Below are 144,179 nucleotides of genomic sequence, written 5' to 3'. Positions count from 1 at the left end.
TTGTAAGAATGACCCGCACATTGGCCTTAAAAGCAAAAGTGTTCCCCACAGTAGCCTCAGTAGCAGTAATGACACCCACAGTGGCCCCAGTAGTAATAGTATCCCCCACAGTTGCATCAGTTGTAAGAATGACCCGCACAGTGGCCTCAAAAGCAAAAGTGTCCCCCACAGTAGCCTCAGTAGCAATAATGACACCCACAGTGGCCCCAGTAGTAATAGTATCCCCAACAGTTCCCTTAGTAGTAATAGTGACCCCCACAGTGGCCTCAAAAGCAATAGTAACTCCCACAGTGGCCCCAGTAGCAATAGTGACCCCAAAGTAGACACAGTAGCAAGTGTCCCCCACAGTGGCCCCAGTAGCAATCGTGACCCACACAGTAGACCCAGTAGTAATAGTATCCCCCAGAGTTGCCTCAATAGTAATAGTGACCCCCACAATAGCCTCAGTAGTAATAGTGACCCCACATATCGGCCCCAGTAGTAATAGTATCCCCTATATCAACCCCAGAAGTAATAGTGACCCCTACAGTGGCCTTATTAGCAATAGTGTCCCCCACAGTGGCCTCAGTAGTAATAGTGACCCCCACAGTAGCCTAAATAGTAGTAGTGACCTCCTATAATGGCTCTAGTAATAATAGTGTCCCTTATATCGACTGCAGTAGTAATAGTGACTCCCCACAGTTGCCTCAGCAATAGTGACTCCCACAATGGTCTTAGTAATATTAGTGACTCCATATATCGACCCCAGTAGTAATAGTGATCCCCAAAGTGGCCATAGTAGCAATAGTGTCCCCCACAGTTGCATCAGTAGTAATAGTGACCCCCCCCATAGTAGCCTCAGCAATAGTGACTCCCACAGTGGCCCTCAGTAGTAATAGTGACCTCCACAGTGGCCTCAGTAGTAATAGTTACCTCCACAGTAGCCTCAGTAGTAATAATGACCCCCTATACCAATCCCAGTAGTAATAGTGAGCCTCACAGTGGCCCCAGTAGAAATAGTGGCTCCCACGGTGGCCCCAGTAGTATTAGGGACCCCCACAGTGGCCCCAGTAGTAATAGTGTCCCCCACAGTAGCCTCAGTAGAAATAGTGACACCCACAGTAGCCTCAGCAGTAATAGTGACCCCCTATATTGACCATAGTAGTAATAGTGCCCCCTAAATTGACCATAGTAGTAACAGTGATCTTAGTAAAAATAGTGAGTCGCACGGTGGCCCTAATAGTGACTCCAACAGTGGCTCCAGTAGTAATAGTGTCCTGCAGTAACCCCAGTAGCAATAGTGACCCCCACAGTGGACCTAGTAATAATAGTGTCCCCTACAGTGGCCTCAGTAGTAATATTGACCCCAACAGTTGCCTCAGTAGTAATAGTGACCCCCCACACTGGCCTCAGATACAAAAGGGACTCACACAGTGGCCCCAGTAGCAATAGTGAGCCTCACAGTAGACCCAGTAGTCATAGTGCCCCCACAGTGGCCCCAGTAGTAATAGCAACCCACACAGTAGTGTTTCAGTAATAATATCTGCCACAGTGGTTTCATTAGCAATTGTGACCCCCACAGTTGCCACAGTAGTAATATTATCCCGCACAGTTGTTGCAGTAGTAATAATGACCCTCATGATAGCCTCAGTAGTAACAGTGTCCCCTACCGTAGACTCAGCAGCAATAGTGACACCCATAGTGGCCCCAGTAGTAAAAGTATCCCCCACAGTTGCCTAAGTAGTAATAGTGACCCTCACAGTGGCCTCAAAAGCAGTAGTGTCCCCACAGTGGCCCTAGTAGCAATAGTGACCCCTACAGTAGACCCAGTAGTAATAGTGTCCTCTACATTGGCCCCAGTAGTAATAGTGACCCCCGCAGTGGCCTCAAAAGCAAAAGCAACTCTCACAGTTGCCCCAGTAGTAATAGTGTCCCCCAGAGTGACTCTAGTAGCAATCGTGACCCCCATAGCAGACGCAGGTGTAATAGGGTCCACCACAGTGGCCCCAGTAGTAATAGTATCCCCCACAGTTGCCTCAATAATAATACTTACCTCCACAGTAGCCTCACTAGTAATAGTGACCCCCTATATCAGCCCCAGTAGTAATAGTGTCCCTAATATTGACCCCAGTAGTAATAATGATCCCCACTGTGGCCCTAGTAGCAATAGTGACCCCCCACAGTAGACCCAGTAGTTATAGTGCCCCCACAGTGGCCCCAGTAGTAATAGCAACCCACACAGTAGCGTTTCAGTAATAATATCTGCCACAGTGGTCTCATTAGCAATTGTGACCCTCACAGTTGCCACAGTAGTAATATTATCCCCCACAGTTGTTGCAGTAGTAATAATGACCCTCATGATAGCCTCAAAAGCAGTAGTGTCCCCACAGTGGCCCTAGTAGCAATAGTGACCCCTACAGTAGACCCAGTAGTAATAGTGTCCTCTACATTGGCCCCAGTAGTAATAGTGTCCCCCGAAGTGACCCTAGAAGCAATAGTGACGCCCACAGTAGACCAAGGTGTAGTAGAGTCCACTACAGTGGCCTCAGCAGCAATAGTCATCCCCACAGAGGCCCCTTGTAATAATAATATGCCCACAGTTTCCTCAGCCTTATTAGTGACCCCATATATTGGCCTCAGTAGCAATACTGTCCCCCACAGTGGCCTCAGTAGTAATAGTGACCCCCACAGTAGCCACGGTAGTAATAGTGACCTCCTATATCAGCCCCAGTAGTAATAGTGTCCCCTATATCAACCTCAGTAATAATAGTGACCCCCACAGTGGCCTCAGCAATAGTGACTCCTACAGTGATCCCAGTAGTAATAGTGTCTCTTACAGTGGCTTAGTAGTAATAGTGATCCACACATTAGCCCCAGTAATAACCTCCTCAGTAGCAATATTAACCCGAAAGTAGCCACAGTTATAAAAATAACCCCCTAAGTAGTATTAACCCCACGTTAGCATCAGTAGTAATATGAATCCCTCGCAGTAGCCCCAGTCAGAGGTGTAACTTGAAGCTCCCGGGCCCCAATGCTTAACCTGTAACAGGGCCCCAACTATAATGGTTTATTAATAGTACTGGGCTCCCTATATGGAGAAGAGAGGCCCTTTGGGCCCCCTAAGGCTCCTGGGCCCGGGTGCAACCGCATCCCCTGCACCCCTTATAGTTACACCCCTGGCCCCAGTAATAGTAGTAACACCACAGTACATTGTTACGCCTGTAAGCTCATAGTTTATTTTGCCAGCACACCTCGTTCTGTCCAGACAAGCCAGGGTTAACATCTCCTGTGCCTCCCATCAGGTTAATTACCCTGCTATGTGTCTGAGGAGTGTGCTGGTGATTGATAGGTCTATCTACCTATCGGCTCCTCCTATAAGATCCAGCTCATGCTGCCTGGGAGTTGCCAATTATTGTTCTGTTGTTCTAATTTTCTTGTCTGTTGGACCTTGCTATTGTCTGCTTTACTTTCTGTTATCTGCCAGGCCTGTCTGCTAGACCTTGCTTTTATTTTCAGTTTTCAGTGTCTGCTGTGTAGTTCAGCTACTCTGACCTGCTGGTAATCTGGCCCTGGTACTTTGTGTCCTTGCCTCAGTCTGCTTGCCACTCTGCCTCGTTTTGGTATCCTGCTTCCGTCACCTTGTCCGCTAGACCTCACTGTTATCAGCCACTGTTTTCCAGTCCACCTCTGTTTGTATCTTGCTTCTGTCAGTTTGTCTGCTAAGCCTTGCTGTTATCAGCCACACCTTACCATCTGCCTTTCCTGTCGGTGCTAGTGGGTAGTAGTCTCTTGCATAGGTACTGCGGTCCCTGTCTGTCCCCCCTAGTAAGCGTAGGGTTAGAGTTGGCGGCCTGGACGAGTTCACCATCAGGGATATCTCCAGGAAGGGACAGTGGCGTGGGTGTAGATGAGGGAGCCCCGCCTTTGCCTTGCGTACCTAAGCATCCCACTAGTACCGTAACATACATTGAGTAATAGTAACCCCCTCAGCAACCCAAGTAATAATATTACCCTGTGGTGGCAATCCCAATATATAAATCTTTGTGTATTGGGATTTGGTGGGCCTTGTTAATTCAAATGCTTTAAATCTGGTTTGATTCAACTATAGAAGTGTACGTACAATTATGCAATAGTATTAGGCAATGAAATATCTGTTTTTCATAACTCTGCTGACAAAGATGGAATTTAGCACGTAACCAACATGTATAAATATATTTGACTGCCCAGCTGCATAGATTAATACGGAAGTAGGAATTAGACAACCAACCGCATCTGAGACGGACTACCGTTTTTAGATGACCGCGAAAATCCCCCAGCGATTTTACTGGAACCAGACGCAAATAACATGGGCGGTCTATGCAATTACTAATTCATGATATAGCCTCCAATCATATCGGTTTTGACACACGTGGGGCGAGACAGCCCATTCTACTCTCCAGAGTGCTACCACGTGACAGGCAATACCAGATGACCGGATGAAGGAAGACGCTTATCCAATAATCAATCAACACGTTGTGTTTATGTAATTCTTGCCTGCCCCAAAAGGGCTGTTTTGATGTGCCTTATAAAACCCTGTTACGCGCCAAGAATAAACAGGAAGTTACTTTTTCTTTGAACTTGTGTCAGACTAAGTGATTTCTAGGAGACAGTGCGCACTGTCCGATACCTTTGATCAATCAATCTGGAAGGGTGTGATCATTCCTAATTGAGTAAGGCGTGGTTCCACAAAGGAAGGTTCCACGACAGCTGGTGGAGAATGCGGGCACGTGATCGATAGGTTCCAAAAAGCCCGGACACAAGGCACAGACAGACAACCTTGGACTTGGTGGGCCCACCTATCTACAAAGCACGGTAAGATAAATTGATTATCTATACCTGTGTGGCTGAGTTCAGGTTTGCCTGTGTTGTGTCAAGGCCGGACACTTTGGAGCCATACGACAGGTACTTCTTTAAGTCTCGATCACGTGATAAGAACCTGTCATAAAATATAAAGGAATGATTACATGCCTGTCGTTTTGAGAGTACAGGTCGGTTGGCAAGGTCAGTGAATTGCTTTAAGGGAGAGGAAGTCCCCGCAGGGGCCCCCTGCTCGGGTCAGGTTTGGAGTCTAAAGCCTTAGAGTCAGGGGGGCCTGTCGGGGTAGTTTGACTAGGTGGTCCTGCTCTGGTCAGGTTTGGAGTCTAAAGCCTTAGAGTCAGGAAACGGTCAAACGTCTGGACAGGCAACGCTGCTCCGTTAGAGTCTGGTAAGAGACCTAGGAGGGGGGCCTGCCAGACAGTATCCCGAGGGGCAGTTTAGACTAAGCCAGCCGCACTGGTGCTCCATCTATTTGTCTGTTTGTCTGTGGTATGAGAATACCACACATGTCTTGCCCAAATTGCAAAAAAGGATTGTTATTGACAATAAGTACCCTTGGATGGGAGATCTGTAATCAGAGCGATCCGTACCCCACCCACCGTTGTGGTTACGGGCCACTGCTTGAGGGTGATGGTCCACAAATATTTGTTTATCGTTTAAACGTGCATGAGTGGATCCCTCTGGCTGAAGGTAGATTGTTGAACTGTGTAGCAGTAGAACTCTGTGAGGTTCTAGGACGGGACATACTGTGTCCGGCATCTAGCGTTACTCCTAGAATTTTAGACCTGACTGCCGTATTTGAGATTGGAATGCAACACCTGTTGTATCAAGGACAGTTTTTACATCCCCCTCTGAGATGTGGAAATCCAAATAATCACTGCTACCACTGACTCTCTGATGTGTCCAAAAGTGTCACGTTTATAACTGTAATGGACAGTACTAACAATTGCTATTGCTAAGTTATGCAACAGTAGAGTATAAGTAATTACAATCTGAATAGTTCTGCTCATCCATTGCATAAAATAAGCCTTGCATAGAATTGAGAGTGTTTATATATCATGTAGAGTTAATCCTGCTTACATCTCATATAGAAATAGTCTGTCTGTATATTGCATAGAATTAAGGTTAGTCTGTGATATAGGGTTAAACTGTAGTCTGTTATCAGAAGAAGGGGGAGGCGCGGGGGATCAACGCTGGGAAAAAAAGAGGAAGTCACTCTGACACCCAGCTCCTCAATTAAACATTACACTTAGAGAAAAAAAAACAGGAAAAAAAAAAAAACCCTAGACACTAGAGATATCGCTGTTCTTGACCATCACTGACTGTTCCGGATCAGTGACCTAAGGACGGGATATTTATAGTACCTGCAGCCACACCGCTTGTCTCTTGTCTCGACTCCGACACTATCCCAGTCGGCACAGTTAGCGCTAACTACGCACGTTGGCATACACCTGCTCCGTAGTCATATCAGCCAGTTAACCTCCCGTTCGCCCAGGGACAGTGTAGGCGGCCATAGGAACCAGCGGGGGGACACTTTACGAAGTGCCACCCTGTACAGGTGAGGGGTGTGGATTTCTCAGAAAAAACACACGGGAGGCCCATGCCCCCCTCCTGAGATAGGTAGGGATTTCACCTCCTTGTTGTAGGGTATTGTGGGCGACGGAGGTTAATGGACGGGGGGAGCAGGTTAGTTGTATTGTCACTGAAAGAGAAGATATCCTCCTGCTAGAGAGGGGGGGGGGGAACCCTGCAGAGGCCGAAAAAAGAGGAAGTGTTAGTTTAGAATCTATTAGTACTACAGGTTCCAGCCAGACGCCTAAAATTACGGACTTAAGAATGGGGAATAAATCAAGCAGTAATAACGGGCGGCGGGCACGTGATTTGGTGGCCGAGAGAGAAGGCAAACACTGCTCAGATAAGTGGCCACAGATAAGGAAAATTGCGGGCTGGGATCCAGATCCAAATGGACGACTTCAGCCGGAGCCCTGGCGAGTCTTGATAAGAGATAGGCGTGGCATGTTGCAGGATAAAAATTTACTCACAGCTGCAGAAGCGTGGTATCGAGTCGCAAAAACACTGAATAGAGACGGGTGGAGTGAGACAGAGCAGGAAGGGGGGGGGAAATACAAACGTTATGTGTATCATGCAAATGCTGTGAACCCACTTCTTACACATCCGTCAGCACCTCCCATGCATTCAGGTAACTTACCATATTGGATGTGCCTAGTATGTAGAATGCAGAACCCGAGGCAGCGAGAAACCTGTCTGGGATGTGGCGCTCCGTGCCCAGACGGAAGTGTAACTGAGCCCACACTTCCTGTATTCAACGCTGAGCAGGCAGTCCCTGTATCCGGAGCTGCCGTGCGTTTCAACACTGCAGTTTCCTGCGATGATGTCGCAGGAAACACTAGGCATTCCAATATGCGTTCCACAGCCACTTCCTCAATGACCACTTCCTCTGGCAGCCATCTTAAGACACCTCAGAGGCCTAGTACTCAGCCACCCACTCCATACGGTGGCCATCTTGGTACACCCCAGAGGCCTAGTACCCAGCTGTCCACCCATGAAGGCAGCCATATTGCTACACCTCAGAGACGCAAAACACCTACCATGTCTCCACTATATCCAGTGATAGATCCTCAAGCATTACAAGCACAAAGACAAGCTGTCCCTCTGTTCCCAGACCAGCCAATTACAGAGGACCAAGCAAGCACAGAGGATCAGCTGAGCGCAGGACCTGTTGCAGGTGAAGGTGGAGCTCAGGGAGGCTTTGATCTACCCCCACCCAGGGAGGGAGATGGAGATCAATGGACAGACAGTGAGGAGGATGGGGAAACAGGAGTCACCAGGTCTGGAGAGAAGTTCCGAGGCCGACCCCCTCCTGTGAAAATGGTGCGCCGCCGGGACAGCATATTGGCAAACAAGGGATATGGTGCAAGGCCAAAACATCGCTCAGCGACGACGACTTCAGGGGGAGCAGAGGAACAATTCTCGCTAACAAAGCCCAGCTTACGGAAAAGCCCAGCAGCTCGCACAAGTATACAAGAGCAACTTAACTTTGCACCCCCCAATACATCTACTCCTAAGGTCCATTTCATGTCTCCACAAGGAGATGACCCTTATGGATCGCAAGACTCCCTCACACAAGATGAGCATCAATCACTGGCACCACAGATCACGCCTCAGCTGGCACCACACAGGATGCCCTTCGTACCGGCAGACGCCCCGCTCCTATACGTCAGCTTCACTCCAAGCCAGGCCACTACCCTCCAGGAGGGATTACCAGATCCAGAAAAGCAACCCATGCCTTTCTTCAGGAAGTTTGGTCCAGTACCAACGTAATTATTCAGCCACCTGGAAGGATCTACAGGCCTTGACGGAGGTAAAGGCCGGAGATACGTATTGGCCGGTCATCCAGAAATCCCTTGATCCGACAAGTGAGAATGCTACTCCAGAGACAACATATGTTTCCGGAAGGGAATTCTGCAAGCAAGTGAAGGCCTGGGCGCAAGACAGGTTGGCGGATCAAGCGATCACACTGCAGGACGTGACCCAAGATAAAGGGGAATCTGTGGACAAGTTTTATGGTCGCCTCATTCAACTCTTTGACGATCTCGGATTCTCATCACAAATCAGAACGCACCAATTGATGCTTTCCGCTGCTTTTGTTTCTGGCTTACGGGACCCAATAAGGAAAGGACTGATGGCAGCAAAACCGGAATACAAGATCCTGGCTATCGATGTCCTACTACCAGTCGCAAAGGGAGTAGCAGGAAATGGACCTACCCCTGTGATGGTGGCGATGGGAGCTCCACACAATCGTAGTCAGGATGGGCAAAGAAGATGTTATAGATGTGGCAAAGCAGGGCATTTCAGGAGAGACTGCCGCGTACCACCAGGACAACATGGACAAACGAATCAGGCCAGAAGACAGGCTGGACCAACATCTTCTGATGACCTTCCGCCTCCACCACCCCCCTTGCCACCGGTATCCTACCATGGCCCGTCCCAATAGGACGCAGGCAAGCCAGTCTCCAGTATGGCCTCTTTCCAGCAGAACCCTGCAGTAGATAATACCGGACCCCAAGCCCAAGTGACTCTCTCTATTGCAGGGAATCCAATTACCTTCCTACTGGACACTGGTGCAGCCAGGAGCATCATTCGTGCTGACGATTTCCCCTTCAAGCACCTGCTGGATGACAAGACCATACTGACCGTAGGAGTAGGAGGAAGGCCGTCTGAAAACCCACTAAGCAAGCCACTTCCTGTCGGCATACAGAACATCCTGGCTAGATTTGTGGTCCACAAGACCTCACCACTCAACCTACTGGGAGCCGACCTTCTATCAAGACTTCAAGCTACAATTGCCTACACTGAAGACGGTGGCATAACGGTTACCTCCCCTCTATCTGAAGATGACCAGATGACACTGGCCTCAGAACCATTCCTCATGACCTGTCAGGAAGTTCGAAAGACAATACCAGATGAAGTGAAAGCAAGAATCCCTGATACGCTGTGGTCAAAAGGACCTGAGGACATTGGTCGTCTGAGAGTTCCACCAGTGATGGTGAGGATGAAGCCTGGAATGCCATTCCCAAGAAGACCACAATACCCACTGAAGCACTCAGTGTCGCTAGCCATCGACGAACAGATTAAGATGCTGATCCAGAAGGGAGCCCTTGTGCCATGTGAGTCGCCATGCAACACCCCGTTGTTTCCCGTAAAGAAGAAGACACCGAAGGGCGAACCAACCAAATACCGTATGGTTCAAGATCTACGGGCAGTAAACCAGGCTACCATATTGGAAACTCCTTTGGTGCCGAATCCACACACGCTACTGTCTGGAATTCCGCCAACAGCGAAGTATTTCACAGTGATAGACATGACAAACGCTTTTTTTGGCGTCCCGTTAGACGCATCATGCCAGTATCTATTCGCCTTCACGCACAACGGAGGACAACTTACATGGACTGTAATGCCTCAGGGTGCACAGAATTCACCCAGCCAATTTGCCAAAGCAATGTCTCTGATTCTAAACCCATGGATGGAAAGACACCCCACAGTGGTCTTACTCCAATATGTGGACGACCTGTTACTTTGCGCAGACGATCTGGACACGGCCTCCTCCTCCTCTGAAAATCTTCTGTGCTATCTGGCATATCAGGGATGTAAAGTGTCAGAATCCAAGTTACAGTGGTGCTGCACAACCGTCATCTTCCTTGGCCACTGCATTTCCCAAGGAGTACGACACTTGACAGAAGACCGGATCGCCGCCATTCAACGAGTGCCTCTTCCCCGATCTGAAAAGGCTCTTCAAGCTTTCCTGGGACTGATCTCGTACTGCAGAGCCTGGATTCCAGAGGCCTCTTTGCTGATGCAACCCCTGTACGAAGATGTCAGAAGGATCGGTGAAGAAGGAGGAAAGGCCAAGGCCCCGTGTACACTCTCTGAAGACTCGACAAGAAATTTCAGCACACTTAAGGACCTGATCTCTAAAGCACCTGCATTGGGACTACCAGACTACGACAAACCATTTGCTCTGTTTGTGTCCGAGAATCAAGGACACGCATCAGGTATCCTTACTCAGAAGCATGCTGGAAAATCGCGACCCATCGGCTACTTCTCAGCCAGACTCGACCCAGTGGCAAGAGCAGGACCTTCCTGCCTGCGGGCAGTCTTTGCAGCCCATGTCTTGCTGGACAAGACCTCAGATCTCGTGTTGGGTTACCCTCTGACTGTCCTGGCTCCACATGACATTGCCGCCGTACTCAACCAGACACAGCCGAGGCATCTATCAGCAGCAAGGCATCTACGCTTGCAATGCTCACTGTTGATTCCGGAGAATGTCACCTTAAAGCGTTGTAATGTCCTCAACCCTTCCACCCTCCTTCCGATTCTTCAGGGTGAAGGCGAAAAGGAGAATGGAAACGATGGTGAGGAAAAACCGAATGGTTCCGTCTCCTACTACGACATTCCACGTCCTTCACATGACTGCGTCAAGATGATGCAACAGGAAATCTCTCATCTACCATCAGTCTATGACAAACCACTGGAACCCGTAGACTACACACTCTTCGTGGACGGCTCCAGATTCGCCGATGAGATGGGTCGGTACCATACCGGTTACGCAGTTACCACCACCACGAAAATAATCCAAGCCCAACAACTCCCTCCTACCGTATCAGCACAAGAAGCCGAACTACAGGCCCTCACACGGGCGTGTGAGGTGGCCCAGGATCATACAGCCAACATCTACACAGATTCACGGTACGCTCATGGAGTGGCACACGACTTCGGGATGATCTGGAAAGTTAGAGGATTCCTCACAGCTGCAGGCACCCCAGTCAAGCATCATCAAGCCATCAGGCACCTGCTGGATGCCCTCCAACTGCCACGGAAGGTGGCCGTACTGAAAGTGAAAGCCCACAGCAAGAAGAACACTGAAGAGGCCGTTGGTAATCATACAGCGGATCAAGCAGCAAAAAGAGCTGCAAGGGGGGAGTTTGGAAGAATTGGAATTCAGGTGGAAGCTCTACCGGTAGGGGTGGAATCAACGGAGGAACCAGACCCGTCCATGATGGTCAGTGTGGATGAGAAGATACGACCGGACTACCTTACAGAAGCACAAAAGAGAGCAAGCAAGGAAGAAAAAGAAGAATGGACGAAAAAGGGAGCGAAAAAGGACGAACAGGGACTGTTTGCGCTGGCAGGCCGCCCATGTTTGCCTAGAAGCTTCTACCCAGCAGCGGTACAGTGGGCGCATGGCCCAACCCATTTGTCCAAAATGCTCATGAACTCATTGATCCAGAAATATTACCTGGCGCCTGGCATCACAACGTTGGTAGACAAGTACTGCAAATCTTGCACCATTTGCGCCCAATGTAATCCGGGAAAAATGGAAGAGACACCTAGAAAACACCTGGCCAGGCCACTGTATCCATTCCAACGGATCCAGATTGACCACATCCAAATGCCGAAATCAGGACGCTTTGAATACGCCCTAATAGTGGTGGATGTTTTCTCTGGGTGGGCAGAGGGATATGCAAGTACGAATATGACTGCCAAAAGTACCGCTAAGAAACTCATGACTGAGTTAATTTGCCGTTTCGGAATACCTGAAGTCATCGAAAGTGATCAAGGTCCAGCATTTACCGCCAACGTCACCAAGGAGATATGGCAGGCGTTGGGCAGCAGTCTTTTGTTTCACACACCCTATCACCCCCAGAGTAGTGGTAAGGTAGAGAGACTAAACGGTACCTTGAAAACAAAAATACTTAAGATGTCACGAGAAACTGGCATGCCCTGGCCAGAAATCCTCCCCATAGCACTGTATAGCGTGAGGTACACACCAAGGGGAAAACATAAGTTATCACCTTATGAAATTCTTTTCGGGACCGTCCCCAGACTAGGGTGTTATTTTCCTCAGCAGTTGCAATTGCACTCAGATGTTTTGACTAAGTATGTTATATCACTCGCCAGAGAAATAACTAAAGTCCATGCACGAGTTTTCTCTTCCATTCCAGACCCAGACCAGGACACAGGCACCCATTCCATACAGCCCGGAGATTGGGTGTACGTAAAGAAGTTTCTGAGGAAAAACTCTCTTGAGCCCAGATTCGACGGTCCATTCCAGGTGTTGTTGACCACTGCCACCTCGGTGAAACTAGAGGGGAAGCATACCTGGATCCACGCAAGCCACTGCAAGAAAGCTCCATCTCAGAAGGACGACTCATCATGAAATATTTAGGTCAAGTTATCATAATACTTCTCCTATGTGGGGTTCTGGTAATGTGGGACGAGAAGGGTACCTCAGTGAAGAACCAGAAGCAGCAGGCTACACGGGTGAGGGAAAGCCATATCAATATGTGGGAGTATTTAGCCAGAGATGTTATCAATATAACTAACATGTGCATGCCTAAATTAAGGAGCGGGGAAGATATTCTACGAGCTTGCTTACTGGCCATTCCCACTCCAGTAAATGTATTGACATCAATTTATGCAATGGTACATGATGATGATGATGTGGGGGAAGGCGATGTGATACAAGATAACACCTTCATTAACATATATGAGTATTGTCCCTACTGTGAGGCTGTAGAACATGCTGACTGGTCCAATATGACTGAGTTCCAGGTCAGAAATGTCTCACAGGCTGAGGTATGTTACAACTTTACATGTAATCCACGGTACATTGGGAAATGTGAGAGGGGCCAAGTGGTCACTAGTGATTCCCGAATACTTTGCTCCCGTACTGAAGAACAATGTCAAAAGATAGTGACTACCATGTCTTGTGGAAAAGTAGTTCGGAGTCCCAGCCACACCAGACATGTCAAACTACCAATAGGATGGGTCCTGTCCTGTGGCAATTTAACATACACATATATCCCCGCCAACATTACAGGAGGACCGTGTGCATTGTCCCGTCTAAGTATCCTTATGTATCAGAAGCCAGACCCCCCGGCACCCACACCCTCACTTAGGGATCGCAGGGACATCCACGGCCTGGCCGATAACTGTGTAGGACCACCTACTCTACTGAGTTTCTCAGAGCACACTGCACTAGCTCTCAGCATTCTAGGCACCCCCGCATTGGCCCAGCATAACACAAGAGTAATTAACGGCTTAGCTTGTGACATGGTAAAGGGCCTAAATGCCACATCCCAGGCACTGGACCTACTACTCTTAGATGTACAAAACATACGAAGAGCCGCCCTACAGAACAGAGCCACCATTGATTACATCCTTATGACCATGAACCACGGGTGCGAAGAGTTTGAAGGGATGTGTTGTTTTAACCTCTCTGACAACTCTGCGTCAATCCATCAACAGATCAACCGCCTGAGAGATCTAGCCACCAGTATCAAACAAGGAACGGATCAAGGGTGGTTTGACTGGTTGACAGGGTCCTGGTTTGGGCTTACTCTGATGAAGAAAATACTAACTGTTTTTGTTGCCACTGTAATGGTTCTAATTTCTGTTTGTTGTTGCATACAGTGTATCCCGGCCCTGGTGTCTACCTGGTCCACCTATTTCTCTATGATGTCCGGCAGTAGGCCCACTGTCAATGCCAATGTCGTCATCACAGATCCAGAATACGATGATGTTGACCCATCCTATACCCCCATGAGAGCAATGGCTCCAGTCTACAACACATTACAAGTCTAGAGTCAGCGGTGGGGGTGGGATGGAGCAGGGCGAGTTTGGTGAAACAGATAGTTTCAAGGGGGGTCTGTGGTGGCAATCCCAATATATAAATCTTTGTGTATTGGGATTTGGTGGGCCTTGTTAATTCAAATGCTTTAAATCTGGTTTGATTCAACTATAGAAGTGTACGTACAATTATGCAATAGTATTAGGCAATGAAATATCTGTTTTTCATAACTCTGCTGACAAAGATGGAATTTAGCACGTAACCAACATGTATAAATATATTTGACTGCCCAGCTGCATAGATTAATACGGAAGTAGGAATTAGACAACCAACCGCATCTGAGACGGACTACCGTTTTTAGATGACCGCGAAAATCCCCCAGCGATTTTACTGGAACCAGACGCAAATAACATGGGCGGTCTATGCAATTACTAATTCATGATATAGCCTCCAATCATATCGGTTTTGACACACGTGGAGCGAGACAGCCCATTCTACTCTCCAGAGTGCTACCACGTGACAGGCAATACCAGATGACCGGATGAAGGAAGACGCTTATCCAATAATCAATCAACACGTTGTGTTTATGTAATTCTTGCCTGCCCCAAAAGGGCTGTTTTGATGTGCCTTATAAAACCCTGTTATGCGCCAAGAATAAACAGGAAGTTACTTTTTCTTTGAACTTGTGTCAGACTAAGTGATTTCTAGGAGACAGTGCGCACTGTCCGATACCTTTGATCAATCAATCTGGAAGGGTGTGATCATTCCTAATTGAGTAAGGCGTGGTTCCACAAAGGAAGGTTCCACGACAGCCCCTTCCAGTAGCCCCAGTAATTAACTCCCTCAGTAGTAATATTATTTCCCACTGTAGCCCCAGTATTAATAGTACTCACCCAACCCATATACTTACCTCCTCCTTGCAGTCAGCGCCACTTCTTCTCTTCGAGAAGTAACAGCCGGCTCCCACTGTGGGATAGCGTTGGCTCAGCTTCTGAACCACGCCATGCACAGGAATTTATGTACTGTTCCGTTAAGTATATGACAGCTAGGACATAAACTTACGTACTCTAGAGTTAAGAGGTTAAAGGGCCATTCCAGTGATTTTTTTCCCATTCATTATATAGCTGTCCCTCCAGTATATAAAAGTGAGCTAGTGTAAGTTGATCAGATTTTTCCAAGGGTCAAACCAGGACAAAGGGGTGTGGTCAGGGGGTGGGGCTTATCCGATGTATGATTCTCATCACAATTGTTACAAAACGTACAGGGCCCCCACAGTAGCCCCAGTAGTAATAGTGACCCACACAGTGGCCTCAAAATCAATAGTGACTCCCAAAGTGGCCCCAGTAGATAAAGTGTCCCCCACTGGCCCCAGTAGTAATAGTGACCCCCACAGCAGACCCAGTAGTAATAGTGATGCCAAAATCAATAGTAACTCCCACAGTGGCTCCAGTGGATAAAGTGTCCCCCACTGGCCCCAGTAATAATAATGACCCCACAGTAGACCCAGTAGTAATAGCGATTCCCACAATGCCCCCAGTAGTAATGGTGTCCCCTATATTGGCCCCAGTATTAATAGCGACCCACACAGTAGCCGTAGCAGTAATAGTGTCCCCCACAGTGGCCTCAGTAGTAATAGTGACCCCCACAGTTGCCCTAGTAGTAATATTATCCCCACAGTTGTCACAGTAGTAATCGTGACCCCCACAGTATCCCCAGTAGCAATAGTGACCCCCTTAGTGGCCCTAATAGTAATAGTATCCCCCACAGTGGCCTCAAATGCAATAGTGTCCCCACAGTAGCCTCAGTAGTAACAGTGACACCCATAGTGGTGCCAATAGTAATAGTACCCCCACAGTTGCCTAAGTAGTAATAATGTGCCCCACAGTGGCCTCAAAAGCAGTAGTGACTCCCACAGTGGCCATAGTAGTAGTAGTGTCCCCCACAGTGGCCCAGTAGCAAGTGACCCCCACAGTGGCCCAAGTAGTAATAGTGACCCCACAGTAGAACCAGTGGTAATAGTGACCCCCACAGTGGCCTCAAAAGCAATAGCGACTTCCACAGTGGTCCCAGTAGTAATAGTGTCCGACACAGTTACCCTAGTTGCAAATGACCCACATAGTAGAACCAGTTATAATAGGGTCCACCACAGTGGCCTCAGCAGCAATACTGACCCCCACAGTAGCCCCAGTAGTAATAGCATCCCCCACACTTACCTCAGTAGTAATAATTACCTCCGCAGTAGCCTCAGTAGTAATAATGACCCCCTATATCGATCCCAGTAGTAATAGTGAGCCTCACAGTGGCCTCAGTAGCAATAGTGGCTCCCACGGTGGCCCCAGTAGTATTAGGGACCCCCACAGTGGCCCCAGTGGTAATAGTGTCCCCCGCAGTTGCCTCAGTAGTAATAGTGACCCCCTATATTGACCTTAGTAGTAATAGTGCCCCCTATATTGACCATAGCAGTAATAGTGACCTCCACAGTGGCCTTAGTAAAAATAGTGAGTCTCACGGTGGCCTTAGTAGAAATAGTGTCCACCTTAGTGTCATCAGTAGTAATAGTGTCCCCTATATCGGCCCTGGTAGTAATGTCTCTGATATTGGCCCTAATAGTAATAATGTCTCCCACAGTGGCCCTAATAGCAATAGTGATCCCCACAGTATACCCAGTAGTAATAATGACCCCCCCACAGTGGCCTGAAAAGTAATAGTGACTCCCACAGTGACCTGAGTAGCAATAGTGATTCCCACAATAGACCCAGATGTAATAGAGTCCACCATAGTGGTCTCAGAAGCAATATTAACCCCCACAGTGGCCCCAGTAGTAATAGTATCGTGCACAGTTGCCTAAGTAGTAATAGTTACCTCTACAGTAGCCTCAGTAGTAATAGCGAACCCCTATATCGGTTCCAGTAGTTATAGTCCCCCCAACGCATATACTTACCTCCTCCTTGCAGTCAGCGCAGCTCCTCCTCTTCTTGGCGCTGATCCCAGGTACACACTGACAGCAGTGCAAATGCCCGGAACATTTTTTCCCTTGTCCTCACCTGCAGAATGAAGGACAGGACTTAGGGGAGGAGGATCCCGCATACAGACGTTTACATCAGAACATGCGCCAAGATCAGCGCTGCCAGCGGCACAACTATGAAGGGCTCTGCATGCCACCTCTAGCACACGTGCCATAGGTTGGCCCCACTGACCTAGGTGTGTGTGAAGACTTATAAGACGATCGATACTCTTTTGGAAATATGCAAAAAGGGAACATGGAACAATACCTCTGCAGCACCACCTATTGGAAGACAACATTCATGCAAGTCATTGTTATAAAGACTTATATAAAGAGTCAGACAATGCCTTGCAGGAATGCTGGTCTCCTCACTGACCTTCTAGGTTATAACTTATAACCTTAAGGAGAAACGATACACTTTCTGAGGGTGCCTTCCCACTTGCAAACGCGATATTGCTGCATTTTTTTAACGCGAATGTCAATGGGACTTTGTAATGTTAAAAATGCATCGCACAAAAATCCCAAGTTTATGCTTTGTGATTTTTGTGCAATGCCTTAACATCAGAAAGTCCCGTTGATATGCACGTTAAGAAAGCGCAGCTATATCGCGATCGCAAGTGTGAAGGCACCCTGACCGCCATTCCTATATAAAACACTGAGTGGGGAGTGTTTAAATCCACCGAGAAGTGAGCGAGCCAACGATGATTATTGTGCTGGCTGAAACTGAACAATGAACGATAGGTTAGTCGTTGGCTCGCATTTAAACTGAGCGATTTGTTCACTTTCATTAGGCTTAACAATTGTTTGAACGATAATTGTTGCGTCTTAACGCACCTTTAAGCGTACAAGGAGAGCGGTGTGCAATGCATATTCTAACATTTCCTCCCTTATGAAACAAAACTGCTAATATTCCTTGTTAATAGATTTTATTACTCTTTTGTATAGTTATAAAACACCTAGAAAAAAATTAAAGAAAGAAACCCCAATACATTTAGGTCAGTTTCACACGACCAAGAAACTCACATGAGATTTGTGCGTTGCACACAAATCCCGCATGAATATGATCCCTATTCTTTGGAGTCATACGCATAAGCAATGTAAAACGCGCTGCATGTTCTATCTTTTCACGTTCCTTGGAACGCATTGCCATTGTTTCCAGTTGGACAGTAAACCACAGTGCACTTGTCGATCCTCCGACACGGCTGAAAGCTGCGCCGGAGGATCGCTTCTTTACTGAAGTGATTTGAGGCATTTTTGCCGTGGATATCGCGTTCGCCCCTGTGTATAGGTAGCCTCACTGATTAGCTATAAAATTAATTAAAATGAAAAGTCCACTGGAGCTCTGTTTAATAAATCTATGTATTTCACCACAGAGGGCTCTGTTACTTCCTAGTACATCCTACGGACCTCACCAGTCCACACACCTACACATGTCCATCCCTAGGCAGTCACATTTGGCACTATACGGGTCACCCTGAGCGCAGGAGTCATCCTCTTTTTCTCTTTACTTAACCCCTTAGTGACCAAGCCTGTTTGCGTCTTAATGACCAGGCCAAATTTTGCAAATCTGACATGTGTCACTTTAACATGGAAAAACACCAGAAAGGTTTTGCATATCCAAGCGATTCTGACAATGTTTTTTCGCCACATGTTGTACTTCATTTAGGCGGAAAAAAAAGACCGATAGAATTTGTGTTTACTTATTAAAAGCGCCAAAATTGGGAAAATTTTGAAAAAAATCATTTTTTCACATTTCCAACTGCAATATCTCAAATAATCTGCAAACATTATCTAGAATTTTTTGCTGAGATATATATTTCCACCCGTTTACTTTATTTTGAGCGCACATTGGAAAAACTTTTGTTTGTTTTTTAACCATTTAGGAGACGTATAAATGTAACATTACTTTTCAGCATTTTGAGGAACACTTTGTTTTCCTACACAAAGCCAAGATTGGAAAGGCTCATAGGAGTCAAAATGATAGATACCCCCACAAGTGACCCCATTTTAAAAACTACACCCCTTAACGTATTCACTGAGGGGTGTCATGAGTATTTTAACCCCACAGTTTTTTTTCAGCAGTCAATGCAATTTAGAAGAGAAAAACTAAAATTTCAAATTTTTGCAAATATGTTATTTTAAAGACAGGACTAAGGATGAGCGAGTATACTCGCTAAGGCACTACTCGTCCGAGTAATGTGCCTTAGACCAATATCTCCCTGCTTCTCCATAAAGATTCGGGGACCGCTGCGGCTGACAGGTGAGTCGCGGCGGGGAGCAGGGGAGAGCGGGCAAGAGAGAGAGATCTCCCCTTCATTCCTCCCCGCTCTCCCCCGCAGCTCCCCGCTCCGCGGCGGCCCCCGAATCTTTAAGGACGAGCAGGCAGATACTCGTCTAAGGCACATTACTCGGACGAGTAGTGCCTTAGCGAGTATACTCGCTCATCCTTAGACAGGACGTTTTTCTATAGTACACATGAAAATGAGGATTTGCACCCCAGAATGGATACCCCTGTTTGTCCCTGCTCAGAAACATACCCATTGTGGCCCTAGTATTACGTCTGTATGCACAATGGGGCCCAAAATGAAAGGAGCAAACCGGTGGCTTTCGGAACAGAAATTTTGCTTGAAGGAGATTTAGGCCCTATTGCACACTTGTAGAGCCATTGAGTGACCAAAGCAATGGAGAACCCCCACAAGTGACCCCATTTTGAAAAGTAGACCCCTTAACGAATTTATGTAGGGGTACGATGACTTTTTTGACTTCACAGTTTTTGAATGAATCTAAGCGAAGCAGAAGGGAAAAAATTATGATTTTCATTTTTTGACAATTGTGTCAATTTAAAAACAGGTTTTTCTTGTACAGTGTACATAGGAATGAAGACGTTCACCCCCAAATGGATACCCCCGTTTGTACCGTGTTCAGAAATATACCCATTGTGGCCCTAATCTACTTAAAGGAAACATAGCTAGGCCTATAATGGAAGGAGCACCTGTTGGATTTCAGGGTACAACTGAATAAATTCCAGGCCCCATTGCCCACTTGTCGAGACATTGAGCTGCCAAAACGTTAGAGAACCCCCACAAATGACCCCATTTTGAAAACTAGACCCCTTACCGAATTCATCTAGGGGTGTACTGCGTATTTTGACCCCACGGTATTTGAATGAATTTAAGCAAAGCAGAAGGAAAAAATTACGATTTTCATTTTTTTGGCAATTTTGTCAATTTAAAAACGTTTTTTTATTGTACAGTTTACATAGGAATGAAGACGGTCACCCCAAAATGGATCCCCCCGTTTGTCCCGTGTTCAGAAACATACCCATTGTGGCCCTAATCTACTTACAGGACACATGGCTAGGCCCATAATGGAGGGAATGCCCGCTGGATTTCAGGGTACAACTGAATAAATTCAAGGCCCCATTGCCCACTTATACGGAAAAAAAATTGACTTCCTAAAAATAATCCCCCCCGCCATCGCCATTTTTTTGGCATTCCCTAAATATTAGATAAAAGTAATAATATAAACTGCGTTTTATGTCTGAAGACAGGGGTAATTACAGTGGCTGGTTGGGATGGGCACATGGGGCAAGAAAATCGGGTATCCCCCCCTTCTCTCTCGCTTGGGGGTATTTCGTGACCTCAGCGGCAGGGATGGGGATGTAAAAACTGGCGCTCTGTGAGGCTTCGTAAGCTTGCTGCGGTGTGGCGGTCTCACACAGAAGGCGCTCACCAAGCTGCTCCTGGAACTGCAGGAAGGCGAGCGTTCCCGGGGCTTCTTGTAAATTACGGATTACAGGTAGCGATCTGAATAACGCCGGGCTCTCACGGCTGTATGCAGAATCCGCTTGCGGAGGCCCGCAGCGGATCCCAGCTGTGAGCCCGGACGTGACCCTGCGTATGGCTGCGTAATGTACTGCGCATAACTGCCTACTCACACAGGCGGTCATGCGCAGTACACCGTTTTTTGTTTATATTTCCAGCGCTGTTGCTTAGAGATGACCCGGGTACCCGCAGCCCGTACACAATGTATTTGCACATGGACTGCGAGTATATCCGCGGTCATAGAGCACAATGGGCTCTAGGTCACGGATATCCGCGGTAAAATATAGCATGCCGTGTTCTGTATCTGCGAGTGGATTACGTAATTCCGACCCGCTAATTGGGGGGAATTGTGTAATCCAATGCATGTGATTGATCCGTGGATTACCGCTGATCAAGCGCATGCAGAACCCAGAATTCCTCTCCAGTCATGCGTGACCGGCCTAATGTTATATCGCTAATTTATCACGTGACCGGGGACCGCTCAACGAGGCCTCCGATCACTGGTGCAAGCACTCAGCGACCGTTGGTCGCTGGGAGCAAGGAGATTTAAAATTTCCTGGGCTCCCCGGCTCCTGCGAATGTGTCCGGCATTTTGCCGGCGGGTGCATACCCAGTAGCCGGCAGGATCCATGGCGGATAATCGCATCTGGATTCAAATGCGGAAGCCTCCGAGAAGATGTTTCATCTCCTTTCACCGATCGCATTGGTGAGGGGAGATGAAACTTCCACTTTATAAAGAACTTTTACGTGATCGCCATTATGCATTGGATAACGGCGATCACGTGATCAGTAACCGCATACCGCAGCTCCGCGTGACATCTCCAGACTCTTGGCTACGTTTGGTAGCCAGGAGCAGGGAGATTTTAAATTTCTTGGGCAATCTTTCACTTTTGCGCATGCATCCGCCATCATGCTGACGGGCGCATGCGCCGAAGCTGGGGTAAGGTCCGCGGATCAACATCCCACCAGGGAACAAATCCGGGGACCTTGGGTACGTAATTTCATCCCCCCTTACAGATACGATCCGTAAGTGGAGATGAAAGTTTAAGTTTATAAACGTTAAACTTTTTTTTTCCACTTTTTAACGTTATATGATCACCGTTATACGATTGATAACGGTGATCATATGACTAGAAACCGCATACAGCGGTCCCCAGTCATATCTCCCTGCACTCGGCTATCTGTGACAGCCGGGTGCAGGGAGATTTTCAATTTGACGGGCTTACCGGCCTTTTGCGCATGCGCGCCACATCGGCGCATGCACAGAAGCCAGCGGAGGGTCCCGAGACTGAGCGGAGGACATGGAGGAAGTAGGGTGAGTATTTTCACCTTCCCTCATGGATCCGATCCATGAGGGGAGGTGAAGCTTTTCTTTTGTTTACATCTTACTTCACTTTTCCGCGATCGCCGTTATCCATTGGATAACGGCGATCGCGGTACCGGGGACCGCTACCTACAGGAGCCCGGAGCCAGGAGATTTTAAATTTCCCGGGCCGCTGGCGCATGCGGCTGACGTAATGCCGCCTGGCGCGCATGCGCAGAAGGCGGCTTCAGGGCCCGGAGGACCAGGAGAGCGGGGAGCAGTGCGGCGGACTCGGGTGAGTAATTTCAGCTGCCCTGATAGATCCGATCCATCAGGGCAGCTGAATCTTTAACTTTTTAAAAACTTTTTTTTAACTTTAATGCCGTGGGGAGTGGGGGGCAGGGGGGTCCCTGCAGCCCGGGATGACAGCTCCATGCTGTCGGCTACCTGCGGACACCGACAGCATAGAGCTGTCACGTCCAGAGCCCGAGGGGCTTTATTCTCTGCAGGACACATGTTTTTACGTCCTCAGAGAATAAAGCCCACTTGGGCATAGTAACATAGTAACATAGTAACATAGTATGTAAGGCCGAATGAAGACATTGTCCATCTAGTCCAGCCTGTCTATCCTACTGTGTTGATCCAGAGGAAGGCAAAAAACCCCAAGGCCAGAAGTCAATTAGCCCTTTTGGGGAAAAAATTCCTTCCCGACTCCCTAATGGCAATCAGACTGTTCCCTGGATCAACCCCTAATAGTTCCTACCTGCCTATATTCCAGGATTGACACTTAACCTAATATTTATATCCTGTAATATCCTTCTTCTCCAGAAAGACATCAAGTCCCCTTTTAAACTCCTCTATGGATTTTGCCATCACCACTTCCTCCGGTAGAGAGTTCCACAGTCTAATTGCTCTTACAGTAAAGAACCCCTTTCTGTGTTGGTGATGAAACCTACTTTCCTCTAATCGTAGCGGATGTCCTCTTGTTACCGTCGAGGTCCTGGGTGTAAACAGATCGCGGGAGAGATCCATGTGTTGTCCCCTCATGTACTTATACATGGTTATTTGGTCGCCTCTTAACCTTCTTTTTTCTAGAGTAAATAGTCCCAATTTGGATAGCCTCTCTGGGTATTCCAGTCCCGTCATTCCATGTATTAGTTTAGTCGCTCTTCTTTGAACCCCCTCAAGCACTGTGACATCTTTCCTGAGCACCGGTGTCCAGAATTGTACGCAGTATTCCATGTGAGGTCTGACAAGTGCCTTATATAGTGGGAGGATGATGTTCTCGTCCTTCGCCCCTATTCCTCTTTTGATGCACCCCAAGACTTTATTTGCCTTTGCAGCGGCTGACTGGCATTGGTTACTCCAGTTTAGTCTATTATCCACTAATACCCCCAGATCCTTTTCCATATCACTTTTCCCTAGTGGTACCCCATTAAGTGAATATTCGTGACATCCGTTCCTCTTGCCCATGTGCATTGTCTTACATTTTTCAACATTGAACTTCATTTGCCATTTTTCTGCCCAAGCCCCGAGCTTATCCAGGTCCGTTTGTAGCCACATATTGTCCTCCGTTGCATTAATTACATTGTATAATTTTGTGTCATCTGCAAATATTGATATTTTGCTGTGCAGCCCCTCTATCAAGTCATTAATAAATATGTTGAACAGAGTGGGGCCTAATACTGAACCCTGTGGCACCCCGCTAGCGACTGTGGTCCAATCAGAGTACGAACCATTTATTACCACCCTCTGCTTTCTATCGTTGAGCCAATTTTTTACCCACTTACACACGTTTTCGCCCAGTCCGAGCTGCCTCATTTTGTATATTAGCCTATTATGTGGCACAGTGTCAAAGGCTTTAGAGAAGTCCAGATATACAAGATCAATAGATTCTCCCTGGTCCAGCTTAGAGCTTACTTCATCGTAGAAACTGATCAGATTTGTCTGACATGAGCGACCCTTCATGAATCCATGCTGGTGAGGAGTTATTCCCTTAATCTCCTTGAGGTACTCATCGATGGCGTCTCTCAGAATCCCCTCGAAAATTTTTCCCGTTACTGAAGTGAGACTTACTGGCCTGTAGTTACCAGGCTCACTTTTGCTCCCTTTTTTGTAGATTGGTACCACGTTGGCAATGCGCCAGTCCAATGGTACTACTCCAGTCTTGATAGTGTCTAGAAATATAAGGTATAGCGGCCTAGCTATCTCGTCACTTAGTTCCTTTAGTATCCTTGGGTGTAATCCATCAGGGCCCGGTGATTTATCAATTTTAGTTTTCTTTAGACGCTTCCGCACCTCCTCTTGCGTTAGGTATGAGATATTTTGTGAGGGGTTCGTTTTATTCCTCTGCTCCTCGTGTGGCATTTCCTTTTCTTTGGTGAACACACTTGAGAAGAAACTGTTTATTAGATTTGCTTTCCCTTCGTCATCATCAATGATTTCTCCTGCATTGTTTTTTAAAGGGCCAGTGCTCTCCCTGCAAATCCTTTTGCTGTTTATGTAGTTGAAAAATAGCTTCGGGTTGTTTCTGCTCTCTTTTGCGATCCGTCTTTCCGCTTCCTCTTTGGCAGTTTTAATCGTATCTTTGCATATTTTGTTTTTTTCCCTGTATGATTTTAGCGCTTCTTCGCTGCCTTGTTGCTTTAGTAGTTTGAACGCTTTCTTCTTTTCGTTTATTGCCCCTCGTACCGTCTTGTCGAGCCACATTGGTTTCCTTTTAGCTGAGTTACTTTTATTTCTGAAGGGAATGAACTGTTCACATGAGGCGATTAGGATCCTTTTGAACTCTTCCCATTTTTCCTCCGTACTGATATTTTTGAGGATGTTGTCCCAATTAATGTTACCGATAGTAGTTCTAAGCTCATCAAATTTTGCTTTACTAAAGTTTAGTTTCTTTGTTACTCCTTGATAAGGCATCCTATTGATTGACAGCTGGAAGTTGATTATATTGTGGTCGCTGTTCCCCAAGTGCCCCTCAACCTGCACCCCCTTTATACGTTCCGGTTTGTTAGTTAGCACTAGGTCCAGAATGGCTTTCCCTCTTGTTGGTTCCTGCACAAGTTGGTTCAGGTAATTGTCTTTAATTACTCTCAAGAACTTATCACCCCTGTGAGATTTGCAGGTTTCGTTCTCCCATGTTATATCTGGGTAATTAAAGTCCCCCATGATAATTACTTCGTTTCGTTTTGACACCTCCTCTATCTGCCTTAGTAGTAAGTCTTCAGTTTCTGCTGTTGCTTTTGGTGGTCGATAAAAGACCCCTATCAGGATTTTGTTGTTTTTTCCCCCCTGTATTTCTACCCACAGAGATTCCACCTGTTCGTCTCCTACCCCTATATCCTCCTGTAGCCTCGGCTTCAAGTTCGATTTGACGTACAGACATACCCCTCCCCCTTTCTGGTTCCTTCGGTCTCTTCTGAAGAGATTGTACCCCTGCAAATTCACCGCCCAATCGCACTTATCATCAAGCCATGTTTCAGTAATTCCGACCATATCATAGTTTTCATCAGTCATTCTCGCTTCAAGCTCGCCCACTTTACCGATCAGACTTCGTGCATTCGTGATCATACAATTTATTTCATTTTTTTTGTTTTTTAAATTTGTTTTGTTGCTATTCGTACTTATGGCTGATCTGTCAGTTCTAACTGTACTAACCCCACCCCCTGCTCGACCCCCATTCCCTTTGCTTGGACCCGGATCGCTAGTTACACTGGCTACCCCACTATTTCTCATTTTACCCTCCCCCCCAGTCCCTAGTTTAAACACTCCTCCAGCCTTCTAGCCATCTTTTCCCCCAGCACAGCTGCACCCTCCCCATTTAGATGCAGCCCGTCCCTACGGTAGAGTCTGTAGCCGACAGCAAAGTCAGCCCAGTTCTCCAGGAACCCAAATCCCTCCTTCTTACACCAACTCCGGAGCCACTTGTTTACCTCCCTAAGGTCCTGCTGCCTTTCTAGTGTGGCTTTAGGTACAGGTAGTATTTCCGAGAAAACTACCCTGGAGGTCCGCGCCCTGAGCTTGGACCCTAAGTCCCTGAAATCATTTTTGAGGGCCCTCCATTGACCTCTAATTTGTTCATTGGTGCCAACGTGCACCATGACCGCTGGATCCTCACCAGCCCCTCCCAGTAACCTGTCAATCCGATCCGCGATGTGTCGAACTCGAGCGCCAGGAAGACAACACACCGTTCGACGATCCCGGTCTTTATGGCAGATTGCCCTCTCTGTCCCCCTAATAATTGAGTCCCCCACCACTAGAACCTGTCTAGCCTGCCCTGCGCTCCCCGTCCCCGTCTCACTGGAGCAGTCATCCCCCTGGCGTTCAGAGGGCGTGTCGTGCTGCAGCGGTGCTGGCTCTGTAATGGCATCCCCCTCATCTGCCAATCGTGCAGACTTGTTGGGTTGTGCCAGTTCAGGACTAGCCTCCCTGGTTCTCTTCCCTCTACCCCTCCTTCTTTCTGTCACCCAGCTGACTGCCTGCTCCCCCTGCACTTCCGTACTACCATCCGCCCCCGCCTCTACCCCAGCGAGTGTCTGCTCAGTGAGCACCAAACTCCTTTCCATGATGTCAATGGCTCTCAGTGTTGCCAGTTGCCCATTTAGATCCAGAATTTGGGCTTCTAAATTTGCAACGTGCATGCATCTTGCGCAACAGTATGCACCCTCGATCGGCTGATCAAGGACCGCATACATTGCACAAGTAGCACACTGGATGACATTGCCAGGCATGGAGCTCATCCTAATGGGGATCTACAATTTACTTGTGGAAGTAGTGAAGATAGCCTTGCTCACACTCCGCTCACACGCTGCCGCAACCGCTGTCCCACTGCCGCAACCGCTGACCCGCTGCCGCAACCGCTGCCGCAACCGCTGACCCGCTGCCGCAACCGCTGCCGCAACCGCTGACCCGCTGCCGCAACCGCTGCCGCAACCGCTGCCCCGCTGCCGCAACCGCTGCCCCGCAACCGCTGCCGCAACCGCTGCCCCGCTGCCGCAACCGCTGCCGCAACCGCTGCCCCGCTGCCGCAACCGCTGCCCCGCTGCCGCAACCTCTGACCCGCTGCCGCAACCTCTGACCCGCTACCGCAACCGCTGGCCCGCTGCCGCAACCCCTCACCCGCTGCCGCAACCCCTCACCCGCTGCCGCAACCCCTCACCCGCTGCCGCAACCCCTCACCCGCTGCCGCAACCCCTCACCTGCTGCCGCAACCCCTCACCCGCTGCCGCAACCCCTCACCCGCTGCCTCTCTCGCGCAACCTCTGGGCAGGACGTAAAAACACTATGGGCTGGTCGTTAAGGGGTTAAAATTAAAACCTGTCACACGTGAAGTGTGAAGTGAAAAACATTTTCTTGTTATAATTTCACCTGTCAAGGGGTGGATATATTAACCCCTTAAGGACATGACCTATTTTGGGTTTAGAGACGCAACGATTTTTTGGGGATTTTCATTTCCGCTTTTCAAGAGACATAACTTTTTTTATTTTTCCGTCGACACGGCCAAATAAGGGCTTGTTTTTTGCATGGCGAACTGTAGTTTTTATTGGTATCATTTTTGGGTGCATATAATATATTGTAAAACTTTTATAATGTTTTTCGAGAGCAGGGAGAGAAAACATCAATTCTGCCATTCTTTTTTAATTCTCATCGAACAGCATAAATGACACAATATATATTTTTTGCGAAACAGTACGATTACAATACCGAAAACATAATTTTTTAATGTTTTCCACTTTTGCATAATAAAACCCTTTTTTGGAATTGATGATAATTTTTGCATAATTGCATTCAAAGTCGCATAACTTTTTTATTTTTCCATGGACGGAGCTCTTTGAGGGCTTGTTTTTTGTGTCACAAGCTGTAGTGCTTTATATACCATTTTGGGGTACATATGGCTTTTTTGATTGCTTTTATTTTGCTTTTTTGGAGGTAAAGGCCGCCTGCAGACAGGCGGAAATTCTGCGGCAGGATTTCTGCCGCTGGAAGCCTGCATAGGATTGCGTTAACAAACGCAATCCTATGCAGACGGCCGCAGTTAGGCTTTGTGAAATCTCGCGTGGCAAACAAACCGCGGCATGTTCTATTTCTGCGAGCCCCGCACAGAAACGTCACTCACCCGCTGCTGGCTCCGGTCTGCGCATGCGCCAGCTGCCGATACATGAAAGATCCGGAGCTGCGGGGCATGGGTGAGTATGCGCTGCTTTCTGCAGGCACTCAGGTCGGGTCCCGCGGCGAGAATTCTCGCTGCCGGATCCGATCCAGCCGTCTGCAGGCGACCAAAATAAATAAAATAAGCATTTTGCCTCCATTTTTTTTACCATTTTTTGCTGTGCAGGATAATTAGTGTGCTCAAATTGGTGCTCAAACAGGTCATTAGACATGAGGATACCACATTTGCGTTTTTTTTTTTCTATAGAAATAGGGGAAAATGAGCAAGAAAGGGTTTTCTTTCTTTCTGTATTTTTTTACACCATGTCTTTTGTTTTTTACACTGTTTATGTCCCTGAAGGGGACCTCATTCATAACAGCTATGATAGGGCATTGCAGGACTGCTATGGCTTTTCGCTGGTTTTAGCGAACATAGGCAATGGCAAAGCAGGATGCCTGTATCTGGCGTCCTGTTGCCACGACAACCCGACGGTCCTCGCAATTACATTGCGTGGGTCCAGTAATGTCCAGAGGCAGCGCACTCCCTCTGTGAACCCTTTAAACGCAGCGATCTACATAGATTGCAGCATGTAAAGGGTTAACAGCGGGGATCACTGTCCCAATGCACCCCCGCTGTTGCAGGCTATCGGTATAAGCCAGCTCCTGCTGCCAGATGGCGCAGGATTGTTTTAGATCCCGCGAGATCCACATGACGTAAGGTTATGTAATGTTGCCTTAAGTACCACCCTGCCATGACATAACCCTATGTCCTATGGCGGGAAGGGGTTAAAGGTGTTGTACCAGGATATAAAGTTATTCCCCTATCCACAATATATGATTGGTTAGGGTCCTAGTGGTTGGACCCTGACCAATCGCAAAAATGGGGGTCCCAATGGTCTCCACGTGAATGGAGTAAAGGACACACGAGCATGCCACAGCTACGTTTATTTCAATGACAGTGCCTGAAATTGTCGAGTATGAGCGCCAGAGATTGCTGAGCGCTGTCACTGAAGTTAATGGAGCTGCAGCACGCATCACACTCATCCTCACATCCAGCCATGAGGGGTCCATCGGAACACCCATTATTGTAATCGGTGGTCGGATCATAATGTTATTCCCTATCCTGTAGGCGGGGGAATAACTTTATATCTTGGTACAACCCTTTAAGCATCAAGTGAAGAGTCAGCTCTTGGTGTGTTGGAAGCAGGTAAAATGGGCAAGTGTAGGAAACTGAGTAACTTTGGCGAAATAGTAATGACTAGGCGACTGGAACAGAGCCCTCCAGAATACCAGGGAGGGCGGTTCCCAAGATGCAATGGTTAGTACCAAAAGCGGTTCGAAGAAGGACAACTGGTGACAGGGTCATGGCCACCATAGGCTCATGTATGCATGTTGAGAGAGACTTTTGTTAAATGTAAATGAGCAAATTAAAGAAGTATAGGGATCATCGCACTGTAAGAGGTCATTAGATGCCTCTACACCCTGGACAGTGGATTTCTAAATTACACTTTAGTTTTTTCTTGCTGGCACAACATTACATCTTACCTCACAATTAAAACACTAATAAAAATGTAACTACAAAACTCATCTTTATTTTAGAAAATAAAAACATTTAGCAAAAATGTAACATTATACACAAGTTTTCACTGTATACAAATCTGAAAACAATCGTCCCTGTTCATTCCCAGTGAAGGTACAATGGTAAACGGCTTTATGGGTCGGGATAGTCACAAATGGTAGAAGACTTCAACGTGTAGCGATTTGTAGACTCATTCTATGGAGCGGCAACGACTGCAGTATAAGATGCTGGTTTTAGAAGAACAACTGAAGACATGGTAGAGGATGTTGAGCCCTGGTAGTACCTTCTCATGCTTGCACATAACAGTTTAATCGTTTAGTATGGTCCAGCTCAGGGGTGGAAGTGGGCTAGGGGTCATCTGCTTCCAACTCTTCCACTAATCCGGCCAACTTCTCCATCCGGGATACTTGTTGATCTGAAAAGATTAGACCTAAACAAATGTTACTGCAATTAGAACAGGATTCTCTCCAGTCTCTCCAGGTTGCTCCATGATGTCGGGTAATCACTGAGAAGGATCATAAGAAATCACTGCTTTTGACAGGAACATAGTCTTATAACAGTGTACATTAACACTTACAAGGTGCTCTCAAGCTGGTGACAGACTGTCTGAGCAGTTAGAAGACTTAGAAGGTTCTTTAGGGATGCTTCTTTACCCAATTAGTGTAGGCACAGGTTAGACTGTTCATATCTGTGCAAGCGTCTTCGGCACACAGCTGACATAGATTCCCGAGCAGCCTGGCGGAAGCCCGGAGGACACCATGCTAGTCAACTGGGTCCTATGGACATCATTCATGTCAGTTAAGCATGGGGTCCAGCACTTCCAATGTTTAGCTCCTATGATGGAGCCAAACAATGGAAATAATAGTGCAAATGTGAATCCAGCCTAGTTTTTGGCTGTGGATGGAGGGTTTATTATACTATCAGGATCAAATATGGCTGGATATTCAGAGGAAGTGGATAGTTTGATTGAGAAAAGAGGTCCATCCAAGTGTAAAATACCCCATTTTTAATTTTGCATAAAATGCCTTTATCAAAAATACAAATAGTGGGTGCCTTACTTGACTTATGGTCAGTAAATTACGGTGTAGCATAAGCAGAGGCAGTGAACGATAGCAAAGTACAACTCAAATGGTGCATTTCCTTGAAAGCCAACAAAATCTTGGAGATTTTCTACAGTGTAATTGGCTGTGAAAATCAAGACTTCTAGACCAGCTTTTCTCAACTCCAGTCCTCAGAGACCCCTGACAGGTCATATAGGGGGGTCCCTGAGGAATAGAGTTGAGAAACACTGTTCTAGACCAGTCAACACCGCCTTGATGGGCTGCGCCAGCTGTCTTGGCAATGCTGATTGGAGGACCGTCTGTGGCTGATGCATATCCCAAGATATGGTGCATATTTCAAAATGTTGGTGCAGAAAATGAACATGGCATGGGGTGGAGGGGGAAGGGGAAGGAAATATCATACTGCAAATGTGCTGCTAATGTAAGCCTTTAAAAAGCTAAGTTGATATTTCTGTTGCCAAATTTTGTGCCTTCTGAAGTGTCTCTCGTTTTGATTGGAAAAATAGCTCTGCATACAACGCTGTTTTTCCAGTCAGAATTAGTGATGAAGGCTCCAAATGTAGCCCAACCTTTGCAGAAGTCCTTACCACCTCATGACATTAGCACAGTCTAGTCTTATAGTTTTCTTAAATCATAAGTCATAGGAGTACAAAAGTAACCAGTCATTTGTAGTAACTCATACCTCTTGTTATAGTTGTATATCTCAAGATCTGTAAGTTATAGCATTAACCTCTTCAGTGGCACGCCCGGAAATTTTCCAGGACTAGCTGCGCTGCCCATAGTGACATAGCCCAGAAGATTTCCTGGCTATGTTTCACTATAGGACCATGCAGAACACAATGCCATAAGCTGTGGCATTGTGCTCTGCCTGCACAGTCCCACAAAGAACCAGTGCAGGACTTTAAAAAAAGAAGCGGGAAGATATAACCGATCTACCGGCAACTTCCCGATTCTTCCCTGCACTGTTTACATCTGGCCACGGAAACCATCGGCTTTTCAGACGCCGGCTGATGGTCGCCGTGCAGGGAGAGCTGGTGACCAACTGTCAGATGATAGCCGGGCACCAGCTCTTACAGCAGAGAACAAAGAAAACCTCCAATCTCCGCTGTTTAACCCTTTACATACCGCAATCTCTGTGACCGCAGCATGTAAAGTGCTGACAGCTGAGAACGGAGAAAACCTCTGATCTCCGCTGTTTAACCCTTTAACATGTTGTGGTCTGTGCGACTGCAGCATGTAAAGGGCTGACAGAAGCAGAGGGCTCCCTCTGTCACCATTGGACAGCTCTCCCTGCCACGTGGACCATCGGCTCGTCAGAAGCCGGCCGATGGTCTCCATGGCAGGGAGAGCTGGTGATCGGCTGTCAAATGAAAGCCGTGTCACCATCAGAACCCTCGCAATGTGAGCAGGTGGTTCTGAAGGGTCTCAGTTGCATCCGGAGGCTTGAATATAGCCTCCGGGTCTGCCAGCTAAATTAGGCTATGGCGCTAAGACTCTTTCTGAGCTTCATAGCCTGTCTAATACCCTACTATGCCTCAGCATTCCAGAGTATTAGAAGAATAAAAAAAAGGATTATGCAAGTTCCCTAAAAAAGACAAAAATGTAAAAACAATGAAAAAGTTAAAAAATTATAAAAAAAACAACAATAAAAATGCCAAAACCCCACCATTCTCCCTTTAGGGCTTATTTACACGGGCATATATCGGTCAGGTTTTCACGCCCGGCTGATATACGCTGCCCCTTTCTGCAAGGGGAGGAGCTAGTGCATTGAACTCCCGCCCCCTCTCTGCCTCTTGCTACTGTTTGCAATGGAGGGTTGGGTCAGGGGCGGAGCTATGTTCCATCTTGTTATGCCCCCTCCATTGCAAGCAATGGCGAGGGTCAGAGAGGGGACGGGATCTCAGTTCACCAGCTCCCCGTCCCATCTCACCTGTTTCTGGGCTGGTGCACTGAGCTGATTTCTGCAGGAAGCAGACAGCTCCATAATCACTGCAGTGGCAGGGCTCGGTATTGCATCAAATTTTCCATTCATTTCAATGACTGCAATGCCAGGGCTGGCCACCGCACTGAGAAGGAAGCTGTCTGCTTCCTGCAGATTTAAACTTAGTGCATTGGCCCTACAAACAGCTGATCGGTGGGGTTCCTGGTAACGGACTTCCACCAAGCTACTATTGATGATCTATCTTCAGGATAGGTCACCAATAGTTTACAAACTCTTTAATTCACTTCCCTCAGCCATAAAACAGGCATGCATTACTTAATACAGTTTGATAGAAGAGAAATCTGTAGGATGAGTTTCTGTTTGCTGGTGTAGACTGGATTATGGTCATGATTTGCAATCGTTACTTACCATGTTTCACCTGCTTCAGCGCTGATGCGACTTGATAACTGAACACGGATTCACAAAGGAATCCCTCTGAGCCATCTGCAAACAGAAGGATAGAAAAACGCATGAGCAACATTCTTGCCAAGACTGCACTATTGTATGTCCTGCCTACAAGTTGTAGAACATCTACTGACACTGGCCAGGATTCCAATCATTTCCACCTACTTTTACTGACATGTGCATGTTATGGCCCCCCGTTCACGCTTATGGACTACTAGCGCCAAACACATGTCTAGGTTAAATGGCCGTTGATGAAACTGTCCCGCATCTGCAGGCGCGTGTAGTGTGTGTTTGCGATAGAAACATTACATTGTGAGCGTTACCGGCGACCATGACAGATATTAGGGACGACAATCTCTGTACATTGCTGCAGAATATGTTGGAGCTATAGAGGTAACAAGAAAATGAAGACCAGCACAAGTAACCATTTCTCCGCATTCACATGGGCGCTTGCGTATTTCGGTCTGTAAATACGCTGTTGCCTTGTGCTTTGCGGCGTATTGGTATTCTTTTACTTCACATAAATATGCAGCGTATTTCCGCATGTAATAGAAACGTGCGAAATCTTCTTGATTTTGTGGGTAAATACGTAGCGATTACGCAGGTTTCCTGTGTATTTTGTGTGCATTTGCGCATGCACATTGATTTCAATAGGCTTCTACAGTGCGTAATAGACGCTAAGATACCGTGCTTCCTTAAAAAGAAGACCCTGTCTTATATTAACCCCTTAAGGACACGGCCTATTTTGGGCTTAAGGATGCAGCTATTTTTGGCAGATTTTTATATCCATTTTTCAAAAGCCACTTTTTGTCGCCGTGGCCATATAAGGGCTTGTTTTTTGCATGGCGAACTATAGTTTTTATCGGTGCCATTTTTTTTTACTCTAAATCATCACTGTTATCTATTGGATAACAGTGATCACGTCCCCGGTGACATCTCTCTGCACATGGTACCCAGGAGCAGAGGGATTTAAAATTTCCCGGGCACGAGCCCCTCTGCGCAGAAGGATACTTCAGGTCCCAGAAGATTGGGACATCGCGGAGGACCCGAGTGAGTATTTTCACCTCTCCTTATGGATCCGATCCATGAGAGGAGATGGAACAAACTTCTTTCCAACCTTTTAAAACTTTTTCGTGATCGCCGCTTTTCATTGGATAGTGGCAATCACGTGCACAGGGGACCGGTCACCTCGGTCTCCAGTGACATCTCCTGGTTCCCGGCTACCTTCAGGAGTCGGCATCCAGGAGACTTTAAATTTGCCGGGGCTCCTGGCCTTCTGCGCATGCGCGTGACGTCATACATCTGGCACACATATGCAGAAGAGCGGTGACGGGTCCCAAAGAACCAATTCCCCGTGGGACACCACGGACAAGGCGGGTGAGTAATCTCAGCTGATCGGATCCATCAGGGCAGCTGAATCTTAATCTTTTTTTAACTATTTATTCATTTAATTGCGATCGGCGCTATACACCGGATCACATTGCCAGGGGGGGGGGGGCAAATAGGGCTTTAATTCTAAGAGGATGCATGTTTTTATGTCCTCCAGGATTAAAGCCCACTTAGCTAGGACGTAAAAAGGCAATGGGGCCGTCACTAAGAGGTTAAAGTTGAAAGTGTAAATTGTTACAGATGCCCATAATCCCACTGACAGATGATGTCACAGGAAATCAGGTGACCGCTGCAGCCAATGAGAAGCTGCAGTGTCACCATCCATTCTCCTGGCATCGGCGCTCAGACCCTGATAGCCGCAATGCCAGGAGTTCAAGAACATGATGCTGCATTTATCATTGGCTACCGAGGTCACGTGACTTCCTATGCCCCTCCCCCTGAGTCTGCAGCAGGCTGCAGTGCTGAGTCCTGGCGTACGCGTGTATCTCTGTATATTATTTTCACACAGGGCGTCCTACTGAAAAGGGGTTGTCCGGTAACCGGAGAGTCCTTAAACATAGACATATACCTTATATTTACTATCTACAATGCAGTAACAATAAAGCAATATGACCGTTGTTCTCAAACAGCTGAGCGATCTCTCCGAATAAGTGCGAGATTTACTAAACTGAATAAGGCAAAATTCTGCCTCAATCTTAGGCTGAAGCGGTGCGCCCCCTGTGTACGTATGATGTAACTACACGCTATGCCTCACACTCACTCATCATCACCATAGCATCTACAGGGTGGTCCACGGAAAAGAAGGCGGGCAGCCCACTCTGTCTATAAGAAAGTCTATCAATGTTGTCCATAGCAGCCAATCACAGCGCAGCTTTCATTTCTTATACTGCTGAGGTAAGATGAAAGCTGCGCTGTGATTGGTTGCTATGGCAACAAAAATTTTCTTTTAGACAGCTTTGATGAGAGTGTGGTGCCGGGCTAATATTCCGTGGCCCATCCTGTACAAGAAGCTTCATTAGAATATTGCTTACTGGGAAATATTGTAATTAGATGCGCCAAGAATATAACAAAAGTCTGGAAGCTGCTGAACAGTTCCCCCGTGGCTACAGAAATATGGCGGAGGGGGCATGCAGAGGGACCTTCATGTTGGTTCACCCCGAGTACTTTGTGGATTAGGAACAGAGGACGCCTTTACATTATAACTATTATTCCTAAGGGCTCGTGTCCTCGGGTGGTCTTTCACCGCCTATTACACATGCGTTGCACGGCCACGTAATGCGTGCTGAATGGAGCTAATGAGAGTAAATGGACCTTCATTAGTCCTTGCACATGAGCGTATAGACACTGCATGTAGATACCAGCGAGAACTAGATTGCAGCATGCTCTATTCTCCAGCATACCACGCAGAGTGAGCCGTATACGTTTGTATAAGCAGCGTATGCAAACCTGTCCATACACAATACATTATGTACGGGTGGCGATTCATACGCAACGCAGATATGACACAGCAGGGGATTAAAAAAAAAGACAGCCACACTGCGCATGACCGCGGCCGTGAGATACGCAGATATGCGCAGTACACTCGCTGCCCGTACGCGGTATCACAAACACTGGTAAAACGCTGCGAGGGCACCTGTGGACATGAGCCCTAAGGCCGCTGAGTAATTCTCCTGAGCATGGAGATATGTATATAGATTGCAGTCGCCGTCGGGACGGGCTTCCCAATAATACACCATATCCCTGCAGCACATCATATATTCTGTCACACAAGTACCACGTCCGCTGCCGGATATCCATACTAATAGTATACATGCTAAAGTAAGGCCCAATGTCCACAGGCGGATTCGATTTGTGGAACCAGCGCTGGAGAACCGCAAATCAAGCCGTCCATAGGGATGCATGGATGTCCGCAAAGCAATGACAAGCATGCAGATGTGATTTTTCCCACACACCGCATACAGGGCTCAGGCAGGCAGATCAGCCGGAAGGTCAGTTTCTTACTTTGATATCTGATGTTCAAAGCAGCTTTCAAAGATGGCGCCGTTGTGCTGACTTCCCACAATGCCCTGCGCTCTCCCCCCTCTGTGTGCGAGCTCCCAATGACTGGCCTCGCTCAGCTCCCGTCCTGGCCACGCCCACCTCTAGTGAACTAATCTAAGTCTCTTCCCGCCCAGGCCCCGCCCCCTCTAAGTCCCTCCACAGGACAGAATGTTCTCCTGCTGTACAATGTACTTAGAGGGGGCGGGGTCAGGAGAGACTGTCTATACTCACAGGATAAAATCCTGAACGATGAGAGTTCAGTGTAAACAGCAGCCGTTCAGTACTGAACGTCCGCTGTGCAAAGTGAATGGAGAGGGGCGGGGGAGAGCGGGGAGAGAAATCTCCTGCAGCCGCCCCACTGTGAAACAAGGATACCCGCTTGACAGGCACCTCCCCCCCGACCGTGACAAGTTATGGTGACAGCCCCCTCCCACCGTGCAACAAGTTATAGCAATAGCCCCTTCCCCACTGCGACAAGTTATGGTGAGAACACCCCTCCGCCTCTCCCAGTGCGACAAGTTATAGCGACAGCTCCCCTCCTCCCGACAAGTTATGGTGACAGCCCCCCTCCCGTGCGACAAGTTACGGAGACAGTCCTCTCGCGCGACAAGTACACTGACAGCCCCCTTTCCCCCCACATGACAAGTAACACTGACAGCCCGCCCTCTTCCCTGCGGCGACAAGTTGTCAGCACCCCAACTCCCGTGGCGACTAGTTGTCAGCACCCCAACCCCCGCGGCGACTAGTTGTCAGCACCCCAACCCTTGAGGCAACTAGTTGTCAGCATCCCAACCCCCGCGGCGACAAGTTATCAGCACCCCAACCCCCGCGGCGACTGGTTGTCAGCACCCCAACTCCCGCGGCGCCTAGTTGTCAGCACCCCAACCCCGTGGCGACTAGTTGTCAGCAACCCAACCCCCGAGGCAACTAGTTGTCAGCACCCCAACCCCCACGGCGACTAGTTGTCAGCTTTTAACCCGCGCGGGGACTAGTTGTCACCCCCCAACTCCTGCGTCCACTATTTGTCACCACCCCAACTCCTGTGTCGAAAAGTTGTCAGCACCTGAACCCTAGCGGCGACAAGTTGTCAGCACCCCAACTCCTGCGGCAACTAGTTGTCAGCACCCCAACCCCCGCGTCGACAAGTTGTCAGCACCCTAACCCACACAGCAACTAGTTGTCCGCACCTCAACCATTCAAAATAGTCATGGCTCTCCTCCCTGCACAAACAGGATTACACTGAGATGAGACACGTCTGTATAGATAACACAGGACCACTATTCACAATACTCACAGCTCACCTCCTCTCCTCCCTGCACATACAGGATTGCACTGAGAGGTGACACCTATATATAGATAACACAGCAGCCACCATTCACAATAGTCACAGCTCACCTCCTCCCCTCCCTGCACAGACAGGATTATACTGAGAGGTGACACCTATATATAGATAACACAGGACCAACATTCACAATAGTCACAGCTCACCTCTCCTCTCCCTGCACAGACAGGATTACACTGAGAGGTGGCACCTATATATAGATAACACAGGACCACCATTCACAATAGTCACAGCTCACCTCCTCTCCTCCCTGCACAGGCAGGATTATAGTGGGTGGGTTGGTGGCTCGCTGGGCAGGTCGGTGGCAGGGGCAGTTATACAACCCACTCCCCTCCCCCCCTGCAATAAGTTATGGCAGCCCCCTCCCCCACTCCCATGAGAGAAGTTATGACAGCCCCCGCTCCCAGTAGTAATACTTACCCTCCAGCTGATGACCGGTGGACACTCCTGTCCGTCTCCAGTACGGACTGCGCATGCGCGAATAATCTGACGCGTGTTCCTGAGCCGGCAGGCGCTGCTGCGCATGCGCAGAAAAACAGGCGCGCACCCCTGGCCCGAGGACGTGTGTTTACGGCCCGACAAGAGGAGAAGACTGAAGATAGGGAGCACTCCTGTAGGTAAGTATATATCTTCTGTATGGCTGATTTACAAAGCACAAAGTATATTACAAAGTGCTTTGTAATGGCCATACAGAAGTGCATACATACATTTGTCAGGGCCAGACAACGCCATAAAGTGCGGTGGAGCGGAGTGCACATAATAAGCTAGGCCTCCACAAACGGGCAGACACCTGAGGGCAGACGTCGTTGCCGCACGTATGTGATTATTAGGCTAGCAGGGGTACCAGCGTTGCCCCGGATTAAGGGTGGGTTCACACAGGGCGGATTCCCGTCGGAAATCTCGCGGTTTGGCCGCAGCAAAAACCGCGAGATTTCCGCCGGGAGAACCGCCGCGGTTTAAGCTGCGGCGGCTTTGAAGCAGCTCGGCCGCATGCTTTTCCGTTGCGGCCGGCGCTCCCATAGAGGAGAGCGCGGCTGCGGTTTCAACCGGATTTACTGCAGCGGATTAGCCGTCCCGTGTGGACGAGGTTTCTCAGAAATCTCATCCACATGGCTGGCTAATCCCGAGATTAGCGGCCGCGGGCGGATCTGCTGCGGCAAATCTGCGGCAAATCCACCCTGTGTGAACCCAGCCTAAAACTTGAATGAATGCCACATTAACATGGATTGAGATTTTAAAGAAAATCTGGGTTTCCCATAGCAACCAATCACAGCGCAGCTTTTATTTTACCTCAGTAGTATAAGAAATACCAACCAATCACAGCACAGCTTTTATTTTACCTCAGTAGTATAATATATACCAACCAATCACAGCACAGCTTTTACTTTACGTCAGTAGTATAATACATACCAACCAATCACAGCACAGCTTTTACTTTACGTCAGTAGTATAATACATACCAACCAATCACAGCACAGCTTTTACTTTACGTCAGTAGTATAATACATACCAACCAATCACAGCACAGCTTTTACTTTACGTCAGTAGTATAATACATACCAACCAATCATAGCACAGCTTTTATTTTACCCTAGCTGTGTAAGAAATGATTTTGACAATTGTATCTCCCATCCATTTTTTGCTCTTCCTGTAATTCGCCTCACAAGGACAAGTCAATCACAGAACATGGCCGTTACTTACTGAGTGAGGAGTGCATATAGACAAGTCAGCTCTAGCGCATCTGATGACCAGAGCATTTGTAATGACCATCAATAAGGCTCAAGGGCAAACACTGAGGCCCAATGTCCCCAACCGAAAGATACACAAAGGGAAACATGGCCGTCCGCAATGAAATAAAGCATGTGGATTTGATTTGCGGACCTTTCGGTCTAGAAACAAGTTGCAGCATGCTCCATTTCAGTGCGGATCCCTCATGGACGACTTCCATTGCAGTCAATGGAAGCAGTCTGACCCGCGGCCCACGCGTATCTAACTGTGCCGCCGGGCAGCGGATCCCGCGGGAAAGCAGGAGACTTGAAAAAAATCCTCCACTGCGCATGTACGGCGGCACGCCAGCCGGCACTGCCGCACACATACGTAGTGAAGAAAATAGAAGACCCGGACGGGTAAGCAGTGTCCTCGGCCACGGACAGAGTGGGAATCCACTGCGGGCTACTGCCACGGAATCCGACCCGCCCGTGGACATGAGACCTTATGGTAGGTGGTGTACATTTTCTCATGGGCACCTATGTGCCGCACTCACATGTATACAGGCCACAAAACCTTTATATCCTAGCAAAAGATGACAAGACCAAAAACGTACAGAACTGCGCTGACAGCAGATCGCGGCTACATTCCTTTCACTATTTCATAAAAAACACAAATTCCACGCAGATGGAAATATGCTATAGCCCCCCCCTTGGCTCATGTGCTGGGATAGCGCTGCCGCCGCACACGGCTGGGGTCAGAGGTTGGCCACGGCAGTCATGTGTGTATATGAACATGTCACCCCAGCAGCATGTCAACAAAAGCCAGCGAAGAAGCCTGGAGCAGTGGAGAAGACTAACCACTTTACCCCTCATCCGCTCCATCCATGGCAGGGCGGCTGTCTCTGACAGCTGACACCCGCCTGTAACAGCCGCCATCAGCGTTCACATTGATCGCAGCTGTTAATCCTTTAAATCGATCTGACAGCGGCATTTAAATGCCCCAATCGGCATTTAGTGGTCCAAAACAGCCCCCTCGCGATGAGATTGCAAGGTGTGGTTTGGTTGTCATGACACCCTGGGCCTCCTGAAGATTCCCAAGGCTACCATGAAGAGACTGACTGTCAGCATACAGCATAATGCAATACTATGGTACTGCATTACACAGTATGGCCTCATGCCCATGGCCGGGTCCATTTCCACCTGTGAAATATCGCAGCAGAATCAGACCTGGCGTCCCCCAGACACCCTATAGCAGTGATGACGAACCTTTTAGAGACCGAGTGCCCAAACTGAAACCCAAAACCCACTTATTTATCGCCCCAGCGGTAATAGTGACTGCGCACAGCGACCTCAGTGTTCATAGTGACATCCCACAGCGGATTTATTTAGCTTCACAATACATTATATGGTGCATTAAAGAGAACCATAAAAAACTACAATTCGCCCCACAAGAAGCAACAAGCCCTCAGACAGCTGCGTTATCGGAAAAATAAAACGGTTAGGATTTTCTGAATGTGGGGAAGAGAAACGAATCTTATATAAAACCGCCTGCAGGCTTTTCTTGCACCGCACTTTGACCCCTTTGTGTGACCTTTGGTGGATGATTTTGGTGTCATTAGATTTGAGACATCCTCACCACCGCCGTAAAATCATGAAATTAGAGTTTGATGCATTGAGTGACTCTCAGGCCGGGTCAAAGCTCTTATGTTAAGTCTAGCGGCGCTGTTGTGCTTCACCCATTGATTATGAGCGCTATAACCAGCGATAAGGTATTGCTGTACAGAAGTCATGCAATGCCTTACCATAGCAATCACTGCTGCTATGGAGCAGGTCCGCTTCAGGGCTTATTCACGCCTGTCCGATATACGGTGTCCCTTTCTGCAGGTGGAGGAGGTGGGCTGGTCCAGGAGCAGTGCACTGAGCTCCCGCCCCATCTCTGCCCCTCGCCACTATATGCAAGCGGAGGGGGCAGGATGAGGCGGAACTTATCTCTGCCATCCCCACCCTCCTGCCCCTCCCATTGTAAACAGTGGTGAAGGGCGTAGAGGGGGCATGAGCTCAGTGCACTGCTCCCGGCCCGCCTCCTCCCCCTGCAGAAAGGGACACCGTATATTGGGCGGGTGTAAAAACCAGGACAATATACGGACGTCTGAATAAGCCCTCAGGGAAATAAACAGTGTAAATAAACTAAAGAAATAATGTAAAGAAATAAAATAAAATACCTTGGTTTTTTACTTGTTTACCGCTATTTGCAAGAAAAAAAATTACTAATTTCAGAAAAACCTCACATATGTGGTATCATTGTGTCCGTAATGAGCACACGAATTATCCTGCGCAGCAAATACCTCCAAAAAAGAGCAATAAAGGCAATCCAAAGAGCCATATGTACCCCGAAATGGTACAAATTAAAACTACAGTTCGTGACGCAAAAAACAAGCCCTGACAAAGCTCTGTCCATGAAAAAATCAAAAACGTTATGTGACTTTGAATGTGATGAAGTGGAAAAACCTAAAAAAAATTATGTTTTTGGCATCGTTGTAAACGTATCGAACCGCAGAAAAAATATATTGCGTCATTTATACTGTTAGGCCTCATGTCCACGCGCTTAGAATCCGCAGCGTTTCTCCCGCACGCGGATCCGCGCCTCATAGGGATGCATTGCACACCCGCAGGTAGTTAAATATCTTTGGATGTCATATTCCCGCGTCAGGCGCGGATCCGCGTGCAGGAAACAAAATGGACATGCTCCATTTTCGTGCGGGTCTCCCGCGGGGACGCCTCCCGCAGGCTTCTATTGAGGCCTATCGAAGCCGTCCGGATCCGCGGGAGACCCGTACCAGAATTAAACTCACCTGCTCCGGACGATGCGGTTCTTCCCTTCTTCGAGGCCGGATCTTCTTTCTTTGGCCCGGCAGATGTGCCCGGCACGCCGCCGGCGTGTCGAGCACATCCGCCGGGTCGGAGAATGAAGATCCGTCCGCGAAGGAAGGAAGATCCGCATCCTCCAGAGCAGGTGAGTTTATTCTGATTTTTAGGCATCATGTCCGCGGGGCAGGAGGGACCCGCTGCGGGATTCTACATGAAGAATCCGTGGCGGGCCTGATTTTCCCCGTGGACATGAGGCCTTAGATTGTCGCTGTAAAAAAAAAAAAATTAAAAACAATGGCAGAATTAATTAATAAATACTATAGTTGACCACGCAAAACATAAGACCTTATACGACTGTCGACTGGAAAATTAAAAGTTGTGGCTCTTGAAAACTGTAAATGAAAATCCCTCAGAAATCGTTGCGTTCTTAAGCCCAAAATAGGCCATGTCCATAAGGAGTTAACCGCTTAACATCACAGGACCACAGATCGCGGTATGATGTAATGCTATACATTAGATCATACTGTAGGAGCGATCAACGCATCACAAGTTGTTGTCCCCTCTGGGGACTAACAAAAAAGGTAAAATTACATTTTTACTGATTATTAAATTAAAAAAGCTAATAAAAGTAAAACAAAACCCTTTTGCCATATTTATAATAAAGGGATCTAAATAGTAATACAAAAATACATATTTAGTATCGCAGCGTCCGTAAAAGTCTGATCTATCAAAGTAATGCATTATTTACCCTGCATGGCGAACATCATCAGAACTAGAGATGAGCGAGCCTACTCGGCCAAGCCCCTTTTTTGCCTGAGTACCGCGATTTTCGAGTACTTCCGTACTCGGGCGAAAAGATTCGGGGGGCGTCGTGGGTGAGTGGGGGGTTGCAGCGGGGAGTGGGGGGGAGAGGGAGAGAGAGAGGGCTCCCCCCTGTTCCCCGCTGCTACCCCCGCTTCGCCACGCCGCCCCCCGAATCTTTTCACCCGAGTACAGAAGTACTCGAAAATCGCGGTGCTCGATTGAGTAATTACTCGAAACGAGTAAGTTCGCTCATCTCAGAACATAAAAATAAAGAACACCAGAATTGTGCTTTTTTGGTCACCCCTATATCCAAGAAAAAATGTAATAAAAAATGATCAAAAAGCCGTATGTACGCCAGAATGGTAGCAATGGAAACAATGGGGCGTCCCGCACAAAATGAGATGTCGTACAACTATGTCGAAAAAATGAAAAAGTTATAGTCGTCAGACGATGGAAGCAGGAAATAATTTTTAAAAATTACATATCTTCGAAAAACAAAAAATAGGAGTACAGCCCCAAAAAAACCTATATAACTTTGGTATTATAAGTATTCGTACTGACCCATAGAATAAAGTGATCAGGTCATTCTTGTTGCAGTCTGTACGCCGTAAAAACAAGACACACCCAAGATGGTGGAATTTAGTTTTTTTCCCATTTCACTCCACTGAGAAGTTTTTCCTTACATTATATAGTACATTATATAGTACCACTGAAAAACACAACTCGGCCCGCAAAATACAAGCCCTCATAGAGCGACGTCGATGAATAAATGAAGGAGTTATGATTTTTTTAAAAGGGGAGAGGAAAAAGCGAAAATGGAAAAACAAGGGCCGTGTCATTAAGGGGTTAAAACACATATATACCGAGCAAAAAATATATAACCATCACTTGCATCATATATACACTTCTGTACATCCCATATGCCCCCTGTATATACAGATAACGACAGTTATCACACATTTTATATATAATGTGAGCCCTCACTGACCGACTCTGAGGCTGACTTCACACTGCGCTCGTCAACGTGCGATTTCACCGCGGATGCGAGGCGTCTTTTGTATTAAAAACATCTGGCATCACTTCGGAGAAGTAGCGATCCTCCGCCGCGGCTGATCACGGAGTTTCTCCCATTGTTCTCATTGGTGAGACGCCTCATTGCATCGCGTGCATCTAGCACATGGAGCGATGCTGCCGCTGGCCCCACTGACAACAATGGCCGCTGCGATGTGAAGGCGCGCCCAAAGACGGTACGTGTCGCGATTCTTTTCCTGTATCGCTTTGTGGTGCAATGTGGGTAAACAATCGCTCATGCGTATGACCCCGTTCAAAAGAATGGGGATCATATTCACATCCCGCAAGGCACAAGACTCGTGGGAGAATCTTGCCCGTGTGAAGCCGGCCTGACTCATCACTAATTCCCTAAGGCCGCTCTCACGCACGCATTAGCACATCATGGCGTTTTACTGCGATTTCGCGCGGCCTTTTCTAAGGCATTCCACTATTTGTCAGCGTTTTTTGAAGCGCCCCACTATGGGTGATGAGGTGCGTTAAAAAGTGCTAAAATGCACGAAAATAGAGCAGACAGCGCTTGAAAATCACAGCGTTAGACATGCTGCGTCCGAGCGCTAGTCGGCAGAACATCACTGAAATCAATGGAGGCGCTGTGCCGCGATTAAGCATCGCAGTAAATAGCGGGCTGTGTGAGAGCGGCCTTACTCCCCATGAAGGACAAACATGACATTTGGCGCAAATGTTCCTTAGATCCTAAGTAGGAAAAGTAACGGGGTCACAACTGGATTATACAATTCTAGCCAAGGAAGCACGCGGTCACCTCCACGCGGTGTTTCCTGGGTAACGTGAAGAACCAGGCAAAGTGGGGAACATACTATAATCCTCGGTTCCTGTTCTCTGTACCAAACTAACTGGGGCGAAGCCGAGTATATCAGCCAGTATATATATATATATATATATATATATATATATACACACACACACACAACACCCGTATGCGCATAGCGCTCACACCATACATACAGCACCATCATCCACCGGCCATACACGCCTTCTACACAGGAATATGGGGTCGGACACATATACTCTATCATATATATATATATACAGAACAGAGATCAGAAGGCAGCGCCCCAGAGTGGGGGGGGGGGGGATTTATATTTACCAATTTAATAAATATAATATTTTTATCTCACCCTGCGGTAACCGGGTTTCCCTGGGGAGCGCCGGTGGGTCAAAGATCCAGGCCGGCAGGAAGAACCAGATAATCGGGTGGTTGAGGTGATAGATATGCTGGTCGCCGGTCCTTACGACATCACATCATGGAGAGCATCGGAGGGAAATTAGAATATATAAGTATAAACCGGAGAGAGATAGACAATAGCAGAAACTAAATAAAAATCCCCAGCGAGCGGTCCGGACCATGCGGAAGGGGCGGGCCCAGGGGATTATACAACGCTTCTTTAGATGAAGGGTGCACTCGGTGTGAGGCACCCTGTGAAGTAGGTCCGGCACACTTATATGTCTGTTGGAGTCCGTTCACTGCAGCGCTGGGAATATTTATATAGAACACACATATACAAACGTTATACAACATCCAGAGCATCATATACAGACAGTATGCACACAAGGTATAATGTGCATTCACAGCATGCACACGGTGTATTATTTAGGCCGCCTGCAGACGGCTGGGTCGGAGAATTCTCGCAGCAGGATCCGACCCGCGCCCCGGCAGTGAGCAGTGCGGCTCACCTTCTTCCGCGTCTTCTCCTCTCTGTGATGTGCAGGCTGCCACCCAGCGGGCACATGCGCAGAGCGGAGGCGGCGTGCCAGGGGTGACATCTCTGTGTGGGCCTCTGTGAGACCCGCACAGAAATAGAACATGTCATGATTTGTTTACCGCGTGTGATTTCACACGGACAAATCACGGCCGTCTGCATAGGATTGCGTTTTGCAAAGCAATCCTATGCAGGCGGGCACGGGCGGAAATTCTGCGAGAAATCCCGCCGTGGAATTTCCGCCCGTGTGCAGGGGACCATAGTCATATACAATGTATACCAACTATACAGTGTAGTATACAGGCATATCTATATACAGTGTACTACATATAGAATATACACACTATGCCCACAGTGTATTATACTACCATATACACACACTGCACACTGTAGTATACAGCCATATATACACACTATACATACCGGTAGTATACAGCCATATAGACACACTATACATAGCATACAGCCATATACACACACATACATAGTATACAGCATATATACACACACTACACATAGCATACAGCCATATATACATACATACATAGTATACAGCCATATATACACACTATACATAGTATACAGCATATATACACGCACTATACATAGTATACAGGCATATCTATATACAGTGTACTACATATAGAATATACACACTATGCCCACAGTGTATTATACTACCATATATACACACACTGCACACTGTAGTATACAGCCATATATACACATTATACATACCGGTAGTATATAGCCATATACACACACACATACATAGTATACAGCCATATACACACATACAGACTATACAGCCATATATACACACTATACATACCAGTAGTATACAGCCATATACACACACACATACATAGTATACAGCATATATACACACACTATACATACTATACATAGTATACAGCATATATACACACTATACATACCAGTAGTATACAGCCATATACACACACATACATAGTATACAGCATATATACACACACACTATACATACTATACATAGTATACAGCATATTAACACATACATAGTATACAGCAAATATACACACATATGAGCAGACTACATACACCAGACGTGCAGCAGAGTGAAGCTTCTCTCCTTCGGCAGTAGGAGCTCCAAGGCTCCGCAGAGCCGCTCACCATGATGTAATCCTGCGGAGGGCATATTAACTTTTTCTTCCCCAGTTCTGCCTAAACTCAGCAATTCAAGCAACCTTAGGGTTAGGGTTTAGGCTTGGGCTTAGTTGCCGACCCTCCTACGGCCGTGCTGCTGCTTGTTTAACTACCCGGCCACACGTGCACATCTCCAAAGGGGGTGTGTCTCCAACAACCAATCAGGTCGCTGGAATCGCTCACTGCTACTGAACTGCGGCTGAAATCCCAAATATGCCTCCCGGCTACTCTGTGTTGCAGTTCTGCAGGAAGAAGAGACAGGAGTCACGTGAGCTGTCAAACCCCGCTCGAGCTCCGCGGGTCACGTGTCCTCCCGCGCGCACCTGATGTCACAACAGACTGCACACGGCTCAACTGACAGTTGAGAGTCGCGCTCAACCCGTATGGACGACGCGATGGACGCAGCCAAGAAGAGGATCCAGCGCCTGCTGCACGAGGCCTCAGCCTACAGGGACTTGTCATCCGCCCTGGACCTTCGGGACAGCCCTGCTCTGTCAGGTAACTCCCCTGCTGATTACCCTCTGCAGGCCCCTCATCTGCTCGGTGTCGCCCCCACACTCCCGGTGGTCAGCGCTGTGCACACAGTGCCGCTTCCCCCGGAGATGTTAGATTATTTTAACCCCATGAAGAACACGCATTGCATGATGGGAGTGTTCCCTGAGATCAGCCAGGCTTGGCTGGCCATTAGCAGTGACCTCTTCCTGTGGGACTTCCGCACCGGCCGGAATGTCACTCGCTTTGGTGGCCTCAGGGACACAATAGTGTGTGCTGGACTGGTCAGACCTCAAGAAGGTGTCGTCCAGCCACAGACATCCCATCTGCTGATCATTGCCACTCCGGTCACACTTGTTGTATTAGGAGTGAGCTGTCTGCAGCCTGAAGATCCCCATGACAACCCTTCTGGGCAGATCCAGCTGCTAGAAGAGCCCTTGTATTCAGCCGCTGCAGAAGATACCTACGTATCTGTCGCCGGCACACACAATGGGCGCATCTTTCTGTCTGGTACATCCGGCTGCTTGTATGAAGTGGTCTACCGGGCTGAAGCCGGCTGGCTTAGCCCCAAGTGGCAGATTATTAACTGTACGCGGAGCGCGGCCGGCGTGCTGCTCGCCTCCTGGCTTCTAAGCAGCCATGACCCCGTCGTTCAGATCGCTGTGGATGACAGCCGAAACATCTTGTATACCCGCTCTGAGAGCGGCGTACTACAGGTCTATGACTTGGGTCCAGATGGCAGCGGAATAACCAAAAAGGCGTCAGTATTCCAGGACGCCATCGTATCCGCTGCTGTAGGGATCGCCAAGACAGCCGACCCGTCACTCTTCAGGCCCATCATTCAGATTGCTGTCATTGAAGATTCAGAATCTGTGAATTGTGACTTGGTGGCTATTACTGGCGCCGGCGTCCGCCTTTACTTTACATCCGCCCCGTCAAAGCGGCCCGCAGCTCAGCCCTGGCGATTGGATTTAGTCCATATTCGCCTACCGCCCGGATTTATAGACTCTGCCACCGTGGACAAGCCATCAAACGTCCATCAAGTGCTTTATAGCGATGGCGTTTTCCTTATGGCAGCTGCTGAAAACGCCGTCTATGACCAACTATGGTGCATCAACCATAACTGCGTCCCATTTCAGAACCAATTAATGGAAACACATGCCGTAAAACATCTGCGGGGTCATTCCTGTGTAATTGCGTCTGTCAAGGACTCTTCCATCCAACAACATATGGTTCCAGCCAAGACGTTTGTTGTGCTCTCCGCACATGGAAGCCATATCTTCTCTCTGGTCAGACCGGTGGAGCAGCTTCAGGATCCTCTCATCGACGCTTATGAAGATGAAGATGAGCAGAAGACTGAACAACTTTTTAAGGTGTATCACCCGGACCAGGCCTGTGCAGCTAGTTTACACCTTGCGTGTTCTACTGCTGCCTCCGATCAGAAGCTGTCTACCTGGGCTACTGAGGTATTTTTCAGATATGGAGGAATAGCGCAGGTGAAGAATAACTCTTCACTTCCCGCACCCAATAACACCAGGGCAAATAACACCATATCTGTTGGGTCACCCTTACCCACATGTAGCCAGATACCAAATAAACGCTTCCAGGGTTCAACTCAACAACATTTTTCTGGAGGACACAATGGGATTTACATCTATTTTACCAGCATTATTCACCTCATCTGGGATAAAGACCTCATAGTCGAAAGAACATGCAAGAATGACAACGGTGACTTCATAAAAATGGATAGTGGCATCTCCGGAGAACTTCTGCAATCAGCTCTACGAGACCTCAGAGACTTACAAGGATTTCTGGAGAGAAATTTTAATTTTGGAACGGGCACCCTCAGAGATCTAAAGTCTAAATATGAGAGCACGATCCCTCGTGGCAACAGGGCGACCACCGGCACAAGGCAGAAGCTGAAGAACAGTTCTGGAAAAGCCTTCAGTTTCCTAAAGCGTGATACCAACACCTGCCATCACCAAGAGGTACATGACGAGTGTCACACTGAGGCCCCGCTAACGGAGAAGACCTCCCTTCAAGGAATTCACCAGTTGGTGAAGAAGACCTGCCAAACCTTAGCGGTGTGGAACCAGTTCTGTGAGCCCCACTTTCACCAGGTAGTGTCTGGGCTTCACAAGGAGTTGCAGAAGCAGCTGAAAAACATGACCTTTAAAGATCTAGTCATCCGGGGGAAGAAGCTGACCAAGACTCTCATCGCATCATTGATCGACTGCCATATCCGTCACAATGTAAATACGGATGAGGTGATCTCTTACCTGCAGCACATGTGCCCGATATTTTACAGCAGTGAAGATGCCATATTGTCCAAGGCTTATGTACTTATACAACGATCCCTTCAAGTCAACAACAAGTATGATAAAGAACAATTGCTGCGCGCGTCACTGCAGGAGTACCAGAAAGTATGTCACCTTCTTGACTTGGCTAGTGTTTGTGGCAAGTACAGACAGCAGTGTTTTTATGAGGGTGTAGTACAGCTGTGCCTTACATATGCTGGAAACAAGGATCCGCAAGGCCTTGGTTTGCGCTATCTGAAGAACGGTGAGCCCGAAGGCGATGAGTTGGGCTTACAAGCATTTGAAACCAAGATGCACAGCTACAAAATCATCATTGATTTACTGCAAGAGCTGGTCAACCAAAGGAAATCTGCTCCCCGAAGAGTAACCACAAAGCACGGCCCCTCTGGACTTCTTTTTCACCAGATACTGGAATTGCTTCCGCGCTCTGCAGATGAATTCTTCCATATTGTGTTATTCAACTGGCTCATCAAGGTTGATCTCACAGACGTCCTGCTGGAGCTGAAGTCACCTTTTCTGGAGTCTCATTTGGTGCGCATGTCCAACCATGAGGACAACGAAGTGCGCTACATGAATTTATTGTTCTGTTACTACCAGAAGAAGGGAAGTCCCATCAAAGCTGCCAGGGTGATGGCCAAACTAGCGGACTACGAGAGCCCCAACATCTCTCTGAAAGGAAGGATTGAATACTTATCTAGAGCCATCTTGTGTGCCAGAACCACCAATGGCCAGTATGGACGTGCTGAAGATTCAGAACTCATACATGAGCTGGAAGACTTAATGGATGTCGCTAAAGTACAGCTTGAAATCCAGAAAGTGCTACTCAGGAAATACTCCCAACATCCTCCAGCACAGACTTCTGCGGCGCAGCTTGATTCACAGGTAATGGACCTTACAGTTCTGTATGAGAAATTTGCAGACCCATTCCAGCTTTCAGAGTGCAAGCTTGCAATCCTTAGATGTGCTTCTTTTTCTAATGCTTTCTTGGTGCAGCAGATATGGAAGGAAATCATACAAACAGAGTTGAAGGACAGCGTAGAGATGGATGCTGCCGACAGGATGCAACTGCTGAACCTGAAGTTGGTCTCACTGGGCAAGATCTATGCCAGCACTCCCATGTATCTTCCTCTTCAGTTTTTGGCTCAGTACCTGGAACAACAAGTCTGCTCCTTGGATTGGCCGGCAGACTTTGGGTTAAAGACAATATTGGAGATGAATGTGCCGTTTCCCACGTGATTTCAGAATTGGAAATCCCTTCTGGACGGAGGTGAAGAAGCCTTTCCTTCTGCCGCAATGTATTCATGGGCTGCTCCCCGCATATGGAAATGACCATAATATCGTCCAGAGCCTTGACAGACAGCAATTTAACACAACCTGTGTTCCAATGCATCAGATCACACGGGCGTATTTCCAAGCCAATATAGCTCCGGGCGTTTTTACATTGGGCCCAAAAGATAGTCCAAGAACATCGGCCGCTGCATGGGCTCCTATGCTTAGCTCCGCCCCTTCCATTGCACAGTATCAGCGGGGAGGAACAAGAGGTAAGCCTGCGATTGGAAGGGAGGGGAATGGAGAAGTTGAGAAAACATCAATCTATTTTACCACCTTTTCTCAACAACCACTCATTCCACATTCCCCATTGGCTTATCAGTTCCGCCGACATTCTCCATGCTCCACATCTTACTCTACTGCTAGAAATATTGGGCATCTTGTCCTCCTGCATAGATAACATCGATCTGCCGTACCAACTTTCAAAATGTTGATCCAGGGATTATTCTGACTGCCATTATGGAGTCAGGAAGGAATTTTTTCCCCCAATGGGCTAAATTGGCTTCTGCCTCATTGGGGGTTTTTTGCCTTCCTCTGGATTAACAAGATAAGGTGGTACAGCAGAATGATGGTATTCATGCATGAGGACAACATGTGCCACATTTAGAGCAGTAGAGAAAGATTTTAATCATGGGGACTGTGGACTTAAACGACAAGCCGAGGGAAATTGTGTAGAAGTGGAAAAAACATCAATCTATTTTACCACCTTTTCTCCACTTCCACTAATTCCACATTCCCCATTGGCTTATCAGTTCAGCCGCCATGATCCATGCTCCACATCTTACTCTACTGCTTGAAATATTGGGCATCTTGTCCTCCTGCATAGATAACATCGATCTGCTATACCAACTTTCAAAATGTTGATCCAGGGATTATTCTGACTGCCATTATGGAGTCGGGAAGGAATTTTTCCCCCCAATGGGCTAAATTGGCTTCTGCCTCATTGGGGGTTTTTTGCCTTCCTCTGGATTAACAAGATACGGTGGTACAGCAGAATGATGGTATTCATGCATCAGGACATGTGCCTCATTTAGAGCAGTAGAGAAAGATTTTAATCATGGGGACTGTGGACTTAAATGAGAAGTAAAGGAAAATTGTGTAGAAGTTGAGAAAACATCAATCTAATTTACTACCTTTTCTCAACAACCACTCATTCCACATTCCCCATTGGCTTATCAGTTCCGCCGACATTCTCCATGCTCCACATCTTACTCTACTGCTAGAAATATTGGGCATCTTGTCTTGCTGCATAGATAACATCGATCTGCCGTACCAACTTTCAAAATGTTGATCCAGGGATTTTTCTGACTGCCATTATGGAGTCAGGAAGGAATTTTTTCCCCCAATGGGCTAAATTGGCTTCTGCCTCATTGGGGGTTTTTTGCCTTCCTCTGGATCAACAAGATAAGGTGGTACAGCAGAATGATGGTATTTATGCATCAGGACAACATGTGCCTCATTTAGAGCAGTAGAGAAAGATTTTAATCATGGGGACTGTGGACTTAAATGATAAGCCAAGGGAGAATGTGTAGAAGTTGGGAAAACATCAATCTATTTTACCACCTTTTCTCCACTTCCACTAATTCCACATTCTACATCGGCTTATCAGTTCAGCTGACATTCTCCATGCTCCACATCTTACTCTACTGCTAGAAATATTGGGCATCTTGTCCTCCTGCATAGATAACATCGATCTGCTATACCAACTTTCAAAATGTTGATCCAGGGATTATTCTAACTGCCATTATGGAGTCAGGAAGGAATTTTTCCCCCCAATGGGCTAAATTGGCTTCTGCCTCATTGGGGTTTTTTTGCCTTCCTCTGGATTAACATGATAAGGTGGTACAGCAGAATGATGGTATTTATGCATCAGGACAACATGTGCCACATTTAGAGCAGTAGAGAATGATTTTGAGCATATAGAACATGGACTTAAATGACAAGCCGAGGGAGAATGTAGAATGTGTGGAAAGTGACAAAAGGTGGTTCAGCACATTGATGTTTTCTATACAGCAGGAGAAGATGCCCCATGTTGGGAGCAGAAGGGAAAGATATTGACCGTGGAGAATGTGGGCTTAATTGATAAGTCGATGGAGAATGTGTAGAAGTTGAGAAAACATCAATCTAATTTACTACCTTTTCTCAACAACCACTCATTCCACATTCCCCATTGGCTTATCAGTTCAGCTGACATTCTCCATGCTTCAACTCTTACTCTACTGCTAGAAATATTGGGCATCTTGTCTTGCTGCATACATAACATCGATCTGCTGTACCAACTTTCAAACTGTTGATCCAGGGATTATTCTGACTGTCATTATGGAGTCGGGAAGGAATTTTTTCCTCCAATGGGCTAAATTGGCTTCTGCTTCATTGGGGTTTTTTTGCCTTCCTCTGGATCAACAGGGGGGGGGGGGGAACAGGCTGAACTAGATGGACATTGTCTCTCTTCAGCCTGTGTTATTATGTATTTGTGGGCAGCATGGTGTCTTAGAGATTATCACTGCTGCCTTGTAGGGCCATAATTAAAAGGGGTTGTCCATTTGCAAATGATTGATAGCCTATCTTTAGAATAGGCCATCGCTAGCATATCCGCCAGGGTGTATTCACAGACATAGGTTAATGTAGTCAAGCACTCAGCTGATTTCTGCAGAAAAAAGACAGCTCTATTCCCAGGGCAGTTTTCAAAGGGAATTTGGACTGCACCACAAAGCAAGGCCGCTACAATGCGAAAGGAGCTATATGCTTCCTACAGAAATCAGCTCAGTGTACAATCACCCTGGCCTGGTAAACAGCTAATTGGTGAGGGTATTGTGTGATGGATCCACATCACTCTACTATTGATGACCTAAACTGATGATAGGCCACCAAAAGTTTACAACTAAACAACCCCTAGAAATTTGGCTATGGCAACATCTGCTGTGCATGGAGCTTGTTTTCCGTGTGTTTGCCTGGTTTTTTTTGTTGTTTTTTTTTAGGATAGGGAACTCGCAAGGTAATGAGGACCCTTGACGTGGGTTGCGAGCTTACATATCTTGGCCAAAAGCGGTGGAAACGAACACCTCTGTATTGCATTCTACTTTGTCCATACACTTTGATTTTATATTGGCATAGCGTGGTGTTAGTACGTTTGGTGCACTTGGGGTGTTGGAGTATCTGCCAGGTCATATATTCATGCCACTGCATTGTCAGTACATGACTTTGTTTTACTGGCAGACCATACCCAGTGCATATATAAACACACTGAGCAGTCACTGGCATCTCCTCAATATATTATTTATTGTTCATTTGGATCCACACAATGAAGAATAAGTTTTCAGTGATGAAAAAACGTGCACAAACACGGCCATGTGAAGAAGCCCTAAGACCTGGATAAGTTAACACAATGGTGGAACTTGACATGTTTGCGTATTTTGGCCAAGATATAAACCAATACCTCATGTTATTTAATGAAGGAAGATAGAACAATTACGAGATTGATATTTTCTTTATTTAAATGAGTAAAAAGGTTATGAGTTCATGGGTAAAATGAAAAGAGGAGCTTCTACATGAAGGTATTGTGAGGTGCAGATGGGTTCACATGGCAGCCCAGAATCAAGGGAAGGTTCCTGGGTCTGCCATGTATTGCAGTCTATTAAGCTCTGTCACAGTCAGCTCTCAATAAAGCATCGTTAATAATACTATATGCTACTGTAGAAGTGACCAAACTGTTGCAAGGTCAAATCACCAATGGGGACCAAAAAAATTAAGATTATTAATTTTTAAAAAAAATATTTCAAAAATAAAATCTATTTAAATTAAAAAAAAAACCTTAAAGGGGTTGTCTGGCCAAGACAAGTGTATGTATGCACTTCTGTATGGCAATTACAAAGCACTTTGTAATATACATTGTGCATTGTTAATGAGCCATACAGAAGATATATACTTACAGGAGTGCCCCCTTCTTGTGTTGACGGTCCTGTTGTCCCTGGTTCCGACAAATTTCTTTCTTCTGTCTTCTCCTCTAGTCGAACTGTGGACTCGCGTCCCGTTTGTTTGCACATGCGCAGTAGCGCTCCTTGGGCTGTGAGTGCGTGCCTGTGTCTTCGCGCATGCGCAGTAGCGCTTGCTGTCTCGGGTACGCGCGGCAGTTCGCAGTGAGGGTCCGCCGGTCTCAGCTGGAGGGTAAGTATTATTACTAGGGGCGGGGGCTGTGTCGGTGTGGGGTCTGTCACCATAACTTGTCACACAGGGGGGTGGGCTGTCACCATAACTTGTCGCACGGGGGAAAGTGGGTGGTGGGATGGGGGGCTGTCACAATTACTTGTTGCACAGGGGGTGTGTAGGGGGAGGTGGGCTGTCACCATTACTTGTCGTTTCGGGGGTGGGGGTGTCACCATTACCCGTCGCACGGGGGTTGGGTGGGGGAAAGGGGTCTGTCACCATTACTTGTTACATGGGGGGGATGTCACCATTTCTTGTCGCATGGGGCGTGGGTGAGTGTGGGGAGGGGGGCTGTCACTATTACTTGTCACACGGGGGAGGGGGGCCTGTTACCCTAACTTGTCGCACGGGGTGTGGGGAGGGAGGGCTGTTACTATTACTTGTCGCACAGGGGGTGGGGGGACTTTCACATAAACTTGTCGCACGGGGGAGGGGGGCCTGTTACCCTAACTTGTCGCACGGGGTGTGGGTAGGGAGGGCTGTTACCATTACTTGTTGCACAGGGGCGGGTTGGTGGCCGTAGGGGGGGCTGTTGCTATAACTTGTTGTGCCGAGGGCGGGGTGGTCGCTGTCGGGCTGTCACTGTTCGGTTCGGGTGCGGTACTGGGACAGGTTTGTAATTGCCCAAGCAGTGATAGTAATCCCCAATAATTGCTACAGCAGTGATGATCACTTGGTGTCATTATCACTGCTGGGTAATTACTGTGTGTCACAATTACTGCTGGAGCAATTATTAAGGGGTAACTGTCCCAGCAGTGATAGTGATCCCCAATGATTGCCCCAGCAGTGATAGTGAAGCCCCATATTATTACTGCTGGGGCAATTATTGGGGGTCACTATCACTTCTGGGGCAATTATTGGGGGTCACTATTATTGCTAGGGCAGTTGCCCCAGCAAAAATAGTGACTCCCCTAGCAGTGATAGTGACCCCCAATAATTGCCCCAGCAGTGAGTGACCCCTCAATAATTGTCCCAGCAGTGCTAATTACTGGGGGTCACTATCACTTCTGCAATTATTGGGGGGCACTGTTACCGCTGGGGCAATTATTGGGGGGCACTATTAGTGCTGAGGTAATTGCTGGGGGTCACTATTAGTGCTGGAGCAACTATTGGGGGTCACTATTACCGCTGGGGCAATTATTGAGGGTTACTATTACTGCTGGAGCAACTATTGGGGAAGCACTGATGCTGCTGCGGCTGCTATTGTCGGGGCAGTGATGTTGCTGAGGCTAATATGGAGGGAGCGCTGATGCTGCTGTGGCTATTATGGAGTGTTTCACTATGCTATGTGGGGGCACTATGTTAGTTGGGGGCACACTGCACGATCACCATGTTGGGGCACTGTGGGGGGGGGGGGGCACTGGTAGCACCATGTGGGGGCACTATGTGGGAGCACTATGGGGGCTCTATGTTATGTGGAGGCACTAGGTGAAGTCACTGTGGTAGCACCATGTGGGAGCACAATAAGAGTTGTGAGGGGTAGTATTACTGGCGCTGCCAATGACTGACCCAGCCAGCCTCCCATCCAGTGTAATCCTGCCTGTGCAGGGATGGGAGGAGGTGAGCAGTGACTATTGTGAATGTTGGGTGCTGTGTTATCTATATATAGGTGTCTCCTCTCAGTGTAATCCTGCCTGTGCAGGGAGGCGAGCACTGTGGGGATACTATGTTATGTGGGGGTGCACTGTGGGGGTACACTGTGGGAGCACTATGTGGGAGCAATATGGCAGCACTATGATATGTGGGCAGGCTCTATGGGAGCACCATGTGGCGGCACTGTATGGACGGGCACTATGTAGGTTCACCATGTGGGGGCCCTGTGGGTACGCCGTGTGGGGGCACTATGTGGGAGCACCATGTTATGTGGGGGCACTGTGGTAGCACCATGTGGGAACACTATGTGGGAGCGCTATGGGGCTCCATGTTATGTGGGGGCGCACTATGCGGGAGCAGTATAGGGGTACTATGTTATGTGGGGGGTGCATTATGGGGGTACTATTTGGGAGCACCTCAGTGTAATCCTACCTGTGCAGGGAGGGGAGGAGGTGAGCTGTGAATATTGTAAATGGTAGGTCCTGTGTTATCTATATATAGGTGTTCACGCTTAGTGTAATCCTGCCTGTGCAGGGAGGGGAGCTGTGATTATTGTGAATAGTGGGTCTTGTGTTATCTATATCTAGATGTCAGCTCTCAGTGTAATCCTGTCTGTGCAGGGAGGAGAGGAGGTGAGCTGTGATTATTGTGAATGGTGGCTCCTGTGTTATCTATATATAGATGTCACCTCTCAGTGTAATCCTGTCTGTGCAGGGATGGCAGGAGGTGAGCTGTGACTATTGTGAATGGTGCCTCCTGTGTTTTTTACATATGGGTGTCTCCTCTCAGTGTAATCCTGTCTGTGCAGGGATGGGAGGAGGTGAGCAGTGACTATTGTGAATGTTGGGTCCTGTTTTATCTATATATAGGTGTCTCCTCTCAGTGTAATCCTGCCTGTGCAGGGAGGCGCGCACTGTGGGGGCACTATGTTATGTGGGGGCGCACTGTGCGAACAGCATGGGGGCACCGTGTTGTGCACCATATGGGGGCACCATGTAGGGGCACTTTGTAGGAGAACTGAAGGGAACACTATGCATGTGCACCATGTGGGGGCACCATATAGGGGCACTGTGTGGGGGCACTATAAAGGTGCACCTTGTAGGGGCACTGTGTGTGCACCATGTGGGGGCACTGTGCAGGTGCACCTTGTGGGGCCACTATCTAAGTGCACCATGGGGGGCACTAACTAGGTGCACCATGTGGTGGCACTGTGGGTACACCTTGTAGGAGCACTGTGGGGGCACTATGTAGGTGCATCGTGGGGGCCACTGTGTGTTTGTGTGGGCCACTGTGGGAATACTCTCACTTTTAAATAGTTTCAATGGGAGAGCATTGCGATCTCCTGCTCCTGCTGGTGACAACTGTAGCAGGAGATTCCTTCATCTCCCCAGCATGTCTCCATATCACTGGACACTGTGACAATGATGTGACAATGATGTGATAATGATGTGACAATGATGTCACAGTGTTCAGTGATGAGGGGACATGCCGGGGAGTTGAAGGAATCTCCTGTCAGAGCTATCACCAGCAGTGGTAAGTGATCGCAATGCTCTCCCATTGAGGGCGGACACCCACTGGTGACATTTTCTATCTTGCGCTGCGAGAGCAAGTGAAAACGCTTGCCTCACAGCGCAAGAAAGAAGCCGCAATGAAACTGGGATATCGCCAGTCTTTTCAATGGGGCAAGCGGCAGCTACGCTAGCCCCATTAAAAAGATAAGGAGAATACCGTGGACTTCTGCCACAGCTGTGGCAGAAGTGCAGCATGCTATCCCATTGCTTTCAAGGGGATCGGCGCTGCTGCCGGTCCAATTGAAAGCAGTGGTTTTTGGCAAACCCTGCAGCATGATTTTCGGGGAAGGGCTTGAAATATAAGCCCTTCCTTCCCTGAAAATCATCAATAAGTGGTAAAAAAATGTAAAAAAAAAAAAAAGTACTCACCTATCCGCCGCTCACACGCGTCCTCCGGCTGGCTCCCCAACACTGCTATCCAGCACTTTCAGCAGGCGGGGATTTAAAAATCCCTGCCTCCTGAAAGGGCTGTGCTGCTTGGCTGAGCGATTAGCCAATAGCAGCTAGTGCTTAGCTATTGGCTGAGCGCTCAGCCAATTACAAATAGTGCTTAGCTATTCATTCATGAATAGCACTATCCTAGCTATTCATGAATGAATAGCTAAGAACTATCTGTAATTGGCTGAGCGCTCAGCCAATAGCAGTGTCGGGGAGCCAGCTGGAGGACGCGTGTGAGCAGCGGATAGGTGAGTACTTTTTAAAAAAAAAATTTTACCACTTATTGATGATTTTCAGGGAAGGGCTTATATTTCAAGCCCTTCCCCGAAAATCATGCTGCAGGGTTTTCCAAAAACCACTGCTTTTAATGGGATCGGCAGCAACGCCGATCCCATTTAAAGCAATGGGATAGCATGCTGCACTTCTGCCACAGCTGTCACAGCTGTGGCAGAGGATTCCTTCATCCCCGCCGTACCCGGGGCTGCCGCTGGCCGCATTGAAAAGACAGGCGATGTCCCGCGCGGCTGCCGGCCCCGTTGAAAGCAGTAAAGGGATTCCCCGCAGGGGTACGTGGCTGTTTTCACATGAAACGCCGTGCATCCAGGAGACTCACATGGATGGAGAGAGCGATATCAGGCCGTCACTCACAGCTTGATATTGCTTTTCCCATCACAGCACGCGCCTCTCTTAATGACGCCAGTCTTTCAGTCATGTGACCGGCGTCGTCAGGAGCGCGCACGCTCAAGAGGAGAGAGAGCAGCGCATCATGGGAAGTACCCTGGTGGCGCCATCTTTAGGTCAGCTTTACAAGGAGAAGATAAGGAATAAAAAGGTTAGCAGAATATCGTTTTTATGTGTAATGCTGCATAGTATGATCCTTTTAATCTACAGGGCATTAACCTCTTGAGTGGCGGGTTTCCTACCACCCTGTCGTGCCCACCAGGGCAGGTTTTTTAAAATGCTCTAATCATTGAATTTCAACTAATTTTGCAGCTGCGTCTCAAGAGCCATAACTTTTTCATTTTTCCATTGACATGGCCATATAAGGGCTTGTTTTTTGCGGGACAAGTTGTGATTTTTTAAACAGGGGGGAGGAAAAAAAGAAAAAAAGGGGCCATGTCATTAAGGGGTTAAATAATGTATTAACTTCCTTCTCTGGGTCATTATGACGCATGGATACCACATGTGTGATTGTATTTTTGATTTTTTACAAAGTAAAGGGAGACAAGTGCTTTTATAATTTTTTAAATAATTTTTAACCTTTTTTATTTTTATTTTTTTTAATTTTTTTTTTTGTCCCTTTAGGGGACTTCCACAGGGACCCATCAGGACCCCTGATCACATTCTGGGGGGCCGATGGTAATAGCCCTTTACATGATGCAGTGACAGCCCTTTACATGCTGCAGTCACAAAGACTGCAGCATGTAAAGGGTTAACACAGCAGAGATCGGAGGTTTTCTATGATCTCTGCTGTAAGAGCTAGTACCTAGCTGTCCTCTCACAGCCAAGCGCTAGCTCTCCCTGCCATCGGCTTGCTTCTGACAAGCCGATGGTCTCTATGGCAACCTGTAAACAAAGCAGGAGATTGTTGACAGGACTGTCACAGTGTTCAGTGATGAGGGGGCTGCAGCTGGGACGAAAGAATCCTGTCACTGCTATCCCATTACTTTCAATGGGGCCAGCGCTGCTGCCACCCCGTTGAAAGCAATGGGATGAAGGCAACCCCTGCAGTGATGATGTTCAGAAGGGGTGCTAGACATATAAGCCCTACCCTGAAAATCATCCCTAGCTGTGAAAAAAGAAAAAAAAATGTTCCCCCCCTTCCTGAACCGCTATTCGGCTCTTCTCCCCATCCCTATCAGTCTGCATCTGTATCTGGGGGTCGGGGATTGAAAAGTCCTTGCCTCCTGAAAGCGCAGCCTCTGATTAGCTGAGCGCTGTGTCCAATCAGAGTGAGCGATCAGCTATTCATTGAATGACAGCTGAGCGCTGCCTCTGATTGGTCAGAGAACTCAGCCAATCAGAGGCAGTAGTCAGCCATTCATTAAATTCGTCTGAATGAGCCCCAGACCATGTGATTTGTAGCAGTGCTGCCGTGCGCTACCGACTGCTGGCAACGTGCTCACACTTCTTAATTGAGAGGTAGAGGTGGCGGAGGAGAAGGAGGGGGGGTTTTGGAGGAGGTGGGATAATACGCCGCAGATATCAGCACCAAGGTAGGACCCGCTATTCTTGGTGTGAGTAGCACGTGAGGGGTCCCATGCTCTGACTCTGTCCCAGCCTCCACCAAATTCAACCAATGTGCCGACAGGGAGATATTGTGTCTCTGCCCGCCAGTACTTGTCCACGTGTCCATTGTTAAGTGGATCTTTCCAGTAACTGCGTTGGTGAGGGCACGATTAATGTTGCGGGAGACGTGCTGGTGTGGGGCGGGGAAAAATAGTGGCGACTGGGGACCGAGTAGAGCGGGACTGCCGCCGCCATCATGTTTTTGAAAGCCTCCGTTTCCACAAGCCTGCACAGCAGCATCTCCAGGCTAATTAATTTGGCAATCTGCACGTTTAAAGGGGTTGTCTCGCGAAATCAAGTGGGGTTATACACTTCTGTATGGCCATATTAATGCAGTTTGTAATATACATCGTGCATTAATTATGAGCCATACAGAAGTTATTCACTTACCTGCTCCGTTGCTAGCGTACTCATCTCCATGGTTCCGTCTAAATTCGCTGGCGGCTTGCTTTTTTAGACGCGCTTGCGCAGTCCGGTCTTCTCCTTTCAGCACGAGCCGCTTCAGTGTGCTCCCCGCTACAGCTCTTCTGCGCATGCGCAGACGAGCTGTCACTGCTCGGGAGCGCGCTGGAGCGGCCATTCTGTACCATCCTCTGTTAGAGGAAGGTGCAGAGCCACCCAGCCGAGAAGCCCAGCAGCCCAGCCGAGAAGCCGCCCAGGTAAGTGATGGGCTGGGGGAACTGTCGCTGGGCCGGGGGAAAGGAACTGTCGCTGGGCCGGGGGGGGGGGGGGGGCTGCCGCTGGGCCGGGGGAACTGTCACTGGGCCGGGGGGGGGGGGGGGCTGTCGCTGTGCCGGGGGGAACTGTCGCTGGGCCGGGGGGGGGCTGTCGCTGGGCCGGGGGAACTGTCGCTGGGGCGGGGGAACTGTCGCTGGGCCGGGGGGGCTGCCGCTCAGCCGGGGGGGGCTGCGCCGGTTACCTGCTGCCTGGCGGTGGGTGACTGTGTGCCGTGGTCGGCCGCGTTGAATCCAGGGGTCCGGTCGGCGGCTGCATGGCGTCTGGTTGTCAGGGAGACACAGCTGGTAGCGTCTCGGGAGCGCGCACGTCGGGCTACAGCAAGCGAAGGGAAAAGAGCCGGCGGCCATCTTGGGAAAATTTTTATAAGTTGCTGAAACGCTGGAACTGTAAGTGGAAACCAGCTAGAAAAGTCATTTACAGGGGGGCTTAGTAATGTATGCTTAATTAGGGGGACTGGGCAAAAAAAAAATTCACTGCTTCCTCGAGACATCTCCTTTAAAGCTTGTGCATGCGGGTGGGTGGCGGCGTATTTCCGCTTTCACTCCAACGCTTGTGTTAGCGACAGCTGAACGCTGCACTGAGAGACATTGCTGAATGGAGTGAAGGACTGTGGAGGTGAGGGTGTGGGTGCAGGCCAGGAAGCGCTCGTGCCTGCATCCTGGGAGGTGAATTGGATCAGTGTGGCAGGTTGTGGCATAGGGAAAGAGGCAGTGGTGTGACCCAGAGGCGGTGAATGGCCTTCGTCCCAACTTGTGGGATTTTTGGCCATCATATGCCTGCGCATGCTGGTGGTGGTCAGGCTGGTAGTGGTGGCTCCCCGGCTGATTTTGGTACGGAACAGGTTGCACACCACTGTTCGTTAGTCGTCCGCGCTCTTACTTAAAAACATCCACACATTTGAACACCTAGCCGTCTGCATGGAGGCTTGCCGCGAGAGGGTGCTGTGGGAAACAGTTGGCGGATTCTTGGCTCTGGGCCTGCTTCTCCCCCTGGCCACCCCACTGCCTCTTCCAACCTGTCCTGCTGCTGCACAAATTACCCCACCGTACAGCGCTGAGAACTGGGGCTAATTCACCGCGCACAGAGACTTGTAGATACCGGAGGCTCTATGCTGTGACTGGGAAAAATTAGACCGCTATCTTGCGCTGATACCTAGGGATCATTCACCACTCACAGAGACTTGTAGAGAAGAGAGGCTCTATGGAGTGGGAGAAAACTAGAAAGCCAGTGGATAGTGCTGGTAACTGAGGCTACCTCAACCCCCCCCCCCCCCCCCCCCCCCAAGAAAAGGGTTTTGTGAGATGCTCTTCACAGGGGCAGAAAGCTATAAAGCCAGTGGATAGTGCGAATAACTGCGGCTACTTCACCACACCCAAGGAAAGGGTATTGTGAGACACTCTGCACAGGGGCAGAAAGCTATATAGCCAGTGGATAGTGCTGCTAACTGCGGCTACTTCACCACACCCAAGGAAAGGGTATTGTGAGACACTCTGCACAGGGGCAGAAAGCTATATAGCCAGTGGATAGTGCTGCTAACTGCGGCTACTTCACCACACCCAAGGAAAGGGTATTGGGAGATGCTCTGCACAGGGGCAGAAAACTATACAGCCAGTGGATAGTGCTGCTAACTGCGGCTACTTCCCTGCACCCAAGGAAAGGGTATTTTGAGATGCTCTGCACAGGGGCAGAAAGCTATACAGCCAGTGGATAGTGCTGCTAACTGCGGCTACTTCACCGCACCCAAGAAAAACGTATTGCGAGACGCTCTGCACAGGGGCAGAAAACTCTAAAGCCAGTGGATAGTGCGAATAACTGCGGCTACTTCCCCGCACCCAAGGAAAGGGTATTGTGAGATGCTCTGCACAGGGGCAGAAAGCTATACAGCCAGTGGATAGTGCTGCTAACTGCGGCTACTTCACCGAAACCAAGAAAAGCGTATTGCGAGACGCTCTGCACAGGGGCAGAAAACTCTAAAGCCAGTGGATAGTGCGAATAACTGCTGCTACTTCACCGCACCCAAGGAAAGAGTATTGTGAGATGCTCTGCACAGGGGCAGAAAGCTTTACAGCCAGTGGATAGTGCTGCGAACTGCGGCTACTTCACCACACCCAAGGAAAGGGTATTTTGAGATGCTCTGCACAGGGGCAGAAAGCTATAGAGCCAGTGGATAGTGCTGCTAACTGCGGCTACTTCCCCGCACCCAAGGAAAGGGTATTTTGAGATGCTCTGCACAGGGGCAGAAAGCTATACAGCCAGTGGATAGTGCTGCTAACTGCGGCTACTTCACCGCATCCAAGAAAAACATATTGCGAGACGCTCTGCACAGGGGCAGAAAACTCTAAAGCCAGTGGATAGTGCAAATAACTGCGGCTACTTCACCGCACCCAAGGAAAGGGTATTGTGAGATGCTCTTCACAGGGGCAGAAAGCTATACAGCCAGTGGATAGTGCTGCTAACTGGGGCTACTTCACCACACCCAAGAAAAAGTTATTGTGACACGCTCTGCACAGGGTCAGAAAGCTATACAGCCAGCGGAAAGTGTGAATAACTGTGGCTACTTCACCCAACACAGAGAATAGTATCTGTGAAATGCTGTTCTGCAGTGGCCCAGGAAATATTTGCATACTATTCAGCGATGACAATGAGACCTCTGCCTAAGGCACTGCACACATAGTATGGTATGGCTGCAATGATCTACAGTGCCCCATGAAATATTTGCGTACTATTTAGCGATGAGAGTGAGACCTCTGCCTAGGGCATTGCACACATAGAATGGTATAGCTGCAATGATCTGCAGTGGCCCAGGAAATATTTGCGTACTATTTAGCGATGAGACTTCTGCCTAAGGCACTGCACACATATATAACGGTATAGCTAAAATGATCTGCAGTGGCACAGGAAATATTTGCTTACTATTTAGCGATGAGAGTGAGACCTCTGCCTAAGGCACTGCACACATGGAACGGTATAGCTGAAATGATCTGCAGTGGTCCAGGAAATGTTTGCGTACTATTTAGCGATGAGACCTCTGCCCAATGCACAGCACACACACTACAGTATAGCTGTAATGGCCTAGATGCTTAAAAAAAAAATCGGTGCGCTACTGCTCCCCGCCGGCCCCAACAGTAATGCACACAATGAGGAGTAGCCCTAAGAAGCACCGTTGGGGTTCTTGAAGAGAGGATCCTACTCTAACACTTTCCCTATATTAGCATCAGCTCTTTCCCTAACCTCTGCCAGCATGCGTCTGAGGCGAGCTGCGGGCGGGACCAGTTTAAGTACTCAGCGGTCACCTGATCCCGCCAGCCACTCATTGCTGTTGGCGGGCAGAGGGCTGGTACATCACAGCAGGAAGTGGTAATGCCGTCCCCGCATGTTTATTGGCTAGAAAATGGCACTAAACATGCGGGGAAGGGAGATGAAATTGACTTGAATACCCCGTGGTGTTCGTCTTGAGTAACGAGCATCTCGAGCACCCTAATACTCTAATGAGTATCAAGCTCGGATGAGTGTCTTCGCTCATCTCTAATAGAAGCCTGTCCGGTGTCTGCACAGTATGATGTAATGCCATAGCATTACATTATGCTGTGCAGGACAGATAGTTCTTATCTTACAAAGTTCGTAACTCGAACGTTCGCAAGTAGAAGACTATCTGTACGTTTTTTTTCCCAGTGGAATTACGCAGTGTTTCATGCATCTCCTTGTGTATTGCGCATGCATTTGCAGACACCCCATGTTTTTTTGAGCAACCAAAATGTATGCGCAAAATACAGAAATATGAATGATGCAATTGAAATCAATAGGTTCTATTCTCTGCATATTGTGCGCGCAAATAGGCCCCTGTGAAGCCAGCCTTAGGGCTTATTCACACGAACATATGCATAAATACGTTCGCTCGTACGGAATGTATTAACACATGAATGAATTACAAAGCTCATCTCTTGATCTTAATTGGCGTATTTAAAGCCACTCAAACCGTGCGCTGCAGCGCATATGTAAAAAAACACGCTGAACCATCGCAAGCAACGACCGGAAAGAAAGGCTTGGAATGGAAATTAAATGCCTAATCATGGCGAGTTGTCTTATTTTTCCTATGTTGTAGGCATGTTAAATTCCTCCCCCTCCCTTTTTTTCAGCTGCCATAGAGGTCTGCATAATCCGGACAAAGACAGGGCAAGACGTACCTTTTCACGGCCCGTATAAAAGATGCATCCTACAAAGATAGAGCAGGTCCTATCTTTGCTCGCACAAATATTTTCCTTGGAAGAAAAGGTAAGTCTGAATGACGCCATTGAAAGCAAAGGCATTGCTTGGTCGCGTTATACTGGCGAATTGTTCACGTGCGGAAAAGCCTCCGCAAATATGTTTGTGTGAAATTAGCCTTATACTTCCCTGTTGTTCCCTCGGTGTCAGTGCTCAGACAAGCTGCTGCAGTACATTGAGCACCTCACTAAGTAGTCCTCCCAATCTAATGTTACTACTCAATGCACTGGCGAACGGCGGAGAAAGTGAGCATAAAACTTACATTCCTGGACTCAGAGGGGAACTACTGTGAGGCCATAAGATTAGTTTACGGGGCTAAAAGGTGCCCACAGATTCCCTTTAATATTTTTTATATTTTTTTTAAATGAAGAACAATTCCTCAGAAGTCCCATTGTTTATTACATAAGAGCCAAAATATAGATTACGTGGCTAAGTGGGCAGCGCAGTTCCAGTACCAATATAATAGTGTAAGATGGTAGCGTTCTGCTTAACCCCTTGAGGACAGGGCCTATTTTGGCCCAAAGGACGACAGCGATTTTCTGGTATTTTCATCTCCACTTTTCAAAAGCCATAGCTTTCTAATTTTTCCGTCAACATGGCCGTATGTGCGCTTGTTTTTTGAGTGGTGAACTGTAGTTTTCGTTGGTACCGTTTTGGGTGCAAAAATTGTATTTATTTTTTAGAAAGCAAGGAGAGAAAGTTTTTTTAGGTTTTTCTACACAATAATAAAAAACATTTTTTGAAAATTATTAATTTTTCTATATCATTGCATTCGAGGTCCCATAACTTTTTTACTTTTCAATGGACAAAGCTCTTTGAGGGCTTGTTTTTTGAATGATGGGCTTTTGTTTTTATTTGTACCATTTTGGTACAACTCATGGCGAGTTGGCTTTTTCAATGTTTTTTGTGTTTTTTTGGGAGGCAAAATGATCAAAGTAAACATTTTGCCAAAATTTTTAAGGGTTTTTATCACAGTTTTTTTGTGCAGTTCAATTTATTGTACAGGTCGTGACTCGTTACAAATACGATGATACCAAATATTTGAAATTTTTTTAACATTTTTCATTTTTTTACAAGTACCGGAAAATGCACAAAAAAAGTAGTTTTTTTTAATTTTGTTTGATATTTTTCATGTCCTTGTACGTGAATTGAACCATGACAGCTGGGATCAGTATGATTATGCATTGCAGTACTTCTGTACTGCAATACCTCATTGCTTATAATAGCGATCATAGGCAATGGTAAGCTGGGAAACAAGTATCTTGCTTCCTCTTGGCCCAGTGATGCTCCCTCTGTGAACCCTTTATCTGCCACAATGTACATAGATCGTGGCACGTAGGGATTAGCAACAGGGATCACCGTTATTACCTGTTATTGCAGCGGGAGGCCAGCTATCAGTCATAGCTGGCTTCTGCTGCGGGATGGCGTGGGTTCAGCTTCTGAACCTGTGCCATCCACAGGACGCAATTTATGTCCTGCTCCATTAAGTATACCACCACTAGGACATAAACTTATGTCCAGTAGAGTTAAGGGGTTATAGGGCCATTGCAGTGATTTTTAAAGTTTATTATGTAGCTCTCCTTCCAGTATATATAAGTGAGCTAGTGTAAGGTGACCAGATTTTCCAAAGGTCAAAGCAGTACAAACGGGTGTGGTCAGGGGGAAGGGCTTATCACGATGTATGATTTTTACTCTGGGCTTAGTAGCAATACTGTGACCTCAAAAGTAATAGTGACTCCCACAGTGGCCCCAGGAGCAATAGTGACTCTCACAGTGGTCTCAGTAGTAATAGTGACTCCCACAGTGGCATCAATAGCAATATTGACCCCCTATATCAACCCTTGTAGTAATAGTGTCCCCTATATTGGCCTCAGTAGTAATAGTGACCACCACAGTGGCCCCAGTAATAATAGTGTCACCCACAATGACCTCAGTAGTAATAGTGAACCCACACTAGTCTCTGTAGTAATAGTGACCCCCACAGTGGCCTCACTAGCAATAGTGTCCCCTATATCAGCCCCAGTCATAATATTGTCTCTGTATATTGCCCCTAATAGTAATAGTGACCCCCACATTAGCCCCAGTAGTACCAGTGATCCCCACAGTAGCCTGAAAAGCAATAGTGTCCCCCCACAGTAGCCTCAGTAGCAATAATGACACCCACAGTGGCCTCAGAAATAATAGTAGCCCCCATAGTGGCCCCAGTAGAAACTGCCGAGATGGGGATGCAACATTCCTATCACAGTTACTGATGATGATTAGAGGTGCCTGACACATAGTTATAACAAAGGAGATCACACCCATCCTCCTCACTGTATAATTCAGGACTGTAGCTTATTTAGCTGAATATAGAATAAGGCCTAGTGCCCAGGGCCGTGACGGGCTCCGCAAGCGGAATTACGCCACCCTCCCCAGAGACCCCATACTCACCTTCGGATCCGCTGCCCAACGTCCCGCAACCCGTGCAGTGCAGCGCATGACACACCGGACGCATCATATGATGCGGGCGTCGGTGGGCGGAGAAGCGTTTTCACGCTATCTTCTGCTGTGCTACAGCGGAAGATACCGTGACAGACGGCTTCCATTGACTGCAATGGAAGCCATCCGCGCGTACGCCCGCGGCATGTACGTGTACTTTCAAGGGGCGGAATTCCACGGTGGAATTCCGCACCGCGAGCTCTGCACTATTAGGTTCAATAGAACCTAATAGTTGCGGGGTAACGCCGCGGATTTCCGCCGTGTCATACGCGGCAGAAATCCGCCCGTGAGAATTAGGCCTAAAGATGTAATGGTAGTGTTGGAGAGCTTGTATAGGCTGTATCTGATTATGTAATGCTATGTTGATGCATCATGGTATTGCTGTGAAAGGGAAAGCAACATTAACATGGAGCCTGCACTGCATGGAAGCAGAGGCGTAACTTGAAGTTCCTGGGCCCCAATGCAAAACCTGGAACGGGACCCCCAACTATAATGCTTTATTCATTGTACTGGGCTCCCTATATGGAGAAGAAAGGCCTCATGGGTCCCCCAAGGCTCCTGGGCCCGGGTGCAACCGCATCCCCTGCATCCTCTATAGTTACACCCCTGCATGGAAGTCATTACAATATACATAGAAAATGACCAGAGTGTGACAAGCAATCTGGTGATGGGAGCAGATATGGAAAAATATGCTTTAGCCAGAATGGCCCTTTAATTGTAGTAGATAATTGTTATGTAGCAGAAGTGGATCCTTTGTGCCTTAGAACTTATTTGACTTACGGCTCGATTCAGAGGCCACAGCTGGGGATTCCTGGTTTTCATCCATTCACCCCACCAATCGGGATTTGGCCTTCGATGTGTGGAACCCCAGACCGTTACTTTAGAACAGGGGTGTCAAACTGATTTGCACCGAGGGCCACATCAGGCTTATGGTGACCTTCAGGACTCAGTCACACGGGGCATCCAGGCGCCGATGAGTTTGTCGTCCTGCATGAAGAAGACGGCCACACTGCAGGTGCGGACGACTCACCGCAGTGCTGGAAGAAAGAACACATGACCGGCAATGGAGTCGGCCATGTGTTCTTTCTCCGAACCTGTGGTGTGGCCATCTTATCCTGCAGGAAGACGGGCGCATCAGCGCCCTAATGCGCCCGTGTGACTGAGCCCTTAAAGGGCTGATTGTAAGTCAGTATAGTAATGGCCTGTTCACACAAGCGTATTTGCGCACATAATATGCAGTAAATAGAAGCCATTGATTTCAATGAGTTAATTCACATGAATGTATCTTTCACACAGCATGACCTATTTTGTTGCATACTAAGCACCCCAATGGGCTATTGAAGTGAATGGGACGCACAAATATGCAGTGATTGTGCGGGAAACCTATGTATTCACTGCATATTTGCGCACTATTTCAGTGAGCCCATCTGCGTTCTTTTTTTGCGTGCTAAAATATGCAGGCATAAGCGATTTTCAATTACACAGCGTATTTGTGTGACCGAAATACGATTACGCCTGTGTGAACGAGCCCTAATAGTGACCTCTATAGTGGTTGCAGTACTAATAGTGACCCCTATAGTGGTCGCAGTAGTAATAGTGACTCTCAAAGTGGCCCCAGTAAAAAATAGTGATTCTCATAGTAGACCCAGTAAAAATAGTGACTCTCATAGTGGCTCCAGTAATAATAGTGACCCTCATAGTTGCCTCAGTAATAATATGGACACCCATAGTGGGCCAATTAGTAATAGCGACCCCCACAGTGGCCCAATTAGCAATAGCGACCCCCACAGTGGCCAAATTAGTAATAGTGACCCCCACAGTGGCCCCAGTAGTAATAACGACCCCCACAGTGGCCCCCGTAGTAATAGCGACCCCAAGAGTAATAATAATAACCCCCTCAGTAGTAATAACCCCATATTAATATTAACCCCCCTCAGTAATAGTATTATCCCCGTCAGTAATATTAACCCCATAGCAATATTAACCCCCCTCGGTAATATTAACCCCCCTCAGTAATAATATTACCTCTGTCAGTAATAATAACCCCATAGCAATAGTAACCCCCCTCGGTAATATTAACCTCCACAGTATTATTAACCCCCCTGAGTAATATTAACCCCACTCAGTAATATTAACCCCCTCTCAGTAATAATAGTTCCCCTCCAACCCATATACTTACCCCCTCCTTGCTGTCAGCGCTGCTCCCCCTCTGCTCGTGCTGAGCCCGGATGCACTCTGACGTCAGAGTGTGCACCCCGCACGCTTCTTCCCTGAGTCCTCTCCTGCGGCACTGAGGAGCAGGGACCTCAGGGGAGGAGGATCCTGGCTGCACACTGACATCAAAGTGTGTGTCGGGATCAGCGTTGCCAGCGTGATTACCAGTGAGGAGCTGCAGCAGCCCAGCTGGTAATCGCTACAGTGGTGGGCGTTGTCGGCACGCCACGGGCCACATAAAATGAGGCAGCAGGCCTGCGGGCCTTGTGTTTGACACCTGTGCTTTAGAAATAGTCTAAGTCAAGGGCATAACTAAAGGCTCAGGGGCCCGGGTGCAAAAGTACACCTCGCCCCCCCCCCCCTCCACTCCTGTACAGGTGCTCATACCTAAATTGTGCTGCATACAGCTGCAAAATGAATTTACATACATAATCTAACCTCTTGGCACAAGCTTTCCAAACATGGCTCATTTCCTGGACCACATGAAAATTTGCTTGTAGCCCCTTAGGCTACGTTCATGCTTTTTGTTGTATTTTTGAACCACGATTAAAAAACACATTAAAAACTGCATACGATATTCAAAAACCACATTTGTTTATAAGAAACTGCATAAACTACCGGTACTGACAAAAAAAACCCACATGTTTTTGATACGTTTTTTAATTGTTTGCATTTATATACAAGAGATACCCAGGTTATACCAGCATACTCCATATCACTATGTACAGGGAGATGTATAACTTATATCAACTGTATTTATATAATTATATACAGGAGATACCCAGGTTATACCTTCCAGTAAGGTCTCTATAATTATATACAGGGAGATGTATAACTTTTACCAGCTGTATATTGTGAGGGCTTAGTGTTAGGATAGGTAGCAATCTGGGCGTTAACAGTCAGAGACAGTGACACTCTGGATAAAGTTCGTAGTCCAGGCTTCGCCTGGGTTTATTTCAGCACAGAACAAAGAAAAACAGGCCTTACCACCAGGCCAACATGAAGTAACTCCTGCTCGTCTGAGCACTTACTAGACATAGACCGACCCTGACTACTCACTTGCAAAAACAAACACTTGCTGCGCACAGCTAGCCTGGCTCTCAGAGCTGCAGAGGTCTCAGCACACCTCTCAAAGGACCGGCAGGTCCAGGCTTTATAAGGCCTGGTACTAGCCTCACCTGGTACATGGGAGTGGCCATCCCACCCTTCACTTTGACCACTCCAGGAAAAGCCAGCCCGGATTATGCGGCTTGGAGCCACTTACCAACTACAACGTGTCAGTAACTTAATGCTACTGACACACAACTGCCGGCTTCCTCCACTGAGCCCAGGCTGCTCGGTGGCACGTATCTGCCCACGTGCTTGCTAAAACCTCATAGGAGAGCATCCTAGGCGAAATATATCTGCCCTCCAGTACTTTGCTCGTCACTGTCTCACATACCCTCCCCCTCTGTTCGAGCCTGTGGGGTCGGACACCTTTAGCAGCCATACAAGGCGTCCTAGACAAGGCATCTGCATTGCCCTGTAGCTTTCCTGCCCTGTGTTCGACAGAGAAACTGAAGTTTTGAAGCGTCAGGAACCACCTAGTGACTCTGGCGTTTCTCTCTTTTGCCTGTGACATCCAGGTTAAAAGAAAGCGGTCTGTGATCAGCCTGAAGTGCCGACCTAGAAGGTAGTATTTTAGGAATTCAAGGGCCCACTTGATGGCTAGGCACTCCTGCTCAATAATACTGTAATTTTTTTCGGGTGGCGTGAGCTTCCTGCTCAGATAAATTACGGGATGTTCTTCTCCCTCTACTTCTTGGGACAGAACTGCTCCCAGTCCCACATCGGACACATCTGTTTGAACCATAAATTCCCTTTTAAAGTTGGGTGTGACCAACACAGGACGTCTACAGAGTGCCCGTTTTAACTCCTGAAACACCTTTTCTGCGTCAGGGTTCCACTTGACCATGACTGACTTATTGTTCTTGGTCAAGTCTGTTAGGGGCGCTGCTACGCTAGCAAAGTTTTGCACGAACCGCCGATAGTACCCTACAATGCCTAAAAAGGCTCTCACCTGCCTTTTAGTTGTGGGTTGTGGCCAGTCCTGAACTGCTTCAATTTTATTAACCTGGGGTTTTATAATACCCCTGCCTATTATATACCCCAGGTATCGTGCTTTTTCGAGGCCTATGGCGCACTTCTTTGGGTTTGCTGTGAGCCCCACTTTTGTAAGGGAGTTGAGTACTGCCTGTACCTTAGGTAGATGGCTGTCCCAGTCCTCGCTAAAGATCATGATTCTCATCTAAATACGCTGATGCATACTGACGATGGGGTTTGAGTATGACATCCATCAATCTTTGGAAGGTTGCTGGAGCTCCATGCAAACCAAAGGGTAAGCAGATGTACTGAAACAGCCCGTCGGGTGTGGCAAACGCTGTCTTTTCTTTCGCCCCTTTCTGTAAGGGGAACCTGCCAGTAACCTTTAGTAAGGTTGAGAGTGGAAAAGTATCTGGCATGACCCAGTCTCTCAATTAACTCGTCCACTCTTGGCATTGGGTATGCATCAAATTTTGATACGTCATTTAACTTCTGGAAGTCATTACAGAAGTGCAGAGAGCCATCAGTTTTTGGTATCAGCATGATCGGGCTGGACCATTCACTTTTCGACTCTTCAATTACCCCGAGGTCTAGCATTTTCTTGACCTCCTCAGAAATGGCTCGTCTGTGGGCTTCTGGAATCCTGTACGGTTTCAAATGCACCTTTACCTCTGGCTCAGTTACAATGTTGAGTTTTATGACGCCAGTGCGCCCTGGTATATCGCAGAACACGTCCGAATTATGTTGGATCAATTCCCTAGGCTCTTGCTGTTGAGATTTAGACAGGGACCCTGATACACACACCTCTGGGACCCCGCCATGGGGGGCGCTCACTGCAGTCAGGGTTTCTCTGTCCTTCCATGGCTTAATTAGATTTGCATGGTACAACTGTTCTGGCTTCCACCTGCCCGGCTGGTACACCTTATAGTTTACCTCTCCGACTTTCTCGATTATTTCATAGGGCCCTTGCCATTTCACTAGGAATTTACTTTCTAGGGTGAGCACCAACACTAGTACCCGATCCCCAGGGTTGAAGCTTCTCACCTTGGCGGACCTGTTATATACCCCGCTTTGGGCTTCTTGAGCCTGCTGTAAATGTAACAATGGGCATGACCGCCACAATTCGATGTTGCATGAGTGAGATGTGTTCAATAACACTCCAGTATGGAGTGGATTCGTGCTCCAAGGTCTCCTTGGCTATATCAAGGAGCCCCCGTGGATGTCTACCATAAACTAACTCAAAGGGAGAGAACCCAGTGGAGGATTGTGGGACTTCCCGGATTGAAAACATTAAATATGGCAGCAGACAGTCCCAATCCTTCCCATCCCTATTGACTACCCTTTTTAGCATGCTTTTTAGGGTCTTATTGAATCTCTCAACAAGACCATCTGTCTGTGGGTGGTACACAGATGTCCGTAAGTGCTTAATATTCAGCAGCTTACACAGTTCCTTCATGACCTTTGACATAAAGGGGGTTCCTTGGTCCGTCAGGATCTCTTTTGGTATACCCGTGCGGGAGAACATATGAAGTAGTTCCTTTGCAATACCCTTTGATGAAGTATTGCGCAAAGGAACTGCTTCGGGGTAGCGGGTGGCATAATCTACAACCACTAACATATGTTGGTGACCCCGGGCAGACCTCACCAAGGGACCGACTAGGTCCATAGAGATCTGCTCAGACGGCACCTTTATAATGGGCAGGGGCACTAAGGGACTCTGGTAATGGGGCATAGGAGCTGTTATTTGACACTCCTGGCATGACTCGCAGTAACATTTTACATCCCCATCTACCCCGGGCCAGTAAAACCGCTGAAGGACGCGTTCCCTAGTTTTTTCGCTCCCGAGATGACCTCCTAGCACATGCTTGTGCGCCAGGTCTAAGACCATCCTACGATAAGACTGAGGTACCACCAGCTGTTCTACCATCTCCCCACGGACCTTGTCAACCTGATACAACAAGTCTTGATTGACTGCAACGTGTGGGAACTCTGCCTCAGCCCCTGGGAATTGAGGCTCCCCATTGATCACTTTAACACTTTCCCTGGCTTTTACTAAGGTGGGGTCTCGGAGCTGCTCCGTTCCGAAATTGGCACGTGAGACCTCTAAGTCAGGCATGGCAACCACTTCGTCCTGCACCTCCGTCTCACCTGCCAGTACCGTTAAGGGAAAGTTATCCCCATTCTCTTGGGTTACCGCGACTGCCGGAACCGTACCCTCAGGGTCAAATGGTTCGGGACATACATCATACATATTTGCATCATCATGAACCTTACTTGTAGACGACCCTTGGCTTTGCCACAAGTCCCAAAATAGGGGAAAGTCTCTCCCGAGGATCACGGTGTGCATTAAGGACCTTACGACGCCCACCTCATGAGTGGCAAGTCCACACGGAATCTCAAGTCTTACAGGGGCAATAGGATACTCCTTGGTGTCCCAATGCACACACACAATGCCCATGCGATGGCCGGTGACGGTTGTGGGATCGACCAAGCTGGAGTGCACCAGCGTAACCAAGCTCCCCGAGTCCAGTAGAGTTGTTCACCTTTAAGTGGCATAAGGGGCGATCAATCTCTGACACCGTTCCTGCAGAGCATACTGGCCGTGCGAACATCGACCTCCGCCGGGCAGAGTCACAGTCCATTGGCTCCACGGTGAGTGGACAGTTGGCGGCAATATGCCCGGGCTCATGACAGCGCCAACACAGTATGGGGGCTCGGTCACCTTGGGGTTCTATCCGGGACCAGACTGTCCATTTGGGACTCCTCTTTTGTCCCAAACGATCCCCCCTCTGAGCCGCCTCCTCTGCGACACTTTTGACACCCTTTACATAGGGAACAGTCTTACCAGGTGCTCCGGTCGACTTGCTGTTCCCAGGGTTGGAGCTTCCAGGAGGCACGGCTTGCAATAAGTCCTCTGTGGCTTTATACCTCTCGACGAGGCTCACAAGTTGTTCCACGTCCTGGGGGCCCCCTTGTCTCACCCAGCGCTGAATGGCGGGGGGCAACGAGCGGATAAATTTGTCCAGAACCACTTTTTGCATGATCTCTGCCGGGGTCGACTCCTCCAGTTGCAGCCACTTTCTCACCAGGTGGAACAGGTTGTACATCTGGGAGCGAACTGGCAGGTTGTCAGCGAAAGTCCAGGCGTGTACGCGTCGGGCCCGCTCATTGGTGTCCACACCCAAGCGTGCCAGGATCTCACCCTTGAGCTTAGTATAGTCCTTGGCATCCTGCTCACCGAGGTCAAAATAGGCCTTTTGGGGTTCCCCCGTCAGGAAAGGCGCTACTACCTCAGCCCACTGATGCGCCGGTAACTTCTCCCTTTCTGCCACTCTTTCAAGGACAGGCCTCAATGTCATCGGTGGGCGTCATCTTTTGTAAGGACGCCTGTACCGCGGTACGGGTGGTGGAGAGTGAACCAGACGACCTCTGCACACTTTGTGCCACCGCCAGGACTTGCTCTTACAGCTGCTGGTTAACCCGCTGTTGCTCCTGCAAGGCTAAATGATTGGCTTCCGCCAGGAGAGCATTAGTTTCGGCCTGAGCTCTCATGGCCTCCTCATGGACCTTTTGCTGGGTCGCCGTCATCAGCGTCAACTGTTTCATTAGGTCCTCCATCTTGGCCGTATCTGCTTGCTGCACCATGCAGCTTTCACCCAGGACATGGGGGGTTACAGCACTCTCCAGTAAATCCCTTGGGCAGTTGCCCTTAGCAACGGTTCTCCAGCTGCTGCAGCATAACGTCCATTAATAGGTGTATGTCTCTTTAAGACCGTTTGTCCGCATCCAAACACCATATGTGAGGGCTTAGAATTAGGATAGGTAGCGATCTGGGCGTTGACAGTCAGAGACAGTGACACTCTGGATAAAGTTCGTAGTCCAGGCTTCGCCTGGGTTTATTTCAGCACAAAACAAAGAAAAACAGGCCTTACCACCAGGCCAACATAAAGTAACTCCTGCTCGTCTGAGCACTTACTAGACATAGACCGACCCTGACTACTCACTTGCAAAAACAAACGCTTGCTGCCCACAGCCAGCCTGGCTCTCAGAGCTGCAGAGGTCTCAGCACACCTCTCCTAGGACCGGCAGGTCCAGGCTTTATAAGGCCTGGTACTAGCCTCACCTGGTACATGGGAGTGGCCATCCCACCCTTCACTTTGACCACTCCAGGAAAAGCCGGCCAGGATTATGCGGCTTGGAGCCACTTACCAACTACAACGTGTCAGTAACTTAAAGGGGTTGTCCCGCGCCGAAACGGGTTTTTTTTTCTTCAACCCCCCCCCGTTCGGCGCGAGACAACCCCGATGCAGGGGTTAAAAAAGAACACCGCACAGCGCTTACCTGAATCCCCGCGCTCCGGTGACTTCTTACTTACCTGCTGAAGATGGCCGCCGGGATCTTCTCCCTTGGTGGACCGCAGGGCTTCTGTGCGGTCCATTGCCGATTCCAGCCTCCTGATTGGCTGGAATCGGCACGTGACGGGGCGGAGCTACACGGAGTCGGCATCCTGCACGAGCGGCCCCATTGAGAAAAGAAGAAGACCCGGACTGCGCAAGCGCGTCTAATTTGGCCATTAGACGCCGAAAATTAGTCGGCTCCATGGAAACGAGGACGCTAGCAATGGAGCAGGTAAGTGAAAAACTTCTTATAACTTCTGTATGGCTCATAATTAATGCACAATGTACATTACAAAGTGCATTAATATGGCCATACAGAAGTGTATAGACCCACTTGCTGCCGCGGGACAACCCCTTTAATGCTACTGACACACAACTGCCGGCTTCCTACACTGAGCCCAGCCTGCTCGGTGGCACGTATCTGCCCACGTGCTCCCTAAAACCTCAGGCCAGAACCACGGCCAGGGAGAGGAGACACAGTTCAGGTGCAGGTTGCCTTGTTAGAGTGCCCTGGGTGGCACCATTATGCCTGAGCTTTAATGAGGCACCCCCAGTGATGATGCAGGCAGTGATGCCCAGTAGTTTCAGCCCCAACGATAGGGGATGTGAAGAGGGCTACCCCTCTACTTGCCCAGAGAGCTTAGGAAATGATTCAGCGTGCCTAACATTCTTTCATGTGAACTTTTCTATAGGAACCTATTGGTTCCTATTAGAAGACTAATAGCGCGAAAACAGCACTCGTCTGAACGAGTTCTAAGGGAAAAGTACCATGGCAGTTCGTTAGCTGTGATCAAGAAAGAAATGTCTTTTGAAACATGTATGAAGGTAGACATGGTGTTACACGGTACCTACCATTTGTGATTTATAGATTTTTTAAGTCGGCTTTTCTTGTAGAACAGTCTTACGGTCTCATTCCCATAAACTTATAGCTTGGGTACCAGGTCTTTTTCAGAGTCTCTGATGGAAGGGTTTGGCCTACCTGCAATGGACAATCTTCCCCCCTGAACGATTAAGGGAAACTGGGGTGAACCTACGGAGTTGACCAACTCTGATCTTTATGCAGTAGTAGTACAGCAACAACTTCTGCTATGCCCGTAAGGCAATCGGACCTTCCTTGCAGAGCCGCTCCGCATACGTCTCACTCTCTCAACAACCTTGCTCACTCTGCCCACTTTCCAAATTCTGGTCCATGGTTGCAGGCCGGAACAGCCATTGCTTGGGTCTCCGTGACTCTTAAGGATACAGGAACAAACATAACATGTAAAAGCAAAAACATTGCCCTGACTGGCTACCCTTTACATGAATATTATTGCAGACCAAGTATGTGACCTCCATTTGCAACCTTTGGACTGCCTATGAATCCTGTACAGTTGCTTTTTTTAATGGACTACAAGTTTACTGAGGAACTACTCAGATAGTCATTGGTTGTGCCATGTAGATATACCCCTGTATGTTGTGTGGAACAGCAAGTTGGCTGGATGACAGGCCTAGTGCCCTGCAATGTCATAGTATATATTGTGCTTTAGCTGGACTAGGAATGAGAGCCTTCTGAGGACCAGTTACATGAGAGGCATGGAGGAATCACTAAGCTAGGGGATAAGTATCTGATTGGTGGGGGTCCGATCACTTGGACCCCCACCGATCATAAGAACAGTGATCCTATGTACCTACAAATGACTGTAGTGGCAGTCTAGTATATGTGCTGCCCCCTATTAATTTAAATTAGACTACTGGAGATAGAATGGGCTGAATATGTCTAGAGATTTTAGCTCTTCCAGACACACCCATGCAGCTATCCCTGCTGATTAGCATTCAGTATACAGATGGCCTGTTTACAGCCCCCTTCAGGTCATTCTATGCACAATCTTGCCAATTTCTCTTCCCAAACTCTAAATGGATAAAAATGAGTTCATCATCTTTCCCTACATTGCTCCCTGTCCTTCAAACCATACTTACAAGCTATCACCACTTCCTGCCGCCTCCAACTCAAAAACATCTCTTGGATGTGATTAGAGATGAGCGAGCACACTCATCTGAGCTTGATGCTCGATCGAGTATTAGGCTACTCAAGATGCTCGCTACTCGAGTCAAGCACAACGCAGTACTCAAATACATTTCATTTCCCCTCCCAGCATGTTTACTGCCATTTTGTAGCCACTAAGCATGCAGGGAAGGCATTACCACTTCCTGCTGTGACGTGCCAACCCTGTGCACGTCTACAGCAGTGAGTGGCTAGCGAGATCAGGTGACCACGAAATACTTAAAATGGTGCCGCCAGCGGCTCGCCTCAGACGCATGCTGGCAGAGGTTAGGGAAAGAGCTGCTGAGATAGGGAAAGTGTTGGTGTAGTCCTTCTTAGGACTACTCCTCATTTAGTGAATTATCATTTTAGCTGGCTGGGACCAGTAGTGCATCAATTTTTTTTTCAAGCATCCCGGCTGTATTCTGCCCACTGGTAGAGGTTTTATGCAGTGTACTGCCAGGGGTGTACACACAGAACATAGGAATTTACCATTTTTAATTTACATTTTTTCTGGCCTTGCTCAGAGTCTATAAAAGCTAACAGTCTCTGTGTGCAGAGAATTAGCCATAGTTCTCATTGCTAAACAGTGGGTTCATTTTTCTGGCCTTGCTCACAGTCTGAAAAAGCTAACAGTCTCTGCATGCGGTGAATTAGCCGAAGTTCTCATCACTATACAGTGAGTTGATTTTTTCTGGCCTTGCTCACAGTCAATAAAAGCTAAGAGTCTCTCTGTGCGGTGAATTAGCCATAGTTCTCATCGCTATACAGTGGATTAATTTTTTTCTGACCCTGTGCAGAGTCTGTCACATCTACCATTCTCTGTATGCAGTGAATTAGCCGTAGTTTTCATCGCTATACAGTGGGTTAATTTTTTCTGGCCTTGCTCACAGTCTATAAAAGCTACCATTCCCTGTTTGCGGTAAATTAGCCGTAGTTCTCATCACTATACAGTGGGTTAAAGGAGATGTCTCGAGGAAGCAGTGAATTTTTTTTTTTGCCCAGTCCCCCCCATTAAGTACACATTACTAAGCCCCCCTGTAAATGACATTTCTAGCTGGTTCGTACTTACCGTTCCAGCGTTTCAGCAACTTATAAAAGTTTCCCCAAGATGGCCGCCAGCTCTTTTCCCGTCGCTCGCTGCAACCCGACGTGCGCGCTCCCGAGACGCTGCCAGCTGTGTCTCCATGGCAACCAGACGCCCCGCAGCCGCCGACCGGACCCACCGCAGCCGCCGACCAGTCACCCACCGCCAGGCAGCAGGTAACCGGCGCAGCCCCCCCGGCGCTGCGACAGCCCTCCCCCGGCCCAGCGCTAGTTCCCCCGGCCTAGTGACAGCCCCCCCCGGCCCAGCGACAGCCCCCCCCGGCCCAGCGCTAGTTCCCCCGGCCCAGCGCTAGTTCCCCCGGCCCAGCGACAGCCCCCCCTGGCCCAGCGCTAGTTCCCCCGGCGCAGCGACAGCCCCCCCATCGCAGCGGCAGCCCCCCCCCCCCCCCGGCGCAGCCCGGCGCAGCCCGGCGCAGCGGCAGCCCCCCCGGCCCATGACTTACCAGGACAGCTGGGCGGCTTCTCCGGACAGCTTGGCAGCTCTGCTCCTTCCTCTAACAGAGGAAGGTACAGAATGGCCGCTCCAGCGCGCTCCCGAGCAGTGACAGCTCGTCTGCGCATGCGCAGAAGAGCTGTAGCGGGGAGCACACTGAAGCGGCTCGTGCTGAATGGAGAAGACCGGACTGCGCAAGCGCGTCTAAAAAAGCAAGCTGCCGGCGAATTTAGACGGAACCATGGAGACGAGGACGCTAGCAACGGAGCAGGTAAGTGGAATAACTTCTGTATGGCTCATATTTAATGCACGATGTATATTACAAAGTGCATTAATATGGCCATACGGAAGTGTATAACCCCACTTTGTTTCGCGAGACCACCCCTTTAATTTTTTCTGGCCTTGCTCAGAGTCTATAAAAGCGACCATTTTCTCTGTGCGGTGAATTAGCCGTAGTTTTCATCACTATACAGTGGGTTAATTTTTTCTGGCCTTGCTCAGAGTCTATAAAAGCGACCATTTTCTCTGTGCGGTGAATTAGCCGTAGTTTTCATCACTATACAGTGGGTTAATTTTTTCTGGCCTTGCTCAGAGTCTATAAAAGCGACCATTTTCTCTGTGCGGTGAATTAGCCATAGTTCTCATCGCTATACAGTGGGTTAATTTTTTCTGGCCTTGCTCAGAGTCTCTCAAATCTACCAGTCTCTGTGGGCGGTGATTTAGGCCTAGGTCTCAGCGTTATACACTGGTTAAATTTATTCTGGCCCTGATCAGAGTCTCTCAAATCTACCAGTCTCTGTAGACGGTGAATTAGCCCCAGGGATCAGCGGTATCCACTGGTGAAATTTTTTCTGGCCCTGCTCTATGCTTTATCCTTCATGATGAAGAATAGGGGTAAGGGTCGAGGCCGAGGACGTGGGCCTCCCAATGAGCGTGTGGGCAGAGACCGAGGTCCTTGGCAGGGTGAAACTGTGCCCTGCTGCAGAGAGATTAGTAGAGCACCGCGTATCTCCACTCCCCAGCTTCATGTCACATTTTGCAGGTCCGCGTGGTAGACCATTCATTATTAAAAGCAAGCACAGCAGTGCAATCAGCTGCTGACGTGGATAGCGGATAACACCTCCACTACTTTATCCAACACCCAGTCTTCCACGCAGTCCACTCACGCCACCCAAGGGAATGCATCTCTGAATCCTCAGGCTGCTCCTTCTTCCGCCCAGCCTGGTCACTCTAGGAAAAGGAGAGATTATGATGAACAGGCATACACCCAAGAACTCTTCTCGGGTCCCTGCCCTGAGTGTAAAAAAATGGTTCAACAGCCACGTGAGGAGTTTTCCATGACCGATGCCGAAAATGTGGAACTTTCATAGACTCAGGGTGATGAGGGTGGGGACTTCGAATTACTTTCTCAAGATCTATTCGTGGATGATGAGGATGAGACACAGTTGTCTGTCAGTGAGGTGGTTGTTAGGGTAGTAAGTCTAAGGGAGGAGCAGACTGAGGAGTCAGAGGAAGAGCTGGTGGACGATGAGGTGACTGACCCCACCTGGCTTGCAAAGCTTCCTGAAGATAGGGCTTCAGAGGGGGAGGCAAGTGCTGCAACAGAACAGGTTGGAAGAGGCAGTGGGGTGGCCAGGGGGAGAAGCAGGGCCAGAGCAAATATTCCACCAACTGTTTCCCACAGCAATCCCTCGCGGCAAGCCTCCGTGCAGAGGGCTAGGTGTTCGAAGGTCTGGTGGTTTATTAGTGAGAACACGGAAGACCGACAAACAGTGTTGTGCAACTTGTGCCGCACCAAGATCAGCCGGGGAGCCACCACTACCAGCTTCACCACCACCAGCATGCACAGGCATATGATGGCTAAGCACCCCATGAGGTGGAACGAAAGCCATTCACCGCCTGCGGGTCACACCACTGCCTCTTCCCCCGTGTCACAACCTGGAACAGAGGTACATTCCCCCTCCCAGGATGCAGGCACGAGTGCCTCCCAGCCTACACCCACACCCTCACCTCTACGGTCCTCCACTGCCTCTACCAATGTGTCCCAGCACAGCGTTCCACTGTCGCTAACCCAATCGTTGGAACAAAAGCGGAAATACACGGCCACCAACCCGCAAGCACAATCTTTAAACGTGCATATCGCTAAACTACTCAGCCTGGAGATGCTGACATACAGGCTATTACAAATGGAGGCTTTCCGCAACATGATGGCGGCAGCTGTCCCTCGGTACTCGGTCCCCAGTTGCCACTATTTTTCCCGGAGTACTGTCCCTGCCCTACACCAGCACGTCTCACGCAACATAAACCGTTTCATCACCTATGTGGTTACAGGGAAGGTCCACTTAACAACGGACACGTGGACAAGTGCTGGCGGGCAGGGACACTACATCTCCCTGACTGCACATTGGGTGAACTTGGTGGAGGCTGGGACCGAGTCTGACCCTGGGTCTGCTCACAAGCTACCCACACCGAGGATTGCGGTTTCTACCTCGGTGAAGGTTTCACCGGAGAATTATGCCACCTCCTCCAAACACCCTCCCTCCTCCTCCACACCCTCCACCTTTCTATTACCACGTGTGAGCACGTCGCCGGCAGTCGGTAGCTCGAGGTGCTGTAGCACTGCGGTGGGCAAGCGTCAGCAGGCCATGCTGAAACTACTCAGCTTGGGAGAGAAGAGGCACACCGCCCAAGAGCTGTTGCAGGGTTTGACAGAGCAGACCGAGCAGTGGCTTTCGCCGCTGAACCTCCAACCAGGCATGGTCGTGTGTGATAATGGACGTAACCTGGTGGCAGCTCTGCATCTTGGCAGGCTAACACACGTGCCATGCCTGGCCCACATGTTCTATCTGGTGGTTCACTTTCTGAAAAACTACCCCCATTTGTCTGACCTGCTCACCAAGGTGCGTTGTGTGTGCGCCCATTTCAGGAAGTCCACCACAGGTGCTGCCACCCTCAGGACACTGCAAAAGCGCTTCCAGCTGACAGTGCACTGACTGCTGTGCGACGTGCCCACGCACTGGAATTCTACATTGCACATGTTGGCCAGGCTGTACGAGCAGTGTAAAGCCATTGTAGAATACCAGCTGCAACATGGCCAGCGAAGTGGTAGTCAGCCTCCACAGTTCTTCACAGAGGAGTGAGTATAGATAGCAGACATCTGTCAGGTCCTAGGAAACTTTGAGGAGTCTACACAAATGGTGAGTGATGACGCGGCCATTATCTGCATAACCGTCCCGCTGCTTTGCCTGCTGAGAAGTTTGCTGCTAAGGATAAAGGCTGACGCTTTGCAGTTAGAATAGGAGATGGGGATGACAGTATGTCGCTTCATAGCCAGACCACCTCCACGCCTGTTTCTCAGTGTGTATGGGAAGAGGAGGAGGGGGATGAGGAGGAGGAGGGGGAAGAGACTGCTTCCCACACTGCAAAGGGTACCCATACTACTTCCCTCACATTTGTTTAGCGTGTATGGGCTGAAGAGGAGGAGGAGGATTATGAAAGTCATCCTCCTAGTGAGGACAGCGATGTGTTGCATACTGGGACTCTGGCACACATTGCTAACTTCATGTTAAGCTGCCTTTCCCCTGACCCTCACGTTAGACGCATTCTGGTTAACAAGGATTACTGGGTGTTGATCCTTCTCAACCCATGGTATAAGGAGAACCTTTCCACTCTCATTCCCGAAGAGGAAAGGAGTATGAAAGTGATGCAATACCACAAGGCCCTGGTGGGAAAGCTGATGCTAAGGTTCCCATCTGACAACGCTGACAACGCTAGCGGTACAGGACGTACATCAGTGGGCCAACTAGCAGGGCACACGCAGGAATCAGGCAGCATGTCCAGCGCAGGCAAGGGAACACTCTCCAAGGCCTTTGCCAGTTTTATGGCTCCCCAGCCAGACTGTGTCATCACTCCCCAGTCTAGGCTGAGTCGGAGGGAACAGTGTAAAAAGATGGTGAGGGAGTATATAGCCTACCGTACCAACGTCCTCCGTAATCACTCTGCTCCGTACAATTATTGGGTGTCAAAGCTGGACACGTGGCACGAACTTGCGCTGTATGCCTTGGAGGTGCTAGCCTGCCCTGTCACTAGCGTCTTATCAGAGAGGGTGTTTAGTGCTGCTGGGGGGATCATCACGGATAAGCGTACCCGCCTGTCAACTGTCAGCGCCGACAGGCTTACACTTATTAAGATGAACAAAGGCTGGATTTCCCCAGACTTCTCTTCTCCACCGGTGGAATGCAGCGGAACATAAAGGTTCTTTCAGCTGGAACAAGAGAACCATTCATCCTATATCACCCAAAAAAGGGGAGAAGTTGCTTGGTCTATCCCTCTCTGATCTTCCTCCTCCTTTCTTAAACCAGCATGTCATCACGCTGAACAGCCAATTTTTCTGAGGGCCAAAAGGCTCCGTTAAAACAATTTTTTTTCCGAGGGCTGCCTCCAGGTATTGTTAGCAGATTAAGCAACTATGAGTTGTATCTTTAAAATATGTTTCTGGGTTTCACCTGCACCGTGGGTAAACCAATTTTTCAGGGGTACACCTGTACTCTTGGTACACACATTTTTACGTGCTTCGTCTATACTCAGAGCAAAACAATTTTTTCTGGGCTTTGTCCAAACTCATAGCAAACTAATTTTTCAGGCCTTCGCCTATACTCATAGCAAACCAACTTTTCCGGGCTTCGCCTATAATGTTAGTAAATAAATGTTGGAGGTGTTTGCCTATACTCTTGGTACAACAATTCTTCAGGGGTTCACCTATACTCTTGGTACAGGAATTTTTCCGGGCTTCGTCCAAACTCATAGCAAACTAATTGTTCTGGGCTTCGCCTATACTCACAGCAAACCAATTTTTTAGGCCTTCGCCTATACCCTTAGTAAATAAATGTTTGAGGCGTTTGCCTATACTCTTGGTACATCAATTTTAGAGGGGTTCACCTATACTCTTGCTACACCAATTTTTCCGGGAGTCAGCTATACTCTTTGTACAGAAATGTTTCAGGGGCTCGCCTATACTCTTGGTACAGAAAGGTTTCAGGGGTTTGCCTTTAATCTTGCTACTGAAAGGTTTCAGGGGTTCACCTATACTCTTGGTACAGAAATGTTTCAGAGGGTCACCTATACTCTTGCTATGGAAATGTTTCAAGGGTTCGCCTATCCTCTTGCAACAGAAAGGTTGCAGTGGTACGCCTACACTCTTTCTACAGAAATGTTTCAGGGGTTCGCCTATACTCTTGCTTCAGAAGGGTTTCAGGGGTTTGCCAATACTCTTGCTACAGAAAAGTTTCAGGGGTTTGCCTATACTCTTGCTACAGAAAGGTTTCAGGGGTTCGCCTATGCTCTTGCTACAGAAAGGTTTCAGGGGTTTGCCTATACTCTTGCTACAGAAAGGTTTCAGGGGTTCGCCTATACTCTTGCTACAGAAATATTTCAGGGGTTTGCCTATACTCTTGCTACAGAAATATTTCAGGGGTTCGCCTATACTCTTGCTACAGAAAGGTTTCAGGAGTTCGTCTATACTCTTGCTACAGAAATGTTTTAGGGGTTTGCCTATACTCTTGCTACAGAATGGTTTCAGGGGTTCACCTATACTCTTGCTACAGAAAGGTTTCAGGGGTTTGCCTATACTCTTGCTACAGAAAGGTTTCAGGGGTTCGCCTATACTCTTGCTACAGAAATATTTCAGGGGTTTGCCTATACTCTTGCTACAGAAATATTTCAGGGGTTCGCCTATACTCTTGCTACAGAAAGGTTTCAGGAGTTCGTCTATACTCTTGCTACAGAAATGTTTTAGGGGTTTGCCTATACTCTTGCTACAGAATGGTTTCAGGGGTTCACCTATACTCTGGCTACAGAAAGGTTTCAGGGGTTCGCCTATACTCTTGCTACAGAAAGGTTTCAGGGGTTCGTCTATACTGTGGGTACACAAGGGTTTCCCATAGCAGTGTTCAACTATCTGACACATACACAGAATAAATTGTGTGGGTACACAAGGGTTTCCCATTGCTGTGTTCAGCTATCTGACACATACACAGAATGAATTGTGTGGGTGCACAAGGGTTTTCCACTGCAGTGTTCAGCTATCTGACGCACACACAGAGCGAATTGTGTGGGTACACAAGGGTTTCCCAGCGCGGTGTTCAGCTATCTGACACATACACAGAATTAATTGTGTGGGTACAGAAGGGTTTCCCATTGAGGTGTTCAGCTATCGGACACATACACAGAATGAATTGTGTGGGTACACACGGGTTTTCCATTACAGTGTTCAGCTATCTGACACATACACAGAATGAATTGTGTGCGTACACAAGGGTTTTCCATAGTGGTGTTCAGCTATCTGACACATACACAGAATGAATTGTGTGGGTACACAAGGGTTTCCTAGCGCGGTGTTCAGCTATCTGACACATACACAGAATTGTGTGGGTACACAAGGGTTTCCCATTGCGGTGTTCAGCTATCTGACACATACACAGAAGGAATTGTGTGGGTACACCAGAGTTTCACATTGCGGTGTTCAGCTATCTGACACATACACAGAATGAATTGTGTGGGTACACAAGGATTTCCCATAGCGGTGTTCAGCTATCTGACACATACACAGAATGAATTGCCCTGCTTGGTCCACGCCAACTTCTTCACGGTTCATACAGTCTTTGGAGCGATCAAAGGAACCCTAATTGATTTAATGAGACTTTTACAGGGTCACTGTATTGCTGTGGTGACAACTTTGGAATACCTCCTGCCTAAAAGAAATCTTCCATTTTCGAAAGGATTGCTGAATTTTGCTGATGCTTGGAAGTACTAGCATTCGAGTCAGCTTTATGCCCACGATTGTTGGAGATGTGGGCAGAGGCCGAGGTCCTGGGTGAGGTACAACTGTGCCAGGTGTGGCCAGTGGAATTTCTTTGTGGTTGATCCAGTCTTTGGAGCAATGAAAGGAACCGTAACTGATTTAATGAGACATTCACAGCAGTACTAGCATCCGAGTCCGCTTTATGCCCACGATTGTTGAGTATGTGGGCAGAGGCCGAGGTCCTGGGGCGGTGGGGGTGCAACTGTGCCAGGTTTGGCCAGTGGAATTTCTTGGTGGTTTATCCAGTCTTTGGAGCGATGAAAGGAACCGTAACTGACGGCACATTGGGTCAACCAGGTGGAGGCTGGGACCAAGTCTGACCCTGGGCCTGCTCACATGCTTCTCACACAGAGGATTGCGGGTCCTACCTCGGTCACAGTTTCTCGGGCTTATTATGCAACCTCCTCCTCCAGCTTGGGGTCTGGGGATTAGCGCTGGTCGACATGTATTTGCCCTCGTGTTACCACAGTTATCCGAGACACTGGTTTGGACCAATCAAAAGAAGCGTATCTGAATTAATGAGATGTTCACAGCAGTACTATCATCCGAGTTTGCTTCATGCCCACGCTTGTTGTGTCTAGTAGTGCGCACTAGGCTTTTGCAAGCATTCCGGCTGTTTAACAGGTCAACTCATTGTACATTGCCTGTCCCTGACAAGCCTGTTTTTGGGTGTCCGCTGACGTATAATGCCATGAGTTGTAAACTGCCGGATTGGTTTAGGTGTGATAAACGCACGCATCCCTAGGAGTCAGCATTGGTCGGCATGTATTATCTCTCGTGTTACAACTTACCACAGTTATCTGAGATACTGGATTGGAGCGTTCACAGGAAGCGTAACTGATTTAACCCTTTGCAATCCAATTTTGGATTCAGGGTTTCCTAGGGGGCTTTCTCTTTTTGCCATTATACAATGGCACCATCTGCTGGCTAAAGCCAGTACTGCGGTATGGGACATGCTGGAGAGGCCCCCGACAACAGAGTGGCCAGTAATATACAGTAAGAATACACTGCCGGATGTCTTTTGACATCGGAGCTGTACAGCCTTCAATCAGAATGTCTTCAGACATCAGACATTGGATTGGAAAGGGGTAATGAGACTTTCACAGGGTCACAGTATACCTGTGGTGGCTATTTTTGTGACACCTCCTGCTTCAAACCAATCTTTGGTCTTAGTATGCGCTGCTGCAGTGTGATGTGTAGAAGTACTGGCATCTGAGTCCCCTTTATGCCCACGTTTGCGGCTCCTGACAATTTTGTGATGGAGGTGGCACGGGATTGAAATTATGATTGTACGTTAATTTATTATCAGTTCTCATCAGCATTGTGGGCTATCGCCCACAATTTCAAAGAGGGTCGCTGCCAGGCACTGCCAACCCTCTGCAGTGTGTGTCTCCGGTTCCTCCTCATCCAAGACGCACTTATAAATAGACATGAGGGTAGTGTGGCTATCAAGCGAGCATGTGGCATGAGGCTGAGCCCTGGCTGTTGAAGGCAGGTGAGTATCATTTTTTTATTTTTTAAACTGTTCTTCATGGTTTTTCAGGGAAGGGCTTATATTTAAAACCCTTCACTGAAAAACCATCAACTGCCGGGGCTCAGCCACGTCTTAGCCGCGTTGACCCCGGCTCTGTAGCGCCGTTGATCTTTCAGCAGGTGGGGATTCAAAATCCCCGCCTGCTGATAGATCAGGACTACAGAGCTGGGGACAGGGTGGAGAAGATGTGGCTGAGCCCCAGCAGCTGAAGGGAGGTGAGTATCATTTAAAGCCCTTCCCTGAAATCCAATAACGGATGCAGGCAGCAGAATCCTCTACCGCAGCTGTCATGTGTGACAGCTGTGGTAGGGAATTGAAGAATTCATCTGCTGCATCTGTCACAGATGTGGCAGATATAGCAGCAGGGAATTGTTCTTACTAGCAGGGATGAAGGAAACATCTGATGCATGCGATAGATGTGTTCTTCATCCCAGCGGGGGACGCGGCGGCGGGTTAGTTTTTTACATTTTTTTTCTCTTTTTACACTAAAACTATTGCTTTTCAGGGAAGGGCTTATATGAAAATCCCTTCCGTGAAAAACAATTTAGGGGTGCCAGCAGAGCATTGTTTTCAATGGAGCCACTGGCAGCAGCCGCGGCTCCATTGAAAACAATGCACGCTCCGCCCGGATCATCAGTCACCCTGAAAAGTGCTTGACTCTCTCATTGACTTCAATGGGGTTCGTTACTCGAAACGAGCTCTCGAGCATTACAAAAAGCTTGTCTCGAGTAACAAGCACCCGAGCATTTTGGTGCTCACTCATCTCTACCCAGGTGTAATAGCATCCAACACAGTAACTCAGTAGTAATAGTGACCCCCACAGTTTCCCCAGTAGTAATATTATCCCCCACAGTTGTCGCAGTACTAACAATGACCCCCTCATTAGACTCAATAGTAATAGTGTTCCTTCACAGTAGTATCAGTTGCAATAGTGACACCCACAGTGGCCCCAGTAGTAATAGTATCCCCTACAGTTGCATCAGTTGTAAGAATGACCCGCACATTGGCCTCAAAAGCAAAAGTGTCCCCCACAGTAGCCTCAGTAGCAATAATGACACCCACAGTGGCCCCAGTAGTAATAGTATCCCCCACAGTTGCATCCCTTGTAAGAATGACCCGCACAGTGGCCTCAAAAGCAAAAGTGTCCCCCACAGTAGCCTCAGTAGCAATAATGACACCCACAGTGGCCCCAGTAGTAATAGTATCCCCAACAGTTCCCTTAGTAGTAATAGTAACCCCCACAGTGGCCTCAAAAGCAATAGTAACTCCCACAGTGGCCCCAGTAGCAATAGTGACCCGAAAGTAGACACAGTAGCGAGTGTCGCCCACAGTGGCCCCAGTAGCAATCGTGTCCCCCACAGTAGCCTCAGTAGCAATAATGACACCCACAGTGGCCCCAGTAGTAATAGTATCCCCAACAGTTCCCTTAGTAGTAATAGTGACCCCCACAGTGGCCTCAAAAGCAATAGTAACTCCCACAGTGGCCTCAGTAGCAATAGTGACCCCAAAGTAGACACAGTAGCAAGTGTCCCCCACAGTGGCCCCAGTAGCAATTGTGACCCACACAGTAGACCCAGTAGTAATAGTATCCCCCAGAGTTGCCTCAATAGTAATAGTGACCCCCACAATAGCCTCAGTAGTAATAGTGACACCACATATCAGCCCCAGTAGTAATAGTATCCCCTATATCAACCCCAGAAGTAATAGTGCCCCACAGTGACCTCATTAGCAATAGTGTCCCCCACAGTGGCCTCAGTAGTAATAGTGACCCCCACAGTAGCCTAAATAGTAGTAGTGACCTCCTATAATGGCTCTAGTAATAATAGTGTCCCTTATATCGACTGCAGTAGTAATAGTGACTCCCCACAGTTGCCTCAGCAATAGTGACTCCCACAGTGGCCTCAGTAATATTAGTGACTCCATATATCGACCCCAGTAGTAACAGTGACCCCCAAAGTGGCCATAGTAGCAATAGTGTCCCCCACAGTTGCATCAGTAGTAATCGTGACCCCCCCATAGTAGCCTCAGCAATAGTGACTCCCACAGTGGCCCTCAGTAGTAATAGTGACCTCCACAGTGGCCTCAGTAGTAATAGTTACCTCCACAGTACCCTCAGTAGTAATAATGACCCCCTATACCGAACCCAGTAGTAATAGTGAGCCTCACAGTGGCTACAGTAGCAATAGTGGCTCCCACAGTGGCCCCAGTAGTATTAGGGACCCCCACAGTGGCCTCAGTAGAAATAGTGACACCCACAGTAGCCTCAGTAGTAATAGTGACCCCCTATATTGACCATAGTAGTAATAGTGCCCTCTATATTGACCATAGTAGTAATAGTGACCTCCACAGTGGCCTTAGTAAAAATAGTGAGTCTCACGGTGGCCCTAATAGTGACTCCAACAGTGGCTCCAGTAGTAATAGTGTCCTGCAGTAGCCCCAGTAGCAATAGTGACCCCCGCAGTGGACCTAGTAATAATAGTGTCCCCTACAGTGGCCTCAGTAGTAATAGTGACCCCAACAGTTGCCTCAGTGGTAATAGTGACCCCCCACACTGGCCTCAGATGCAAAAGGGACTCACACAGTGGCCCCAGTAGCAATAGTGAGCCTCACAGTAGACCCAGTAGTCATAGTGCCCCCACAGTGGCCCCAGTAGTAACAGCAACCCACACAGTAGCGTTTCAGTAATAATATCTGCCACAGTGGTCTCATTAGCAATTGTGACCCTCACAGTTGCCACAGTAGTAATATTATCCCCCACAGTTGTTGCAGTAGTAACAATGACCCTCATGATAGCCTCAAAAGCAGTAGTGTCCCCACAGTGGCCCTAGTAGCAATAGTGACCCCTACAGTAGACCCAGTAGTAATAGTGTCCTCTACATTGGCCCCAGTAGTAATAGTGACCCCCGCAGTGGCCTCAAAAGCAAAAGCAACTCTCACAGTTGCCCCAGTAGTAATAGTGTCCCCCAGAGTGACTCTAGTAGCAATCGTGTACCCCGTAGCAGACGCAGGTGTAATAGGGTCCACCACAGTGGCCCCAGTAGTAATAGTATCCCCCACAGTTGCCTCAATAATAATACTTACCTCCACAGTAGCCTCAGTAGTAATAGTGACCCCCTATATCAGCCCCAGTAGTAATAGTGTCCCTAATATTGACCCCAGTAGTAATAATGTTCCCCACAATGGCCCTAGTAGCAATAGTGACCCCCCCCCCACAGTACACTCAGTAGCAAGTGTCCCCAACAGTGGCCCCAGTACTAATGGTGACCCCCACAGTAGACGCAGTAGTAATAGTGACCCCCACAGTGGCCTCAAAAGCAATAGTGACTCTTACAGTGGACCCAGTAGTAATAGTGTCCCCCGAAGTGACCCTAGAAGCAATAGTGATGCCCACAGTAGACCAAGGTGTAGTAGAGTCCACTACAGTGGCCTCAGCAGCAATAGTGATCCCCACTTTGGCCCCAGTAATAATAATATGCCCACAGTTGCCTCAGCCTTAATAGTGACCCCATATATTGGCCTCAGTAGTAATAGTGTCCACTATATCGATCCCAGAAGTAATCGTGACCCCCACAGTGGCGTCAGTAGCAATAGTGTCCCCCACAGTGGCCTCAGTAGTAATAGTGACCCCCACAGTAGCCACGGTAGTAATAGTGACCTCCTATATCAGCCCCAGTAGTAATAGTGTCCCCTATATCAACCTCAGTAATAATAGTGACCCCCACAGTGGCCTCAGCAATAGTGACTCCTACAGTGATCCCAGTAGTAATAGTGTCTCTTACAGTGGCTTAGTAGTAATAGTGATCCACACATTAGCCCTAGTAATAACCTCCTCAGTAGCAATATTAACCCGAAAGTAGCCACAGTTATAAAAATAACCCCCTAAGTAGTATTAACTCCACGTTAGCATCAGTAGTAATATGAACCCCTCGCAGTAGCCCCAGTCAGAGGCGTAACTTGAAGCTCCCGGGCCCCAATGCAAAACCTGTAACAGGGCCCCAACTATAATGGTTTAATAATAGTACTGGGCTCCCTATATAGAGAAGAGAGGCCCTTTGGGCCCCCTAAGGCTCCTGGGCCCGGGTGCAACCGCATCCCCTGCACCCCCTATAGTTACACCCCTGGCCCCAGTAATAGTAGTAACACCACAGTACATTGTTACGCCTGTCAGCTCATAGTTTATTTTGCCAGCACACCTCGTTCTGTCCAGACAAGCCAGGGTTAACATCTCCCGTGCCTCCCAGTCAGGTTAATTATCCTGCTATGTGTCTGAGGAGTGTGCTGGTGATTGACAGGTCTATTTACCTATCGGCTCCTCCCGCCTTCCTATAAGATCCAGCTCATGCTGCCTGGAAGTTGCCAATTATTGTTCTGTTGTTCTAATTTTCTTGTCTGTTGGACCTTGCTATTGTCTGCTTTACTTTCTGTTATCTGCCAGGCCTGTCTGCTAGACCTTGCTTTTATTTTCAGTTTTCAGTGTCTGCTGTGTAGTTCAGCTACTCTGACCTGCTGGTAATCTGGCCCTGGTACTTTGTGTCCTTCCCTCAGTCTGCTTGCTAGTCTGTCTCGTTTTGGTATCCTGCTTCCGTCACCTTGTCCGCTAGACCTCACTGTTATCAGCCACTGTTTTCCAGTCCACCTCTGTTTGTATCTTGCTTCTGTCAGTTTGTCTGCTAAGCCTCGCTGTTATCAGCCACACCTTACCATCTGCCTTTCCTGTCGGTGCTAGTGGGTAGTAGTCTCTTGCATAGGTACTGCGGTCCCTGTCTGTCCCCCCTAGTAAGCGTAGGGTTAGAGTTGGCGGCCTGGACGAGTTCACCATAAGGACTATCTCCAGGAAGGGACAGTGGCGTGGGTGTAGGTCAGGGAGCCCCGCGCCTTGCGTACCTAAGCACCCCACTAGTACCGTAACATACATTGAGTAATAGTAACCCCCTCAGCAACCCAAGTAATAATATTACCCCTTCCAGTAGCCCCAGTAATTAACTCCCTCAGTAGTAATATTATTTCCCACTGTAGCCCCAGTATTAATAGTACTCACCTAACCCATATACTTACCTCCTCCTTACAGTCAGCGCCGCTTCTTCTCTTCGAGAAGTAACAGCCGGCTCCCACTGTGGGATAGTGTTGGCTCAGCTTCTGAACCACGCCATGCACAGGACTTAATTTATGTCCTGTTCCGTTAAGTATATGACAGCTAGGACATAAACTTACGTACTCTAGAGTTAAGAGGTTAAAGGGCCATTCCAGTGATTTTTTTCCCATTCATTATATAGCTAACCCCCCAGTATATAAAAGTGAGCTAGTGTAAGTTGATCAGATTTTTCCAAGGGTCAAACCAGGACAAAGGGGTGTGGTCAGGGGGTGGGGCTTATCCGATGTATGATTCTCATCACAATTGTTACAAAACGTACAGGGCCCCCACAGTAGCCCCAGTAGTAATAGCGACCCCCACAGTGGCCTCAAAATCAATAGTGACTCCCAAAGTGGCCCCAGTAGATAAAGTGTCCCCCACTGGCCCCAGTAGTAATAGTGACCCCCACAGCAGACCCAGTAGTAATAGTGACGCCAAAATCAATAGTAACTCCCACAGTGGCCCCAGTGGATAAAGTGTCCCCCACTGGCCCCAGTAATAATAGTGACCCCACAGTAGACCCAGTAGTAATAGCGACTCCCACAATGGCCCCAGTAGTAATGGGGTCCCCTATATCGGCCCCAGTAGTAATAGCGACCCACACAGTAGCCGTAGCAGTAATAGTGTCCCCCACAGTGGCCTCAGTAGTAATAGTGACCCCCACAGTTGCCCCAGTAGTAATATTATCCCCACAGTTGTCATAGTAGTAATCGTGACCCCCACAGTATCCTCAGTAGCAATAGTGACACCCATAGTGGCCCCAATAGTAATAGTATCCCCCACAGTGGCCTCAAATGCAATAGTGTCCCCACAGTAGCCTCAGTAGTAACAGTGACACCCATAGTGGTGCCAATAGTAATAGTATCCCCACAGTTGCCTAAGTAGTAATAATGTGCCCCACAGTGGCCTCCAAAGCAGTAGTGACTCCCACAGTGGCCATAGTAGTAGTAGTGTCCCCCACAGTGGCCCTAGTAGCAAGTGACCCCCACAGTGGCCCAAGTAGTAATAGTGACCCCCACAGTAGAACCAGTGGTAATAGTGACCCCCACACTTGCCTCAGTAGTAATAGTGACCCCCTATACCGATCCCAGTAGTAATAGTGAGCCTCACAGTGGCCTCAGTAGCAATAGTGGCTCCCACGGTGGCCCCAGTAGTATTAGGGACCCCCACAGTGGCCCCAGTGGTAATAGCATCCCCCACACTTGCCTCAGTAGTAATAGTTACCTCCACGGTAGCCTCAGTAGTAATAATGACCCCCTATACCGATCCCAGTAGTAATAATGACCCCCACAGTGGCCTCAGTAGCAATAGTGGCTCTCACGGTCGCCCCAGTAGTATTAGGGACCCCCACAGTGGCCCCAGTGGTAATAGTGTCCCCCACAGTTGCCTCAGTAGAAATAGTGACACCCACAGTAGCCTCAGTAGTAATAGTGACCCCCTATATTGACCATAGTAGTAATAGTGCCCCCTATATTGACCATAGTAGTAATAGTGACCTCCACAGTGGCCTTAGTAAAAATAGTGAGTCTCACAGTGGCCTTAGTAGAAATAGTGTCCACCTTAGTATCATCAGTAGTAATAGTGTCCCCTATATCGGCCCCGGTAGTAATGTCTCTGATATTGGCCCTAATAGTAATAATGTCTCCCACAGTGGCCCTTATAGCAATAGTGATCCCCACAGTATACCCAGTAGTAATAATGACCCCCCCACAGTGGCCTCAAAAGCAATAGTGACTCCCACAGTGGCCCCACTAGTAATAGTGTCCCCCACAGTGACCTGAGTAGCAATAGTGATTCCCAGAGTAGACCCATGTGTAATAGAGTCCACCACAGTGACCTCAGAAGCAATATTAACCCCCACAGTGGCCCAAGTAGTAATAGTATCGCGCACAGTTGCCTAAGTAGTAATAGTTACCTCTACAGTAGCCTCAGTAGTAATAGCGAACCCCTATATCGGTCCCAGTAGTTATAGTCCCCCCAACGCATATACTTACCTCCTCCTTGCAGTCAGCGCAGCTCCTCCTCTTCTTGGCGCTGATCCCGGGTACACACTGACAGCAGTGCAAGTGCCCGGAACATTTTTTCCCTTGTCCTCTCCTGCGGAATGAAGGAGAGGACTTAGGGGAGGAGGATCCCGGATGCACACGTTTACATCAGAACATGCGCCATGATCAGTGCTGCCAGCGGCACAACTATGAAGGGCTCTGCATGCCACCTCTAGCACGCGTGACCTACCCACTGACCTAGGTGTGTGTGAAGACTTATAAGACGATCGATACTCTTTTGGAAATATGCAAAAAGGGAACATGGAACAATACCTCTGCAGCACCACCTATTGGAAGACAACATTCATGCAAGTCATTGTTATAAAGACTTACATAAAGAGTCAGACAATGCCTTGCAGGAATGCTGGTCTCCTCACTGACCTTCTAGGTTATAACTTATAACCTTAAGGAGAAACGATACACTCTCTGAGGGTGCCTTCCCACTTGCAAACGCGATATTGCTGCATTTTTTTAATGCGAATGTCAATGGGACTTTGTAATGTTAAAAATGCATCGCACAAAAATCCCAAGTTTATGCTTTGTGATTTTTGTGCAATGCCTTAACATTAGAAAGTCCCGTTGACATGCACGTTAAGAAAGCGCAGCGATATCGCGATCGCAAGTGTGAAGGCACCCTGACCGCCATTCCTATATAAAACACTGAGTGGGGAGTGTTTAAATCCACCGAGAAGTGAGCGAGCCAACGACGATTATTGTGCTGGCTGAAACTGAACAATGAACGATAGGTTAGTCGTTGGCTCGCATTTAAACTGAGCGATTTGTTCACTTTCATTAGGCTTAACAATTGTTTGAAGGATAATCGTTGCGTCTTAACGCACCTTTAAGCGTACAAGGAGAGCGGTGTGCAATGCATATTCTAACATTTCCTCCATTATGAAACAAAACTGCTAATATTCCTTGTTAATAGATTTTATTACTCTTTTGTATAGTTATAAAACACCTAGAAAAAAATTAAAGAAAGAAACCCCAATACATTTAGGTCAGTTTCACGCGACCAAGAAACTCACATGAGATTTGTGCGTTGCACACAAATCCCGCATGAATATGATCCCTATTCTTTGGAGTCATACGCATAAGCAATGTAAAACGCGCTGCATGTTCTATCTTTTCACGTTCCTTGGAACGCATTGCCATTGTTTCCAGTTGGACAGTAAACCACAGTGCACTTGTCGATCCTCCGACACGGCTGAAAGCTGCGCCGGAGGATCGCTTCTTTACTGAAGTGATTTGAGGCATTTTTGCCGTGGATATCGCGTTCGCCCCTGTGTATAGGTAGCCTCACTGATTAGCTATAAAATTAATTAAAATGAAAAGTCCACTGGAGCTCTGTTTAATAAATCTATCTATTTCACCACAGAGGGCTCTGTTACTTCCTAGTACATCCTACGGACCTCACCAGTCCACACACCTACACATGTCCATCCCTAGGCAGTCACATTTGGCACTATACGGGTCACCCTGAGCGCAGGAGTCATCCTCTTTTTCTCTTTACTTAACCCCTTAGTGACCAAGCCTGTTTGCGTCTTAATGACCAGGCCAAATTTTGCAAATCTGACATGTGTCACTTTAACATGGAAAAACACCAGAAAGGTTTTGCATATCCAAGCGATTCTGACATTGCTTTTTCGCCACATGTTGTACTTCATTTAGGCGGAAAAAAAAGACCGATAGAATTTGTGTTTATTTATTAAAAGCGCCAAAATTGGGAAAATTTTGAAAAAATCATCATTTTTTCAGATTTCCAACTGCAATATCTCAAATAATCTGCAAACATTATCCAGAAATTTTTGCTGAGATATATATTTCCACCCGTTTACTTTATTTTGAGCGCACATTGGAAAAACTTTTGTTTTTTTAACCATTTAGGAGACGTATAAATTTAACATTACTTTTCAGCATTTTGAGGAACACAAAGCCAAGATTGGAAAGGCTCATAGGAGTCAAAATGATAGATACCCCCACAAGTGACCCCATTTTAAAAACAACACCCCTTAACGTATTCACTGAGGGGTGTCATGAGTATTTTAACCCCACAGTTTTTTCTCACGAGTCAATGCAATTTAGAAGAGAAAAACTAAAATTTTTTATATTTTTGCAAATATGTTATTTTAAAGACAGGACTAAGGATGAGCGAGTATACTGGCTAAGGCACTACTCGTCCGAGTAATGTGCCTTAGACGAGTATCTCCCTGCTCGTCCATAAAGATTCGGGGACCACTGCGGCTGACAGGTGAGTCGCGGCGGGGAGCAGGGGAGAGCGGGCGGGAGAGAGAGATCTCCCCTTCGTTCCTCCCCGCTCTCCCCCGCAGCTCCCCGCTCCGCGGCGGCCCCCGAATCTTTAAGGACGAGCAGGGAGATACTCGTCTAAGGCACATTACTCGGACGAGTAGTGCCTTAGCGAGTATACTCGCTCATCCTTAGACAGGACGTTTTTCTATAGTACACATGAAAATGAGGATTTGCACCCCAGAATGGATACCCCCATTTGTCCCGTGTTCAGAAACATACCCATTGTGGCCCTAATCTACTTACAGGACACATGGCTAGGCCCATAATGGAGGGAATGCCCGCTGGATTTCAGGGTACAACTGAATAAATTCAAGGCTCCATTGCCCACTTATACGGAAAAAAAATTGACTTCCTAAAAATAATCCCCCCCGCCATCGCCATTTTTTTGGCATTCCCTAAATATTAGATAAAAGTAATAATATAAACTGCGTTTTATGTCCAAAGACAGGGGTAATTACGGTGGCTGGTTGGGATGGGCACATGGGGCAAGAAAACCGGGTATCCCCCCTTCTCTCTCGGGGGTATTTCGTGACCCCAGCGGCAGGGATAGGGGTGTAAAAAGTGGCGCTCTGTGAAGCTTCGTAAGCTTGCTGCGGTGCGGCGGTCTCACACAGAAGGTGCTCAATAAGCTGCTCCTGGAACTGCAGGTAGGCGAGCGTTCCCGGGGCTTCCTGTAAATTACGGATTACAGGTAGCGATCTGAATAACGCCGGGCTCTCACGGCCATATGCAGAATCCGCTTGCGGAGGCCCGCAGCGGATCCCAGCTGTGCGCCCGGACGTGACCCTGCGTATGGCTGCGTAATGTACTGCGCATAACTGCCTACTCACACAGGCGGTCATGCGCAGTACACCGTTTTTTGTTTATATTTCCCGTGCTGTTGCTTAGAGATGACCCGGGTACCCGCAGCCCGTACACAATGTATTTGCACATGGGCTGCGAGTATATCCGCGGTCATAGAGCACAATGGGCTCTAGGTCACGGATATCCACGGTAAAATATAGCATGCAGTGTTCTGTTTCTGCGAGTGGATTACGTAATTCCGACCCGCTAATTGGGGGGAATTGTGTAGTCCAATGCATGTGATTCCTCTCCAGTCATGCGTGACCGGCCTGTTATATCGCTAATTTATCACGTGACCGGGGACCGCTCAACGAGGCCTCCGATCACTGCTGCAAGCACTCAGCGACCAACGCAAGGAGATTTAAAATTTCCTGGGCTCCCCGGCTCCTGTGAATGTGTCCGGCATTTTGCCGGCGGGTGCATACCCAGTAGCCGGCAGGATCCATGGAGGATAATCGCATCTGGATTCAAATGCGGAAGCCTCCGAGAAGATGTTTCATCTCCTCTCACCGATCGCATTGGTGAGGGAAGATGAAACTTCCACTTTAAGAACTTTTACGTGATCGCCATTATGCATTGGATAACGGCGATCACGTGATCAGTAACCGCATACCGCAGCTCCCCGTGACATCTCCAGGCTCTTGGCTACGTTTGGTAGCCAGGAGCAGGGAGATTTTAAATTTCTGGGGCAATCTTTCACTTTTGCGCATGCATCCGCCATCATGCTGACGGGCGCATGCGCCGAAGCGGGGGTAAGGTCCGCGGATCAACATCCCACCAGGGAACAAATCCGGGGATCTTGGGTACGTAATTTCATCCCCCCTTACAGATATGATCCGTAAGCGGAGATGAAACTTTAACTTTATAAACTTTTAACTTTTTTTAAAAAACTTTTTAACGTTATATGATCACCGTTATACGATTGATAACGGTGATCATATGACTAGAAACCGCATACAGCGGTCCCCAGTCCTATCTCCCTGCACTCGGCTATCTGTGACAGCCGGGTGCAGGGAGATTTTGAATTTGACGGGCTCACCGGCCTTCTGCGCATGCGCGCCACATCGGCGCGTGCGCAGAAGCCAGCGGAGGGTCCCGAGACTGACCGGAGGACATGGAGAAAGCAGGGTGAGTATTTTCACCTTCCCTCATGGATCCGATCCATGAGGGGAGGTGAAGCTTTTCTTTTTTTTACATCTTACTTCACTTTTCCGCGATCGCCGTTATCCATTGGATAATGGCGATCGCGGTACCGGGGACCGCTCACCGCGGTCCCCGCTGACATCTCCTGCCTCCCGACGACCTACAAGAGCCGGGAGCCAGGAGATTTTAAATTTCCCGGGCCGCCGGGGCATGCGGCTGACGTAAAGCCGCCTGGCGCGCATGCGCAGAAGGCCGGCTTCAGGGCCCGGAGGACCAGGAGAGCGGGGAGCAGTGCGGCGGACTCAGGTGAGTAATTTCAGCTGCCCTAATAGATCCGATCCATCAGGGCAGCTGAATCTTTAACTTTTTAAAAACTTTTTTTTAACTTTAATGCCGATCGCATTGCCGGGGGGGAGGGGGGTCCCTGCAGCCCGGGATGACAGCTCCATGCTGTCGGCTACCTGCGGACACCGACAGCATGGAGCTGTCACGTCCAGAGCCCGAGGGGCTTTATTCTCTGCAGGACACATGTTTTTACGTCCTCAGAGAATAAAGCCCACTTGGGCAGGACGTAAAAACACTATGGGCTGGTCGTTAAGGGGTTAAAATTAAAACCTGTCACACGTGAAGTGTGACGTGAAAAACATTTTCTTGTTATAATCTCACCTGTCAAGGGGTGGGATATATTAGCCCCTTAAGGACATGACCTATTTGGGGTTTAGAGACGCAACGATTTTCTGGGGATTTTCGTTTCTGCTTTTCAAGAGACATAACTTTTTTTTATTTTTCCATCGACACGGCCAAATAAGGGCTTGTTTTTTGCATGGCGAACTGTAGTTTTTATTGGTATCTTTTTGGGTGCATATAATATATTGTAAAACTTTTATAATGTTTTTTGAGAGCAGGGAGAGAAAACATCAATTCTGCCATTCTTTTTTAATTCTCATCAAACAGCATAAATGACACAATATATATTTTTTGCGAAACAGTACGATTACAACAATACCGAAAACATAATTTTTTAATGTTTTCCACTTTTGCATAATAAAACCCTTTTTTGGAATTGATGATTATTTTTGCATAATTGCATTCAAAGTCGCATAACTTTTTTATTTTTCCATGGACGGAGCTCTGTGAGGGCTTGTTTTTTGCGTCACAAGCTGTAGTGCTTTATATACCATTTTGGGGTACATATGGCTTTTTTGGAGGTAAAGGCTGCCTGCAGACAGGCGGAAATTCTGCGGCGGGATTTCTGCCGCTGGAAGCCTGCATAGGATTGCGTTAACAAACGCAATCCTATGCAGACGGCCGCAGTTAGGCTTTGTGAAATCTCGCGAGGCAAACAAACCGCGGCATGTTCTATTTCTGCGAGCCCCGCACAGAAACGTCACTCACCCGCTGCTGGCTCCGGTCTGCGCATGCGCCAGCTGCCGGTACATGAAAGATCCGGAGCTGCGGGGCATGGGTGAGTATGCGCTGCTCTCTGCAGGCGCTCGGGTCGGGTCCCGCGGCGAGAATTCTCGCTGCCGGATCTGATCCAGCCGTCTGCAGGCGACCAAAATAAATAAAATAAGCATTTTGCCTCCATTTTTCTTACCATTTTTTGCTGTGCAGGATAATTAGTGTGCTCAAATTGGTGCTCAAACAGGTCATTAAAGACACGAGGATACCACATTTGCGTTTTTTTTTCTATAGAAATAGGGAAAAATGAGCAAGAAAGGGTTTTCTTTCTTTCTGTATTTTTTTACACCATGTCTTTTGTTTTTTACACTGTTTATGTCCCTGAAGGGGACCTCATTCATAACAGCTATGATAGGGCATTGCAGGACTGCTATGGCTTTTCGCTGGTTTTAGCGAACATAGGCAATGGCAAAGCAGGATGCCTGTATCTGGCGTCCTGTTGCCACGACAACCCGACGGTCCTCGCAATTACATTGCGTGGGTCCAGTAATGTCCAGAGGCAGCGCACTCCCTCTGTGAACCCTTTAAACGCAGCGATCTACATAGATTGCAGCATGTAAAGGGTTAACAGCGGGGATCACTGTCCCAATGCACCCCCGCTGTTGCAGGCTATCAGTATAAGCCAGCTCCTGCTGCCAGATGGCGCAGGATTGTTTTAGATCCCGCGAGATCCACATGACGTAAGGTTATGTAATGTTGCCTTAAGTACCACCCTGCCATGACATAACTCTATGTCCTATGGCGGGAAGGGGTTAAAGGTGTTGTACCAGGATATAAAGTTATTCCCCTATCCACAATATATGATTGGTTAGGGTCCTAGTGGTTGGACCCTGACCAATCGCAAAAATGGGGGTCCCAATGGTCTCCACGTGAATGGAGCAAAGGACACACGAGCATGCCACAGCTACGTTTATTTCAATGACAGTGCCTGAAATTGTCGAGTATGAGCGCCAGAGATTGCTGAGCGCTGTCACTGAAGTTAATGGAGCTGCAGCACGCATCACACTCATCCTCACATCCAGCCATGAGGGGTCCATCGGAACACCCATTATTGTAATCGGTGGTCGGATCATAATGTTATTCCCTATCCTGTAGGCAGGGGAATAACTTTATATCTTGGTACAACCCTTTAAGCATCAAGTGAAGAGTCAGCTCTTGGTGTGTTGGAAGCAGGTAAAATGGGCAAGTGTAGGAAACTGAGTAACTTTGGCGAAATAGTAATGACTAGACGACTGGAACAGAGCCCTCCAGAATACCAGGGAGGGCGGTTCCCAAGATGCAATGGTTAGTACCTACCAAAAGCGGTTCGAAGAAGGACAACTGGTGACAGGGTCATGGGCACCATAGGCTCATGTATGCATGTTGAGAGAGACTTTTGTTAAATGTAAATGAGCAAATTAAAGAAGTATAGGGATCATCGCACTGTAAGAGGTCATTAGATACCTCTACACCCTGGACAGTGGATTTCTAAATTACACTTTAGTTTTTTCTTGCTGGCACAACATTACATCTTTCCTCACAATTAAAACACTAATAAAAATGTAACTACAAAACTCATCTTTATTTTAGAAAATAAAAACATTTAGCAAAAATGTAACATTATACACAAGTTTTCACTGTATACAAATCTGAAAACAATCGTCCCTGTTCATTCCCAGTGAAGGTACAATGGTAAACGGCTTTATGGGTCGGGATAGTCACAAATGGTAGAAGACTTCAACGTGTAGCGATTTGTAGACTCATTCTATGGAGCGGCAACGACTGCAGTATAAGATGCTGGTTTTAGAAGAACAACTGAAGACATGGTAGAGGATGTTGAGCCCTGGTAGTACCTTCTCATGCTTGCACATAACAGTTTAATCGTTTAGTATGGTCCGGCTCAGGGGTCGAAGTGGGCTAGGGGTCATCTGCTTCCAACTCTTCCACTAATCCGGCCAACTTCTCCATCCGGGATACTTGTTGATCTGAAAAGATTAGACCTAAACAAATGTTACTGCAATTAGAACAGGATTCTCTCCAGTCTCTCCAGGTTGCTCCATGATGTCGGGTAATCACTGAGAAGGATCATAAGAAATCACTGCTTTTGACAGGAACATAGTCTTATCACAGTGTACATTGACACTTACAAGGTGCTCTCAAGCTGGTGACAGACTGTCTGAGCAGTTAGAAGACTTAGAAGGTTCTTTAGGGATGCTTCTTTACCCAATTAGTGTAGGCACAGGTTAGACTGTTCATATCTGTGCAAGCGTCTTCGGCACACAGCTGACATAGATTCCCGAGCAGCCTGGCGGAAGCCCGGAGGACACCATGCTAGTCAACTGGGTCCTATGGACATCATTCATGTCAGTTAAGCATGGGGTCCAGCACTTCCAATATTTAGCTCCTATGATGGAGCCAAACAATGGAAATAATAGTGCAAATGTGAATCCAGCCTAGTTTTTGGCTGTGGATGGAGGGTTTATTATACTATCAGGATCAAATATGGCTGGATATTCAGAGGAAGTGGATAGTTTGATTGAGAAAAGAGGTCCATCCAAGTGTAAAATACCCCATTTTTAATTTTGCATAAAATGCCTTTATCAAAAATACAAATAGTGGGTGCCTTACTTGACTTATGGTCAGTAAATTACGGTGTAGCATAAGCAGAGGCAGTGAACGATAGCACAGTACAACTCAAATGGTGCATTTCCTTGAAAGCCAACAAAATCTTGGAGATTTTCTACAGTATAATTGGCTGTGAAAATCAAGACTTCTAGACCAGCTTTTCTCAACTCCAGTCCTCAGAGACCCCTGACAGGTCATATAGGGGGGTCCCTGAGGACTAGAGTTGAGAAACACTGTTCTAGACCAGTCAACGCTTTGATGGGCTGCGCCAGCTGTCTTGGCAATGCTGATTGGAGGACCGTCTCTGACTGATGCATATCCCAAGATATGGTGCATATTTCAAAATGGTGGTGCAGAAAATGAACATGGCATGGGGTGGAGGGGGAAGGGGAAGGAAATATCATACTGCAAATGTGCTGATAATGTAAGCCTTTAAAAAGCTAAGTTGATATTTCTGTTGCCAAATTTTGTGCCTTCTGAAGTGTCTCTCGTTTTGATTGGAAAAATAGCTCTGCATACAACGCTGTTTTTATAGTCAGAATTAGTGATGAAGGCTCCAAATGTAGCCCAACCTTTGCAGAAGTCCTTACCACCTCATGACATTAGCACAGTCTAGTCTTATAGTTTTCTTAAATCATAAGTCATAGGAGTACAAAAGTAACCAGTCATTTGTAGTAACTCATACCTCTTGTTATAGTTGTATATCTCAAGATCTGTAAGTTATAGCATTAACCTCTTCAGTGGCACGCCCGGAAATTTTCCAGGACTAGCTGCGCTGCCCATAGTGACATAGCCCAGAAGATTTCCTGGCTATGTTTCACTATAGGACCACGCAGAACACAATGCCATAAGCTGTGGCATTGTGCTCTGCCTGCATAGTCCCACAAAGAACCAGTGCAGGACTTTAAAAAAAGAAGCGGGAAGATATAACCGATCTACCGGCAACTTTCCGATTCTTCCCTGCACTGTTTACATCTGGCCACGGAAACCATCGGCTTTTCAGACGCCGGCTGATGGTCCGCGTGCAGGGAGAGCTGGTGACCAACTGTCAGATGATAGCCGGGCACCAGCTCTTACAGCAGAGAACAAAGAAAACCTCCAATCTCCGCTGTTTAACCCTTTACATACCGCAATCTCTGTGACCGCAGCATGTAAAGTGCTGACAGCTGAGAACGGAGAAAACCTCTGATCTCCGCTGTTTAACCCTTTAACATGTTGTGGTCTGTGCGACTGCAGCATGTAAAGGGCTGACAGAAGCAGAGGGCTCCCTCTGTCACCATTGGACAGCTCTCCCTGCCACGTGGACCATCGGCTCGTCAGAAGCCGGCCAATGGTCTCCATGGCAGGGAGAGCTGGTGATCGGCTGTCAAATGAAAGCCGTGTCACCATCAGAACCCTCGCAATGTGATCAGGCGGTTCTGAAGGGTCTCAGTTGCATCCGGAGGCTTGAATATAGCCTCCGGGTTTGCCAGCTAAATTAGGCTATGGCGCTAAGACTCTGAGCTTCATAGCCTGTCTAATACCCTACTATGCCTCAGCATTCCAGAGTATTAGAAGAATAAAAAAAAGGATTATGCAAGTTCCCTAAAAAAGACAAAAATGTAAAAAAAATGAAAAAGTTAAAAAATTATAAAAAAAACAACAATAAAAATGCCAAAACCCCACCATTCTCCCTTTAGGGCTTATTTAGACGGGCATATATCGGTCAGGTTTTCACGCCCGGCTGATATACGCTGCCCCTTTCTGCAAGGGGAGGAGCTAGTGCATTGAACTCCCGCCCCCTCTCTGCCTCTTGCTACTGTTTGCAATGGAGGGTTGGGTCAGGGGCGGAGCTATGTTCCATCCTGTTATGCCCCCTCCATTGCAAGCAATGGCGAGGGTCAGAGAGGGGACGGGATCTCAGTTCACCAGCTCCCCGTCCCATCTCACCTGTTTCTGGGCTGGTGCACTGAGCTGATTTCTGCAGGAAGCAGACAGCTCCATAATCACTGCAGTGGCAGGGCTCGGTATTGCATCAAATTTTCCATTCATTTCAATGACTGCAATGCCAGGGCTGGCCACCGCACTGAGAAGGAAGCTGTCTGCTTCCTGCAGATTTAAACTTAGTGCATTGGCCCTACAAACAGCTGATCGGTGGGGTTCCTGGTAACGGACTTCCACCAAGCTACTATTGATGATCTATCTTCAGGATAGGTCACCAATAGTTTACAAACTCTTTAATTCACTTCCCTCAGCCATAAAACAGGCATGCATTACTTAATACAGTTTGATAGAAGAGAAATCTGTAGGATGAGTTTCTGTTTGCTGGTGTAGACTGGATTATGGTCATGATTTGCACTCGTTACTTACCATGTTTCACCTGCTTCAGCGCTGATGCGACTTGATAACTGAACACGGATTCACAAAGGAATCCCTCTGCGCCATCTGCAAACAGAAGGATAGAAAAACGCATGAGCAACGTTCTTGACCAGACTGCACTATTGTATGTCCTGCCTACAAGTTGTAGAACATCTACTGACACTGGCCAGGATTCCAATCATTTCCACCTACTTTTACTGACATGTGCATGTTATGGCCCCCCGTGCACGCTTATGGACTACTAGCGCCAAACACATGTCTAGGTTAAATGGCCGTTGATGAAACTGTCTCGCATCTGCAGGCGCGTGTAGTGTGTGTTTGCGATAGAAACATTACATTGTGAGCGTTACCGGCGACCATGACAGATATTAGGGACGACAATCTCTGTACATTGCTGCAGAATATGTTGGAGCTATAGAGGTAACAAGAAAATGAAGACCAGCACAAGTAACCATTTCTCCGCATTCACATGGGCGCTTGCGTATTTCGGTCTGTAAATACGCTGTTGCCTTGCGCTTTGCGGCGTATTGGTATTCTTTTACTTCACATAAATATGCAGCGTATTTCCGCATGTAATAGAAACGTGCGAAATCTTCTTGATTTTGTGGGTAAATACGTAGCGATTACGCAGGTTTCCTGTGTATTTTGTGTGCATTTGCGCATGCACATTGATTTCAATAGGCTTCTACAGTGCGTAATAGACGCTAAGATACCGTGCTTCCTTAAAAAGAAGACCCTGTCTTATATTAACCCCTTAAGGACACGGCCTATTTTGGGCTTAAGGATGCAGCTATTTTTGGCAGGGTTTTATATCCATTTTTCAAAAGCCACTTTTTGTCGCCACGGCCATATAAGGGCTTATTTTTTGCATGGCGAACTATAGTTTTTATCGGTGCCATTTTTTTTAACTCTAAATCATCACTGTTATCTATTGGATAACAGTGATCACGTCCCCGGTGACATCTCTCTGCACATGTTACCCAGGAGCAGAGGGATTTAAAATTTCCCGGGGCACGAGCCCCTCTGCGCAGAAGGATACTTCAGGTCCCAGAAGATTGGGACATCGCGGAGGACCCGAGTGAGTATTTTCACCTCTCCTTATGGATCCGATCCATGAGAGGAGATGGAACAAACTTCTTTCCAACCTTTTAAAACTTTTTCGTGATCGCCGCTTTCCATTGAATAGTGGCAATCACGTGCACAGGGGACCGGTCACCTCGGTCTCCAGTGACATCTCCTGGTTCCCGGCTACCTTCAGGAGTCGGCATCCAGGAGACTTTAAATTTGCCGGGGCTCCTGGCCTTCTGCGCATGCGCATGACGTCATACATCTGGCACACATATGCAGAAGAGCGGTGACGGGTCCCAGAGAACCAATTCCCCGTGGGAGACCACGGACAAGGCGGGTGAGTAATCTCAGCTGCCCTGATGGATCGGATCCATCAGGGCAGCTGAATCTTAATCTTTTTTTAACTATTTATTCATTTAATTGCGATCGGCGCTATACACCGGATCACATTGCCGGGGGGGGGGGGGGGGGCAATAGGGCTTTAATTCTAAGAGGATGCATGTTTTTATGTCCTCCAGGATTAAAGCCCGCTTAGCTAGGACGTAAAAAGGCAATGGGGCCGTCACTAAGAGGTTAAAGTTGAAAGTGTAAATTGTTACAGATGCCCATAATCCCACTGACAGATGATGTCACAGGAAATCAGGTGACCGCTGCAGCCAATGAGAAGCTGCAGTGTCACCATCCATTCTCCTGGCATCGGCGCTCAGACCCTGATAGCCGCGATGCCAGGAGTTCAAGAACATGATGCTGCATTTATCATTGGCTACAGAGGTCATGTGACTTCCTATGCCCCTCCCCCTGAGTCTGCAGCAGGCTGCAGTGCTGAGTCCTGGGGTACGCGTGTATCTCTGTATATTATTTTCACACAGGGCGTCCTACTGAAAAGGGGTTGTCCGGTAACCGGAGAGTCCTTAAACATAGACATATACCTTATATTTACCATCTACAATGCAGTAACAATAAAGCAATATGACCGTTGTTCTCAAACAGCTGAGCGATCTCTCCGAATATAAGTGCGAGATTTACTAAACTGAATAAGGCAAAATTCTGGCTCAATCTTAGGCTGAAGCGGTGCGCCCCCTGTGTACGTATGATGTAACTACACGCTATGCCTCACACTCACTCATCATCACCATAGCATCTGCAGGGTGGTCCACGGAAAAGAAGGACGGCAGCCCACACTGTCTATAAGAAAGTCTATCAATGTTGTCCATAGCAACCAATCACAGCGCAGCTTTCATTTCTTATACTGCTGAGGTAAATGAAAGCTGCGCTGTGATTGGTTGCTATGGCAACAAAGATTTTCTTTTAGACAGCTTTGATGAGAGTGTGGTGACGGGCTAATATTCCGTGGCCCATCCTGTACAAGAAGCTTCATTAGAATATTGCTTACTGGGAAATATTGTAATTAGATGCGCCAAGAATATAACAAAAGTCTGGAAGCTGCTGAACAGTTCCGCCCGTGGCTACAGAAATATGGCGGAGGGGGCATGCAGAGGGACCTCCATGTTGGTTCACCCCGAGTACTTTGTGGATTAGGAACAGAGGACGCCTTTACATTATAACTATTATTCCTAAGGGCTCGTGTCCTCGGGTGGTCTTTCACCGCCTATTACACATGCGTTGCACGGCCACGTAAAGCGTGCTGAATGGAGCTAATGAGAGTAAATGGACCTTCATTAGTCCTTGCACATGAGCGTATAGACACTGCATGTAGATACCAGCGAGAACTAGATCGCAGCATGCTCTATTCTCCGGCGTACCACGCAGAGTGAGCCGTATACGTTTGTATAAGCAGCGTATGCAAACCTGTCCATACACAATACATTATGTACGGGCGGCGATTCATACGCAACGCAGATACGACACAGCGGGGGATTAAAAAAAAGACAGCCACACTGCGCATGACCGCGGCCGTGAGATACGCAGATATGCGCAGTACACTCGCTGCCCGTACGCGGTATCACAAACACTGGTAAAACGCTGCGAGGGCACCTGTGGACATGAGCCCTAAGGCCGCTGAGTAATTCTCCTGAGCATGGAGATATGTATATAGATTGCAGTCGCCGTCGGGACGGGCTTCCCAATAATACACCATATCCCTGCAGCACATCATATATTCTGTCACACAAGTACCACGTCCGCTGCCGGATATCCATACTAATAGTATACATGCTAAAGTAAGGCCCAATGTCCACAGGCGGATTCGATTTGTGGAACCAGCGCTGGAGAACCGCAAATCAAGCCGTCCATAGGGATGCATGGATGTCCGCAAAGCAATGACAAGCATGCAGATGTGATTTTTCCCACACACCGCATACAGGGCTCAGGCAGGCAGATCAGCCGGAAGGTCAGTTTCTTACTTTGATATCTGATGTTCAAAGCAGCTTTCAAAGATGGCGCCGTTGTGCTGACTTCCCACAATGCCCTGCGCTCTCCCCCCTCTGTGTGCGAGCTCCCAATGACTGGCCTCGCTCAGCTCCCGTCCTGGCCACGCCCACCTCTAGTGAACTCATCTAAGTCTCTTCCTGCCCAGGCCCCGCCCCCTCTAAGTCCCTCCACAGGACAGCATGTTCTCCTGCTGTACAGTGTACTTAGAGGGGGCGGGGTCAGGAGAGACTGTCTATACTCACAGGATAAAATCCTGAACGACGAGAGTTCAGTGTAAACAGCAGCCGTTCAGTACTGAACGTCCGCTGTGCAAAGTGAATGGAGAGGGGCGGGGAGAGAAATCTCCTGCAGCCGCCCCACTGTGAAACAAGGATACCCGCTTGACAGGCACCTCCCCCCCGACCGTGACAAGTTATGGTGACAGCCCCCTCCCACCGTGCAACAAGTTATAGCAATAGCCCCTTCCCCCCTGCGACAAGTTATGGTGAGAACACCCCTCCGCCTCTCCCAGTGCGACAAGTTATAGCGACAGCTCCCCTCCTCCCGACAAGTTATGGTGACAGCCCCCCTCCCGTGCGACAAGTTACGGAGACAGTCCTCCCGCGCGACAAGTACACTGACAGCCCCCTTTCCCCCCACATGACAAGTAACACTGACAGCCCCCCCTCTTCCCCGCGGCGACAAGTTGTCAGCACCCCAACTCCCGCGGCGACTAGTTGTCAGCACCCGAACCCCCGCGGCGACAAGATGTCAGCACCCAAACCCCGCGGCGACAAGATGTCAGCACCCAAACCCCATGGCGACAAGTTGTCAGCACCCCAACCCCTGCGGCAACTAGTTGTCAGCACCCCAACCCTCGAGGCAACTAGTTGTCAGCATCCCAACCCCCGCGGCGACAAGTTATCAGCACCCCAACCCCCGCGGCGACTGGTTGTCAGCCCTCCAACTCCCGCGGCGACTAGTTGTCAGCACCCCAACCCCCGCGGCAACAAGATGTCAGCACCCAAACCCCCATGGCGATAAGTTTTCAGCACCCCAAACCCCACAGCGACTAGTTGTCAGCATCCCAACCCCCGCGGCAACTAGTTGTCAGCACCCCAACCCCCGCGTCGACAAGTTGTCAGCCTCCCAACTCCCGCGGCGACTAGTTGTCAACACACCAACCCCCGCGTCAACAAGATGTCAGCACCCAAACCCCCACGGCGACTAGTTGTCAGCACCCCAACCCCCGAGGCAACTAGTTGTCAGCATCCCAACCCCCGCGGCAACTAGTTGTCAGCACCCCAACCCCCGCGTCGACAAGTTGTCAGCCCCCCAACTCCAGCGGCGACAAGATGTCAGCACCCAAACCCCATGGCGACAAGTTGTCAGCACCCCAAGCCCTGCGGCGACTAGTTGTCAGCACCCAAACCCATGAGGCAACTAGTTGTCAGCACCCCAACCCCCGCGGCGACTAGTTGTCAGCACCCTAACTCCTGCGGCAACTAGTTGTCAGCTTTTAACCCGCGCGGGGACTAGTTGTCACCCCCCAACTCCTGCGTCCACTATTTGTCACCACCCCAACTCCTGTGTCGAAAAGTTGTCAGCACCTGAACCCCCGCGGCGACAAGTTGTCAGCACCCCAACTCTTGCGGCAACTAGTTGTCAGCACCCCAACCCCCGCGTCGACAAGTTGTCAGCACCCTAACCCACACAGCAACTAGTTGTCCGCACCTCAACCATTCAAAATAGTCATGGCTCTCCTCCCTGCACAAACAGGATTACACTGAGATGAGACACATCTGTATAGATAACACAGGACCACTATTCACAATACTCACAGCTCACCTCCTCTCCTCCCTGCACATACAGGATTACAGTGAGAGGTGATACCTATTTGTAGAGAACACAGGACCCCCCATTAATAATAGTCACAGCTCACCTCTCCTCTCCTCCCTGCACAGACAGGATTACACTGAGAGGTGGCACCTATATATAGATAACACAGGACCACCATTCACAATAGTCACAGCTCACCTCCTCTCCTCCCTGCACAGACAGGATTATACTGAGAGGTGACACCTATATATAGATAACACAGGACCACCATTCACAATAGTCACAGCTCACCTCTCCTCTCCCTGCACAGACAGGATTATACTGAGAGGTGACACCTATATATAGATAACACAGGACCACCATTCACAATAGTCACAGCTCACCTCTCCTCTCCCTGCACAGACAGGATTACACTGAGAGGTGGCACCTACATATAGATAACACAGGACCACCATTCACAATAGTCACAGCTCACCTCCTCTCCTCCCTGCACAGGCAGGATTATAGTGGGTGGGTTGGTGGCTCGCTGGGCAGGTCAGTGGCAGGGGCAGTTATACAACCCACTCCCCTCCCCCCCTGCAATAAGTTATGGCAGCCCCCTCCCCCACTCCCATGAGAGAAGTTATGACAGCCCCCGCTCCCAGTAGTAATACTTACCCTTCAGCTGATGACCGGTGGACACTCCTGTCCGTCTCTAGTACGGACTGCGCATGCGCGAATAATCTGACGCGTGTTCCTGAGCCGGCAGGCGCTGCTGCGCATGCGCAAAAAAACAGGCGCGCACCCCTGGCCCGAGGACGTGTGTTTACGGCCCAACAAGAGGAGAAGACTGAAGATAGGGAGCACTCCTGTAGGTAAGTATATATCTTCTGTATGGCTGATTTACAAAGCACAAAGTATATTACAAAGTGCTTTGTAATGGCCATACAGAAGTGCATACATACATTTGTCAGGGCCAGACAACGCCATAAAGTGCGGTGGAGCGGAGTGCACATCATAAGCTAGGCCTCCACAAACGGGCAGACACCTGAGGGCAGACGTCGTTGCCGCACGTATGTAATTATTAGGCTAGCAGGGGTACCAGCGTTGCCCCGGATTAAGGGTGGGTTCACACAGGGCGGATTCCCGTCGGAAATCTCGCGGTTTGGCCACAGCAAAAACCGCGAGATTTCCGCCGGGAGAACCGCCGCGGTTTAAGCTGCGGCGGCTTTGAAGCAGCTCGGCGGCATGCTTTTCCGTTGCGGCTGGTGCTCCCATAAAGGGAGAGCGCGGCCGCGGTTTCAACCGGATTTACTGCAGCGGATTAGCCGTCCCGTGTGGACGAGGTTTCTGAGAAATCTCATCCACATGGCTGGCTAATCCCGAGATTAGCGGCCGCGGGCGGATCTGCTGCGGCAAATCCGCCCTGTGTGAACCCAGCCTAAAACTTGAATGAATGCCACATTAACATGGATTGAGATTTTAAAGAAAATCTGGGTTTCCCATAGCAACCAATCACAGCGCAGCTTTTATTTTACCTCAGTAGTATAAGAAATACCAACCAATCACAGCGCAGCTTTTATTTTACCTCAGTAGTATAATATATACCAACCAATCACAGAACAGCTTTTACTTTACGTCAGTAGTATAATACATACCAACCAATCACAGCACAGCTTTTACTTTACGTCAGTAGTATAATACATACCAACCAATCACAGCACAGCTTTTACTTTACGTCAGTAGTATAATACATACCAACCAATCACAGCACAGCTTTTACTTTACGTCAGTAGTATAATACATACCAACCAATCACAGCACAGCTTTTACTTTACGTCAGTAGTATAATACATACCAACCAATCACAGCACAGCTTTTATTTTACCCTAGCTGTGTAAGAAATGATTTTGACAATTGTATTTCCCATCCATTTTTTGCTCTTCCTGTAATTCGCCTCACAAGGACAAGTCAATCACAGAACATGGCCGTTACTTACTGAGTGAGGAGTGCATATAGACAAGTCAGCTCTAGCGCATCTGATGACCAGAGCATTTGTAATGACCATCAATAAGGCTCAAGGGCAAACACTGAGGCCCAATGTCCCCAACCGAAAGATACACAAAGGGAAACATGGCCGTCCGCAATGAAATAAAGCATGTGGATTTGATTTGCGGACCTTTCGGTCTAGAAACAAGTTGCAGCATGCTCCATTTCAGTGCGGATCCCTCATGGACGACTTCCATTGCAGTCAATGGAAGCAGTCTGACCCGCGGCCCACGCGTATCTAACTGTGCCGCCGGGCAGCGGATCCCGCGGGAAAGCAGGAGACTTGAAAAAAATCCTCCACTGCGCATGTACGGCGGCACGCCAGCCGGCACTGCCGCACACATACGTAGTGAAGAAAATAGAAGACCCGGACGGGTAAGCAGTGTCCTCGGCCACGGACAGAGTGGGAATCCACTGCGGGCTACTGCCACGGAATCCGACCCGCCCGTGGACATGAGACCTTATGGTAGGTGGTGTACATTTTCTCATGGGCACCTATGCGCCGCGCTCACATGTATACAGGCCACAAAACCTTTATATCCTAGCAAAAGATGACAAGACCAGAAACGTACAGAACTGCGCTGACAGCAGATCGCGGCTACATTCCTTTCACTATTTCATAAAAAACATAAATTCCACGCAGATGGAAATATGCTATAGCCCCCCCTTGGCTCATGTGCTGGGATAGCGCTGCCGCCGCACACGGCTGGGGTCAGGGGTTGGCCACGGCAGTCATGTGTGTATATGAAAATGTCACCCCAGCAGCATGTCAACAAAAGCCAGCGAAGAAGCCTGGAGCAGTGGAGAAGACTAACCACTTTACCCCTCATCCGCTCCATCCATGGCAGGGAGGCTGTCTCTGACAGCTGACACCCGCCTGTAACAGCCGCCATCAGCGTTCACATTGATCGCAGCTGTTAATCCTTTAAATCGATCTGACAGCGGCATTTAAATGCCCCAATCGGCATTTAGTGGTCCAAAACAGCCCCCTCGCGATGAGATTGCAAGGTGCGGTTTGGTTGTCATGACACCCTGGGCCTCCTGAAGATTCCCAAGGCTACCATGAAGAGACTGACTGTCAGCATACAGCATAATGCAATACTATGGTACTGCATTACACAGTATAGCCTCATGCCCATGGCCGGGTCCATTTCCACCTGTGAAATATCGCAGCAGAATCAGACCTGGCGTCCCCCAGACACCCTATAGCAGTGATGACGAACCTTTTAGGCCTCATGTCCACGGGGAAAATCAGATCCGCTGCAGATTCTCAATGGAGAATCTGCAGCGGGTCCCTCCTGCCCCGCGGACATGAGCGCCGAAAATAGCAATTTAAAAGCAATTTACCTATCCGGCGCGGGCGGGGAAGGTCAGCTGTTCCTCACGGCCGGATCTTCATTTTCGGCCGGCGGATGAATTCCTGACGCCGGCGGCACGTCGTCGGCACGTCGTCGACGTGCCGCGCGCATGCGCCGGGCACATCCGCCGAGCCGAAGCAAGGGAGATGCGGCCGTGAGGAAGAGCAGAGCTTCGCGGCCCGCTGCGGGTGAGTAAATGCTTTAAATTCCTATTTTAGGTCTCCCGCGGATCCGGACGGCTTCCATAGGCTTCAATAGAAGCCCGCGGGAGCCGTCCCCGCGGGAGACCCGCATGAAAATGGAGCATGGTCCAGATTTTTTCATGCTCCATTTTTTTTTAAATCACTTTTATTGACGATCCGCGGGTATTTATGTACCCGCGGGTGGTCAATGCATCCCTATGGGATGCGGATCCGCATGCGGGAGATCCGCTGCGGATCCTAAATCATATTTTCCCCGTGGACATGAGCCCTTAGAGACCGAGTGCCCAAACTGAAACCCAAAACCCACTTATTTATCGCCCCAGCGGTAATAGTGACTGCGCACAGCGACCTCAGTGTTCATAGTGACATCCCACAGCGGATTTATTTAGCTTCACAATACATTATATGGTGCATTAAAGAGAACCATAAAAAACTACAATTCGCCCCACAAGAAGCAACAAGCCCTCAGACAGCTGCGTTATCGGAAAAATAAAACGGTTCGGATTTTCTGAATGTGGGGAAGAGAAACGAATCTTATATAAAACCGCCTGCAGGCTTTTCTTGCACCGCACTTTGACCCCTTTGTGTGACCTTGGGTGGATGATTTTGGTGTCATTAGATTTGTGACATCGTCACCACCGCCGTAAAATCATGAAATTAGAGTTTGATGCATTGAGTGACTCTCAGGCCGGGTCAAAGATCTTATGTTAAGTCTAGCGGCGCTGTTGTGCTTCACCCATTGATTATGAGCGCTATAACCAGCGATAAGGTATTGCTGTACAGAAGTCATGCAATGCCTTACCATAGCAATCACTGCTGCTATGGAGCAGGTCCGCTTCAGGGCTTATTCACGCCTGTCCGATATACGGTGTCCCTTTCTGCAGGTGGAGGAGGTGGGCTGGTCCAGGAGCAGTGCACTGAGCTCTCGCCCCATCTCTGCCCCTCGCCACTATATGCAATCGGAGGGGGCAGGATGAGGCGGAACTTATCTCTGCCATCCCCACCCTCCTGCCCCTCCCATTGTAAACAGTGGTGAAGGGCGTAGAGGGGGCATGAGCTCAGTGCACTGCTCCCGGCCCGCCTCCTCCCCCTGCAGAAAGGGACACCGTATATTGGGCGGGTGTAAAAACCAGGACAATATACGGACGTCTGAATAAGCCCTCAGGGAAATAAACAGTGTAAATAAACTAAAGAAATAATGTAAAGAAATAAAATAAAATACCTTGGTTTTTTACTTGTTTACCGCTATTTGCAAGAAAAAAAATTACTAATTTCAGAAAAACCTCACATATGTGGTATCATTGTGTCCGTAATGAGCACACGAATTATCCTGCGCAGCAAATATCTCCTAAAAAGAGCAATAAAGGCAATCCAAAGAGCCATATGTACCCCGAAATGGTACAAATAAAAACTACAGTTCGTGACGCAAAAAACAAGCCCTGACAAAGCTCTGTCCATGAAAAAATCAAAAACGTTATGTGACTTTGAATGTGATGAAGTGGAAAAACCTAAAAAAAATTATGTTTTTGGCATCGTTGTAAACGTATCGAACCGCAGAAAAAATGAATTACGTCATTTATACTGTTAGGCCTCATGTCCACGCGCTTAGAATCCGCAGCGTTTCTCCCGCACGCGGATCCGCGCCTCATAGGGATGCATTGCACACCCGCAGGTAGTTAAATATCTTTGGATGTCATATTCCCGCGTCAGGCGCGGATCCGCGTGCAGGAAACAAAATGGACATGCTCCATTTTCGTGCGGGTCTCCCGCGGGGACGCCTCCCGCAGGCTTCTATTGAGGCCTATCGAAGCCGTCCGGATCCGCGGGAGACCCGTACCAGAATTAAACTCACCTGCTCCGGACGATGCGGTTCTTCCCTTCTTCGAGGCCGGATCTTCTTTCTTTGGCCCGGCAGATGTGCCCGGCACGCCGCCGGCGTGTCGAGCACATCCGCCGGGTCGGAGAATGAAGATCCGTCCGCGAAGGAAGGAAGATCCGCATCCTCCGGAGCAGGTGAGTTTATTCTGATTTTTAGGCATCATGTCCGCGAGGCAGGAGGGACCCGCTGCGGGATTCTACATGAAGAATCCGCGGCGGGCCTGATTTTCCCCGTGGACATGAGGCCTTAGATTGTCGCTGTAAAAAAAAAAAAATTAAAAACAATGGCAGAGTTAATTAATAAAAACTATAGTTGACCACGCAAAACATAAGACCTTATACGACTGTCGACTGGAAAATTAAAAGTTGTGGCTCTTGAAAACTGTAAATGAAAATCCCTCAGAAATCGTTGCGTTCTTAAGCCCAAAATAGGCCATGTCCATAAGGAGTTAACCGCTTAACATCACAGGACCACAGATCGCGGTATGATGTAATGCTATACATTAGATCATACTGTAGGAGCGATCAACGCATCACAAGTTGTTGTCCCCTCTGGGGACTAACAAAAAAGGTAAAATTGCATTTTTACTGATTATTAAATTAAAAAAGCTAATAAAAGTAAAACAAAACCCTTTTGCCATATTTATAATAAAGGGATCTAAATAGTAATACAAAAATACATATTTAGTATCGCAGCGTCCGTAAAAGTCTGATCTATCAAAGTAATGCATTATTTACCCTGCATGGCGAACATCATCAGAACTAGAGATGAGCGAGCCTACTCGGCCAAGCCCCTTTTTTGCCTGAGTACCGCGATTTTCGAGTACTTCCGTACTCGGGCGAAAAGATTCGGGGGGCGTCGTGGGTGAGTGGGGGGTTGCAGCGGGGAGTGGGGGGGAGAGGGAGAGAGAGAGGGCTCCCCCCTGTTCCCCGCTGCTACCCCCGCTCCGCCACGCCGCCCCCCCCGAATCTTTTCACCCGAGTACAGAAGTACTCGAAAATCGCGGTGCTCGATTGAGTAATTACTCGAAACGAGTAGGTTCGCTCATCTCAGAACATAAAAATAAAGAACACCAGAATTGTGCTTTTTTGGTCACCCCTATATCCAAGAAAAAATGTAATAAAAAATGATCAAAAAGCCGTATGTACGCCAGAATGGTAGCAATGGAAACAATGGGGCGTCCCGCACAAAATGAGATGTCATACAACTATGTCGAAAAAATGAAAAAGTTATAGTCGTCAGACGATGGCAGCAGGAAATAATTTTTAAAAATTACATATCTTCGAAAAACAAAAAAAAGGAGTACAGGCCAAAAAAAACCTATATAACTTTGGTATTATAAGTATTCGTACTGACCCATAGAATAAAGTGATCAGGTCATTCTTGTTGCAGTCTGTACGCCGTAAAAACAAGACACACCCAAGATGGTGGAATTTAGTTTTTTTCCCATTTCACTCCACTGAGAAGTTTTTCCTTACATTATATAGTACATTATATAGTACCACTGAAAAACACAACTCGGCCCGCAAAATACAAGCCCTCATAGAGCGACGTCGATGAATAAATGAAGGAGTTATGATTTTTTAAAAGGGGAGAGGAAAAAGCGAAAATGGAAAAACAAGGGCCGTGTCATTAAGGGGTTAAAACACATATATACCGAGCAAAAAATATATAACCATCACTTGCATCATATATACACTTCTGTACATCCCATATGCCCCCTGTATATACAGATAACGACAGTTATCACACATTTTATATATAATGTGAGCCCTCACTGACCGACTCTGAGGCTGACTTCACACTGCGCTCGTCAACGTGCGATTTCACCGCGGATGCGAGGCGTCTTTTGTATTAAAAACATCTGGCATCACTTCGGAGAAGTAGCGATCCTCCGCCGCGGCTGATCACGGAGTTTCTCCCATTGTTCTCATTGGTGAGACGCCTCATTGCATCGCGTGCATCTAGCACATGGAGCGATGCTGCCGCCGGCCCCACTGACAACAATGGCCGCTGCGATGTGAAGGCGCGCCCAAAGACGGTACGTGTCGCGATTCTTTTCCTGTATCGCTTTGTGGTGCAATGTGGGTAAACAATCGCTCATGCGTATGACCCCGTTCAAAAGAATGGGGATCATATTCACATCCCGCAAGGCACAAGACTCGTGGGAGAATCTTGCCCGTGTGAAGCCGGCCTGACTCATCACTAATTCCCTAAGGCCGCTCTCACGCACGCATTAGCACATCATGGCGTTTTACTGCGATTTCGCGCGGCCTTTTCTAAGGCATTCCACTATTTGTCAGCGTTTTTTGAAGCGCCCCACTATGGGTGATGAGGTGCGTTAAAAAGTGCTAAAATGCACGAAAATAGAGCAGACAGCGCTTGAAAATCACAGCGTTAGACATGCTGCGTCCGAGCGCTAGTCGGCAGAACATCACTGAAATCAATGGAGGCGCTGTGCCGCGATTAAGCATCGCAGTAAATAGCGGGCTGTGTGAGAGCGGCCTTACTCCCCATGGAGGACAAACATGACATTTGGCGCAAATGTTCCTTAGATCCTAAGTAGGAAAAGTAACGGGGTCACAACTGGATTATACAATTCTAGCCAAGGAAGCACGCGGTCACCTCCACGCGGTGTTTCCTGGGTAACGTGAAGAACCAGGCAAAGTGGGGAACATACTATAATCCTCGGTTCCTGTTCTCTGTACCAAACTAACTGGGGCGAAGCCGAGTATATCAGCCAGTATATATATATATATATACACACACACACACAACACCCGTATGCGCATAGCGCTCACACCATACATACAGCACCATCATCCACCGGCCATACACGCCTTCTACACAGGAATATGGGGTCGGACACATATACTCTATCATATATATATATACAGAACAGAGATCAGAAGGCAGCGCCCCAGAGTGGGGGGGGGGGGGGATTTATATTTACCAATTTAATAAATATAATATTTTTATCTCACCCTGCGGTAACCGGGTTTCCCTGGGGAGCGCCGGTGGGTCAAAGATCCAGGCCGGCAGGAAGAACCAGATAATCGGGTGGTTGAGGTGATAGATATGCTGGTCGCCGGTCCTTACGACATCACATCATGGAGAGCATCGGAGGGAAATACGAATATATAAGTATAAACTGGAGAGAGATAGACAATAGCAGAAACTAAATAAAAATCCCCAGCGAGCGGTCCGGACCATGCGGAAGGGGCGGGCCCAGGGGATTATACAACGCTTCTTTAGATGAGGGGTGCACTCGGTGTGAGGCACCCCGTGAAGTAGGTCCGGCACATTTATATGTCTGTTGGAGTCCGTTCACTGCAGCGCTGGGAATATTTATATAGAACACACATATACAAACGTTATACAACATCCAGAGCATCATATACAGACAGTATGCACACAAGGTATAATGTGCATTCACAGCATGCACACGGTGTATTATTTAGGCCGCCTGCAGACGGCTGGGTCGGAGAATTCTCGCAGCAGGATCCGACCCGCGCCCCGGCAGTGAGCAGTGCGGCTCACCTTCTTCCGCGTCTTCTCCTCTCTGTGATGTGCAGGCTGCCACCCAGCGGGCACATGCGCAGAGCGGAGGCGGCGTGCCAGGGGTGACATCTCTGTGTGGGCCTCTGTGAGACCCGCACAGAAATAGAACATGTCATGATTTGTTTACCGCGTGTGATTTCACACGGACAAATCACGGTCGTCTGCATAGGATTGCGTTTTGCAAAGCAATCCTATGCAGGCGGGCACGGGCGGAAATTCTGCGAGAAATCCCGCCGTGGAATTTCCGCCCGTGTGCAGGGGACCATAGTCATATACAATGTATACCAACTATACAGTGTAGTATACAGGCATATCTCTATACAGTGTACTACATATAGAATATACACACTATGCCCACAGTGTATTATACTACCATATACACACACTGCACACTGTAGTATACAGCCATATATACACACTATACATACCGGTAGTATACAGCCATATAGACACACTATACATAGCATACAGCCATATACACACACATACATAGTATACAGCATATATACACACACTACACATAGCATACAGCCATATATACATACATACATAGTATACAGCCATATATACACACTATACATAGTATACAGCATATATACACGCACTATACATAGTATACAGGCATATCTATATACAGTGTACTACATATAGAATATACACACTATGCCCACAGTGTATTATACTACCATATATACACACACTGCACACTGTAGTATACAGCCATATATACACACTATACATACCGGTAGTATATAGCCATATACACACACACATACATAGTATACAGCCATATACACACATACAGACTATACAGCCATATATACACACTATACATACCAGTAGTATACAGCCATATACACACACACATACATACATAGTATACAGCCATATATACACACTATACATACCAGTAGTATACAGCCATATACACACACACATACATAGTATACAGCCATATACACACACATACATAGTATACAGCATATGGGATGTCTGTGGCTGGACGACACCTTCTTGAGGTCTGACCAGTCCAGCACACACTATTGTGTCCCTGAGGCCACCAAAGCGAGTGACATTCCGGCCGGTGCGGAAGTCCCACAGGAAGAGGTCACTGCTAATGGCCAGCCAAGCCTGGCTGATCTCAGGGAACACTCCCATCATGCAATGAGTGTTCTTCATAGGGTTAAAATAATCTAACATCTCCGGGGGAAGCGGCACTGTGTGCACAGCGCTGACCACCGGGAGTGTGGGGGCGACACCGAGCAGATGAGGGGCCTGCAGAGGGTAATCAGCAGGGGAGTTACCTGACAGAGCAGGGCTGTCCCGAAGGTCCAGGGCGGATGACAAGTCCCTGTAGGCTGAGGCCTCGTGCAGCAGGCGCTGGATCCTCTTCTTGGCTGCGTCCATCGCGTCGTCCATACGGGTTGAGCGCGACTCTCAACTGTCAGTTGAGCCGTGTGCAGTCTGTTGTGACATCAGGTGCGCGCGGGAGGACACGTGACCCGCGGAGCTCGAGCGGGGTTTGACAGCTCACGTGACTCCTGTCTCTTCTTCCTGCAGAACTGCAACACAGAGTAGCCGGGAGGCATATTTGGGATTTCAGCCGCAGTTCAGTAGCAGTGAGCGATTCCAGCGACCTGATTGGTTGTTGGAGACACACCCCCTTTGGAGATGTGCACGTGTGGCCGGGTAGTTAAACAAGCAGCAGCACGGCCGTAGGAGGGTCGGCAACTAAGCCCAAGCCTAAACCCTAACCCTAAGGTTGCTTGAATTGCTGAGTTTAGGCAGAACTGGGGAAGAAAAAGTTAATATGCCCTCCGCAGGATTACATCATGGTGAGCGGCTCTGCGGAGCCTCGGAGCTCCTACTGCCGAAGGAGAGAAGCTTCACTCTGCTGCACGTCTGGTGTATGTAGTCTGCTCATATGTGTGTATATTTGCTGTATACTATGTATGTGTTAATATGCTGTATACTATGTATAGTATGTATAGTGTGTGTGTATATATGCTGTATACTATGTATGTGTGTGTATATGGCTGTATACTACTGGTATGTATAGTGTGTATATATGCTGTATACTATGTATAGTATGTATAGTGTGTGTATATATGCTGTATACTATGTATGTGTGTGTGTATATGGCTGTATACTACTGGTATGTATAGTGTGTATATATGCTGTATACTATGTATAGTATGTATAGTGTGTGTATATATGCTGTATACTATATATGTGTGTGTGTATATGGCTGTATACTACTGGTATGTATAGTGTGTATACATGGCTGTATAGTCTGTATGTGTGTATATGGCTGTATACTATGTATGTGTGTGTATATGGCTATATACTACCGGTATGTATAGTGTGTATATATGGCTGTATACTACAGTGTGCAGTGTGTGTATATATGGTAGTATAATACACTGTGGGCATAGTGTGTATATTCTATATGTAGTACACTGTATATTGATATGCCTGTATACTATGTATAGTGTGTGTATATATGCTGTATACTATGTATAGTGCGTGTATATATGCTGTATACTATGTATAGTGTGTATATATGGCTGTATGCTATGTGTAGTGTGTGTATATATGCTGTATACTATGTATGTGTGTGTATATGGCTGTATATGGGCACATCTGCCGGGCCAAAGAAAGAAGATCCGGCCGCGAAGAAGGGAAGAACCGCATCGTCCGGAGCAGGTGAGTTTAATTCTGGTACGGGTCTCCTGCGGATCCGGACAGCTTCGATAGGCCTCAATAGAAGCCTGCGGGAGGCGTCCCCGCGGGAGACCCGCACGAAAATGGAGCATGTCCATTTTGTTTCCCGCACGCGGATCCGCGCCTGACGCGGGAATATGACATCCAAAGGTATTTAACTACCTGCGGGTGTGCAATGCATCCCTATGAGGCGCGGATCCGCGTGCGGGAGAAACGCTGCGGATTCTAAGCGCGTGGACATGAGGCCTAACAGTATAAATGACGCAATTCATTTTTTCTGCGGTTCGATACGTTTACAACAATGCCAAAAACATAATTTTTTTTAGGTTTTTCCACTTCATCACATTCAAAGTCACATAACGTTTTTGATTTTTTCATGGACAGAGCTTTGTCAGGGCTTGTTTTTTGCGTCACGAACTGTAGTTTTTATTTGTACCATTTCGGGGTACATATGGCTCTTTGGATTGCCTTTATTGCTCTTTTTAGGAGATATTTGCTGCGCAGGATAATTCGTGTGCTCATTACCGACACAATGATACCACATATGTGAGGTTTTTCTGAAATTAGTAATTTTTTTTCTTGCAAATAGCGGTAAACAAGTAAAAAACCAAGGTATTTTATTTTATTTCTTTACATTATTTCTTTAGTTTATTTACACTGTTTATTTCTCTGAGGGCTTATTCAGACGTCCGTATATTGTCCTGGTTTTTACACCCGCCCAATATACGGTGTCCCTTTCTGCAGGGGGAGGAGGCGGGCCGGGAGCAGTGCACTGAGCTCCTGCCCCCTCTACGCCCTTCACCACTGTTTACAATGGGAGGGGCAGGAGGGTGGGGATGGCAGAGATAAGTTCCGCCTCATCCTGCCCCCTCCGCTTGCATATAGTGGCGAGGGGCAGAGATGGGGCGGGAGCTCAGTGCACTGCTCCTGGACCAGCCCACCTCCTCCACCTGCAGAAAGGGACACCGTATATCGGACAGGCGTGAATAAGCCCTGAAGCGGACCTGCTCCATAGCAGCAGTGATTGCTATGGTAAGGCATTGCATGACTTCTGTACAGCAATACCTTATCGCTGGTTATAGCGCTCATAATCAATGGGTGAAGCACAACAGCGCCGCTAGACTTAACATAAGATCTTTGACCCGGCCTGAGAGTCACTCAATGCATCAAACTCTAATTTCATGATTTTACGGCGGTGGTGACGATGTCACAAATCTAATGACACCAAAATCATCCACCCAAGGTCACACAAAGGGGTCAAAGTGCGGTGCAAGAAAAGCCTGCAGGCGGTTTTATATAAGATTCGTTTCTCTTCCCCACATTCAGAAAATCCGAACTGTTTTATTTTTCCGATAACGCAGCTGTCTGAGGGCTTGTTGCTTCTTGTGGGGCGAATTGTAGTTTTTTATGGTTCTCTTTAATGCACCATATAATGTATTGTGAAGCTAAATAAATCCGCTGTGGGATGTCACTATGAACACTGAGGTCGCTGTGCGCAGTCACTATTACCGCTGGGGCGATAAATAAATGGGTTTTGGGTTTCAGTTTGGGCACTCGGTCTCTAAAAGGTTCGTCATCACTGCTATAGGGTGTCTGGGGGACGCCAGGTCTGATTCTGCTGCGATATTTCACAGGTGGAAATGGACCCGGCCATGGGCATGAGGCCATACTGTGTAATGCAGTACCATAGTATTGCATTATGCTGTATGCTGACAGTCAGTCTCTTCATGGTAGCCTTGGGAATCTTCAGGAGGCCCAGGGTGTCATGACAACCAAACCGCACCTTGCAATCTCATCGCGAGGGGGCTGTTTTGGACCACTAAATGCCGATTGGGGCATTTAAATGCCGCTGTCAGATCGATTTAAAGGATTAACAGCTGCGATCAATGTGAACGCTGATGGCGGCTGTTACAGGCGGGTGTCAGCTGTCAGAGACAGCCGCCCTGCCATGGATGGAGCGGATGAGGGGTAAAGTGGTTAGTCTTCTCCACTGCTCCAGGCTTCTTCGCTGGCTTTTGTTGACATGCTGCTGGGGTGACATTTTCATATACACACATGACTGCCGTGGCCAACCCCTGACCCCAGCCGTGTGCGGCGGCAGCGCTATCCCAGCACATGAGCCAAGGGGGGGCTATAGCATATTTCCATCTGCGTGGAATTTATGTTTTTTATGAAATAGTGAAAGGAATGTAGCCGCGATCTGCTGTCAGCGCAGTTCTGTACGTTTTTGGTCTTGTCATCTTTTGCTAGGATATAAAGGTTTTGTGGCCTGTATACATGTGAGCGCGGCGCATAGGTGCCCATGAGAAAATGTACACCACCTACCATAAGGTCTCATGTCCACGGGCGGGTCGGATTCCGTGGCAGTAGCCCGCAGTGGATTCCCACTCTGTCCGTGGCCGAGGACACTGCTTACCCGTCCGGGTCTTCTATTTTCTTCACTACGTATGTGTGCGGCAGTGCCGGCTGGCGTGCCGCCGTACATGCGCAGTGGAGGATTTTTTTCAAGTCTCTTGCTTTCCCGCGGGATCCGCTGCCCGGCGGCACAGTTAGATACGCGTGGGCCGCGGGTCAGACTGCTTCCATTGACTGCAATGGAAGTCGTCCATGAGGGATCCGCACTGAAATGGAGCATGCTGCAACTTGTTTCTAGACCGAAAGGTCCGCAAATCAAATCCACATGCTTTATTTCATTGCGGACGGCCATGTTTCCCTTTGTGTATCTTTCGGTTGGGGACATTGGGCCTCAGTGTTTGCCCTTGAGCCTTATTGATGGTCATTACAAATGCTCTGGTCATCAGATGCGCTAGAGCTGACTTGTCTATATGCACTCCTCACTCAGTAAGTAACGGCCATGTTCTGTGATTGACTTGTCCTTGTGAGGCGAATTACAGGAAGAGCAAAAAATGGATGGGAAATACAATTGTCAAAATCATTTCTTACACAGCTAGGGTAAAATAAAAGCTGTGCTGTGATTGGTTGGTATGTATTATACTACTGACGTAAAGTAAAAGCTGTGCTGTGATTGGTTGGTATGTATTATACTACTGACGTAAAGTAAAAGCTGTGCTGTGATTGGTTGGTATGTATTATACTACTGACGTAAAGTAAAAGCTGTGCTGTGATTGGTTGGTATGTATTATACTACTGACGTAAAGTAAAAGCTGTGCTGTGATTGGTTGGTATATATTATACTACTGAGGTAAAATAAAAGCTGTGCTGTGATTGGTTGGTATTTCTTATACTACTGAGGTAAAATAAAAGCTGCGCTGTGATTGGTTGCTATGGGAAACCCAGATTTTCTTTAAAATCTCAATCCATGTTAATGTGGCATTCATTCAAGTTTTAGGCTGGGTTCACACAGGGTGGATTTGCCGCAGATTTGCCGCAGCAGATCCGCCCGCGGCCGCTAATCTCGGGATTAGCCAGCCATGTGGATGAGATTTCTCAGAAACCTCGTCCACACGGAACGGCTAATCCGCTGCAGTAAATCCGGTTGAAACCGCGGCCGCGCTCTCCTCTATGGGAGCGCCGGCCGCAACGGAAAAGCATGCGGCCGAGCTGCTTCAAAGCCGCCGCAGCTTAAACCGCGGCGGTTCTCCCGGCGGAAATCTCGCGGTTTTTGCTGCGGCCAAACCGCGAGATTTCCGACGGGAATCCGCCCTGTGTGAACCCACCCTTAATCCGGGGCAACGCTGGTACCCCTGCTAGCCTAATAATCACATACGTGCGGCAACGACGTCTGCCCTCAGGTGTCTGCCCGTTTGTGGAGGCCTAGCTTATGATGTGCACTCCGCTCCACCGCACTTTATGGCGTTGTCTGGCCCTGACAAATGTATGTATGCACTTCTGTATGGCCATTACAAAGCACTTTGTAATATACTTTGTGCTTTGTAAATCAGCCATACAGAAGATATATACTTACCTACAGGAGTGCTCCCTATCTTCAGTCTTCTCCTCTTGTCGGGCCGTAAACGCACTTCTCTTTTTTTCGGGCATACGTAGTAGCACTTCTCGGGCCAGGGGTGCGCGCCTGTTTTTATGCGCATGCGCAGCAGCGCCTGCCGGCTCAGGAACACGCGTCAGATTATTCGCGCATGCGCAGTCCGTACTAGAGACGGACAGGAGTGTCCACCAGTCATCAGCTGGAGGGTAAGTATTACTACTGGGAGCGGGGGCTGTCATAACTTCTCTAATGGGAGTGGGGGAGGGGGCTGCCATAACTTATTGCAGGGGGGGAGGGGAGTGGGTTGTATAACTGCCCCTGCCACCGACCTGCCCAGCGAGCCACCAACCCACCCACTATAATCCTGCCTGTGCAGGGAGGAGAGGAGGAGAGCTGTGACTATTGTGAATGGTGGTCCTGTGTTATCTATATATAGGTGTCACCTCTCAGTATAATCCTGTCTGTGCAGGGAGAGGAGAGGTGAGCTGTGACTATTGTGAATGTTGGTCCTGTGTTATCTATATATAGGTGTCACCTCTCAGTATAATCCTGTCTGTGCAGGGAGGGGAGGAGGTGAGCTGTGACTATTGTGAATGTTGGTCCTGTGTTATCTATATATAGGTGTCACCTCTCAGTGCAATCCTGCCTGTGCAGGGATGGGAGGAGGTGAGCTGTGACTATTGTTAATGGTGGGTCCTGTGTTCTCTACAAATAGGTGTCACCTCTCACTGTAATCCTGTATGTGCAGGGAGGAGAGGAGGTGAGCTGTGAGTATTGTGAATAGTGGTCCTGTGTTATCTATACAGACGTGTCTCATCTCAGTGTAATCCTGTTTGTGCAGGGAGGAGAGCCATGACTATTTTGAATGGTTGAGGTGCGGACAACTAGTTGCTGTCTGGGTTAGGGTGCTGACAACTAGTTGCCGCGGGGGTTGGGGTGCTGACAACTAGTTGCCGCAGGAGTTGGGGTGCTGACAACTTGTCGCCGCGGGGGTTCAGGTGCTGACAACTTTTCGACACAGGAGTTGGGGTGGTGACAAATAGTGGACGCAGGAGTTGGGGGGTGACAACTAGTCCCCGCGCGGGTTAAAAGCTGACAACTAGTCGCCGTGGGGGTTGGGGTGCTGACAACTAGTTGCCTCGGGGGTTGGGTTGCTGACAACTAGTCGCCACGGGGTTGGGGTGCTGACAACTAGGCGCCGCGGGAGTTGGGGTGCTGACAACCAGTCGCCGCGGGAGTTGGGGTGCTGACAACCAGTCGCCGCGGGAGTTGGGGTGCTGACAACCAGTCGCCGCGGGAGTTGGGGTGCTGACAACCAGTCGCCGCGGGGGTTGGGGTGCTGATAACTTGTCGCCGCGGGGGTTGGGATGCTGACAACTAGTTGCCTCAAGGGTTGGGGTGCTGACAACTAGTCGCCGCGGGGGTTGGGGTGCTGACAACTAGTCGCCACGGGAGTTGGGGTGCTGACAACTTGTCGCCGCAGGGAAGAGGGCGGGCTGTCAGTGTTACTTGTCATGTGGGGGGAAAGGGGGCTGTCAGTGTACTTGTCGCGCGAGAGGACTGTCTCCGTAACTTGTCGCACGGGAGGGGGGCTGTCACCATAACTTGTCGGGAGGAGGGGAGCTGTCGCTATAACTTGTCGCACTGGGAGAGGCGGAGGGGTGTTCTCACCATAACTTGTCGCAGGGGGGAAGGGGCTATTGCTATAACTTGTTGCACGGTGGGAGGGGGCTGTCACCATAACTTGTCACGGTCGGGGGGGAGGTGCCTGTCAAGCGGGTATCCTTGTTTCACAGTGGGGCGGCTGCAGGAGATTTCTCTCCCCGCCCCTCTCCATTCACTTTGCACAGCGGACGTTCAGTACTGAACGGCTGCTGTTTACACTGAACTCTCATCGTTCAGGATTTTATCCTGTGAGTATAGACAGTCTCTCCTGACCCCGCCCCCTCTAAGTACATTGTACAGCAGGAGAACATGCTGTCCTGTGGAGGGACTTAGAGGGGGCGGGGCCTGGGCGGGAAGAGACTTAGATGAGTTCACTAGAGGTGGGCGTGGCCAGGACGGGAGCTGAGCGAGGCCAGTCATTGGGAGCTCGCACACAGAGGGGGGAGAGCGCAGGGCATTGTGGGAAGTCAGCACAACGGCGCCATCTTTGAAAGCTGCTTTGAACATCAGATATCAAAGTAAGAAACTGACCTTCCGGCTGATCTGCCTGCCTGAGCCCTGTATGCGGTGTGTGGGAAAAATCACATCTGCATGCTTGTCATTGCTTTGCGGACATCCATGCATCCCTATGGACGGCTTGATTTGCGGTTCTCCAGCGCTGGTTCCACAAATCGAATCCGCCTGTGGACATTGGGCCTTACTTTAGCATGTATACTATTAGTATGGATATCCGGCAGCGGACGTGGTACTTGTGTGACAGAATATATGATGTGCTGCAGGGATATGGTGTATTATTGGGAAGCCCGTCCCGACGGCGACTGCAATCTATATACATATCTCCATGCTCAGGAGAATTACTCAGCGGCCTTAGGGCTCATGTCCACAGGTGCCCTCGCAGCGTTTTACCAGTGTTTGTGATACCGCGTACGGGCAGCGAGTGTACTGCGCATATCTGCGTATCTCACGGCCGCGGTCATGCGCAGTGTGGCTGTCTTTTTTTTAATCCCCCGCTGTGTCGTATCTGCGTTGCGTATGAATCGCCGCCCGTACATAATGTATTGTGTATGGACAGGTTTGCATACGCTGCTTATACAAACGTATACGGCTCACTCTGCGTGGTATGCTGGAGAATAGAGCATGCTGCGATCTAGTTCTCGCTGGTATCTACATGCAGTGTCTATACGCTCATGTGCAAGGACTAATGAAGGTCCATTTACTCTCATTAGCTCCATTCAGCACGCATTACGTGGCCGTGCAACGCATGTGTAATAGGCGGTGAAAGACCACCCGAGGACACGAGCCCTTAGGAATAATAGTTATAATGTAAAGGCGTCCTCTGTTCCTAATCCACAAAGTACTCGGGGTGAACCAACATGGAGGTCCCTCTGCATGCCCCCTCCGCCATATTTCTGTAGCCACAGGGGAACTGTTCAGCAGCTTCCAGACTTTTGTTATATTCTTGGCGCATCTAATTACAATATTTCCCAGTAAGCAATATTCTAATGAAGCTTCTTGTACAGGATGGGCCACGGAATATTAGCCCGGCACCACACTCTCATCAAAGCTGTCTAAAAGAAAATTTTTGTTGCCATAGCAACCAATCACAGTGCAGCTTTCATCTTACCTCAGCAGTATAAGAAATGAAAGCTGCGCTGTGATTGGCTGCTATGGACAACATTGATAGACTTTCTTATAGACAGAGTGGGCTGCCCGCCTTCTTTTCCGTGGACCACCCTGTAGATGCTATGGTGATGATGAGTGAGTGTGAGGCATAGCGTGTAGTTACATCATACGTACACAGGGGGCGCACCGCTTCAGCCTAAGATTGAGGCAGAATTTTGCCTTATTCAGTTTAGTAAATCTCGCACTTATTCGGAGAGATCGCTCAGCTGTTTGAGAACAACGGTCATATTGCTTTATTGTTACTGCATTGTAGATAGTAAATATAAGGTATATGTCTATGTTTAAGGACTCTCCGGTTACCGGACAACCCCTTTTCAGTAGGACGCCCTGTGTGAAAATAATATACAGAGATACACGCGTACGCCAGGACTCAGCACTGCAGCCTGCTGCAGACTCAGGGGGAGGAGCATAGGAAGTCACGTGACCTCGGTAGCCAATGATAAATGCAGCATCATGTTCTTGAACTCCTGGCATTGCGGCTATCAGGGTCTGAGCGCCGATGCCAGGAGAATGGATGGTGACACTGCAGCTTCTCATTGGCTGCAGCGGTCACCTGATTTCCTGTGACATCATCTGTCAGTGGGATTATGGGCATCTGTAACAATTTACACTTTCAACTTTAACCTCTTAGTGACGGCCCCATTGCCTTTTTACGTCCTAGCTAAGTGGGCTTTAATCCTGGAGGACATAAAAACATGCATCCTCTTAGAATTAAAGCCCTATTTGCTCCCCCCCCCCCTGGCAATGTGATCCGGTGTATAGCGCCGATCGCAATTAAATGAATAAATAGTTAAAAAAAGATTAAGATTCAGCTGCCCTGATGGATCCGATCCATCAGGGCAGCTGAGATTACTCACCCGCCTTGTCCGTGGTGTCCCACGGGGAATTGGTTCTTTGGGACCCGTCACCGCTCTTCTGCATATGTGTGCCAGATGTATGACGTCACGCGCATGCGCAGAAGGCCAGGAGCCCCGGCAAATTTAAAGTCTCCTGGATGCCGACTCCTGAAGGTAGCCGGGAACCAGGAGATGTCACTGGAGACCGAGGTGACCGGTCCCCTGTGCACGTGATTGCCACTATCCAATGGAAAGCGGCGATCACGAAAAAGTTTTAAAAGGTTGGAAAGAAGTTTGTTCCATCTCCTCTCATGGATCGGATCCATAAGGAGAGGTGAAAATACTCACTCCGGGTCCTCCGCGATGTCCCAATCTTCTGGGACCTGAAGTATCCTTCTGCGCAGAGGGGCTCGTGCCCGGGAAATTTTAAATCCCTCTGCTCCTGGGTACCATGTGCAGAGAGATGTCACCGGGGACGTGATCACTGTTATCCAATAGATAACAGTGATGATTTAGAGTTAAAAAAAATGGCACCGATAAAAACTATAGTTCGCCATGCAAAAAACAAGCCCTTATATGGCCACGGCGACAAAAAGTGGCTTTTGAAAAATGGATATAAAAATCTGCCAAAAATAGCTGCATCCTTAAGCCCAAAATAGGCCGTGTCCTTAAGGGGTTAATATAAGACAGGGTCTTCTTTTTAAGGAAGCACGGTATCTTAGTGTCTATTACGCACTGTAGAAGCCTATTGAAATCAATGTGCATGCGCAAATGCACACAAAATACACAGGAAACCTGCGTAATCGCTACGTATTTACCCACAAAATCAAGAAGATTTCGCACGTTTCTATTACATGCGGAAATACGCTGCATATTTATGTGAAGTAAAAGAATACCAATACGCCGCAAAGCGCAAGGCAACAGCGTATTTACAGACCGAAATACGCAAGCGCCCATGTGAATGCGGAGAAATGGTTACTTGTGCTGGTCTTCATTTTCTTGTTACCTCTATAGCTCCAACATATTCTGCAGCAATGTACAGAGATTGTCGTCCCTAATATCTGTCATGGTCGCCGGTAACGCTCACAATGTAATGTTTCTATCGCAAACACACACTACACGCGCCTGCAGATGCGGGACAGTTTCATCAACGGCCATTTAACCTAGACATGTGTTTGGCGCTAGTAGTCCATAAGCGTGAACGGGGGGCCATAACATGCACATGTCAGTAAAAGTAGGTGGAAATGATTGGAATCCTGGCCAGTGTCAGTAGATGTTCTACAACTTGTAGGCAGGACATACAATAGTGCAGTCTGGTCAAGAACGTTGCTCATGCGTTTTTCTATCCTTCTGTTTGCAGATGGCTCAGAGGGATTCCTTTGTGAATCCGTGTTCAGTTATCAAGTCGCATCAGCGCTGAAGCAGGTGAAACATGGTAAGTAACGAGTGCAAATCATGACCATAATCCAGTCTACACCAGCAAACAGAAACTCATCCTACAGATTTCTCTTCTATCAAACTGTATTAAGTAATGCATGCCTGTTTTATGGCTGAGGGAAGTGAATTAAAGAGTTTGTAAACTATTGGTGACCTATCCTGAAGATAGATCATCAATAGTAGCTTGGTGGAAGTCCGTTACCAGGAACCCCACCGATCAGCTGTTTGTAGGGCCAATGCACTAAGTTTAAATCTGCAGGAAGCAGACAGCTTCCTTCTCAGTGCGGTGGCCAGCCCTGGCATTGCAGTCATTGAAATGAATGGAAAATTTGATGCAATACCGAGCCCTGCCACTGCAGTGATTATGGAGCTGTCTGCTTCCTGCAGAAATCAGCTCAGTGCACCAGCCCAGAAACAGGTGAGATGGGACGGGGAGCTGGTGAACTGAGATCCCGTCCCCTCTCTGACCCTCGCCATTGCTTGCAATGGAGGGGGCATAACAAGATGGAACATAGCTCCGCCCCTGACCCAACCCTCCATTGCAAACAGTAGCAAGAGGCAGAGAGGGGGCGGGAGTTCAATGCACTAGCTCCTCCCCTTGCAGAAAGGGGCAGCGTATATCAGCCGGGCGTGAAAACCTGACCGATATATGCCCGTGTAAATAAGCCCTAAAGGGAGAATGGTGGGGTTTTGGCATTTTGATTGTTGTTTTTTTTATAATTTTTTAACTTTTTCATTTTTTTTACATTTTTGTCTTTTTTAGGGAACTTGCATAATCCTTTTTTTTATTCTTCTAATACTCTGGAATGCTGAGGCATAGTAGGGTATTAGACAGGCTATGAAGCTCAGAAAGAGTCTTAGCGCCATAGCCTAATTTAGCTGGCAGACCCGGAGGCTATATTCAAGCCTCCGGATGCAACTGAGACCCTTCAGAACCGCCTGATCACATTGCGAGGGTTCTGATGGTGACACGGCTTTCATTTGACAGCCGATCACCAGCTCTCCCTGCCATGGAGACCATCGGCCGGCTTCTGACGAGCCGATGGTCCACGTGGCAGGGAGAGCTGTCCAATGGTGACAGAGGGAGCCCTCTGCTTCTGTCAGCCCTTTACATGCTGCAGTCGCACAGACCACAACATGTTAAAGGGTTAAACAGCGGAGATCAGAGGTTTTCTCCGTTCTCAGCTGTCAGCACTTTACATGCTGCGGTCACAGAGATTGCGGTATGTAAAGGGTTAAACAGCGGAGATTGGAGGTTTTCTTTGTTCTCTGCTGTAAGAGCTGGTGCCCGGCTATCATCTGACAGTTGGTCACCAGCTCTCCCTGCACGGCGACCATCAGCCGGCGTCTGAAAAGCCGATGGTTTCCGTGGCCAGATGTAAACAGTGCAGGGAAGAATCGGGAAGTTGCCGGTAGATCGGTTATATCTTCCCGCTTCTTTTTTTAAAGTCCTGCACTGGTTCTTTGTGGGACTGTGCAGGCAGAGCACAATGCCACAGCTTATGGCATTGTGTTCTGCATGGTCCTATAGTGAAACATAGCCAGGAAATCTTCTGGGCTATGTCACTATGGGCAGCGCAGCTAGTCCTGGAAAATTTCCGGGCGTGCCACTGAAGAGGTTAATGCTATAACTTACAGATCTTGAGATATACAACTATAACAAGAGGTATGAGTTACTACAAATGACTGGTTACTTTTGTACTCCTATGACTTATGATTTAAGAAAACTATAAGACTAGACTGTGCTAATGTCATGAGGTGGTAAGGACTTCTGCAAAGGTTGGGCTACATTTGGAGCCTTCATCACTAATTCTGACTGGAAAAACAGCGTTGTATGCAGAGCTATTTTTCCAATCAAAACGAGAGACACTTCAGAAGGCACAAAATTTGGCAACAGAAATATCAACTTAGCTTTTTAAAGGCTTACATTAGCAGCACATTTGCAGTATGATATTTCCTTCCCCTTCCCCCTCCACCCCATGCCATGTTCATTTTCTGCACCAACATTTTGAAATATGCACCATATCTTGGGATATGCATCAGTCAGAGACGGTCCTCCAATCAGCATTGCCAAGACAGCTGGCGCAGCCCATCAAGGCGGTGTTGACTGGTCTAGAACAGTGTTTCTCAACTCTATTCCTCAGGGACCCCCCTATATGACCTGTCAGGGGTCTCTGAGGACTGGAGTTGAGAAAAGCTGGTCTAGAAGTCTTGATTTTCACAGCCAATTATACTGTAGAAAATCTCCAAGATTTTGTTGGCTTTCAAGGAAATGCACCATTTGAGTTGTACTTTGCTATCGTTCACTGCCTCTGCTTATGCTACACCGTAATTTACTGACCATAAGTCAAGTAAGGCACCCACTATTTGTATTTTTGATAAAGGCATTTTATGCAAAATTAAAAATGGGGTATTTTACACTTGGATGGACCTTTTTTCTCAATCAAACTATCCACTTCCTCTGAATATCCAGCCATATTTGATCCTGATAGTATAATAAACCCTCCATCCACAGCCAAAAACTAGGCTGGATTCACATTTGCACTATTATTTCCATTGTTTGGCTCCATCATAGGAGCTAAACATTGGAAGTGCTGGACCCCATGCTTAACTGACATGAATGATGTCCATAGGACCCAGTTGACTAGCATGGTGTCCTCCGGGCTTCCGCCAGGCTGCTCGGGAATCTATGTCAGCTGTGTGCCGAAGACGCTTGCACAGATATGAACAGTCTAACCTGTGCCTACACTAATTGGGTAAAGAAGCATCCCTAAAGAACCTTCTAAGTCTTCTAACTGCTCAGACAGTCTGTCACCAGCTTGAGAGCACCTTGTAAGTGTTAATGTACACTGTTATAAGACTATGTTCCTGTCAAAAGCAGTGATTTCTTATGATCCTTCTCAGTGATTACCCGACATCATGGAGCAACCTGGAGAGACTGGAGAGAATCCTGTTCTAATTGCAGTAACATTTGTTTAGGTCTAATCTTTTCAGATCAACAAGTATCCCGGATGGAGAAGTTGGCCGGATTAGTGGAAGAGTTGGAAGCAGATGACCCCCTAGCCCACTTCCACCCCTGAGCCGGACCATACTAAACGATTAAACTGTTATGTGCAAGCATGAGAAGGTACTAACAGGGCTCAACATCCTCTACCATGTCTTCAGTTGTTCTTCTAAAACCAGCATCTTATACTGCAGTCGTTGCCGCTCCATAGAATGAGTCTACAAATCGCTACACGTTGAAGTCTTCTACCATTTGTGACTATCCCGACCCATAAAGCCGTTTACCATTGTACCTTCACTGGGAATGAACAGGGACGATTGTTTTCAGATTTGTATACAGTGAAAACTTGTGTATAATGTTACATTTTTGCTAAATGTTTTTATTTTCTAAAATAAAGATGAGTTTTGTAGTTACATTTTTATTAGTGTTTTAATTGTGAGGAAAGATGTAATGTTGTGCCAGCAAGAAAAAACTAAAGTGTAATTTAGAAATCCACTGTCCAGGGTGTAGAGGTATCTAATGACCTCTTACAGTGCGATGATCCCTATACTTCTTTAATTTGCTCATTTACATTTAACAAAAGTCTCTCTCAACATGCATACATGAGCCTATGGTGCCCATGACCCTGTCACCAGTTGTCCTTCTTCGAACCGCTTTTGGTAGGTACTAACCATTGCATCTTGGGAACCGCCCTCCCTGGTATTCTGGAGGGCTCTGTTCCAGTCGTCTAGTCATTACTATTTCGCCAAAGTTACTCAGTTTCCTACACTTGCCCATTTTACCTGCTTCCAACAAATCAAGAGCTGACTCTTCACTTGATGCTTAAAGGGTTGTACCAAGATATAAAGTTATTCCCCCGCCTACAGGATAGGGAATAACATTATGATCCGACCACCGATTACAATAATGGGTGTTCCGATGGACCCCTCATGGCTGGATGTGAGGATGAGTGTGATGCGTGCTGCAGCTCCATTAACTTCAGTGACAGCGCTCAGCAATCTCTGGCGCTCATACTCGACAATTTCAGGCACTGTCATTGAAATAAACGTAGCTGTGGCATGCTCGTGTGTCCTTTGCTCCATTCACGTGGAGACCATTGGGACCCCCATTTTTGCGATTGGTCAGGGTCCAACCACTAGGACCCTAACCAATCATATATTGTGGATAGGGGAATAACTTTATATCCTGGTACAACACCTTTAACCCCTTCCCGCCATAGGACATAGAGTTATGTCATGGCAGGGTGGTACTTAAGGCAACATTACATAACCTTACGTCATGTGGATCTCGCGGGATCTAAAACAATCCTGCGCCATCTGGCAGCAGGAGCTGGCTTATACCGATAGCCTGCAACAGCGGGGGTGCATTGGGACAGTGATCCCCGCTGTTAACCCTTTACATGCTGCAATCTATGTAGATCGCTGCGTTTAAAGGGTTCACAGAGGGAGTGCGCTGCCTCTGGACATTACTGGACCCACGCAATGTAATTGCGAGGACCGTCGGGTTGTCGTGGCAACAGGACGCCAGATACAGGCATCCTGCTTTGCCATTGCCTATGTTCGCTAAAACCAGCGAAAAGCCATAGCAGTCCTGCAATGCCCTATCATAGCTGTTATGAATGAGGTCCCCTTCAGGGACATAAACAGTGTAAAAAACAAAAGACATGGTGTAAAAAAATACAGAAAGAAAGAAAACCCTTTCTTGCTCATTTTCCCCTATTTCTATAGAAAAAAAAAAACGCAAATGTGGTATCCTCGTGTCTAATGACCTGTTTGAGCACCAATTTGAGCACACTAATTATCCTGCACAGCAAAAAATGGTAAAAAAAATGGAGGCAAAATGCTTATTTTATTTATTTTGGTCGCCTGCAGACGGCTGGATCGGATCCGGCAGCGAGAATTCTCGCCGCGGGACCCGACCCGAGTGCCTGCAGAAAGCAGCGCATACTCACCCATGCCCCGCAGCTCCGGATCTTTCATGTATCGGCAGCTGGCGCATGCGCAGACCGGAGCCAGCAGCGGGTGAGTGACGTTTCTGTGCGGGGCTCGCAGAAATAGAACATGCCGCGGTTTGTTTGCCTCGCGAGATTTCACAAAGCCTAACTGCGGCCGTCTGCATAGGATTGCGTTTGTTAACGCAATCCTATGCAGGCTTCCAGCGGCAGAAATCCTGCCGCAGAATTTCCGCCTGTCTGCAGGCGGCCTTTACCTCCAAAAAAGCAAAATAAAAGCAATCAAAAAAGCCATATGTACCCCAAAATGGTATATAAAGCACTACAGCTTGTGACACAAAAAACAAGCCCTCAAAGAGCTCCGTCCATGGAAAAATAAAAAAGTTATGCGACTTTGAATGCAATTATGCAAAAATTATCATCAATTCCAAAAAAGGGTTTTATTATGCAAAAGTGGAAAACATTAAAAAATTATGTTTTCGGTATTGTAATCGTACTGTTTCGCAAAAAATATATATTGTGTCATTTATGCTGTTTGATGAGAATTAAAAAAGAATGGCAGAATTGATGTTTTCTCTCCCTGCTCTCGAAAAACATTATAAAAGTTTTACAATATATTATATGCACCCAAAAATGATACCAATAAAAACTACAGTTCGCCATGCAAAAAACAAGCCCTTATTTGGCCGTGTCGACGGAAAAATAAAAAAAGTTATGTCTCTTGAAAAGCGGAAATGAAAATCCCCAAAAAATCGTTGCGTCTCTAAACCCAAAATAGGTCATGTCCTTAAGGGGTTAATATATCCACCCCTTGACAGGTGAAATTATAACAAGAAAATGTTTTTCACTTCACGTGTGACAGGTTTTAATTTTAACCCCTTAACGACCAGCCCATAGTGTTTTTACGTGCTGCCCAAGTGGGCTTTATTCTCTGAGGACGTAAAAACATGTGTCCTGCAGAGAATAAAGCCCCTCGGGCTCTGGACGTGACAGCTCTATGCTGTCGGTGTCCGCAGGTAGCCGACAGCATGGAGCTGTCATCCCGGGCTGCAGGGACCCCCCTGCCCCCCACTCCCCACGGCATTAAAGTTAAAAAAAAAGTTTTTAAAAAGTTAAAGATTCAGCTGCCCTGATGGATCGGATCTATCAGGGCAGCTGAAATTACTCACCCGAGTCCGCCGCACTGCTCCCCGCTCTCCTGGTCCTCCGGGCCCTGAAGCCGCCTTCTGCGCATGCGCGCCAGGCGGCATTACGTCAGCCGCATGCGCCAGCGGCCCGGGAAATTTAAAATCCCCTGGCTCCGGGCTCCTGTAGGTAGCGGTCCCCGGTACCGCGATCGCCGTTATCCAATGGATAACGGCGATCGCGGAAAAGTGAAGTAAGATGTAAACAAAAGAAAAGCTTCACCTCCCCTCATGGATCGGATCCATGAGGGAAGGTGAAAATACTCACCCTACTTCATCCATGTCCTCCGCTCAGTCTCGGGACCCTCCGCTGGCTTCTGTGCATGCGCCGATGTGGCGCGCATGCGCAAAAGGCCGGTAAGCCCGTCAAATTCAAAATCTCCCTGCACCCGGCTGTCACAGATAGCCGAGTGCAGGGAGATATGACTGGGGACCGCTGTATGCGGTTTCTAGTCATATGATCACCGTTATCAATCGTATAACGGTGATCATATAACGTTAAAAAGTGAAAAAAAAAAGTTAAACGTTTATAAACTTAAACTTTCATCTCCACTTACGGATCGTATCTGTAAGGGGGGATGAAATTACGTACCCAAGGTCCCCGGATTTGTTCCCTGGTGGGATGTTGATCCGCGGACCTTACCCCAGCTTCGGCGCATGCGCCCGTCAGCATGATGGCGGATGCATGCGCAAAAGTGAAAGATTGCCCAAGAAATTTAAAATCTCCCTGCTCCTGGCTACCAAACGTAGCCAAGAGCCTGGAGATGTCACGCGGAGCTGCGGTATGCGGTTACTGATCACGTGATCGCCGTTATCCAATGCATAATGGCGATCACGTAAAAGTTCTTTATAAAGTGGAAGTTTCATCTCCCCTCACCAATGCGATCGGTGAAAGGAGATGAAACATCTTCTCGGAGGCTTCCGCATTTGAATCCAGATGCGATTATCCGCCATGGATCCTGCCGGCTACTGGGTATGCACCCGCCGGCAAAATGCCGGACACATTCGCAGGAGCCGGGGAGCCCAGGAAATTTTAAATCTCCTTGCTCCCAGCGACCAACGGTCGCTGAGTGCTTGCACCAGTGATCGGAGGCCTCGTTGAGCGGTCCCCGGTCATGTGATAAATTAGCGATATAACATTAGGCCGGTCACGCATGACTGGAGAGGAATTCTGGGTTCTGCATGCGCTTGATCAGCGGTAATCCACGGATCAATCACATGCATTGGATTACACAATTCCCCCCAATTAGCGGGTCGGAATTACGTAATCCACTCGCAGATACAGAACACGGCATGCTATATTTTACCGCGGATATCCGTGACCTAGAGCCCATTGTGCTCTATGACCGCGGATATACTCGCAGCCCATGTGCAAATACATTGTGTACGGGCTGCGGGTACCCGGGTCATCTCTAAGCAACAGCGCTGGAAATATAAACAAAAAACGGTGTACTGCGCATGACCGCCTGTGTGAGTAGGCAGTTATGCGCAGTACATTACGCAGCCATACGCAGGGTCACGTCCGGGCTCACAGCTGGGATCCGCTGCGGGCCTCCGCAAGCGGATTCTGCATACAGCCGTGAGAGCCCGGCGTTATTCAGATCGCTACCTGTAATCCGTAATTTACAAGAAGCCCCGGGAACGCTCGCCTTCCTGCAGTTCCAGGAGCAGCTTGGTGAGCGCCTTCTGTGTGAGACCGCCACACCGCAGCAAGCTTACGAAGCCTCACAGAGCGCCAGTTTTTACATCCCCATCCCTGCCGCTGAGGTCACGAAATACCCCCAAGCGAGAGAGAAGGGGGGGATACCCGATTTTCTTGCCCCATGTGCCCATCCCAACCAGCCACTGTAATTACCCCTGTCTTCAGACATAAAACGCAGTTTATATTATTACTTTTATCTAATATTTAGGGAATGCTAAAAAAAATGGGGGGGTGGGGGGATTATTTTTAGGAAGTCAATTTTTTTTCCGTATAAGTGGGCAATGGGGCCTTGAATTTATTCAGTTGTACCCTGAAATCCAGCGGGCATTCCCTCCATTATGGGCCTAGCCATGTGTCCTGTAAGTAGATTAGGGCCACAATGGGTATGTTTCTGAACACGGGACAAACGGGGGGATCCATTTTGGGGTGACCGTCTTCATTCCTATGTAAACTGTACAATAAAAAAACGTTTTTAAATTGACAAAATTGCCAAAAAAATGAAAATCGTAATTTTTTCCTTCTGCTTTGCTTAAATTCATTCAAATACCGTGGGGTCAAAATACGCAGTACACCCCTAGATGAATTCGGTAAGGGGTCTAGTTTTCAAAATGGGGTCATTTGTGGGGGTTCTCTAATGTTTTGGCAGCTCAATGTCTCGACAAGTGGGCAATGGGGCCTGGAATTTATTCAGTTGTACCCTGAAATCCAACAGGTGCTCCTTCCATTATAGGCCTAGCTATGTTTCCTTTAAGTAGATTAGGGCCACAATGGGTATATTTCTGAACACGGTACAAACGGGGGTATCCATTTGGGGGTGAACGTCTTCATTCCTATGTACACTGTACAAGAAAAACCTGTTTTTAAATTGACACAATTGCCAAAAAAATGAAAATCATAATTTTTTCCCTTCTGCTTCGCTTAGATTCATTCAAAAACTGTGAAGTCAAAAAAGTCATCGTACCCCTACATAAATTCGTTAAGGGGTCTACTTTTCAAAATGGGGTCACTTGTGGGGGTTCTCCATTGCTTTGGTCACTCAATGGCTCTACAAGTGTGCAATAGGGCCTAAATCTCCTTCAAGCAAAATTTCTGTTCCGAAAGCCACCGGTTTGCTCCTTTCATTTTGGGCCCCATTGTGCATACAGACGTAATACTAGGGCCACAATGGGTATGTTTCTGAGCAGGGACAAACAGGGGTATCCATTCTGGGGTGCAAATCCTCATTTTCATGTGTACTATAGAAAAACGTCCTGTCTAAGGATGAGCGAGTATACTCGCTAAGGCACTACTCGTCCGAGTAATGTGCCTTAGACGAGTATCTCCCTGCTCGTCCTTAAAGATTCGGGGGCCGCCGCGGAGCGGGGAGCTGCGGGGGAGAGCGGGGAGGAATGAAGGGGAGATCTCTCTCTCTTGCCCGCTCTCCCCTGCTCCCCGCCGCGACTCACCTGTCAGCCGCAGCGGTCCCCGAATCTTTATGGACAAGCAGGGAGATACTGGTCTAAGGCACATTACTCGGACGAGTAGTGCCTTAGCGAGTATACTCGCTCATCCTTAGTCCTGTCTTTAAAATAAGATATTTGCAAAAATTTGAAATTTTAGTTTTTCTCTTCTAAATTGCATTGACTGCTGAAAAAAAACTGTGGGGTTAAAATACTCATGACACCCCTCAGTGAATACGTTAAGGGGTGTAGTTTTTAAAATGGGGTCACTTGTGGGGGTATCTATCATTTTGACTCCTATGAGCCTTTCCAATCTTGGCTTTGTGTAGGAAAACAAAGTGTTCCTCAAAATGCTGAAAAGTAATGTTACATTTATACGTCTCCTAAATGGTTAAAAAACAAACAAAAGTTTTTCCAATGTGCGCTCAAAATAAAGTAAACGGGTGGAAATATATATCTCAGCAAAAATTTCTAGATAATGTTTGCAGATTATTTGAGATATTGCAGTTGGAAATGTGAAAAAATGATGATTTTTTCAAAATTTTCCCAATTTTGGCGCTTTTAATAAATAAACACAAATTCTATCGGTCTTTTTTTTCCGCCTAAATGAAGTACAACATGTGGCGAAAAAA

General features: G+C 48.1%; 1 protein-coding gene, 2 long non-coding RNA genes and 1 pseudogene across 7 annotated transcripts; 2 read left to right on the top strand and 2 right to left on the bottom strand.

Moving 5' to 3' along the window:
- Positions 1–30,173: 30,173 nt before the first annotated feature.
- LOC136626046 (uncharacterized) lies at positions 30,174–47,893 on the bottom strand. Of its 3 annotated transcripts, none has more exons than XR_010792616.1 (3): positions 47,385–47,893; positions 33,256–33,330; positions 30,174–30,259 (listed from the first exon to the last, which is right to left on the bottom strand). It is a non-coding gene; the product is annotated as an uncharacterized lncRNA (long non-coding RNA). The 3 variants fall into 3 exon arrangements; XR_010792618.1 differs by lacking the exon at positions 47,385–47,893 and adding an exon at positions 47,313–47,357; XR_010792617.1 differs by lacking the exon at positions 47,385–47,893 and adding an exon at positions 45,651–45,906.
- LOC136626045 (anaphase-promoting complex subunit 16-like) lies at positions 47,592–137,684 on the top strand. Of its 3 annotated transcripts, none has more exons than XM_066600755.1 (3): positions 47,592–47,915; positions 134,191–134,265; positions 137,247–137,684. In XM_066600755.1, exons 1-3 carry the CDS (start codon positions 47,801–47,803, stop codon positions 137,345–137,347), a joined length of 291 nt encoding a protein of 96 aa, XP_066456852.1. In that variant the 5' UTR covers positions 47,592–47,800; the 3' UTR covers positions 137,348–137,684. The 3 variants fall into 3 exon arrangements, with proteins under 3 accessions (XP_066456852.1, XP_066456853.1, XP_066456854.1); XM_066600756.1 differs by having other exon boundaries at positions 47,595–47,915; positions 137,262–137,684; XM_066600757.1 differs by lacking the exon at positions 47,592–47,915 and adding an exon at positions 123,303–123,883.
- On the top strand, positions 47,924–54,568 carry LOC136624974 (nuclear pore complex protein Nup155 pseudogene; annotated as a pseudogene).
- Positions 104,251–121,534, bottom strand: LOC136624869 (uncharacterized). Its single transcript, XR_010792464.1, has 3 exons — positions 121,400–121,534; positions 107,662–107,736; positions 104,251–104,672 (listed from the first exon to the last, which is right to left on the bottom strand). It is a non-coding gene; the product is annotated as an uncharacterized lncRNA (long non-coding RNA).
- Positions 137,685–144,179: the final 6,495 nt, after the last annotated feature.

The sequence above is a fragment of the Eleutherodactylus coqui genome, chromosome 4 (genome assembly GCF_035609145.1).
Source record: "Eleutherodactylus coqui strain aEleCoq1 chromosome 4, aEleCoq1.hap1, whole genome shotgun sequence".
Classification (NCBI taxonomy): Eukaryota; Metazoa; Chordata; class Amphibia; order Anura; family Eleutherodactylidae; genus Eleutherodactylus; species Eleutherodactylus coqui.
The sequence above is the reverse complement of the archived record's forward strand: the minus strand, read 5'-3'. Positions and strand labels throughout refer to the sequence as shown.

Excerpts from the sequence above, each read along its gene's own strand:
- LOC136626045 (XM_066600755.1), top strand. The coding sequence starts at position 47,801 with ATGGACGACGCGATGGACGCAGCCAAGAAGAGGATCCAGCGCCTGCTG. Across the intron at positions 47,916-134,190 it reads GGACAGCCCTGCTCTGTCAG|ATGGCTCAGAGGGATTCCTT; the intron begins GTAACTCCCCTG and ends TTCTGTTTGCAG. Across the intron at positions 134,266-137,246 it reads GCTGAAGCAGGTGAAACATG|GTCTAATCTTTTCAGATCAA; the intron begins GTAAGTAACGAG and ends ACATTTGTTTAG.